Source organism: Haliotis asinina, chromosome 4 (genome assembly GCF_037392515.1).
Source record: "Haliotis asinina isolate JCU_RB_2024 chromosome 4, JCU_Hal_asi_v2, whole genome shotgun sequence".
In the NCBI taxonomy this organism is placed as follows: domain Eukaryota; kingdom Metazoa; phylum Mollusca; class Gastropoda; order Lepetellida; family Haliotidae; genus Haliotis; species Haliotis asinina.
The window spans coordinates 7,089,352-7,212,852 of record NC_090283.1 but is presented as its reverse complement, the minus strand read 5'-3'; the positions used below and the strand labels follow the sequence as shown (position 1 = coordinate 7,212,852).

General features: G+C 40.1%; 5 protein-coding genes across 9 annotated transcripts; 2 read left to right on the top strand and 3 right to left on the bottom strand.

Annotated features, from left to right (window-relative positions):
- Positions 1 to 14,589: 14,589 nt before the first annotated feature.
- On the bottom strand, positions 14,590 to 21,073 carry LOC137281231 (uncharacterized). Of its 4 annotated transcripts, none has more exons than XM_067812369.1 (6): positions 20,922 to 21,073; positions 20,063 to 20,146; positions 19,247 to 19,344; positions 18,516 to 18,852; positions 16,540 to 16,983; positions 14,590 to 14,977 (listed from the first exon to the last, which is right to left on the bottom strand). In XM_067812369.1, coding segments are annotated over exons 1-6 (978 nt in total). In that variant the 5' UTR covers positions 20,935 to 21,073; the 3' UTR covers positions 14,590 to 14,975. The 4 variants fall into 4 exon arrangements, with proteins under 4 accessions (XP_067668470.1, XP_067668472.1, XP_067668471.1 ...); XM_067812371.1 differs by having other exon boundaries at positions 20,937 to 21,018; XM_067812370.1 differs by lacking the exon at positions 14,590 to 14,977 and having other exon boundaries at positions 16,532 to 16,983; positions 20,937 to 20,997.
- Positions 21,074 to 25,806: 4,733 nt separating this feature from the next.
- Positions 25,807 to 81,871, bottom strand: LOC137281229 (uncharacterized). 2 transcript variants are annotated; one of them, XM_067812366.1, is made up of 9 exons: positions 81,709 to 81,871; positions 35,876 to 36,015; positions 34,876 to 34,959; positions 33,712 to 33,809; positions 33,235 to 33,571; positions 31,948 to 32,054; positions 30,788 to 31,124; positions 29,975 to 30,526; positions 25,807 to 26,549 (listed from the first exon to the last, which is right to left on the bottom strand). In XM_067812366.1, coding segments are annotated over exons 3-9 (1,506 nt in total). In that variant the 5' UTR covers positions 34,949 to 34,959; positions 35,876 to 36,015; positions 81,709 to 81,871; the 3' UTR covers positions 25,807 to 26,547. The 2 variants fall into 2 exon arrangements, with proteins under 2 accessions (XP_067668467.1, XP_067668468.1); XM_067812367.1 differs by lacking the exons at positions 33,712 to 33,809; positions 81,709 to 81,871 and having other exon boundaries at positions 35,876 to 35,924.
- Positions 67,342 to 69,264, top strand: LOC137282264 (DNA-directed RNA polymerase subunit beta-like). The gene is made up of 3 exons (XM_067813994.1): positions 67,342 to 67,662; positions 67,794 to 68,244; positions 68,915 to 69,264. The coding sequence occupies exons 1-3, from the start codon at positions 67,342 to 67,344 to the stop codon at positions 69,262 to 69,264; spliced, it is 1,122 nt and encodes a 373-aa protein (XP_067670095.1).
- On the top strand, positions 76,704 to 99,457 carry LOC137281233 (beta-1,3-galactosyltransferase 5-like). Its single transcript, XM_067812375.1, has 2 exons — positions 76,704 to 76,857; positions 98,331 to 99,457. The coding sequence occupies exons 1-2, from the start codon at positions 76,796 to 76,798 to the stop codon at positions 99,382 to 99,384; spliced, it is 1,116 nt and encodes a 371-aa protein (XP_067668476.1). The 5' UTR covers positions 76,704 to 76,795; the 3' UTR covers positions 99,385 to 99,457.
- An 18,741-nt stretch (positions 99,458 to 118,198) lies between these two features.
- LOC137282263 (uncharacterized) lies at positions 118,199 to 118,621 on the bottom strand. Its single transcript, XM_067813992.1, has one exon. It carries the CDS (start codon positions 118,619 to 118,621, stop codon positions 118,199 to 118,201), a length of 423 nt encoding a protein of 140 aa, XP_067670093.1.
- Positions 118,622 to 123,501: the final 4,880 nt, after the last annotated feature.

Genomic DNA, 123,501 nt, shown 5'->3' with positions numbered 1-123,501 from the left:
ACGCACACAGACACACACAGACACACACACAGACACACAAAAAAAACAAGAGAAAAAGAATTTAATAGCAAAAGCTATAGGTAGACAACGTGGTCTTTCCGACGGTGTGCAAAGTTAAGCCTAACGGATTTATTTCAAGGAATATTAGAAGAATGAAGATTTTATGAACATCAACTTCTTTATTATGAGAACACAACGTTTCGGAGTTAATGCTTACTCCTTCATCAGGTGAATGAGAATGGGGTACAGAGCTATATTTATATGTACTGGTAAAACAATAACAGAGTAACAAGTGGAATGAATTAACGAAAGCTGGAAGCCAGTATAAACAAGAACTGATAGGAAGCCGGCAGTTACGATAACAATGATGGAAGCCAATGGTAATACGTTACAGATGATAGGATATGTTTACATAACACAGATAGGGAATAAGGACGATGTACCTGATGAAGGAGTAAACGTTAATATCCATAAAATCTTCATTCTTATGTATTTCACTTCTAAATGCCCTTCAAAGTCACGGGATATTGTTTAGGCAAGCACACCAGTCTGTATTACTGTTACATACTAAGGGAATAACTCTGTAGATATCACTGGGCACCATATGTAAATGATATATTAAATTTGTTGAAACTGCATGTGTGATCAGGTGCACAGGCACTTGCATAACACACATACCACAAGTACCTACAATGACCTTGGTACAATATGAGCATAATGAAACAATGCTAAAAACAGAAAATAGAAATGATGTGGTGTCAACAGCCTGCTTAGCAGATTAAGCAGGGTCATTCTATGCATCCTATGAAGATTTCAAGACCATCTGAAAGATTCCCAGCACATAGATTTGAAAACAGGAAGCCCTTTCTCACTTAGCCATTTTAGAAAGTGGTCAAAAGTAACACATGTTATATTTGTGATTACACTCTCTCTGTGAAGAAGAGATTCTAGTATTCCTGTTGGGTTTGAGTCACAAGCTTGAAGTATGGAAGCTGCATTGGCTCAATACGCCACTTGCAGCAATGTTACAGCGATATCATGATGGGATACACCAGAAATGAGCTTCACCTATATTGGGCATTGAACCCAGGCCTTCGGCGTGATGAGGGAATGTTCTAACCACTAGGTTACCACACAGCTGAGTGGGTTAGATGGCTGACTTTGTGGTGACGATTAGCTCAATGCAGTTCAAATCTCAGATCGGACTCAAACTAAAACTAGTACTTAAAGATCACGTATATTCTGCGGGGTGCAAATGCATAAATCGCTCATTGACATCATTATAAATGAAACCCCGTCATTAAAACTGCTCATTTCGAACTTTAATTACCTTAAATCGACCTTTTAACAACAGCTTACAATTCTCAATCGCAAACCAAATTTTAACCGATCAGAGCAGTGCGTCTCTGTGACGTAAAAGTAGGTATAGATATGAGGGTCTATGCAGAATTCATCTACATTTCAGGGGTAAACTATTTCTTTTACAGGTTTGTACGAACAGCTGTTGTAAAAAATGAAAGCTGTATGTTCTCACAATCTACTACCATTTAGTTTTGTCGCCTGGCTTGCCTAGTGTCCGAGTTACAACCCTTGTTTTCATAGACGATTCTGTCAAAATCACTTGGTGTCGGTAGGTTGTAAGCTGTATTATGTGGTATAAACCTACACGTTATCTGTCATCATTCACTTGATGCTCAGTTAATGAATTTATAACAGGTATAATTAGTGATAACGCCACTTAGATTACCCGACAAAGGTCCCCATTTGGCATATCTTGTGTGTGGATCGATCAAAGGACAAACTGATAACACGCTGATTGATTAATTAACCTTTATGTGGACTTAAATGGGGATTTGTCAAAAGGTAATGTTTATGCATGTGCATTTACTAACCTATTGTTAACACACTCTCTCGTGTCAATGCCTGTGTAAAAACAACACCCTTCTTTCCAAGGTGAGTGAGTGAGATTAGTTTTATGCCGCACTCAGCAATATCCCACCTATATGGCCGCGGTCTGTAAATAATTGAGTCTGGACCAGACAATCCAGTGATGAACAACATGAGCATCAATCTGCGCAATTGGGAACCGATGACATGTGTCAACCACGTCAGCGAGCCTGACCACCCGATCCCGTTAGTCGCCTCTTACGACTTCTTTCAAAGGATTAACCGCCAATACATTGATTGATTGCTCATTATTGGCTAAGTTACCTTTTTAAACGAATGACGGACATTATGCAATTAGTTGCCAGGTGTGCTATCTCGGGTGACCAGTGATCTCGGGTGACCAATGAGATAGCAATGTGAAAAACCTGAAACGATACATTGCGTTTTCGTATATTAGACTGTTAAAAGACACATCACTTGAGAAATTTGCAGATGAATTATATATCACTCGTTTTTGTGGATACTGATGGATACATTCCTCAAACAAGGTAACAGCCTGACATTGCTCCTATAACTTTAATTTGTTTTAATTTCAACATTTGCATTTTGTTTGTTGTCGTAGCAATCAACATAATCATTGTTTTGGTCGTGAAGCACAATAATACAAATAACAGAAACTGGGGCGTGCGTGCGAATAATCTCATTAATTCAAACTGAATTAGCTCGTGACTTCACGATTTTCAAAATGGCGGCGTCCTGTCTGAGGAATAAATGCTATTTAAGTTTGTTTTCATTGACTTACAAAAATCAAAATTACTTTCTTCTGATAGCAACATATGTACTTGATTGATGGACAATAGCATTTTGGATGACGCTGCTTGTATTATAGCAGTTTCACTCTTGGAAGCAAGGCGGGGGTCAATTACTTATAATAATATCGTCACTTCGACCACAACCTCGCCTCCAAGGAAGAAATCGTTATGCTCATGCAAAATCCATTTGGTCATCACTGTGTAGTAAGTAGTCTTTTATATTATTACTTGATATTATCTCACATGTTATAGAAAACAAATCTCAATAGCATTTTCTATCCTGGAAGCGTGGTAGTGGGCGAACCATCCGATATAGTATATACCACAAGCATCCACAACGGTCACTTTGCTCACACAAACAACCCATTTAGCACAAACTACAGGGTTCGATGGAAATCTGTGCATAGTGACACCATCACCCGACCCCAAGGAGCAATTGACGGCAACACAACAATTCGGCACGTCTTTGGTGACGTCGAGAAATCAACAAGACGACTAGCTTCCTACACATTTTCTATACTACTAACTGAAAATCGGTCCTTCTATGACGTCATTGCTGGGTTGTGTTAAGTAACCTGTCTGTGGTTTCTTTGGCGGGTGAAGCAGACGACTCTTGGCAACTTTTAATCGCTCGGTAACCACAGGATTTTTTAAAGAATAAGTTTGGTGTTCTGTTTACGACTAACCACAAGTCTTTCATATGTAACGGTTAAAAGAGTAAAACAAATTGAATTTATTCGTTCTTTAAAAACTGTCAGAAATAAAGTACAAAACTGTTACTCTGTATACTTTAGATTGAATTGAAAAGAGCCTAATTAACCCACAAGCTATGGGTGAAATGGGTAAGAGGATATCTTGAAAACAAATTTCCTCGGACATAAGTTCGAAAAAATAAGGTCTCTTAGGCAAGTATGACGACAGACCATACACTCATCTGGCATGATATGCATGTCCTGCCTACAGGCACAAGGGGTCATCTCATTGATATTCTGTACTTTTTCATGTGTGTTGGATATGTCTCATCTAATGTGTCTTTCTTTCATAATATGTATGTTGTGATAAAAGCCTAAATCAGTTATCATATTAAATGTTTCAGATGCATATGTGGTATGGCCACCTCATGATAGACTGGACAGGATAATATTTGTAAATTGTTAATTATGACATGAGGTTTGCTTACCCAGCTTATTTCCAGATACGGATTATCTTATTACGGCTGATATCCCCCAGCTACCGATTACGACACCCGTCGTGGTTTTGCTTTTGAGACGACCCCTCCTGACTGTTTCTTATTATAGTAATAGTCAGTAATACAACATCATCGCACTTTCATTTGAATAAAGCCATGGTCTGTTCCAAATAAGTCGATTTGAACTTGCGCAATGTTCATTTCGGCAATAATCTCCCCTGACTAAACTGTAGATATAAATGCAAAATAATTGGATTTTTTTTCTTGACTAAAACTAGTTGCTGAAATCTTCATTTTTTACTGAAAAAAAGGTTCATAGTGAAAAACAAATAATATAATGAAATGGAGACCTGACACATTCTTAAGTTTCAGAAGCTAAGGAAATATAGACTTGCCACATTTTCTAGACTTGAGTGGGCTATCTTGGATGTATTTGCGTGCTGTACAACAGACTAGATTTTTTTCTATTTCCGACAGTACTTGGAATGTGTACGTTACTGAGAAAGTGTTCTACAAAACATAACACATGAACAGGAATTTGGAATTGTGTAGGAAAGTTAAACGCAGTGAGGTTATACTTAGATAACCGTTTCTCTGTCACCTACTACTTCCGGTATAAGATATACAGTAATATTGTTAGTTGTATTCATGCAGCATCAACGCATTTATGTACACAAACATGTCAGAACTGGGGGCTGTCGGGTAGACGGTAGACGGTAGACATCTTGCGTTGGCCACGAAGAAATGAATTGTGGACATACTAGTATTTATGTCTCAGTAATGAGACAGTTGTTTGGGAAAATGGTATAATCTGATCGGCAACTCCAAATGATGTATGTCAGATTGCACTGGAAATAATCGAGCTGGGTGCATTTGTTATGCTTACTGATTGTTAATTGCGAATCTTCATAACAAGTAACAATGTATCCTAAGAGCAATGATTTACTATCAAATCATAAAACATTAAGTGAAATATGCATTAAAGCTTCTTGTTCACATCATGTCATATATGTACGCGTATGTAAAAAGTTCCCCAAAACAGAACATCCATTCCCTGGTGCATCGAGCGCCATGGGCAAAATATATCATTGTAACTTATATGGACCGATCTGAAAAATAACTGATGACTTCAGTATTTTTTGGTGCCGACAACACTGCACAACATACACCACGTGATGACAGCCTCGAAACATACCAGACAATAAATAAAAGTGATTGACCAGAGAAATGTTGTCAAAATTGAAACAATGCTATAATTTTCAATGTTTCTTTAATAATATTACACTTGTTCTGTCCGGTATATACCAGAATACATGAAAGGAATTGCAGATGGTTCATTTCAGGATAAGTCACATCATTATTTATGGTGGCACATTCTGATTCTGAAATTTGTACGCTTGACCATGACATTCATGTTTTATGGGCATTTGAGTAAAGTATTTAAAGTAAATTGGCGAACTATATGTATTACAAATTATTAAATATAATATTTTTAGTCTGTCGCTGTAACCAGGTGAGAATGCTCTTATGCACACTACTAACATCGTTCAACACCAGTCATTGCCCAGCACCTGACATCGTCCAACACCAGTCATTGTCCAGCACCTGACATCGTCCAACACGAACCATCCATGAAACAATCATAGTTGAGACGAGACAACAACGCCTCCTGGGTAATTTTGCATTTTAATGGTTTAAACATATTCTATTCTTGCACGAAGTGGATTTTCAACCAGGACCAAAAGGCTTTTAACTGCCGCTACATAATACATGTGTAGGTTTACATACATACACACACACGCACACGCACACGCACACGCACTCACACACACACATACATACATACATACATACATACATACATACATACATACATACATACATACATACATACATACATACATAGTAATTATAACAAGTTGATAATTGAAAGTATGAAATTGATAACAATATGGTTTTTAGTCTGTCGCTGTAACCAGGTGAGAATGCTCTTATGCACACTACTAACATCGTTCAACACCAGTCATTGCCCAGCACCTGACATCGTCCAACACCTGGCATTGTCCAGCACCTGACATCGTCCAACACCAGTCATTGTCCAGCACCTGACATCGTCCAACACGAACCATCCATGAAACAATCATAGTTGAGACGAGACAACAACGCCTCCTGGGTAATTTTGCATTTTAATGGTTTAAACATATTCTATTCTTGCACGAAGTGGATTTTCAACCAGGACCAAAAGGCTTTTAACTGCCGCTACATAATACATGTGTAGGTTTACATACATACACACACACGCACACGCACACGCACACGCACACGCACTCACACACACACATACATACATACATACATACATACATACATACATACATACATACATACATACATACATACATAGTAATTATAACAAGTTGATAATTGAAAGTATGAAATTGATAACAATATGGTTTTTAACAGATCATCCTAGTTTTATTCCATGGCCAGTTCATACAAATAAGAAAATAACAGAAACTACAAGACTTGTGTGAATCAAATCGTTTTGATAATAATGAATTGATGCTCTGTGTGTAGAATATCCATATTCGTCTAAATGATACTGGGTTATTACCATTTAGCACATCCGAAGGGAGAGACCTTTCGTACAAAAAATATAATTCATATGGAATGCCATTATATTCAGAACACACGGAGGAAAAGGCAAAAACATCCTCATAAACTTGTGAGCAGGACCAAGTATAAATAACATTATCAGAAAAGAAACGATGCAGTTTTTCACTGTTTTCGTACACTGCGTCCCAGCCACAGACGAAGACAGTTCTAAGTTATCTGCGAGAGGTGAGATGGGATGGAAAAGTTCATACTCGAAAGTCAGGCTTGATGTGCTGAGATATTTTCGTAAAACCGTTACAGCCCACAGTGATACTTTACCTGCTTTTGTTCATTACTGGTAAGTCAGAAGAAAGTCTTATAAAGGTATAGAGCTTGTGAAGAAACTTCAGATTCATGGAGAGCATGATTTAATTGATTATTGTGTATCAACAAGTAGATCCACTTTCCTCAGCAGTGCGTTGGATCTGTTAGATATGTGGGGTAGAGAGAATTGGAACTCAGATATATTTAATGACAGTAATAACAAGTTAAATGGTAATAGTGTTTGAGGGAGTCAGCGTCTGTTAGTAAGTTGGTGAGTCGGTTCGAGTGTGTTAGTGTGACTGTTTGAATGAGCCATTGTGTCTGATCAAGTCTTGTATCTGTTTGAGTGAGTTGGTGTGTCTGCTGGAGTAAGTCGGTGTGTTTATTTGAGTGAGTTGGAGTGTCTGTCAGAAGAAGTCACAGAGTAGGTGAGTAGGTGTGTATGCTCGATGGTTGGGTGAATTAACGTCTAGCAGAGGGAGTTGGTGTGTCTGACAAATGAGTTTGTCTGGTCGAGGGAGTTAGTGTGCCTATCTGAATAAAGTTTGCATGTGACAGGATGCCTGTTGTCTGACTGGGAGATCAGGAGTGCCTGATAAATAGTTCTTTTTTTTGTTTTAGCCAATGTGAAATAATGTTTTAAATGCGGTGTCTTTTAGGCGTTATGAGGCCCGGTTGTTACGTATGTTTTATGGCTGTATGTAATTTGAAACGACATGACACAGAAATAAGCTCTTCTTCTTCTTCTTCTTCTTCTTCTTCACAGATGCTTCATGCTTTAAACACATTTAAGGAAAAAGCGCCTAACTGACCAGGCTGGATTGGTATTACCCACTATTCTTTGTTCCCAGCAATTTTCTTCATTAATTATCACGGTTAAAGTCTGATTAACTAAACTCTCATTAGTAAACAATACAGCTTAACTAAACGTCTTTAGTGACTGCCTAGTCCACACTTCATAAATATGGAGAACAACAAGGGACTATGTGGACATCCTTGTCTAACACCAGTGGAACAATCAAAATAACGAATACCATTCGCTTTAAACATGTATTTCCAAAAGTGGAACCGCATTGGTAAACAAGAGGTATGTTGATAGTTGGGAACCACATGTTTTACCAATTTATCGAATAATGTTAACTTGGAACTCTCTCTTCGCCTTGGTCGGGGAATCATCCAAATTAACATTGTTTTAGGTAGATCAGACCACAAAGAAAAGAAAAGAAAGGAAAATAAAACCCCGAAAAACAAAAACACAACAAAAGTCAACAACTAACCCATACCGTTCCCACACAACAGCGTTCGACGCCTGACATGTGGCCAAAATTCCACGTGCACATTAGGGAGTGTTTATTCTTGATTTAGTAAGGTCAACATTACTTTTGAATATCCTATATTCCTTCAGATTATATACAAGGATATATGTATTGCCTACGGCGTTCTACATCTACACGACGGTGTTCAGTGTATCCGGGTTAATGAAAAAAACAAACCAAAACAACAACAACAACACTATATTGAGAAACATGATGGTATTTCTGAAAATATGACAGAATATAAGACTTTGTAGACTGAAGTAACTATGTGTAATTACAAATATTCCTTGAACATATTCTGCACATTGATGTATGATTAAACATGTATTATGTTATACATATAGATTATTTTGGTTATCGCTTTGGTTCATTATTCCACCACTAAATGTGTGAACTGATTCTTTCTTTTGTTCCTGGCAAAAATTGAATCTGTGTTTCCGATTCTTTGTTCCCTGATGCTTTTTTCCTGTTACGGACCAGAAACCCATCAGTAATTTATGGGCCCCATACATCAAACCAGTTCCACGGAAGATCGGCCTCGAAGTGGCAGACCAAGAAATACCACTGTAGCTCAGGGTAGGTACACCAGGGAACTTTATTTGTGCACCAAAAGCACTGCGCCAAAAGCAGTCCCCTGGTGGAGCACAGAAATCATTAATGCCAGGAAGGCAAGACAAAAGGCCCTCAACTAAGCTAAGAGGGACCGTTCAAAAATATATTTGGATAAAAAAAACCTCAGAAATAATACCAAAAAAGTCATCAGGGCTGCCAAAATAAACCACTGGAGAAACTTTTGTTCATCCCCCAGCCTCGATCCATCAAATTCAGGAAAATTGTGGAACAAATTTAAAGCCATACAGGGAAATTCCAAAAAAACGTATTCAACCCCACCTTTCGGAACACCCCACAAATAAAGATAAAGCAAATGCAATGGCAGCCCACTTTTCGGACACCTTCCAACAACACATCGCTAACCACAACACTTTCACCCCTGAACCACCCCACTCACATCTACCCTTCCACAAACCTATAAAACATACATGAACTAAAAGCATCACTCAAACACAAGAAAACAGCCTCAGCCCCGGATATAGATCATATCACATACACAATCATTAACAAACTCCCCCCCAACATGCTTTCTCTCACCCTAACACTATTCAACAAAATCTGGACCCTAGGAACCTGGAAAACAGCAAAGGTGGTGCCAATCCTGAAACCAGGGAAACCCGCCAACTCCCCAGACTCATTTCGGCCAATTTCATCAACGTCACTTCTTTGTAAAACTCTGGAAACCATAGTAAACAATAGACTAAAACATCATATACAACATTTTGCATTTGGAGCATGACGTTACAATCGAACAAGCACAGAAACAATACACATTGGCCATCTTTACAGATTTCCATAAAGCATTCGACATGGTTTGGCACAACGGCCTCATCAAAAAACTTCAAGAAAATGCCATACACGGAAACATTCTGAATTTCATTCAGCATTTCCTTAAAGATAAACAATAGTCAAAACTCACAACACCCTTTCGGACCCATATCCCCTAGAAAATGCGCCCCCCTCAGGGCAGCATCCTATCACCAACCCTCTTTAACTTTATGATTAACGACATCTTCCCCGAAAAATGGCCCGAAATAACCACAGCTAAATTTGCAGACGATATTTCATTTTGGATTTCCTCGATCTCAATTATGCAAGCAACCTCTAAAGCTCAACGAATGCTAAACCACTTTCAAAATTGGGCCCATAAGTGGGGGTTCCATATTAATGTAAATAAAACCGTGGGTATTCTATTAAAAAAACAGCATACGCAAAATTATATACCCAAACTGCACCTAAACAATCAAAAAATCATTTTCGAAAAAGAAGCAAAATTCGTAGGAGTAACGTTTGACCAACACCTAACATGGACTCCCCATATTAATAATTTGGTCAACATCTGTCAAAAAGATCTAAATTTAATGAAATGTATCCTGGGCACTACATGGGGAGCCGACAAACAAACACTTATAAACATCTACCATTGCCTCATACAGTCGAAATTGGACTACGCCGCCCCGGTCCTGCACTCCCTCTCCCCCACCAACCTCCAAAAACTAACCTCCATACAATATACTAACCTCAAACTAGCCCTAGGGGTCAGGACTGGCACCCCCCTATCCACACTCCTCCTACTTACAGGCTCCCCTTCAATCAGTACACGAATAAATCAAACTGCCCTCAATTACTGGACTGGGGCCCAACACAACCCCATTTAAAACACCATTAAAACAAAATACACCAACACTAAAAAATCCACTGCAAAAATATTCAAAAATAACAAAAATATTGCACCATTCTACTCACACCTATCCAGTCTGCTGCATGCACAACAACTTGACACAATACAACACTCACCTCCAATAGCAAGCTACATTCACCACGTCCCCCCACCCAAAACAGATACCACACTACAACACCACATACTAAACACCACTCCTAAACCTGACACCCACACCAAAACAAACATCATCCAAACTCACTTAGAAACCCACTACCCAAACCATACACACATATATACAGACGCATCTATCGCAACAAACAAAACAACAGGAATAGGCATACATGTACAAACAACCCCACCCATTACCACAAACTTCCACCTCACAATCCGCTTAAACAAAACAACTGCAGAACTACTAGCCATTCTTACAGCCCTCCACACTATGGCCACCCTCCCAGCCTCCCACTTCCTTATGATAACCGACTACCTCCCAGCCATAAAACAACTACAAAACAAATACTCTAAATCCCGTCCTGACCTTATCCACCAAATCACCCAACAAATCAGCTCTCTTCACAAACTCAATAAAAATATAACACTACTCTGGATACCAGTACATACACACAACATAGGCAACAATACAGCAGACTTACCAGCAAAACTAGCAACCACCCATCCATCTCCACACATACCATTCCACACTTCCAAAACAGAAACCAAACAACTCATCAAATCATACACATCTACACTCAACTAGACACAAAACATTAACTCAAGCAAGTCCAGCTGGGTCAAATCCATCATCACAAAACCCATCACCAAAACACCTACATTCTCAGACACCCCATACTAAGACACCCTCATCACACGACTCATTACAGGCAACACCAACCTCAACTACAACCTTTACAGACAGAACAGATACCCAGATGGACTCTGCCCACACTGCAAAACAAAAGAAACAATAACACACCTATTCACCGAATGTAAACAACAACACACCAATATCATCCAACTACACAGCACAATTCCTCCGAAATACCACTATAACACACACCTACTACTCAACCCGGCTAACACAAAACCTATCTTCAACGCTGTAGCAACCTTTATTCTAAATTCCTCCATGGCCTATAAACTTTAAAACCTACAACTCTCCGCTACAACATTCCGCCACCATGTCCACCATCTTACCTCTCGCCTGTTCCGTAAGCCACCTAATGGTCCTACAAGCCGATGCGCTGTCGTCTTCTCCGACGTCCGCGTCCGGCTACACGCTTTCCGCCCTACTCAATCCCTCCCACCTGCAACCCACTCATCCCCTCCCGCAGCCCAGTAAATATCCAGTTCACTTTTAACCTTTTAAACCATTTAAATCCTTCTTTTTACCACATATTTTACCATATACAAACAATAACTTCATAGTCAAAAATATATTTTATCCCACAGCACCATGTATAAAAACAACACAACTTTATCACCCCCTCCCCCCCCAACCACTGTACATATAATACTGTAAATTCGTCACTCTCCTCAACCACCCATATTTTCATTTCATTTTACTATATACACCTACATTTATATACCCAAAACATTTTTAAATCTAACACCTCAACATATTAGCCAGTTCACCAACTCTTAAACGCCATCAATTTTAAATTCACAGGCCCAGCCCTTATCGCCCTTCAACCCCACCCCCTTATCTTACTCTTTTTTGTTTCTTCCCCTTATCTAAACTACATACAGATTAACTGTATTATACAATATCACCCCCTATGCTATACCACCCCCTCTCCCATATTATAACCCCCCACCCCCACCCCTATACTGCTCCATCCCCCACCCCACCCCAATTTTACACCCATCTATCTATTATTCCAAACTTTCTACAACCTATATCAACAAGCTAAATACCCTCCCCTCCCCCCTTTCCTCTCGGCAACCAACCATCACGGTCTATCCAAATGTCATAGGTTTATTCCCTTCATTTATCATTTTTTTTGGGTAGGTGGTTTATTATTATTACCACTATTCATCATCTAAATTACCCCCACCTACCCCGTCGGCGACATTGGCTAAGTGTTAGAAGCCGACGTAAAATCCAAATAAACTGAAACTTACCATCACTTCCCCTGCAGAAGAGACTAGGAACTGTCTCGAAACGTTGTGACCTTGTATGGTAAAGAAGTTGAACCATAAAGCATATTTAGTTTGAGAACATTACAGTGGGAACATTTGTGGGATGACCTCGGCGCGCCAGACACATTCGATCAGCTGTGACAGACAGTGCAAAAGAAAATGAACCAGAATTCCCCATGGTCGAATTTAAAGACTCATCCAGTCCATGGTGGGACGTAGTTGAGCGGTTTTTGTGGCTACCACAGGTATTGAAGAAAACGCAATACTGAGAACGGACGTCTTTATTTATTGAACTTATAAAATATATTTGTTAAGAGACATTTGATTTTAATACTGATAAATTTGGCTGTAACTGTTTGGCTCCATGAACATTTCAAAGGATAGTTTTCCAAAGAATTAGACTGTGCATGAAGCTTGAGTGTTAAGCATGTCCTCACACTGGGAACTTTATTATGTCAGTTGGAGCAATATAATGATTGAAACGATGTGATTTGGGTGGCTTCTCATATCATATATTATTTCAGGAACACTGTTAGACACCTTTTAATGAATATTTACCACTTTCACAGCTTCTAGTGGTGTCTGATGTCATCAGTGACATCATCCTCTGTAGCAACAGTATAAACAGGAAGTGCGACCATATTGGATTATGGATAATATTACCTAACAACTAATTACGTATCTATTTTTTAGGGAAACAGGGTCAGGCAACTTTTTAAAACTTTTTCAATAGCTGCTAATATGTGATTGCTATCATGCTTTAAAGTTGATATTAGTCATGTATCTTCATTTTGAACATCTCAGACACTGGTCACCCCATGTGGGCATCAAACGTTGTGTACCTCATGGACTATAAGGCAAGAATGGTGGATGCATCACAACGTTACTCAACTCTAGGTCACGTGTTATGCATCTAAAAATTCTTGAGGCTTGTGTGTTGTACACATAGTAGTAGGACGTCTGTATTCCGTGTACGAAGTGCAGCTTCACGTTCGGACAGTATGTCGTTAATATCAAAATATGCGTACGACTAGAATGATATACGTAGTGCAGTATTACGCATGATTAGTTTTGGGTGTTCGTAGGATGGCGTATGAACGCAATTGTAATCATGGTAACAAAGACGAACACACTGATAAATAGAGAGAGAAACGATGTTATTCAAGATTATACATATATTCATTATGTTCAAGATATATATGAAACATTAACGTGTTGATAACGCTACTACTTACAGCCAAACAGGTAGTTGTGTGAGATGGTTGTAGTGTTTTCGTATTTCCTACATGTCACAGTATCCTGGCTTAATGTTATAAACTGAAGTCTTTCAGTACTTTGCCTAAAAATATGGATCATGATCTGGTAAATCTCGGAACCTGGTTAATGTAAGGGACGCAACTCTGTACCGAGATTTGAAATGATTGGGACTGTTGGCGAATGCTCTTGAGTAACCGCTTGTCCATGTAAGCGATTGTTAACCTTTGTAACAGACTGGAGTTAAACTTGTCCCCTAATCATTTGAGTCCCTTTAAACTAAATTGGGTGCAGTGGGGGTACCTTAGTGGTTAAAGCGTTCGCTCATCACGCAGAATACCAATCAGAAAGCGACATTATGTGTGAGGTAAGATACGATATTTTAACTTACATCACTCGGTGGTAGATACACACTTTAGTAGGTATGGCAGAAAAACGGACAGACGAATTGTAGTAAATTCGAAACTAAAAACATAAAATTCTCAGTGAAACTCTGATCATCATCAAAACATCCTACAAATTCTGTGAATAAATAAAGTACTTTAACAAACTATCATTAAATATTGACAGTTCACTGTTAGGTACGAGGGAGGAGTACAGAGAAAGGGACAGCCAGGTGTGTGAGAAGGATGGAAACGGCACAGCACAGGTAAGTGAATCAATAACTATGTCGGCAATTGTGGACCTGCTTCTCGAACACCTGTCTGTCCCTTAAGCTTTCTGCTCTGACCACTGCAGCCATGTTGACTGCGGTATAAAGTATACCTTACACCAACCTGAATTAGGTACAACACAAACTTTCTACGTTGCAGTAAGTTTATTTCAGCATTATTACACAACATACATTTACATATTGTAAATAACAACACGAACGAGGATACTGTAAATAGTTTGAATACAATAACTGTGGTGATTTTTAAGAGTTATTGGATTTCTATATCAGATAAAAAATATCTGTTGAAAACAGGACTAGAAAAAAATGATTAATCCACTATATCAGATAAATATTAAATCTATCTAAAACAGAATTAGCAGAAAAGGCATCATCCTTCATATTTTAAGGCCTGTATTATCTTGTCTATGAATTTGAATGTATGTTCATGCAGACGTCTTACTTGTAGGGGCCAGTTATTCGCTGTTGAAATGCTTATAAAAGTCATGTTTTCTTCTTGTGAATTGACCGGCTCTGAAACAGACACAATTTGGCATGAGCGACCCTTATATATTTCATAAATGCAAAACAAGCGAAGTTTACCAGAGTATGTTTTCATCAAATAGTCGACAGGTAGAAAACTTACAACATCTATGTACACCTCAAAATCCTAAACTGTTATCAAGAACGTAAAGGTTTCAAGTCTAAGAAACTCGTGATGACTAATGATAAATGTATCTAAATAGGTAATGTACAATGGCTTGAGTATAAAACAACTGGGGAGCTTCAGATGGATTGATTTGCGATGTCATAGTAACGTCACAATGGTCTACAAGCAATCACATGTCATTCCATTTTAGCAATATGTCAGTGGAGATATACCTTGATATCACACTATTTGGAAAATTGAAAACAATAGTGCCATGAATGAATTATGCTGGGACTTGCGCCATGAATGATTTTGTTGCACTGTTCTATGATCTGTATGATTCTGTCTTCATTAAGTGTATAATATCTAAAGAAAATACAGACAGAAAAACCCAAACCTTGAGTCCCGAGTGTGTGAGTGAACTAATATTAAACGTCACATCGGTGTCAATATGAAAAATAAAAAAAATTGAAAACGTCCTGTCATTGAAGGACTGTACAAAAACTTGGCTATCACAAATATGAAGACATAACACTAACATTGAAATCTAAAACCTTGTAATTAAAAGAAGACAAAACGACAAAAAACACGGGCTATGGATCGCCAACAACTGAAGGTAGGTCACCATACCAGGGTCCATGGAGACTTACAGTACCTTTGCTCCCTGCATGGACCCTAGCTGGAGAGTCTGCAGTGGTCAGTGAACAATGCACATATATTTAGCTAACCAAAACGTTACCTCAATGCTAATTTCGCACAGTTTAAATCACAATGAATATCTGAGTTCGGCAACAGCCCAAATACTACTAACACGAAGTACAAAGCGAATTTCCACAGTTCGGCATTTCGAGCGGGCAATATAGAAAATGTTACTCGCTTGCGTGCAGCGAACACTGATTGGCTTAGAAAACGATATTTGTGTGTGAGGTAAGATAGACGTTTAATATTTATGTTACTCCCAGAGGCAAACAACAATAGTATAATATACAGGAGAGAGTTATGTAGATATAAAATTATTCCTTTCGTACGTGAGTGACTTTTTAATGTAAGTACTAAACCATTATCAAGAAATTGGATGCCATTTTATGGCAGCAATATTACCTTGGTGATATATCTCACAACTTTTTTACAATCAATGGTGTAAGAAACGAAACATTGAAACGCCACTCATATTAGTAATAACGAAGTTGTACAGTCGAACCCCGTTTACCCGGACCCCACATATCCGGAAACCCCGCCTTCTGGACGATTATGTGAAATGAATCTTACATTCAGTAATTGAACTCGCTTAACCGGACACCCATATCATGCATATCTATAAAACTATTTCCGTTATTTTTATCACAGAATCTGTGAAATGCCACTCAAAGACATTAATAGTGGATACCTAAAAAAAGTGAGGTGAAACAGCAAACAATTTGCCAGTAACATCATGAGGTTTACTTACAGAAAAGCCATTTTCCCGTGGACCCCCAACCAGTGGCCACGCTCACATATCTGATCTGTGTTACAGCCTGGTCTATCCACGACAGGAAGGTACGGCTCCCGACGTCTCTGCCAGCACCTACGGCGATCCTGTTACCGCTGAAGCTTATCCAGAATGGTAGGTGCTTGCTTCCAGAAAGCGGCGTGTGGCTCACAAGTGCAAGATTTGGTCCTTGCTTCCTGTTTCTGATGACGGACTGAGTGTTTCGCCAACCTCCAATGACGATTTCGAACATATTATTAACGTAGTTGTCTCTGCTGCTAAGCAACGCGATGTGAGCGTCATTGGTGGTCTTTACCCAGAAAGTGAAGGATGTTTCTTCGTTGAGGCGAAAACCGAGATCAGCGAGGGAATGGTAGTGGTAGTCGTTACCCGTTGCAAGACAAGTTAATGTGACGTTAAGCCCTGTAACATGAACATAGCAGTATACAAATTTGACTGATCCATACAGGAAAGAAAATAGGTTGAAGTCTTTTGTTGGGGTGCGATTTGCAATTGTACGTTTCATGTGATTTTAGTCCAACACAAATTATCACCTTAAGTCAACAAGAAGTTAGGATGTACTGAGTGAGTGAGTTTAATATTTCACCGCTTTTATCAATATTCCAGCACTATCACAGTGGGGACATGGGTTTCACAGTTAAATTGATTGCACTTTATGAGTAGATCACTTTGTACTTAGAGCTGCTGTAGATAAAATTGTTAGTTCTTCATTAACATGTCTTTTGCAAGCGTCTACAATCGGCGTCTGCTATTCACTGAGGTAATCTGCAAGGTGTCGTACTGGGAAGACTAAAGTTTATTTTTCAGATGCCCAGGGGAAGGTTGAAGTGTATAGTTCAGTTTTCCTGGGAGAGGTAATTAGGGAAGTACCGCCAAAGCTAAAGATAAGGTGCCGGGAAACATAATCCATGTCAGAAGTAGAGAGAAGTCTTTTCAAAACATAGCTAAAATCTTCGCTTGTTTAGAACTTTTTACTTAAACTTTAAATCAACGTCTTTTTTCTCATAAATCACCATCGGTGGTACAAGACCAAAGAATATGCAATATGAACCAATGTACATATTGTATATGTCACCAATATAAACATGCTCCATGACGGGGTTTGCGTAACAATTTACTCATGTGAGAGGTAAATATTGACAAACATTTGCTAGGCTCAAAATTGCCTGGGGACAAAACCTTATTAAGTGGTTAAAAATGGCCCAGTAAAAGCCATAAAAGGATAATTGGATTCCTCACTGACTAAAGTTGTCACCATCTAAACAGAACATGCCGAGGGCTTTATATATATTGCAGATAAGCCGAAATTGTCAAATAATCGATTTATGGAGTGTAACGAAGGGTATGTCGTAGGATGTTGTTCATAGTCAGGACTAATATATTGGTATAAAACATGAGATAGTTTGATCGTTTCAGCAGTTGCGAGTTTATGCCAAGAGGACAATATATTGACATGGATTCTTATATATAATGGGACTCGCCATAAAGTTTGGGGGGGATTTTCTGAAACCACCACGAGTTCATCAAGGTGGCCCTGTGTCTTAACTTCTGAAATTGTCTTAAACTCGAAGACAGACTCACCGAAATATGATTTACCCTAGACAATGACAATTTAATGTCAAATTTGATAAAATGTATAATGAAGAATACAGGTGAAAACGTGCTTATAACTTTATCGAGATTGTTATATGTGCCAAAATAAAAGAGTGTCCACGTTTATCCTGTTTTGCTATAATTTGTCTGAACCTCCGAGTGAGGCGCGTAGTGTTCATTCAGCTATAACATTGCATCTGGAGTACCGCGAAGGCGACGCTCATTGGACTGAGAAGCGTCAGGATTTTAACCTTCTTGGCCATAAGCCTTCTGCGAAAAGGTATAAAGCACAACTCACTCACTATTTCTTTACTACTGAATAATAACGCTAAGCTACTTACCAAACTGCCACAGAGCCGTTGATCCAAATCCAGTGGACACAGCAATGTACCTAACAGGGTGAGGGTGGGGGTCTCTCCACGTCATGAAACGCCCAACGCCAACAGTCGTCCCACTTCCAACGGAGATCACACCATCATCCCAAGAAATCCAGAAATCACGGAACTCAGTTACACTGAGTGGTCGGTGGCGAGCTGTCACCCTGTTAGCGTGCTGCATGCCTGTTCGGATCACTGATTGGGTGTTACCCCATCCACCGATCACAATCTCGTATATGTTCCGACTGGTTACTCCATCATTCTGTAGCAGGGCCACGTGAACATCGTTTGACGCGCGGACCTGAGAGAAAACAACTGACTTTTATCACCAGTGATGTATTCAACAGTTGTAATCATCATTTTCTCCCCCCTGTAATTACACCGAGTGAACGAGTATGGTTTTACACCGCTTGTAGCTATATTCACACACTGTACCCATGTGGGGAATCGAACCCGAATCTACGACATGACGAGTGAACTCTTTAACCACTAGGCTCCCTATCGCGCGTAAATAACATTGACCAAGGAGAAAACAATTCCTGACGACAACTCGGAATTCACAGAACTAGTTTCTCTTCTTTCCCCAATAGATTGCTATCTCATAATCACAAAGAATGAAAGATTTAGACCTTCCTTTTATACAGAAATAAAAAAGTTATGCAAATAAGCACTCATGGCGTCAGTTTCTGATTTACCTTGAACTTGAAGGATGTGGCTCCAGGGGATAAGTCCACACCCTGTTCGTGAAGGGACTGATAGCTGTAAGTTGTAGTCGTCGCAAGTTCCACGTAGGCTGAACCAAATGCAGTAAAAAAATCGATTAGAAACGTAAAATCTTTCAATGTTGTTGTCAAAGTATTTGCATCTCTGTATATCACATGTTTATGTCCTTTGTTAAGCATTTCACTGAATAAACTGTGATGCATGTTATAAAGTAACAATGAACAGTCCCGTCACATGGGGAAGGTTGACTGGAGCCTCCAAGCGCTGACATATCCTGCGGTATCACAATACTCGTGTAGCATAAATACGAGTGTAATAAAGTACAATGTCTCATGGAGTCTCACTTTTCCTACCCAGAGGGCGATTAAGCACGCTATGTAACCCGTCAAAACGTGTTATGACATGTTTGTAAACTTTGTAAAGGTAACGATTTTCTACTATTTTTTAACTATTCCTGCATGAATTATATATTTACGTGTGGACTTACAACTAGTCTCTGAAATGAACATATTTCACTGGAAAAGGTAAACTTAAAAATGAAAGTAAAAAAAATTAAATGGAGCCCTTACGACAGACTAATTTACGGATATCTTTATGCATCATATTAGCACACGATCCGTCGTGCAATTATTTCTGCCAGACTTAGTACTTTTTATAAGTACACGTATGCATGTAACCTCATATGCCGCCGTCTGCGGCCTCAGTTGAAAGTTCAGTTCAGTTTAGATTGCGAATGCTATATGTAGGTCACCTGTTATAATTACAGCAGAACTACCCTAAATACTCACGCGGACATCCGTCAGTCACAGCTGACAGCAGCACAGCTGCCAGCGTCGTTGTCAGCAAGTGTATTTTTCCCATCTTCCCTACTTCTACAACAAATACAGGTCAGCTTTTACAGTGAGTTAGCATTCAACTTCAATATTTCAGTCATATCGTGACGGTAACAATTTAATTTATATCAATATTAAAATCAATAATCTATACACTTATCACATAACAAGCTAATTATCGAAGGACAGTAAAACTATCACAGCTCTTAATTTATAACTGGTACACGGTGGTATGAGAATTCTCACTATAGCCACGATACAACATTAAAACGGGCTGTAGAACACTAGTACCTGAAAGCTGGCACTGAGATAATGAACGATAATGTTTCATGTATTATCTGAGGAATGCTGATATCAAATTTATTCACTCGAGCATGTTCTGTTATTTGATGTCTTTCTGTACACTCTCTCCAAGACTCGGGGGGGCCACACAAGGTGGAATGAACTCAACGTAATGTCTTGCAAATGCTAACATAATAACATTAACTAAAAGAAACAATCATGCGGTTATGACCAGCTCACAGGGACTGCTAATTTGAATTCGCTATGAAAGCTGTTCCTTCTATGCATTTTGACTGAACTTCTCTGCACAAGTAATGTGAGCAGGTTGTGTGGCTACAAAATCATCAAAAATCATCATCGTCGTTCAAAGACGAAGGCACATAGAGATTGAAGATAATCCGCACAACATCGTTCGAAACTTGTCCAAGTGTGATGATTCCTTATGATTTGCATTATGACAAAAGTTAAACGTAACATTGCAAACATTTTTCAACATACCAGAGCCCTAAAGTTCACCTTAAGACTAACATACCTTCTGTGAACATACCTGTCAGTCGTCCCTGTAGTTCTCAGTGAAGCCGTCTTGCCTCTAACTGTCTTGCTTGTTGTATCGTTGATTTATATACACTGAAAATCCGGATGTGTGATGTGACGAATGAACGCTTTTACCCTCAGGAACAAGAAGGCATGTAGCCGTTCTTGGAAAACACTTTCTATTTCCCGTACAATGTGTTTGTTAACGTCAATCTAAACTTTGATATGATATATTGTTATCGGGGTTGACACTTCCAGCCAAGTTCCAGGAATTGACATTGACTACAGTAACTTAAAATTATAAGCATATAGTAGCCTTAATATCTGTTTGAATACCTACTTGAATTGAGCAGCTAAACTAACCCTAATGTCTAATCACAAGGCGTACATTCTCGTATATAGAAAGCTATACATCTCCTGGCCATGTGCCTAATGCTAAATACTGTATGTCTACTTCCACGAATATTCGTATTTAGTAACCCTAATGTCTAGTAGTATGCCTACTCGGATTTAGTAACCCTGATGTCAAGCAGTATGCCTACTCGGATTTAGTAACCCTGATGTCAAGCAGTATGCCTACTCGGATTTAGTAACCCTGATGTCAAGCAGTATGCCTACTCGGATTTAGTAACCCTGATGTCAAGCAGTATGCCTACTCGGATTTAGTAACCCTGATGTCAAGCAGTATGCCTACTCGGATTTAGTAACCCTAATGTCTAGCAGTATGCCTACTCGGATTTAGCAACCCTGATGTCAAGCAGTATGCCTACTCGGATTTAGTAACCCTGATGTCAAGCAGTATGCCTACTCGGATTTAGTAACCCTAATGTCTAGCAGTATGCCTACTCGGATTTAGTAACCCTGATGTCAAGCAGTATGCCTACTCGGATTTAGTAACCCTAATGTCTAGCAGTATGCCTACGCGGATTTAGTAACCCTGATGTCAAGCAGTATGCCTACTCGGATTTAGTAACCCTGATGTCAAGCAGTATGCCTACTCGGATTTAGTAACCCTGATGTCAAGCAGTATGCCTACTCGGATTTAGTAACCCTGATGTCAAGCAGTATGCCTACTCGGATTTAGTAACCCTGATGTCAAGCAGTATGCCTACTCGGATTTAGTAACCCTGATGTCTAGCAGTATGCCTACTCGGATTTAGTAACCCTGATGTCAAGCAGTATGCCTACTCGGATTTAGTAACCCTAATGTCTAGCAGTATGCCTACTCGGATTTAGTAACCCTGATGTCAAGCAGTATGCCTACTCGGATTTAGTAACCCTAATGTCAAGCAGTATGCCTACTCGGATTTAGTAACCCTGATGTCAAGCAGTATGCCTACTCGGATTTAGTAACCCTGATGTCAAGCAGTATGCCTACTCGGATTTAGTAACCCTAATGTCTAGCAGTATGCCTACTCGGATTTAGTAACCCTGATGTCAAGCAGTATGCCTACTCAGATTTAGTAACCCTAATGTCTAGCAGTATGCCTACTCGGATTTAGTAACCCTAATGTCTAGCAGTATGCCTACTCGGATTTAGTAACCCTGATGTCTAGCAGTATGCCTACTCGGATTTAGTAACCCTGATGTCAAGCAGTATGCCTACTCGGATTTAGTAACCCTAATGTCTAGCAGTATGCCTACTCGGATTTAGTAACCCTGATGTCAAGCAGTATGCCTACTCGGATTTAGTAACCCTAATGTCTAGCAGTATGCCTACTCGGATTTAGTAACCCTGATGTCAAGCAGTATGCCTACTCGGATTTAGTAACCCTGATGTCAAGCAGTATGCCTACTCGGATTTAGTAACCCTGATGTCAAGCAGTATGCCTACTCGGATTTAGTAACCCTGATGTCAAGCAGTATGCCTACTCGGATTTAGTAACCCTGATGTCTAGCAGTATGCCTACTCGGATTTAGTAACCCTGATGTCAAGCAGTATGCCTACTCGGATTTGGTAACCCTAATGTCTAGCAGTATGCCTACTCGGATTTAGTAACCCTGATGTCAAGCAGTATGCCTACTCGGATTTAGTAACCCTAATGTCTAGCAGTATGCCTACTCGGATTTAGTAACCCTGATGTCAAGCAGTATGCCTACTCGGATTTAGTAACCCTGATGTCAAGCAGTATGCCTACTCGGATTTAGTAACCCTGATGTCAAGCAGTATGCCTACTCGGATTTAGTAACCCTGATGTCAAGCAGTATGCCTGCTCGGATTTAGTAACCCTGATGTCAAGCAGTATGCCTACTCGGATTTAGTAACCCTGATGTCTAGTAGTATGGTTACTCGTATTTAGTAACCCTAAAGCTGTCTTCTTGTATGTCTACTCGCATACAGTTTATGTCTAAAACAGTCGTCTACAGTGCGTCCACACGAGAGTGCACTCCATGGGTTACTTGAGCGTTTTGTATGTCTACTTGGGTGTCTTATCGAATATGTGGCAAAATATCGCATACAAATGTAACTTTGAGGAAGGTGGGTTTTATTTACGCGTTTTAAAAAGTATTCCATTTGAATTCAAAGATAAGAGTAAAATAAAAATGCAAACACCTAAATTAACTTTAAAAGCTGGCGAGCTATATGTATTACAAATTATCAAATAGTCTTAGTCTGTGGCTGTAACCAGGTGAGAAAGTTCTTGTAGCATACATGCCACTCCCAGAGAGAAATAATGTACACAACCGAAACCCCTGACATTGTCCAACACCTGACATTGTCCAACACCTGACATTGTCCAACACCTGACATTGTCCAACACCTGACATTGTCCAACACCTGACATTGTCCAACACCTGACATCGTCCTACACGAACCTTTCATGAAAGAATCATAGCTGAGAAGAGAGAGCTATGCCTTCTGCAAGAGGTATATGGACCCCATGGAGTTGAGATTGAAAATACGATGTACCGTTGTGATGGACATCCAATGCTCGGGGGAAAAAAGCGCCCTTGAGCAGCTGAACTAACTGGATATCGGCGTTATACAAATATCTAGTTGTATTGTATAGTTATATTGTATGTGCAGGTCCACACACAAACACACATACACACACTCAAACACACACACGCACAGACACACACACACATACATACATACATACATACATACATACATACATACATACATACATACATACATACATACATACATACATACATACATACATACATACATACATACATACATACATACATACATACATACATACATACACAACGCTTCCCAATATCAAGATCGAACATTGCATTATCATGGTTTAAACAAATTTAAGGAAAGAGCGCTTATCTAAACAGGTTGGATAAGTAAATGGTATTTTTGGGTGCCTGTAATTTTCTCCATTAATTATCACTATTAGAATCTGGTTAACTAAACTCGCATTAGTAAACAATACAGCTTAACTAAACGTCTTTAGTGGATGGTCTAGTCCACATTTTCATAAATATGGAAAACAACAAAGGACTATATGGACATCCTTGTCTGACACCAGTGGAACAATCAAAATAATGAATACCATTTGCTTTAAACATGTTTCCAAAAATGAAACTGGATTGATAGTCGGGAACCATATGTTTTACCATTTTCAGTTTTACCACTTGGAACTCTCTCTTTGCTGTGCTAATGGAATCTTCCAAATTAACATTATTTTAGGTATATGAGACCAAAAGCAGAAGAAAAAAAGGTAGCAACAAAAAAACCGAAAACCAAAAATACAACGAAAGTCAACAACCCATCCCCCTGCCCCCAAAGAACAACGTTCGCGTCCGGTTACGTCACCAAAATCCCACGTGCACATTAGGGAGTGTTTATTCTTGATTTAGAAAGGTCAACATTACTTTTGTACATCCTATATTCCTTCAGATTTTGCACAAGGATACGTATTTGAAAGAAAGAAAAGAAAAAAGAAAGAAAAAAAAAACAGAAAAAATACAAAACAACACTATATTCATAAACTGGATGGTATTTCTGAAAATATGGTGATACTCCTAACCTTTCCCGGACGGATATGATGATAGTTGACAGATCTGATGATATTAGATAACTTCGGCACTAAGAGGAGGGACAAATATCATTTTGACAGTTATATTTCTGGTTAATATATGAAAAAGACCCTTAAACATATAATCTGCTGTTTGCTTTGTAATTGTCAGATTTGTCGGCAAATGTCTGCAGTTTCTGCTCCACTAAATGTATATACAAGAGATACACATTCAGGCTCCTGTTCACCTGTTGCTGTTTCAGTTGGAAACCTCAATGTATTATACATGTACATACTATGTATGTATGTATGTGTGTGTGTTGAAGATACGCGACTGAAACATCTAGAAGATTCGTGTTGTGTTATTATTTCGGAAATTACTTCTTATGTATCTACAACTGTACGCCAGGTATTCTCATCACTTTCTTTATATATGATAGTGGTTCATTATTCCACCAATAAATGTGTGAACTGATTCTATTTTTCTTCCTTTTTTTCCTAGCCAAAATTGAATCTCTTTTTCCGATTCTTTGTTTCCGGTTACCGACCAGAATACCATCAGTGGTTTATGGGATCCATACATTCTATTCCATACAGAGACGATATAGGAAGGATTCAGAAGGTTCCATCATTGACTGCCAGAGGGAGGGTTTCCAGAACCATGGTGCCAGGCCTCACACAGCACATGCCACTATTCAATATCTTCAGAATGAGAATATTACAGTGGGAGCATTTGTGGGATGACCTCGGCGCGCCAGACACTTTCGATCAGCTGTCAAACATAGTGGAAGAGACAATGGACCAGAATTCCACCAGGTCGAATTTAAAGACACATTCAGTCCATGGTGGAACGTAGTTGAGCGATTTTTGTGGCTACCACAGGTATTGAAGAAAACACAATACTGGGAATGGACGTCTTTATTTATTGAACTTAAAAGATATGTTTGTTAACAGACATTTGATTTGTAATACTGATATATTTGGCTGTAACTCTTCCAGATTTATATGTTTTATCCCACGTAAAGAATGATTATGATATTGTTTGTAAACATACACGTGTGTGTTTCTTCATAGAGAGGGAATGGCCACAGGGGTGTACCCTAAACAGGTGACGTAAAGTTGGGTTGCATAAGACTATTGTCGTACAGCGAATACATCCGTTTTTTATCACACAGAACGTGAATCTACATAGAGTACAGTAATTGTCCATGAACTTCACGGAACGTCAACTGTGATGGTGATATGCAAGTGTCGAAACACTCCGAACAACACCGTTGTTTATGGTATAATGTATATCTTATTACTCACGCAATTTGTTATAAGAACTGGCAGTTTTACTCAATACATGTATAATTCAGCCACAGCGAAGATTTTCGGACTATTGTGAATACTGCAGTTGTCCTGAATAATAACAACAATTATTATTGAATTTCCATGTCAGATGAAATACAAGCTTTCTACAATTTCTAAGGTCGAATTGGCAAAGCTCAGGACACCCTTGAAATATTGAAGTGTAAAAACAACGTATTGTACACACTTGAATGTATGTGTGTGAATTGATCTTTAGTTGCTGTCAACCATTGAACGCCACATTTGTAGTTCCATCCTGTAAAATGCCTTGATCTCCGTTTGTGGGTCGACTGATTCTAAAACAGAAACGAGTTCGACATGAGTAGAGCAAGAGTATTTCATCAGATCATTTTTTGTGCAAATTCATATACATTTCTCAATAAACATTTACAATCCTTTGATACACTTCGAAGTTACATAGGTTAAAAATCGGTACAATTGACTCCAGCATAGCATTGTGCAAAGCTTGCCGACTCTTGTATGTAAGCTACACAGATCGCTGCAGTGAAGTTTTCCATATTGATGTTAACGTAAACGATTTCGTCACAATAGTCTGAAAAGCAATCAGTTGTAATTCAAGTCAAACCATTGATTACAGAAAGTGTCATTTCGTTTTTACTGGGTTCTGTCCTTCTGCGCATCTTATTGCACTAATCAGTCCAGAAGTTTTAGATTAACTCATTTAACCGGATGCATATATATTGATCAGTATGATTTGATACGTCTAATCACATGCATATTGCAATGACGTCCCTTCTCATCCTTGTAAACACGTCGTGCAGAGTACTTTATCAACGGCCACTTGGAGATCGTGGAAATCTCAAAACGAGAATCTGCTGCTACGAAATGTGGCGGACTGGTACGGATCTGATATTATATCAATGCCGTTGTGTTTAACAGAACCACACTGAATAAGCGCACAACACTCATAACAGGTGTAACCAGAGAGACAGATGCAGTGAGAATCTTTTACGATCTCATCAAACAGGGGTAATCTGTGATTTCTTAGTTACGGTATGCTGGCTGAACCTCGACCCCAAAAATATAGAAATACTTAAGGCTTGACTGTGTGTTTCTTTCGTTGCATTGAGGTATGCAAAATGAAACGAAAGTAATACACAGTAAATTCTTATAATTAAATTCAACAACAAATACTATAGGCTTTCAACAATATTCCTTTAAACATAATCAAATTCATCGAAACAGGTATCTTTGTTTCCTGCGATTAACAATTTCGGTGTAAGAATTCGGTAATGGCGCGACATGACTCAGGTGACTCATTTACATAAAATGACACGCCCACCTAATCATTAGCCAATCAGCATAGAACAACCCCAAACAGCTGTCAATCAACCAAGCTAACATCGGGTGGCGAATCAGAACGGAACAACACAACATGACGCGTTCCGTCAACAGCAAAGTTTCAAGTTCAAACATTTGAATTATTACCAGCGGACTGAAAGACTCAGTTTGAAAAGTGAGAATTGGAAATGAAGCCCCATGACATGAAGTTAGTGGAACTGAGACTGTTAGTGGCAGCAGTATTTGCGCACGTGAAAAGAGGCTGTGATGTGACTGGGATTGCGACGCCATGAACTGATGTTCCATCGTGCGCATGCTCTTGTCGAGGCGTTACAACGTTATTAACGTCCACGGATAATTTTGAGTTGTTTCTTTATGCTAACCACAATGCATCACTTCAGTGTTTATCCAAAGTTCATTAGGGTGCCTGAGTGCAAGGGAATTCCGTCGCCGTGTAAAGGTATTCCCTGACATTCCTCAGGTCCGAAAGTAGTCCGGTTCGTTGGGCGTGGCTTAGGTTTTTAGATTCATTGGGAAATGAAATCAAAAGGAATGTTCCCAGTTAATCAATCAAACTGCCAGACTTTCAATGAACACAATAAAAATTTAATTATAGTATTATGAAAGTTAAACAATAAAATTCATTTGTAAATACCACTTTCTCATGAAACAAGGAATTGGAATTCAGTGTAACCAGAGTTGTTGTTTGTGGTGTCTATTTTCACTTTCATTCGAGAAAGTTCGAATCGACTGGAGAGTAGGTCACTGTCTGTATAGGTTAATGAGAATAATATTTCGGTTGGGTGAGTGAGTGAGTGAGTGAGCGAGTGAGTTTAGTTTTACGCTGCACTCAGCAATATTCCAGCTATATGGCGGCGGTCTGTAAATAATCGAGTCTGGACCAGACAATCCAGTGACCAACAACATGAGCATCGATCTGCGCAATTGGGAACCGATGACATGTGTCAACCAAGTCAGCGCGTCTGACCACCCGATCCCGTTAGTCGCCTCTTACGACAAGCAGAGTCGCCTTTTACAGCAAGCATGGGTTGCTGAAGGCCTATTCTACCCCGGGACCTTCACGGGTCATTTCGGTTGGGCGTCGTATTGGAGATACTGCTTCAACTGTTTGAAAAAAATATCCCCATTAGTGAAATTTCGTGGGACTTGGGCCATGGATAACCGTGCTGTAAAGGTCTATGAGCTATTGCAGGATTTTCGACTTCATTTCCACGACCCCTTTTGATACTCAATTCAGGATACAAATTGAAATATCAAAGTCATACAAAAGGAAAATAAGGAAGATATCCCGAGTCAAAAAAGAAACTTCACAAAATGTTATTTTTACAATGATGACTATTTTTTCTCTCTGATGATACATCTACGTATGCGAAATGGGATCTCTATCTTTCGACTCTAGAAAATCGTTAGCAAAACCCAGTCAAACCTATTTATTCGATGTGCAAATGAGGTTCGTGACAAATCAGATTTTGCACGTGCAGTGGATCACGTGATCTTCGCACCGATGTTTTCTTCATATGCATGTGTTTGCATAGAATTGGAAAAAAACACACCTCCTAACGGTACTTTAAATGCCATGATTATCAAATGTGCAACGTGTACGTGCCCTTGGCATGTTGCAAGCGGGAAGATCAGTTACTGACGTCGTAAGAGCAGTGGGATGCAGCCGTCGTACTGTGTATGATTTACGACGTCGTCTACAACAAACTGGCACCACTTCTGATCGCCCAAGGTCGGGTCGTCCACGTGTGACGCCACGAGCAGAAGACCGTCAAATCGTCCTACGTCACCAACGTGACAGACTTCTGCCGGGGCTGAGATGTTTAGAGGTCGACTGTCGTCGCAGACCATTCGAAATAGGTTGCGGGCTTCCAATCTCCATTCTTGACGTCCATATCGTGGGCCAATATTGACGCCCTTTCATCAACGTCAACATCTGCTGTGGGTCCAACATCACCTCCTTTGGACCCTAATGGAACTAACTGTGGCACTGTCAGTGTATCGAGTACATCACACAGATCTCAGCAATGACATAATACCGATTTCACCATCTTACCATCTCTTGTTCTTTTATAGTGTCCTGTAAAAAGACTCTGAAGTTTCTTATTCGACTCAGCATAGTTTTTATATTGATGAATCCAATGTTTCAGTGTATATACTTGCCTGCTGATCGGGTACATGAATGCTACGGTTCACAGGGCACATGTGCATGTAAGAACAACTAACCTAATAACACAGACTCCTACGGACTTAGAGCATCAGTGTTCTACAACTACGCTGGAACAACCAAGCTCCTTTAGGGACATAGAGTCCCCCTCCCTCTTCCGGTAACTATGTCTGATGTGAAACAACAAACATTATGTCAGATACGTCATAAGCCGAGAGATCGTTTACTTACAGAAGAGCCATTTTCCGTTAGACCACCCTCCAGTGGCAACGCTCACATATCTAATCTGTGCTGATGATTGGTGTGTGCACGACAGGAAAGTACGTCTTCCGACCTCTCTGCCAGCACCTACGGCGATGGTATCTCCGCTGAAGCTTATCCAGAATGGCAGATGCTTGCTTCCAGAAAGTGGAGTATGGTGCACATGTGCACACGCACGATTGTCTCTGCCAGCACCCCTGACGAAAGTATCACCGTCAGGGATACTCCACCATTCCAGGTGCTTGCTTGCAAAAGGTTGCGTGAAGCGCTCAAATGTACGTGCACGACTTGGTCCTTGACTCCTGTCTCTAATGACGGACTCGGTGTTTCCCTGGCCTCCAATGACGATTTCGATGACGCCATGATCGTATTTGTGTCTGTTGCTAAGCAATGCGATATAAGCGTCACTTCTAGCTTTTACCCAGAAAGTGAAGGCTGTTCCTCCATTGAGGTCAAAACCGAGATCTTCGAGGGGATGATAGTGGTCGTCCGTTTCCATACAAACTAATGGAATGTTGCGCTCTGTAACAGGAACATAACACGATCAGTTATGATGTTGTACTCGTATCTTAAAGAAAACAAGTTCTGGTCAATGGTTATGATACTGAACCCTGCACGAGCAGTTCTGTAGAGTGCCTGAACTTTCTAGCTCTTCATCAACATGTTTTGTGTAAGGTAGTCCGCAACTCGCACTCTGTGAATTTACTCAAGAACGAGGCATACACCCAGCTAACTCACAGGTACCACCGAGTTTGGTGCTTTTGCCAAAGGTAATCCACTTACCAAACTGCCACAGACCAGTTGATCCACATCCAGTGGACACAGCGATGTACCTGACAGATTGAGGGGAGGGGTCTCTCCACGACATGAAACGCCCAACGTCAACAGTCATCCCAGTTCCAACGGAAATCACACCGTCATTCCAAGAAATCCAGAAATCACGGAACTCAGTTGCACTGAGTGGTCGGTGGCGAGCTGTTACCCTTTGGTCGTTGTGCCTGCCTTTTCTGATCACTGACTGGGTGTTTTTCCATCCACCGATCACAATCTCGTAAGTGTTGCTGCAGGTTACTCCATCTTCTTGTAGCAGTGCCACGTGAACATTGCTTTCAGCGCGGACCTGAGAGAAAACAAATGACCCTTACTACCTATAATCTATTATAATAATAGTGAGTGAGTTAACATTTAGCGTCACATCGGCACTACTGCAACTATATCGTGACGAGAACAATTTGATTTATATCAATACCAAAATCAATAAATTGAGGACGTAAAACAGTGTCATCAAAGGACAATAAAACACTAGACTATGACATATATGAGCATAAAACTAGCACATAAAACTAAAACAGTTTAATGAAAGAAGACAATACATTTCAAAACACGGGTTATAGATCACCAGCAACTGAAGGCAGATCACCATACTAGGGTCCATGGGGACTTACAGTATATTTGCTAACTGCACGTACCCTTGCTGGATTTATATTATCCTTTCAGCCACTGGCGATTATACTGAAATTTAGCCATTATTTAAAAAAACCCAAATATATTACAATAAAATGTTTTGGGACTTACGTACCATAAAAATAATAAGTTATCTGACGGCGGTCTTTTAAATAATCGACTCTCGACCAGACAATCCAGTGATCAACAGCGTGAACATCGATCTACGCAGTTGGAAGAGGATGTTATCATGCCACGAGCTTGACCACCCGATCCTGTTAGTCGCCTCTTACAATGGGTATGGGTATTTGTTGCTGAGGACCCGGATCGATCTTCACGGGTCAAATCATATATGGAATTTATTGGCATAAATGTCAAAGCATACACTCCGTAGAGCGTTAGCAGCAATGCCTACCGCCGTATCAATTCATAGTTGTCAGGCCAGATTTGTTTTAACATGGATATTCAATTTTTAGCTGAAAATAGCAAATGAGGCTCACCTGGAACGTGAATGACGTGACTTGAGGCGCCACATTCACACCCAGACTGTGAAGAGACTGGTAGTGGTAAACTGGACCCGTCTTTAGTGAGACATCCAAAACCGGAGCTGAAAATGTTGGTCAGTTGGCATTCTGTACTCCAAGAACATCCATATACGTATAGTTATGGCTAAAAATTAATACTTTGAGGTAGCAAATGCCATTCATAATCTCATTTTGCTACCTGAAAAAATAAGCAAAACAAAAACAAAAACAAACACAGTACCAACAACTTGCTGCCTGTTTTTTCCAGTGAAACCATTTACGGTGATCGGTTAGCCGTCATTTTCAAAGGATAGATGTTGATTTGAACACTTTCACGCGCAAACATACCGATGCTAGTATTTTCATTTAAAAATGCCAGTCGGAGCTTTTGTTGGTCACTTACGCATCACAAATCTTGCATACTTGCGACAGAACCAGTCAACACAGCGCTCATGCGCATGTGTATATCACTGTCATTTACTGGATTACAAAGGTAAATAAAGGCCGCTTGCTAGTAGAGTGAGTGAGTGAGTGAGTTTAGTTTTACACTGCACTCAGCAATATCCCAGCTATATGGCGGCGGTCTGTAAATAATCGAGTCTGGACTGGACAATCCAGTGATCAACAGCATGAGCATCGAGCTGCGCAATGTTTCAACCTAGTCAGTGAGCCTGAACACCCGATGCCTTTTATGGCAAGTATGGGTTGCTGAAGACCTATTCTGCCCAGTACCTTCACGGGTAGCCTGCTAGTAGAAGTAAAGGCATTATTTTGGCACAATAAGTAGAAATATGCAGAAGTACTGAACACGCCAAGAATTGATCATATGATCTACTTTATGTTTGTGTTTTCGTATGAAATGTAGATCGGTCAAAACGAAGGTTCGATGATTTCATGACAAATTTTTCAATCATCGTGTTTTCCTTCGCTGTCAAAATGAAAAATGAAAATGAATATAATCATGATCGGTAATATTTATTAACGGAAGCAATACGGAAGATTGCTGCCACCAGGTAAGGGATTTTGCTACTTATCTTTAAACCAAGTAGCAAGTACTTGTTACTTCCTGCAAAAGTTGCTTTCGAACACTGATATTGGAACTGATGACTATTGCTCCGTAACTGAGTGCTGGAAACCTAACATGCTTGGCTCATGTTAGAGTGAAACATATTGATGATTGAGAAACTGCAGTCAAACAATATACAATGTATCTGTTCCTTGTCATACACGTGGACACCTCTATAACAAAGCGAAACTACTTACTAAAATGCCACAGACCCGTTGATCCCCATCCAGTGGACACAGCGATGTACCTGATGGGGTGAGGGTGGGGGTCTCTCCACGACATGAAACGCCCAAAGCCAACAGTCGTCCCAGTTCCAACGGAGATCACACCATCATCCCAAGAAATCCATAAATCACGGAAACGAGTTGCACTGAGTGGTCGGTGGCGAGCTGTCACCCTGTTAGCGTGCTGCATGCCTGTTCTGATCGCTGACTGGGTGTTACGCCATCCACCGATCACAATCTCGTATATGTTCCGACTGGTTACTCCATCATTCTGTAGCAGGGCCACATGAACATCGTTTGACGCGCGGACCTGAGAGAAAACTTAATTAGCACATCAACTCGGACGAAACAAGCTTTATTCACTGCTGTTCTAACAATCATTCAGCATAAAATGGTGGTTTGACGTTCCGTCTGCAAAAATGACTAAATATGACGTTAGTCCTGATGTACCTGAAATTTGAATGATGTAGTTCCGTGTCTCACATCAACTCCCTGTTGGTGAAGGAACTGGTAGCTGTACGTCGTGGTAGTCTCCAGTTCCACGTAGGCTGAATCACAAGCAGTAAGACTTAGTCATAAGAATCACATCTGCATAAGGTGGAAGGATATTTCATGCTTACATTTCAAGCATTTCCTCTGGAGTGAGACTGAAGTCACATCGGCAATATTGTAGCCATATCGAGACTATAATAACAGATACTTTAATAATAAATACACGTACACGTTTTGTCGTAAAATCTGTCAACAAATGGTAGTAAAACAATTACAGAGGAAGCTGTCAAAATCGGCACTCATTGGGACTGAAGAAATAATCCAGTTAAGACAACTTGCCGGATTTGTAGAGCTGATGACAAATGTTCAACCCACAAACAGGACTGAGAGTGTAAGCTAGTGTTGAAACCTTGCTGGATTGGACACATGCCGGTTTTGACAGCTTCCATTGTAGGTTATCGAGGATAGAAAGTGAAAGGAAGGGTATGTACGCATTAAGACAGCAAAGACAAGGCGTGGACGTCGGTTCATCTGTAGTCAAACTTATTCTAACACATGCAGCAATGTGAAGCTTATTTCCAGCTTGAGAAGTACTTTGACCACACCTGTGCTGATGAGTGAGTGAGTGAGTTTGGTTTTACGCCGCTTTTAGCAATATTCCAGCGATATCACGGCGGGGGACACCAGAAAATGGACTTCACACATTGTACCCATGTGGGGAATCGAACCCGGGTCTTCGGCGTGACGAGCGAACGCTTTAACCATTAGGCTACCCCACCGCCTACTGTGCTAATGAAACGGTGTTGTGTTCCAGCAGTCGTCTTTCGTCGATCCGATCGACATTTGTAATCAATGTTATTGTACTGTGGAAATTGAGATCGCAATCTGGTAATTACTGATTGTGCAAAGGAGAAAAGCTTCTGCCACAACTTCAAGCAAATTTACTTCATGTTACAATACGAGAATAAATTTCAATCGACCTTTCTGTCATTGAAAAGTACAACGGCTATGTGTTATATCAAAACAATCGTTAATTATCCTATGTTAAACCTTGGTTGTCTATGACCTGTGTTGAGAACTGGGGAGTCACGGTGGGTAAGAAGGATTATCCGAAACACTCACGGGGACACCTGTCGGCCGTAGATGACAGCAGCAGAGAAGCCACCATCATTGACAACAGCAGCATCTTCCCCATCTTCCCAAGTTCTACAACAAGTACAGGTTGTTGAGTTTTGTGGTCACTGACGTAATGAGTTCCATGTATGAAAAATGCTAAACAGTATTCTTTATGAAGTCCCTTTCACGATGAAAACATTCCGAATGACAGTATTCTAAATTGCAAACATAACCGGGCCATTCATTCTTTGACACCATCAGATAATAACAATGATGTAAACATCTGTAAACGGGTATATAACACAAAGAGTGATCCATAGAATAGTTTCGTCATGTAGTCAACAAAATAGGTTAAGCACCGCCCCAGGTTTAAACATTCCGTATGTACTAGCTCATATCATGATCCATGTAATACTTAAGTATTGAGTATTGGAGTGCTCCTTCACCTGTTTTGTTGAGCATACATAAATCGCATTCATGACTGTAAGTTAGTGAGTTAATATGTAACGTCACAACGGCAATATCGTGAATATTTAAATGCAACGTATGCATATTGTAAAAATATGTCGACGAAGGACAGTAAACAGCTAGAATATCACAATTTGGATTAAAACTAAAACTAGCACGGAAAGTTAAAACTAATATCACTATTTAGACAATGCAATATAAAAACAGGCTATAGATCGCCAACAACAGAAGGTAGATCACCATACTAGGTATCTTGGAGACTTTAATTCCTTTGCTACCTATATGGACACCAACTTGATTTACACCTTCCCTTCAGCTACTGGCGATTGTAAGAAAAGGTAGCCAAAATTAAAACTGAAAGCCTGATAAGTTTACATATACTTGAAAGTTTTTGGACTTACATACCTCATCACTATATTGATATCATTTCTCCACACATTAAACATATAGTACACTTGTACAAAGTTACAGTTAGATAAACACACACTTTCCTGTATATTTTCAAATTTCGAATGTGCTTAGGATGTTTGTTGCGTACCTGTACGTTTTTCCAGGTGTTCTCTGTGAAGATGGCGACAGCTGAATGTTTCACCTGTCACATTTCATTGCTTTATACACTGACCATCCGGGACCGTGATGTGACAAACGAGCTGTGTAACCTGCTGGAACACCAACCTCCTGAAACACGACACCCTGTGTATCAAACATGCGTGGTTGTCAGTGCCAATCAGTCTGAATGTTCGTTGTGATATATTGCTTTCCGGTTCCCAAATCCATGAATTGCCACGATCCACTGAAATCTAAACCACTTGACGCAAGCTAATGTCAGTCTGTTACGGAACGGATCATATATTTTTGCATAGAAGGACGTCACGAATGAGGACTTAGATGTAACAGAACTGTTTGTATTGTTTTACATTCTATTGAATACTTTTTGTTGGATAGCATGTGGCGCCAGATGGGCTCTGAACTCTCCCTATACCTGAAAGGAACGTATTTTCTTACTTTGAGCCAGACCGTAAAAGGCTACTAACTGGATCGGGTCGTCATGCCCGCTGACTTGATTGACACGCAATCGGTTCCAGTTGCACAGATCGATGCTCACGCTGTTGGTCACCGGATTGACTGGTCCAGGCTCGATTATTTACAGACCACCGCCATATAGTTGGGATATTGCTGAGTGTGGCGTGAAACAAAACTCACTCACTTGTACCAGACATGACCTTGTATTACACATCATCAGTGTGGGATATATTCACAGACGTTCATATGGAATAAGAAGCAAAAGTGTCGTGTTGACGCAGCCACTACATTTGTATTTAGTGGTTATACTGGCCAGTTCTGATGTTATGTCATACTCTGCCGATGTTTCGTGGTTCTTGAAAGTTCTATTCTGCCCACTGTGTTTATTAGTTGATAACTGGGTGTATGCGAACTTAACAGAAGATGATGTCTTCATTCCCATTTACAAGGGTGATTCAGAACAAGAAGGAAGACCGTTACATGCAAACCTCTTCGGCCCCATCCAGTTTCACTTCCCAACAAATATGGTCAAATTAACGGGTTGCTTGTGCATACAAGCTATTGGGACAGTGTGCAGCTTCATAACTGTTATGAAAATCATAGATGGCCATTACGGACTATGAGCCCTACTAAATACAGAGGCTCTGCAATTGATGATCCGTCTAGTCCTTTAGGGAGTGTTCAGGATTCAGACAAACAGATTTGTGATTGAGGAAGTCCTGATAGATTTGCGTCAGAACGACACCTATCTTTCAAACAAGTACCTGTATTTTTTTCTAACAGAGATTAGACAGTCACCAGCTGTGATCATCTCAGCTTGTGTTCAATGAAGAAACACTTCTGCGAAAATGCGACAAGGATTTCCACCATTGCGGCCTATGGAAGCACTGCATATCGTTCATGTTAGAGAACACTATGTATCTTGGCTAGAACTCACTTCATGAATAGTATTTATGCTGCACTGATATAACATGCTAGCCTATGGAAATTGCGTCAATGGACCGAATATAACTGGCACCCGTTTGTACATTAATTAATCCACTATAATGCGAAATGTTGTTCACAGTGGGTGATCTTTTTGAACGTATCTTCCCTTCACTAATCCGCTAGGTGCTTTGATCCTGACGGTCCAAGCTTAAACTGACAGCGCATGTCGTATTCGCGATGTGAGCCATACGTGTTGCTGTTACACTTAGAGACCGTTAACCAGTGTAGCCTTCACCTTCACTGGGAACGTTCACGCTGGTACATGAACCGTATATCTTTTCCCTTTTACGATGATATAGCAAGTGTAATGTCCGGAAATATTTACTCCATGATTCTAGGAAACACCTGGTTAGGGAAGCGTATTAGGGCCACGGTGAAAAATAATTGGTGTCACTATCTCCTACGTAGGACATACTATCTGCCACGTAGTACTTAATACACTCTTAAAATAAATTAGGGGATCTTCATTTTTTTCATTTACGATTAAACATATTTAGGACATTCATCGAAGCCAATCAATGTTGATATGATATGATTGAATGTTTTGAGAGTGCAACAACCATAATTATTTGGACGGAATGTATTTTGAAAGATGAGTGGTGGATGCCATGTAATTTGCATGCATACTATTTTCATTTAACCCCCCTCCTAAAAAAAACAAAAAAAACCCCCAAACAATAAAAGACCCACTAGAAACAAACACTAGAAGCAAAAGTGTGATGCAAGATGAGAGTCAAATTTAATGTTCAAATTGATTTCTCGACCTTCTTGAAAAAAACGTCAAAATCAAGAATGGGACCCCATGCACGTATATGGGGCTACTGCGTTTAGCACGTGCATATCATGCGTTGTGTTTAGGGGTGGTAATAGACAGAAATGGTGGTGCGTTCATAAGATGTCTGTCATTGAAACGTTTGTTAAAGTTTACAGTTCCTATCCAAATTGAAAGTTCAGATTCCTCAACTTATTTTGAAGAGTATATATCCTTTTAAAGGTTCGGATTATATGAAGTGTGGTTATTGAGATATGTTTGGTTATGCAGGACGTTAGATAGTAGGAATGCACGTCAGTGCCTATTTATGACACTAACGCAGTGTTACTACACAGTGTTATTGTGTTGTGTGTGTGTGTGTGTGTGTGTGTGTGTGTGTGTGTGTTACGTTTCGATGACGTGGACCTTGATCTAATTACAGTTATGGGTATAGACACGCACTCACTCACGCACTCACGCACGCACTCACACAGAGGATGGGGAACAGTTTCCGAGGTGAAATTATAGGATATTAAACGAGCTTCCCCTTTCATATCAAGTTTATGTCCCGAGTGAAATAATTTTGGTTTGTCACGAGCTTTATTTCCCCTTTCATATCAAGTTTATGACCCGAGTGAAAAAAATTTTGGTTTGTCACGAGCTCTAGCGAGTGACAAGCCAAAAGTATTTCACGAGGGACATAAACTTGATATGGGTTTTGTATCCTATTTATTACCCACGTTCAAAGAAGTGAAAATATCTTTTGCTTTCCTATAAAGAACCATGTAACGCGGATTAATACATCATATTGGTGATTGGAATGTCAACCGCTTCACTCCAGGAAAACGTACGCTGCGTAGAGGCAATGTATTTCCTATACGGCGCAAAATTATGAGAAAATAAACAAATTAAGACAGAATCAAGTCGTAATGAAAATTTAATTCCTTTCACTTGAGGATTTGTTTTCAAAAGCAGTAATGTAATTCATCAAAACACTTGTGAAGTGTAAATATTTTGAACTTGACTACGTGACCTAAATCTTGCATGAACGTCAGTCGGCCATCACTGTCGGGCTAGTCGTCATGTTGAGAAGTGTTTCCTAAGAAGAAGACTCCAGGGAGCATTTAATTAGGAGCGGCAAACTCACCAGCAAAGATGAATGTGAATAACAGGGAACTGTATGTCTCAAATAGTTGAGCTTAATGTTCTTCATCGGAGGGCGACTTACTGTAAATAATTCGGCGACGCTTAGCGCAGGATGCCAGTGACACCTTCTCATCTCGGCTTGGAATTCCCACTTTTCGAGATTCGACGTTTATGTTTGAAGACTCCACCCAAAATTGGGTCTGAAAACAGAGCCTACAACCTCGAACGAAGACGATTTCAAGCCTATTGTGTTCAGAGTCTGGGAAGTGCTTTTGACCCCTTCATAAGAAACCACGCCAGGCATGGCAGTGACAATATGTTTGTGTGGGAGGACGCGAACGGATGCGTCTGACAGTGGCAGTGATAGAGATACAAGAGCACCGCTCGTCTTTTGATGTTGTGTGTTACTGTGCAGACCTGACAACATACACGCAACTATGTGTCATAACACTTTGTTATGAAACACCTTTACGAAGTACCACGCGGGTAATAATTCTCGTTATGACACGTCCTCAGAAAGTTTTTTTTGGTCTTCATATGAAGCTAGGCTGGATACCCAGGAGGCGTCTGTTACAGAGTAGGGACTCGGCCGTGACCTACATACTGAGCTGAACACAAGGTAATTCATTTATGGAGTTTTGTGCACAGTTTGATATATTTGGTCTTTTAGAAACGATGCAAAGCGATTCCACTGCGCTTTATAGTCTATTCACAGAATTTATGTGTCATGTAGCACCTGCAAAACGGTTACGGAAGTATGGTCGTTACTCTGGAGGTGTGGCTGTTTATGTTAGAAAGGTGTTTGCGAAGGTTCTCCAAAGGATATATCCCAGCTGGGAAAATAGCGTCTTTTTCCACTTTAAGAGTAGGATTCCTTTATGTACATCCAGAAGGATCCCCACTTTATGTTGACCCAGATTCTAATGGCATTGATGAGCTTGATAAGAAATTAGCTGCTATTAGAGCAGATTATGGTGATGATATTCCTATAATACTTCTAGGCGACTTCAGTTCGAGGGTGGGCACAAGCGATGATTCTTTGTTGGAAGATAATAGTGATTTGAACTTCTTACCATTATCAGATTTGTATCGTGACGACAACTTCAGGGAGACTAGAGCAACACAAGACACTACAGTAAATATGTATGGTCTGGCTCTTCTAGAAGTATGCAAGGTATGGGGTATACATGTAGTTAACGGTAGGAAAAAAGGCGACGAAGCTGGGTCTATTACATGTATTACACAATAATGGCTCAAGCCTTGTTGATTTTATATTGGCGTCCACCAATTGTTTCTACTTAATTCAGGATATGTTTGTCCACTCGCGGTCAGACTCTGACCACCTTCCTATATCGTGCATTATACAGGTATGCATCGAGTATTGTAGCGAAATCCGCAAGTGGTCAGTGATCGTCATGTACAGGGTGTAAAACTCGTAAAGTTCAGGTGGAATAATGGTGGTTTAGACACCTTCAATGAGTCTGTAGCGTCTAATACAGCACGTTCTATATTAGATGAGTTCCTTGATCTAGTCCATTCTGATATCAATGGTGCCACCGAGAAACTTGTTGAGTTTCTACACTGTGTAGGTAGTCACTTTAAATGTCGTGATGATCAGATCCCGAAAGCAAAGAATATGCAACCAAAATGGTTCGATGAAGAATGCGAAGGTTCTAAAAAATGTAAGTTTTACCGGCTTAATATGTTCCGCAAATACAGATCAAAACAAAATTTAAACAGATACATTGAAGCAAAGAGACACTTTCGCCTCCTATGCAGAAATAAAAGTAGAATGTTTAACGGTGGTATTGCTGATGAGATGCGGAGTGCAGCTGTAAGTGGTGACTGTAAGAAGTTCTGGCATAAGATAAAATCTCTACTGAACACTTGTAATGAAAGTAACACAATTACAACAGACACGTGGGTGACATATTTTAAGAGTCTGTTAAACCCGGCATGTCGGGAAACAAATGTTGAGTTCAATGAGAATGTTGAAGAATTTTTGACACAGCATGATTACTGTGCGGAATGTAACAATACTGACTTTCTATCTGAACCAATTACAGGAACAGAAATAGATAACGCGATCAAAGCGTTAAAATCTGGTAAATCCCCGGGTATTGATGGTACACCACCCGAATTCTTTAAACATGCCCAATGTTTGCTTCCCTACCTAGAAATATTGTTTAATGCTGTTCTAGATTGCGGCATTGTCCCTGATAGCTGGAATATTGGCTTGATCATTCCACTCTATAAAAATGGAAGTACTCAGGGACCAAAAAACTATCGTGGAATCTCTCTGTTAAATGTAATGGGAAAAATATTCACTTCTATCCTCGAAACCAGAATCCGTATCTGGCTAGATCTGAACAAAATATTACATGAATGTCAAGCTGGATTTAGACCTGATTACTCAACAGTTGATAATATGTTTGTTCTGCAAGCATTATGCCAAAAGTATTTACGAAAACCGAAACATCGGTTTTACGCAGCTTTCATAGACTTTCGGAATGCTTTTGATTATGTAGACAGAGACAAGCTTCTATATGCTCTTATCTCCAAAGGTATACATGGGAAAATAATACGAATTTTAAAAAGTATGTATGATAAGGTATCTGCTTTTGTGAAAATTGGTAGTGTGCGCTCAGACGTATTTTCGACATCATCGGGACTACGGCAAGGATGCATTCTAAGTCCTGTTCTATTCATTTTCTTTATTAATGAATTAGTTGATGAAATGAATACATGTGGCCTACGAGGAATATTTGTGAAAAATGGAATGAATGATATACATTTACTGTTATTTGCAGACGATGTCACTCTTATCGATGACACAGTAATAGGTCTACAAAGAAAACTGGATACGTTAAATTCATTCTGTATCAAATAGGGTTTAGAGGTTAACTTGGATAAATCCAGCATTATTGTTTTCAGGAATGGTGGTTACCTTCGTAAAAACGAAAAATGGATTTATGACGGTACAAGCATGAATGTTTTACCTCATTATAAATATCTTGGCATTGTTTTTACATCGAAATTGTACTGGTCTAAAGCATGTGAAACATTAGCTTTACAAGCTAGGAAGGCCTCATTTCCTATTTTTTCTCTATTCAAGACATATCAAAGTATATCTCTGTCTGTGGCATCCACTATATTCGATAGCAAAATTGCACCAATTTTAATTTATGGTGCAGAAATATGGGGCTTTACTTATCGTGCAAACATTGAAAAAATGCACAGCTATTATTTCAAAAGATACCTCCGTGTTAGCAAAAATGTATCGTCAAATATTGTACTCGGTGAAACGGGTAGAAGCCACCTTTGTGTGCAGTATTTCACCCGTTGTATAAAATACTGGTGTAGACTCCTGAATATGGAAAGTTATCGCATCCCAAAGGCATGCTATCAACTGCTAAAGAGATATGACGACAGTGGTGGTCACAATTGGGTATCCCATGTACGTTTACTTTTATTTCATTCTGGATTTTCTTTTGTGTGGTTATCGCAAGATTGTGGCGAGGTAACAAGCTTTATTAATGTTTTTAAACAGAGATGTAAAGATATAGATTTCCAGAATTGGTATGCAAAAATCACTTCTTAGCCATTCTTAAATCATTACTCATCATATAAATCTGTACCTGAAAAATATATATCAGAGTTTTGTTACGAAAAAGATCTTTTACGTGTTTTATTTAAATTCAGATGCATGAGTCATAAACTTAAAATTCAACACCGTCGCTATAATAGAATAATTAAATGTGATAAATGTAACTGTAATTTAATACAAGATGAGTATCATTTCTTGATCGTATGTCCATTTTACTCACAACAACGTTCTATGTACATGCCTGATTTTTATATTATATCCCCAACCAGATCAAAGTTTACTCAGTTGCTTGCAACAAAGAACGTAAAACTACTAACAAATATTGCAATTTACCTGAAAATATGTCTACCCGTATAAACTTGTTCACCTGTCCATGTGCTATATTATGCTCATTTAATTGACAATGTACTCTTGGTCATGTGGCCATAAATACCGAATAAAGCTCTTCCTAGGCTGGATCAGATATAACGCTCGATTGCGGTTTGTTTTTTCGTAATCGTTTACAAGGTGACTTGACTCGAGTGGAAAAGTGTTGAATGCGGCGTAAAGCAATACGGAATTAAAACAAGGCAAAAGATTGTCATTATAGTTGCTTGTATAAGTATAAGAATATAAGTACGCGTGGATTGCCACCGATAGACACGTCTGTGCACGCAGGTCATGACTAATGCGCAAGGACCACTGAAATATATATAATAGAAAAATGTAACTGCAACGCGTAACAATAGGGCAAACGGAAGGCGAGGCAGTAAAGTACAACAGTCGGCCCAACACATGAAAGTAATATGCAACAAGTATACTACCCATCAAAAGTCTAGACTCATTTAAAACACCCACTATATGTTATATATGTATGCATGGTTACAACGAAGATGAATTGCTCCACCAACATGGGGGAAACAACTGCAAACCTTATGCAGATTAATTGCACGAGGATGATTCATCAAATTGCTGAAAAGCATGTGCAAATATCGTGCATGTGACCTGCTGCGTTTTGGTGTAAGGTTTTGATAAGAATTTGCCATTTTTCACCGAGTTGAATCAGTTTGTTGAACGCATGACAATAATCTTGTCAACGTTACGCATTTGTTTTGTTATACATCAGTTCATGTGTGAACTACGGAAGCGTATTAGGGCCACGATGAAAAATTATTTTGGTGTCTAAAATAATTAATATCTCCAACGTAGGACTTACTATCTCCTACGTAGGACTTAGTTTCTCCTACGTAAGACTTACTACTTAGTATCTCCTACGTAGGACATAGTACTTAAAGGTCACATGCAACCAAACAATCAAACATAATTAAAACACATTTATCACTTATTCATGACATATAATACACATTGCTGCTTTAAAAAAAACCCAAATAAACACAATTATAAGCGTACAATCGCGATTCAAAAGTGCAATATTTTGTACTTGGGCTTACTTCCCCCGAAACGAAGCCCTCGGGAGACCGAACCCAGTCAAAGTGGGTGGATATGCACTCAAGTGTAACGACGGCTTCCGATTGGCTGTTTCATTTGCTGATATGCCGAGGGTTCATTGAGTGTACAGAAAGATGATCTGTTTGATGGGCATTTTAGAAGTATAGCCAGTCACAAGGAAGTAAGATTCTTTATGGATAACAACTTCTTTTTGTGTACTTGATGCGTCGTTTCAGTATGGATTCATATACTGTTGTCAAACAAAATCATATACACGAAAAGACGTAGTTATGCATGAAGAGTGTATATAGAGATGTTGGGTTTGGAAAATACATGTTCTCTGAATTTGCGCTCGATCCAGTCAGAAATCATGTCAGTAGAGATGGTAAACTACTGCGTGGCTGGAATCTGTCATTCGTCCAAGTACAAAGCAGGACTTGAAACTGACAAGAGTTTGCACCAGTTTACGTCAGGTCCAGTCATCCGAAAAAAATGAATGTAGTTTGTTTGCTACCCACAGACATAAAAACATGTCATGTGTATCACACGTGCCTAATTACATAATGTGGCAGACACGGGACTCGGGTGCACGAGTCATAAATCAACTTATTTTCTTTATGTCGTATAGTCTGATAGGTGTTAAGTTCAAATTGCACGTGGTCAGTGACTGAAGCTGTGTATTGCATGCTGTCTTTAGCAGACAGGCAGACAGACATATAGGTGTGAATAAACCAGACACTGAGCTTTCTCTGTGACAGAGACTATTTACCACAATCAACAAGTTGTTTTACGTAACGAGCAGATTATTTACTTGTTTGTGTACACAACCAAGATTAGACTACTACTCACGACCTCAGACGATAGGCATGAATACTGTTTCAAGCTCCGCGAACCTATTCACTGCGCATGCGTTATGGACGCAGCGCAGCACAGCTGTTGAAACCAGTTTTCCCCCAGCGCTGGGGGGAATTTAGTGAAACGTTTGAACTCCGATTTCCCGGGCTTTTTTTTCATCGCGTTTGTTTCAACTTTATAGGCTGAATTGGCATTTTTTTAATGATTTGTTTCGGTAAGTGCATACCGAAAGGTACCAGAATCTGCAAAGTAGTGTTTTACGTTGCACGTGACCTTTAACATCTCCTACGTAGGACATATCACTTACGTAGGACTTACTATCTCCTACTTCGAACTTATTATCATCAACGTAGGACTTACTATCATCTACGAAGGACTTATTATCACCTACGTAGGACTTACTTTCTCCTACCTCGGACTTACTTTCTCCTACCTCGGACTTACTATCATCTACGTAGGACTTACTATCATCTACGTAGGACTTACTATCATCTACGAAGGACTTATTATCATCTACGTAGGACTTACTATCACCTACGTAGGACTTATTATCATCTACGAAGGACTTATTATCATCTACGTAGGACTTACTATCATCTACGTAGGACTTACTATCATCTACGTAGGACTTACTATCATCTACGAAGGACTTATTATCATCTACGTAGGACTTACTATCACCTACGTAGGACTTACTATCATCTACGAAGGACTTATTATCATCTACGTAGGACTTACTATCATCTACGAAGGACTTATTATCATCTACGTAGGACTTACTATCATCTACGTAGGACTTATTATCATCTACGAAGGACATACTATCATCTACGTAGGACTTATTATCATCTACGAAGGACTTACTATCATCTACGAAGGACTTATTATCATCTACGTAGGACTTACTATCATCTACGTAGGACTTATTATCATCTACGTAGGACTTATTATCATCTACGTAGGACTTATTATCATCTACGAAGGACTTACTATCATCTACGAAGGACTTATTATCACCTACGTAGGACTTATTATCATCCACGTAGGACTTACTATCATCTACGTAGGACTTACTTTCATCTACCTCGGACTTACTATCATCCACGTAGGACTTACTATCATCAACGTAGGACTTACTATCATCTACGTAGGACTTATTATCATCTACGTAGGACTTATTATCATCTACGTAGGACTTATTATCATCTACGTAGGACTTATTATCATCTACGTAGGACTTATTATCATCTACGAAGGACTTATTATCATCTACGTAGGACTTACTATCATCTACGTAGGACTTATTATCATCTACGTAGGACTTATTATCATCTACGAAGGACTTACTATCATCTACGTAGGACTTATTATCATCTACGAAGGACTTACTATCATCTACGTAGGACTTACTATCATCTACGTAGGACTTATTATCACCTACGTAGGACTTATTATCATCCACGTAGGACTTACTATCATCTACGTAGGACTTATTATCATCTACGTAGGACTTATTATCATCTACGTAGGACTTATTATCATCTACGTAGGACTTATTATCATCTACGAAGGACTTACTATCATCTACGAAGGACTTATTATCATCTACGTAGGACTTACTATCATCTACGTAGGACTTACTATCATCTACGTAGGACTTACTATCATCTACGTAGGACTTACTATCATCTACGTAGGACTTACTATCATCTACGAAGGACTTACTATCATCTACGAAGGACTTATTATCACCTACGTAGGACTTATTATCATCCACGTAGGACTTACTATCATCTACGTAGGACTTACTTTCATCTACCTCGGACTTACTATCATCCACGTAGGACTTACTATCATCAACGTAGGACTTACTATCATCTACGTAGGACTTATTATCATCTACGTAGGACTTATTATCATCTACGAAGGACTTACTATCATCTACGTAGGACTTATTATCATCTACCTCGGACTTACTATCATCTACGTAGGACTTATTATCATCTACGTAGGACTTATTATCATCTACGTAGGACTTATTATCATCTACGTAGGACTTATTATCATCTACGTAGGACTTATTATCATCTACGTAGGACTTATTATCATCTACGTAGGACTTACTATCATCTACGAAGGACTTATTATCATCTACGAAGGACTTATTATCACCTACGTAGGACTTACTATCATCTACGTAGGACTTATTATCATCTACGAAGGACTTATTATCATCTACGTAGGACTTATTATCATCTACGAAGGACTTACTATCATCTACCTCGGACTTACTATCATCCACGTAGGACTTACTATCATCTACGTAGGACTTACTATCATCTACGTTGGACTTATTATCATCTACGTAGGACTTACTATCATCTACGTAGGACTTACTATCATCTACGTAGGACTTATTATCATCTACGTAGGACTTATTATCATCTACGAAGGACTTACTATCATCTACGTAGGACTTATTATCATCTACGAAGGACTTACTATCATCTACGAAGGACTTATTATCATCTACGAAGGACTTACTATCATCTACGTAGGACTTATTATCATCTACGTAGGACTTACTATCATCTACGTAGGACTTATTATCATCTACGAAGGACTTACTATCATCTACGTAGGACTTATTATCATCTACGAAGGACTTACTATCATCTACGTAGGACTTATTATCATCTACGTAGGACTTATTATCATCTACGAAGGACTTACTATCATCTACGAAGGACTTACTATCATCTACGTAGGACTTATTATCATCTACGTAGGACTTATTATCATCTACGAAGGACTTATTATCATCTACGAAGGACTTACTATCATCTACGTAGGACTTATTATCATCTACGTAGGACTTATTATCATCTACGAAGGACTTACTATCATCTACGAAGGACTTATTATCATCTACGAAGGACTTACTATCATCTACGTAGGACTTATTATCATCTACGTAGGACTTACTATCATCTACGTAGGACTTATTATCATCTACGAAGGACTTACTATCATCTACGTAGGACTTATTATCATCTACGAAGGACTTACTATCATCTACGAAGGACTTATTATCATCTACGAAGGACTTACTATCATCTACGTAGGACTTATTATCATCTACGTAGGACTTATTATCATCTACGTAGGACTTACTATCATCTACGAAGGACTTACTATCATCTACGTAGGACTTATTATCATCTACGAAGGACTTACTATCATCTACGTAGGACTTATTATCATCTACGAAGGACTTACTATCATCTACGTAGGACTTACTATCATCTACGTAGGACTTATTATCATCTACGTAGGACTTACTATCATCTACGTAGGACTTATTATCATCTACGTAGGACTTACTATCATCTACGTAGGACTTATTATCATCTACGAAGGACTTACTATCATCTACGAAGGACTTATTATCACCTACGTAGGACTTATTATCATCTACGAAGGACTTATTATCATCTACGAAGGACTTATTATCATCTACGTAGGACTTATTATCATCTACGAAGGACTTATTATCATCTACGTAGGACTTATTATCATCTACGAAGGACTTATTATCATCTACGAAGGACTTATTATCATCTACGTAGGACTTATTATCATCTACGTAGGACTTATTATCATCTACGAAGGACTTATTATCACCTACGTAGGACTTATTATCATCTACGTAGGACTTATTATCATCTACGAAGGACTTATTATCATCTACGTAGGACTTATTATCATCTACGTAGGACTTATTATCATCTACGTAGGACTTATTATCATCTACGAAGGACTTATTATCATCTACGAAGGACTTATTATCATCTACGTAGGACTTATTATCATCTACGAAGGACTTATTATCACCTACGTAGGACTTATTATCATCTACGTAGGACTTATTATCATCTACGAAGGACTTATTATCATCTACGTAGGACTTATTATCATCTACGAAGGACTTATTATCACCTACGTAGGACTTATTATCATCTACGAAGGACTTATTATCATCTACGTAGGACTTATTATCATATACGAAGGACTTATTATCATCTACGAAGGACTTATTATCATCTACGTAGGACTTATTATCATCTACGAAGGACTTATTATCACCTACGTAGGACTTATTATCATCTACGTAGGACTTATTATCATCTACGAAGGACTTATTATCATCTACGTAGGACTTATTATCATCTACGAAGGACTTATTATCACCTACGTAGGACTTATTATCATCTACGAAGGACTTATTATCATCTACGAAGGACTTATTATCACCTACGTAGGACTTATTATCATCCACGTAGGACTTACTATCATCTACGTAGGACTTACTTTCATCTACCTCGGACTTACTATCATCCACGTAGGACTTACTATCATCAACGTAGGACTTATTATCACCTACGTAGGACTTACTTTCTCCTACCTCGGACTTACTATCATCAACGTAGGACTTACTATCATCTACGAAGGACTTATTATCACCTACGTAGGACTTACTTTCTCCTACCTCGGACTTACTTTCTCCTACCTCGGACTTACTATCACCTACGTAGGACTTATTATCATCTACGTAGGACTTACTATCATCTACGTAGGACTTACTATCATCTACGTAGGACTTACTATCACCTACGTAGGAGAGAGTAAGTCCTACGTAGGAGATAGTGACGCCATAAAAAAATTTCACCGTGGCCCTAATACGCCGCCGTAGTGAACAGTGCCTTGAAACAGTATGGACTATTTTGCAAAATCTAGTTTAGAACAGTTGATTGAAGTATACGACTACATTTACACTAGTGACCCTAAACTTTTGATGGGTAGTATAGCTGAACACAAGAGTCTAATGGTGAAGGAAACAGGAGACTCTTAGAGTAAATGAAACACATGGCTGTAAACTCTAAAACAGTGATTGAAACAGTCAAAAAGGAAATGGTTTCCGTGTCTGGGTGAACCAAGTTGACCATTTCAGATTAATGTGTATTAAAATATATAGAGCATCTCCAACAGGAGATACTAAGTCCTACGTAGGAGACAGTAAGCCATACGTAGGAGATAATAAGTCCTGCGGATGTGATAGTATCTCCTACGTAGGAGATAACGAGACTAAACAAATGTTTCACTGTGGCCCTAATACTCTTCCGTACCTGGTATAGTCATAACTGATTGTATTGCATGAATATATCGCGAAATAGCAGTTCTAAGCGAGGCGGTGGAATGAGCTGATCGTCATGTTTTAGCAGTTTTTTGACGTTTTTGCAACAAGCTCGCAATCGGTCAACTATCACGTGATCATACGAAAGATTTTTATTGGTTAAGTTGCCTGCACGTTCTTTTCGCTCGCACCCGAGATTATCGCAAGCCACACCTTCGTTACCTTGATTGATTGCGATATGTACATAAAGTGAACACAGAAACTAAAACGGCCAGTTTGAAAAGAATTAGATTATATTAACGCTTCAAGAACTTTCATACAGATTTATGAAAGATTTGTTAAAAAAAGAAGTGTACGGTATTAGGCAACCGGTTGTGACGAAATAAAATATACCTTCTCCTAACATCGTACACTATTCTCTAGCTTTAATTAACATGAATTTGGTTATCTTATTGAAGACCGTTATGGTAATTAGTGTAAAATATTGTTGACAGACACTCCATTAGAATCTGAAAATGAAATTGAATACTAATAACAAATATAACGCTTTCATACAGATTTATGAAAGATTTGTTAAAAAAAGAAGTTCACGGTATTAGGCAACCGGTTGTGACGAAATGAAATATACATTCTCCTAATATCGTACACTATTCTCTAGCCTGAAACTAAAACGGCCAGTTTGAAAAGAATTAGATTTTATTAACGCTTCAAGAACTTTCATACAGAATTATGAAAGATTTGTTAAATAAAGAAGTGTACGGTATTAGGCAACCGGTTGAGACGACAGACATATTGTTGACAGACATTCCATTAGAATCTGAAAATGAAACTGAATACTAACAACAATTGTAACGCATATTCATTAAACATCAATGTTCTTTTAACGAAGACAATACATATGCTGTATTGCAGATGGCACTGTCGATGAATATTAGAGAGCAAGAACTCAGTGAGAAAATATTACTGCTGTGGATTTGGGGAAGATCGCTATCAGAACATTCACATTGACGTTGTGTATTTCGAGTCAGAGGCTGAAATTATAAAAGAACTGCTTCCACGCAATATGGAAACATGTTTTATGGAAATGCTGTGGCCCTTGTAATTTGCCATATACTAAAACACCAGCAGGAGATAGGCGGTGAAATGTCTATGATGCACCTTGCGCGTCGGGTCTTGTTTTATATACAAGACCATTATGATCTCCAACAGGATATGAAAAATAATATTGAAGTTTTATAGTATTCCCAGAAATTATTGAGAATCATGTTGCGTCATGTAATTCATTACGTTTATTAACGTCTGGCGTTTTACTTACATAAACATGTTAAAACATCATCCTTTTACAGTCTCAGTCTTGTTTTAGTACTTTGTTAGACCTCCTCGCTCAGCCATGCATGCCTGAATACGCCTAGGCACACCACCCATTAAAGTTTGTAGGTAATCGTGTGATAGGGTATCCCAATATTGGACCACCTCGGCCTTCATATCTTCAATATTTCTCAGTCCCTTTTGGTTTATTCTGTCCTTCATGACTCCCCACACATTCTCAATTGGGTTTAGGTCTGGGCTGTAACTGGGCCAGTCTAAAACTTGAACATTTTCGCCCGACAACCACTGTTTTGTGTAGCTCGCAGTGTGTTTTGGGTCATTATCATGCTGGAAAATCCAATCATTTTCATACAATGTTTGTGCTGTCGGAAGAAGGTGACCATTTAGAATGTCAACGTATCTTTCTTTTGTCAAGTTTCCCGTGAAAACACACAATGGCGTCACTCCGCGAGCCGATATGCCACCCCACATGTGAAACTTCGGGCTATGTTTTGGTCGCTGGTAGATAGGTTTGACAGTATCTTTGGTCCAATTTTTCACACAATTAGGGAAAAGCCAAACAGAACTTTCATCCGAAAAGAAAACATTATCCCAATCTTGAATTTCATGAGCCCGACACCAGTTTAAACGTTTTTGCTTTTGTGCATCTTTCATCAACGGCGAGGGAATTCATCTTTTTTTCACCCAATTAAGTCTCTGTAATTCCTGCCTAACTGTTTCATTGCATACCTGAGGACTTCCTCTGCTAATCATTTCATTTCTGATGTTCTCAACACTTTTCAATTTGCCCCTACTCACAATCTGCCCAAGTCTTCGGCGATCCACAACACTGAATTTCCTAGGCCGACCTGCCCCTGCTTTGTGCTCTATCCCGGTTCCTGTTTGAATATTCTTCAAAGTTCTGTATACTGTAGACAGAGGAATACCATGTCTACAAGCTAACACTTTAGCATCAGCCTCACCCCTTTCAAAATCATCTAGAATGAGCTTTCTTTTCTCTCTTGCTGTAAATTCTGCCATGTCAACACAGGAAGCCGTCTGCTCAGACAAGGGAGATAACTCTTGACGTAATGAGCTGCCTTCTAAGCCTTCAAGAGTTGTCTCCCTTATTTAGTATGCTTAGTGCATAGTGAAAGCCCTTTTTCCAATCTTAGCATCATTAGAAAAAAACAAAGATTTTCTCAATAATTTCTGGGAACACTGTACACTGCGGTTGTTACTGAAATAAGTGAATATCTTGTTCAGTCATGAAGCTTTTGTTCTTTTTATTCGAGTTAATCTACTATTGTTTCTTTTCTAGATGGTGGAAAAAAGAACAAAAGAGGGCCTTTCCGGAGAGCGGCCCAAAAGTACGGAGTGTCCGTTATGACCATATCAGAACCACGTCATAGGAAGATCTGAAGTCAATCCCAGAAAACTGACCTCACACAGAATATTGACAAGAGATCATATCATTGAAATGAAAAGACAAAAAGTTGAGCAGAAACGGAGAAAATGAAGCAGAAAAGAAGGCCAGAAAAGAGCAGAGATAACTTAAACAAAAACTAAGAAGGAATTCGCCCATAAAGTAGTGACTCAAAGGGAAATCAAGTTTAAGTCAGTTCCATTCTGTATGTAAAGTATTCTGTATGTAAAGTATTCTGTATGTAAAGTATTCTGTGTGTAAAGTATGATGGGAAATACACATTGCTCTAACTGTTTTATCATTTGGGGTAAAAATTATTATCATATTATTCATGCCTCCACGTTTTCATTTTGTACATATATTTCACTCGTTATTAAATAATACATGATACGAATTATGTCAGCAAAAAGGCTACTTATATCGAATTATTTCAAGTTTCGCCATGTCGTCACAGGCAACAACACTATTGGCACTATTGGCACAGCTCCTTGATTTGTGGGTGGGCGTATTAACCTGTCAATCAATGCAATGCCCATACACACCACCAAAAGAGACACTGTGCACTTTACTGACAAACACTTGCAAAATGCAATTGTTACGAGTGTCCAAGAGCGTCCGTCGTGGTTGCTCTCGGGTGGTAGTTTAGGATGGTGGACAAGAGTAAGGGAAGACAAGAGTCGACGGTAGAGATGAAAACAGCAGCAGCCATGTTTTATTATTGTTTGGTTGAGTGACACAGTGGTAAATATGTGACAGAACGCACATTAGGACTGAGTGGCTAATGATCCTGATGTGGAGACCCGCTCTGTCACTCACACACATATTAGAAGTCCGACGGCGATTCCTCATCGTCGACGTAGTCGTAGATGGGGCGACGGCCTTGCATGCACGGTATTGAGCACCATGTACGATATTGTGGGGTTAGGTTTACGGTATTACGGTGAATCCGTACGGAATTGGGGGCCTATCCGTTTACGTAGAAAATTTAACAGGGACGATAAATTGAAACCCGAATAATGAACCGGTTTCTCTATTCAGACTTGGATAAGTTTCATTCTGGTATATGCCACTCCCACACTGGCATCGCAAGTAAGCGGCGCATTCGTTTGACAACCTAAACCGTACGTACTGACTCTATATGTACTCTTTGTATTACGGCCGATATGGTTGCATTCGTGTAATTCACTGCAGCGAGGAGAGGATGCGATGCGCGAAATGAGAAACACTGAAAGTCATATTTGATAAATTTCATAGGGTCATACAAGATGGGATTGAGATTTTTCACAACACAAATATTTAGTAGGCAGGGAGAGAAGTCAAGTAATTGAAAAATAACAGTAACGGACGAATTATGTCAGTCATCACAAACATGTACCCATGCATTTTTTTTTGAAATACGATAAACATGGGCACAACTGACATCTGCTTATTATAATATCAGTAACGGTTGTGATGCATGAAATGTCAAATCACAGTATGGTTAAATCATGAAAAAAAAAATAAACAAAACAAAACAAAAAACAAAAAAAAAAAAACACTGCAGTTTTCTACTTCATATTAATTATCCTGAACATTTGGTATAAATGAACATGGATAATTTGGTTTTTTTTCTTAATTTTTAATAAAAGGGGATAATATTAAAATATTCACTTAGTAAATATAATATTTCAGAAACAGAAGAAGCAGTACTTATTCTTCCAAATTCTGTCTTTTATTACATAGCTAAAACAATACATACATTCATACTGATTATAAATTTCAATCTCTCGTATGACACAACTTGTACCTTAACGACTTCTTCCACGGAAGCAAGGTGGGGGTCGGAATGACACTAATATTGCAAATAATATTATACTGACCTCCACCTCGCTTCCAAGAGCGAAATTGTTATGTTATACGCAATGCCATGCAAAATCCTATTGTCCATCAATAAAATACATATTTTACTACCAGTAGAAAGAAATTTAGATTTTGTATGTCGGTGGAAACAAACTTAAATAAATTTAGTATTCAACCTCAGATAGGGCGCCGCCATTTTTGAAAATCGTGAAGTCAGGGGCTAAAGTCAATTTGAATTAATGAGATTATGGTTTCTTTTCATCAAGTTAGAAACTCAAAACTACTTTCTACTAGAATCATAATTCGCACGCATGCCCTAATGCATGTCGCCTGTATCATTACACTTCACGACGAAAACAATGATTCTGTTAAAAGCTACGACAACTTAATCAAAACAAAATACAAATATTATATTAAAAAAAATTAAAGTTATATAGGAGCAATGTCAGGCTATTACCTTGTCCATTTATCCATCAATATCCACAAAAACGAGTGATATATAATTCATTACGCGCTACCACTATTTATACCTGTTATAAATTGTGAATGATGACAAATAACGTGTAGGTTTGTACCACCTAACACGGATTACAACCTAGCGACACCAAGTGAGTTTGACAGAATCGTCTATGAAAACAAGGGTTGTAACTCGGAAACCAGGAAAAGCAGGAGACAAAACTAAAGGATAGTAGATTGTGTAAACATATAGCTTTCATTTTTCAATACGGCTGTCGCGATTTCATTTTTGATCAAACCTGTAAATGAAATAGTTTACCCCCTGAAATGTAGATGAATTCTACATACACCCTCATATCTATACCTACTATTACGTCACGGAGCCACGCCGCTCTGATTGGTTGGAATTGCGTTTGCGGCTGAGAGTTGAGCACTGTTTTCAAAAAGGTCGATTTATGGTAATTAAAGATCGAAATGAGCAGTTTTAATGGCGGGGTTTCATTTATAACGATGTCAATGGGTGGTTTGTGCGTTTGCAACCCCTAGAGCATATATGATCTTTAAGTCATGGAACCCGTGAAGGTCCTGGGGTAGAATAGGGATTCAGCAACCCATTCTTGCCTTAAAAGGCGACTATGCATTTCGTAAGAGGCGACTAACGGGATCGGGTGGTCAGTCTCGCTGACTTGGTTGACACATGTCATCGATTCACAGTTGTGCAGATCGATGCTCATGTTGTTGGTCACTTGATTGTCTTAACCAGACTCAATTATTTACAGACCGCCACCATATGGCTGGAATATTGCTGAGTGCGACAGAAAACTAAACTCACTCACGTTATGTCATGGCGTAAGAAATGATTCTATTCTTATATCCGGGTATCACCCGCCACTTCGTGAAGATAGACTGACAAGGGGAGGAGGGGAAGGACTATGAAGATAGACTGACTAGGGGAGGATGGGAAGGACTATGAAGATAGAGTGACAAGGGGAGGAGGGGAAGGACTATGAAGATAGAGTGACAAGGGGAGGAGGGGAAGGACTATGAAGATAGAGTGACAAGGGGAGGAGGGGAAGGACTATGAAGATAGACTGACAAGGGGAGGAGGGGAAGGATTATGAAGATAGAGTGACTAGGGGAGGAGGGGAAGGACTATGAAGACAGACTGACAAGGGGAGGAGGGGAAGGACCATGAAGATAGAGTGACTAGGGAAGGATGGGAAGGACTATGAACATAGACTGACAAGGGGAGGAGGGGAAGGACCATGAAGATAGGGTGACAAGGGGAGGAGGGGAAGGACTATGAAGATAGAGTGACAAGGGGAGGAGGGGAAGGACCATGAAGATAGACTGACAAGGGGAGGAGGGGAAGGACCATGAAGATAGACTGACAAGGGGAAGAGGGGGAAGGACCATGAAGATAAACTGACAAGGGGAGGAGGGGAAGGACTATGAAGATAGAGTGACAAGGGGAGGAGGGGAAGGACTATGAAGATAGAGTGACAAGGGGAGGAGGGGAAGGACTATGAAGATAGAGTGACAAGGGGAGGAGGGGAAGGATTATGAAGATAGAGTGACTAGGGGAGGAGGGGAAGGACTATGAAGATAGAGTGACAAGGGGAGGAGGGGAAGGACTATGAAGATAGAGTGACAAGGGGAGGAGGGGAAGGACTATGAACATAGACTGACAAGGGGAGGAGGGGAAGGACTATGAAGATAGAGTGACAAGGGGAGGAGAGGAAGGACTATGAAGATAGAGTGACAAGGGGAGGAGGGGAAGGACTATGAAGATAGACTGACAAGGGGAGGAGGGGAAGGATTATGAAGATAGAGTGACTAGGGGAGGAGGGGAAGGACTATGAAGACAGACTGACAAGGGGAGGATGGGAAGGACTATGAAGATAGAGTGACTAGGGGAGGATGGGAAGGACTATGAACATAGACTGACAAGGGGAGGAGGGGAAGGACCATGAAGATAGGGTGACAAGGGGAGGATGGGAAGGACTATGAAGATAGAGTGACAAGGGGAGGAGGGGAAGGACCATGAAGATAGACTGACAAGGGGAGGAGGGGAAGGACCATGAAGATAGACTGACAAGGGGAAGAGGGGGAAGGACCATGAAGATAAACTGACAAGGGGAGGAGGGGAAGGACCATGAACATAGAGTGACAAGGGGAGGAGGGGAAGGACTATGAAGATAAACTGACAAGGGGAGGAGGGGAAGGACCATGAAGATAGACTGACAAGGGGAAGAGGGGGAAGGACCATGAAGATAAGCTGACAAGGGGAGGAGGGGAAGGACTATGAACATAGAGTGACAAGGGGAGGAGGGGAAGGACTATGAAGATAGACTGACAAGGGGAAGAGGGGGAAGGACTATGAAGATAAACTGACAAGGGGAGGAGGGGAAGGACCATGAACATAGAGTGACAAGGGGAGGAGGGGAAGGACTATGAAGATAGACTGACAAGGGGAAGAGGGGGAAGGACCATGAAGATAAACTGACAAGGGGAGGAGGGGAAGGACTATGAACATAGACTGACAAGGGGAGGAGGGGAAGGACTATGAAGATAGAGTGACAAGGGGAGGAGGGGAAGGATCATGAACATAGACTGACAAGGGGAGGAGGGGAAGGACCATGAACATAGACTGACAAGGGGAGGAGGGGAAGGACTATGAAGATAGAGTGACAAGGGGAGGAGGGGAAGGACTATGAAGATAGACTGACAAGGGGAGGAGGGGGAAGGACCATGAAGATAGAGTGACAAGGGGAGGAGGGGGAAGGACCATGAAGATAGAGTGACAAGGGGAGGAGGGGAAGGACCATGAACATAGACTGACAAGGGGAGGAGGGGAAGGACCATGAACATAGACTGACAAGGGGAGGAGGGGAAGGACTATGAAGATAGAGTGACAAGGGGAGGAGGGGAAGGACCATGAAGATAGACTGACAAGGGGAGGAGGGGGAAGGACCATGAAGATAGAGTGACAAGGGGAGGAGGGGGAAGGACCATGAAGATAGAGTGACAAGGGGAGGAGGGGAAGGACTATGAAGATAGACTGACAAGGGGAGGAGGGAAGGATACGTGAATGGTAACCTGTTCTATAAACGAGCAGGAGATCTTGATGTTCCCGGCATAGGTGCTATTTGGGTCGAAGTGACTACACACAAAAATAAACTTGGGTTTACTTCCCTCGCAAACCCGGGAGACCGAACCCAGTCAGACCGGATGGATGTGCACGGTAAGGAGGTCATATATTGACTGGTTCATTTGCTGATACGCTGAGGGTGAACTATTGCGTGGCTTCGTTCGCCCAAATACAAAGCAGGACTTGAAATTACACCGGTTTCCGCCCTATACAGTCATTCGGGAAAAATGGATGCAGTTTGTTTGCGACCCACAGACATAGTAATATGTCATGTGTACAAGTATCACACCTGCCCGTCTGTGTAATTATATAATGTCACATAGAGAGAACTCAGGTGCACGAGCCATAATCAATATATTTTGCTTTTGGTGTATAGCCTCACAGTGTTATGTTCACATTTCATGTGGTCAATGATTGAAGGTGTGCATTGCCTATAGTGATTAGCAGACAGGCAGAATGACACACGGGTGTCAAAACAGACATTGATTTTAGTCTGTGAAAGAAAAAGATATCACAAACAACATATTTTCCCATAGATATGTATTAAAACATTTCGGTTTAAAAGCTGAGCCATTTTAACACTGAAATTGATATTTCTAATGCTGCATTTTCTTGAAAACGTGGTTTGCGAATCAGCAAGAAACATCTCTTGTTCTCCAACTTCCACCACAGCGAAGAATTGGCTTCCCGCCCCAAGTCGTGTTAACATCATCACTACGCATGCGCTATGGGCGCACTTCAGCACACCTGTTGAGAGCACTTTTCACCCCAGTACTGTGTTCAACTCCGATTCCGCGGTTTTTATCGCGTTCTTTTTCAACTTCGTAAATTGTCAATGTCTATATAACTATCCTGACATCTGATAACTTGAATTTGCATTTTTGATACTTTGTAAGCCCAGTTTGCTTTGCATATGACCTTTAAGCAATCGTTAATGGGATTTGATTGATGGTTCCTCTGCAGTGGTTTTAAACAGAAATGTTAGACTCTTCATGTTAGGAGATTTCAATGCCAATATGCTCGACACGAGCAATATTAAGATACAATCATTCTAATTACGTATGGCCTAGTTCTGCTTATTACTGAATCCACAAGGGTGACGCAAAACACTAGAACACAAAAGTCCAGAAATTCTCCGCATTGTGGCCTCTCTCTCACGAAAGACTTGACAAAAATAATCATGTAGCAATTATTAATGTGTGCTTAGGGTGAAAAATTGAAAAAAACAAAAATCGAAAACTCAAAATTTGAACTCATTCGATCATGGGCGAGAATGTTTAATTTCGCCCAGAATTAATGTTTTGGAGGTTGTAAATGAATGAAAGTATGTTCTTAGGCATCATGACAAAAATGTCAACTCATTTTGACTTGATTCCGGTATTTTAGAGCGATGTTAAAAAACATCTCGCCCATGGGTAAAAAACATTTCAGGCCATAGACGAGAATATTTAGTTTTACCCAAAATACATCTTTGTCCATGTTTTGGAGGTTGTACATAAAAAGAAACAAATTTTGCCTTAATTCCGCTAATTAAGAGCGATTTTGAAAAATCTGGCCCATGGGTGAGAAACATTTGGCCCATGGGGGAGAATATTTACCTTTACTTTAAATACATTTTTACATGTTTTGGGGATTGTAAATGAATGGAAGTACAATTGTGAGTATCTTGACAGAAAATTCAACTCATTTTGACTTAATTCGGTTAATTTAGAGCGATTTAAAACAAATCTCGCCCATGGGCGAAAAACACTTGGCCCATGGACGAGACACTTTCCTTTTACTCCAAATGCATCTTTATCCAGTGTTTTGGAGGTATTATATGAATGAAAGTACATTTATGGGCAACTTGGCACCGATATCATTTTGACTTGATAATTATTCAGTTAATCTAGAGCAATTTAAAAATATCTCGCCCGTTGACGAAATCATTTTTACTCATGGGTGATAAATTTGATAAAATTCTTCCTACATTTAATGAAGCCACAATGCAAACTGTTTCAGATTGTCCTTATTATCACAGTTCGATAGCAAAATTAAAACAAATCATAAAAAAACAATTTGAGTGAGAGTGTGTTAATATATGCCGTCACCTCGGCAGCATGTTAGTCATATCCTCACCAGACATATCCTCACCTGTCATATCCTCACGTGACCCAGTTAAACATCGATAACAAATAGATGTATATTAAGAAAAACTGTCAGCAAGAGACAGTAAAAGAATATCAGTCAGATTTGAACCTAGCATTTAATAGTTATATAAGAGCACCTTTCGGACAATACACAAAATACCCAACAAGCCATACAAAATGAGAACTGACGGTGGGAACTGACGGTAGATCATCAGGGAGACTTACAGTACTTTTTCTACCTGCAAGGACCCGAGATGGACTTACATGGTCTCTTCATACGTTGGCGAAAGTGCACAAATTTAGCCATCCCTTACAAACATAAATATCCTACAAGTATAAGCCTGGTGTATTAGCTTCAAACGTTTTGAGACATTATTACCTTCCCAAGACGGCAATAACTACCAACAATGTCAACAAGAACCTATATGGAGCCCTTTTTATCAATACATATTTAAGACTAAAGGATTTTAAAAATTATTCTAGACCAATATTTGTACACAACTGATGAAATGTAACTGCAAGCTCAAGGTTCATAAGCATGCACAGGGCACATTTATCCTACTTCATTTAAGAATGCCCATTTCTGATTGATTCAAGTGGCCTTTCGAAGGAGAATAAATCATTTAGTTTTACCCCGCCACGTGGGAAAAGCATGATCCGCCATTGATACTTGTGATGTTTGAGGGTTATAGTTCCATAACTTCTTTCTTTCTTGTTGATCTTATTATTTGACAAAACTGGAAAGGTGTATAGGAGTGAGTGAGTGAGTGAGTTTAGTTTTACGCCGCACTCAGCAATATTACAGCTATGTGGCGGCGGTCTGTAAATAATCGAGTCTGAACCAGACAATCCAGTGCTCAACAACATGAGCATCGATCTGCGCAATTGTGAACCGATGACGAGCGAGCCTGACCACCCGATCCCGTTAGTCGGCTCTTAAGATAAGCTTAGTCGCCTTTTGTGGCAAGCATGGGCTGCTGAAGGCCTATTCTACCCCGGGACCTTCTTTGTGACAGTTGAACAGTTTCTGTTTTTGAGTGGTGTGTGACAGTGTCAGTTGACATTCTGTTAATGTCCATTCCATTCCTCACATGAAATAAGATATCTGAATTAATTATTATTAATGTTAACAAAAATGTAGATTTTTAAAAAAGACAGATTGAGTTAACAGAAGTGTTCTCGCGATATTTTTTGCGTTCTTTAACATGTTTTGGGAGGGAAGGGTGTATCATTTATTTTTTCATTCATTCACCTACTTCTTTCTTTTATTGTTTCTGTCTTTCATTCATTCACATAATTCTTGCTCTTCATTCATTCATTCATTCATTTATTCACTCATTGCAAAATTTCCACTGATACAATAAAGTGGCTGAAGTTTTGTTAAACACAGCTGAAGTATAGCTGGGAACGAGCCAAGTCACTGTGTGCGTTGGAGCTTGACGAGGCACATGTTAATTACTAAAAATGGTAAAGAAAGCAAGCGAGTGACCTATCCCTGTTGTAGATTATCCCTGGTTTAACAGTACTTCAGCCAGTTTATTGTATCAGTCGGAATTTTAAGGAGAATGAATGAATTATGGTAGGAATTAAGAGCAAGAAATATATGTGAATGAATGAAAGAATAAGAATAAAAGACAGAAGTACATATATGTGAACGAATGGAAGAATAAATGATACACAACGGCTTTTACTCCCAAAACAAAAATGCAAAAGTATCGCGAGACGCGTGTTAACATAACCTGTCCTTTTTAAAAAGTCTACTTTGAGTAATTTTTGTTTACATTAATTCAGATGTCTTATTGGATGTTTTGAATGGCATGGTCATTAACAAAATGGTAACTGACACTGTCACCTACCCCTAATAAAAAGTGTGAAACTGTCTCAAAACACTGTAAACACATCACATACACGCTATCATTTCTTTTTTGATTATGAAACTATCACTATTACTTGCAAACACATTTTCTCTTGACAGTACATTCCCTCATAAGAATTAAAGGTGTATATGAAAGATGTGTTTCAAGAAATAACTAGAAACACTCAAAGAAAAGTGTGTAGTATTTCAGTGGCGGATCAGAACAGATATGTCATATTTTTCACTCTCTTCAAATACACCCTAACATTTTTTTAAGTCATAAAAGTTTTACTTGCAAACACCTTTCAAGTAAAGGTATGTTTCCCCTCTAAAATAAAATGTATGTGTGAAAGAAGTTTTTATCGGCACAATTTAGTCTATCCTCGCGGTGAATCTAGTCTGTCGTACAGACCCTGATTTATATGTATCCAAGAAAGCCCACGCAAGTCTAGAAAATGTGGCAAGTCTAGATTTCCATAGCGTCTGAAAATGAAGAATGTCTCAGGGCTCCATTTCATTATATTATTGTTTTTCACTATGAACGTTTTTTCAGTAAAATATGTTCATTTCAGAGACTAGCTGTTAGTCTACGGTGAATCGACAATGGATACCAGGGAGCTATAACATACCGACTTGACACTAGAAATGTACTGGTTTGCCCTCATATCGCCTACACCTGCACCGGACTTGATGTTAAAATGTCCTGTGAGTGGATCCAATCTCGTGATGAGCAACGAGATCTCAACGTGAGACAGTTGTTGAACGATCGTGGTCAGTCAAATTAACTTAGAACATATAGGCTTTTTAAGTTCATTGGTAACAGAGTCCTACGTTACAGAATTGATTCCTAGATCCCATCCCTGTATTCTGGCTAAGTTGTGTTGTGGTTCTCTCCCCTTAGAGGTAGAACGTGGAAGATTTACTCGACCGAAAACACCTCTTGAACATCGCCTCAGTAAGCTGCGCCAGCATCAGACAGTGGAAGATGAGATTAATTTTTTGCTTGGCTGCCCATTATATGAGGATCTACGGAACAGTTTTCTCAGCGATATGATTCAGCTATATCCTGTTTTGCTCTATTGCCCGTTGCTCAGCAAGACGTTTGTATTTAACAACAAACGGATATGGTAAAACCTCTGTCAGCAATACTTTACCGTATGTATCGGAGGAGATTGTGTAACTCCTAGGGTGATGTGTGCGAGTATATGCTTGTATACTTGTGCGTACGAACATCATTGTTCCAGTTCATGATCAAATGTTTTTAATTCTGCTTCAATTTGTGGCCAGCTGCATCAAGAAATTGCATCACTGATTTTACTCCGGTGGAGACTGTTTCTTCAGTCTCAATGCTCTTAAACTTCTTTTATTCTCATAAGAAACACAATTGGTGGTACAAGAGCAAAGAATATACAATATTCACAATATAAATATAAACATGCGTCATGATGGTGAGTCATTTACGTAACAATTCATACAAGTGAGAAATAAAAGTGATAAACCTTTGGTAAGTTTAACGTTGGCAGGCGACATAACCTTGCTAAGAGATGATAAATTGGCTCAGCTGTGATATGTTGGAGGGATGAATGATTGTCTGTAAGAATTAAGTGACATACATTAAAAAAGATAATGCAATTCGTCCCCAACTAAGTTGCTGTCGCATAATCTACACATTCTTTCTTCTGTCGGTATGTTCTGCCATCTACCAGTTTCGATCGGAAGGTTTAGATTTAAGGTTCTAAATTTCAAAACAGGGATGTGTATAGATTTTGGAAATAAAATCTATTTTTCAAAGGACAGTGTTTTTTAAAAGTATTGATAATAGAATTCCTTGGAACTGGAACGTTTATCTTCTTGCCATTTTTTAATAAACTGATCTGTTAGGATTTGTTTTGCTTTTAAAACTAAGGACTTTGTAGAATATGCCCAGGGATTTACATATAATTCGGATAAACCGATTCTGCCTAATAAATGCTTTATGGAGTGTAACCAAGGATATGCTGTAGGGTGTTGTTCATAGTCATGACTAATATATTGGTATAAAACATGAGAACGTTTGATCGTCTCAGCTGACGCGAGTGTATGCCAAAAAGACAACATATTGACATAAATTCTTATGTTTACAGGGGTTCTACCTAATTCGCCATAAACCATAAAGTTTGGGGTGGAGTTTCTAAGACCGGAGCAATTTTTAGAAACTTCAAATGAACACTTTCAATAAGTTCTAGTTTCTCATGTCCCCATATTTCTGATCCATATGTAAGGATTGGTGATATCATGACATCAAAAGCTGACATAAGACAATCTAGTGGTAGATTTGCATTTCGTGCTTTCTTTAAGAGAGAGTACATCGCTTTTCTGGCATTTGCTACTACTCGTTTAATGCCGGTAACCAATCTTATATTTCTATGGAATTATATTCCTAAATAAACATAGCTGTCAACGATATTTCATTTTCTATTTCCATATTTAAATTCTAATCTTGATGTTTTAGCCGGCCCCGCTCCGAAAACGACTTTTGTTATTTGATAAATTAACGTTTAATTTCCAGTTTCCGCAATAGTCATAAAAAGAGTCTAACGATTTTTGAAGATCTTTTTTTGTTTTTCCGAAAAGAACAGTATCATCAGCATATAAAGGTACTAAATGTTGTAAGAATACTTGTGGTTCGTTTTCACTGAACACCTCTAATTTAACTCCATCGGAGCCGAGTTCATACAGGTGGTTTTCTAAATCGTTTAAGAAGATTGAAAATAAGAGCGCGGACAAATTTTCCCCCTGGCGAACACCCTTTTCACAAGGAAAATGGCAAGAGGAATCATTGTTGAATTTTACAATTGATTTAATGTTATCGTACATGTTTGTAATAAGCGTGACGAATTTACCGTGAATTCAAATCTTCTGTATCTTCGTCCACAGACCAATTCTCCAAACAGTGTCAAATAATTTCGTGAAATCAATAAACGCGCAGAAGAGTTTTTGTTTTTGAGTGGACATTATATTTGCAAGCATATGTAAAACAAACATGTTATCTATTGTTGTAAAGTTTCTGAAACCTGGGTAACTAAATTGTTCATTTCTAGGAATTCCGAAAGCCTAGCATTTAAAATACATGTGAAGAAATTTTCTCACACAACTCAAGATTTTTATTGGTCTGTATGAATTGGGGTCATTTTGATCGCCTTTATTTTTGCATACGGGTTTTATAATACCGATTAGCCACGATTCGGGAAGTTTGCCAGTTGAAAGTATAGGATTGAAGAAGTCGATGTAAAACGGGGCTAGCATATCCAATGAGTCAATAATATAATCATTTTCAACATTATCTTTTCCACTGGCACTTCAGTTTTGTAATAGTTCTCTTTATTTCGTCTAGAGTGATATCTTTATTTAATATTCTACAGTCGAGATTAAAATCTGTTTTTTCGTGTGTGGATTCATTTCCGTCGTCGTCATCTTGGTCGTTGACATTTAAAGCTTTATAATAATCATACAAAATTGATAGTAGGACATTTTTCATTTCCAGCGAAGCGTATATCTTCGAGGGCGTTCCAGTATTGCTTGGGTGATTTCTTTAAATTACATCTAAACATTCTTTGGGGTGGGGTTTTATGGATTCGGATATGCTTATTTAAACATATTTTGTAAGCTTTCGATTCTCTACGGAGTCTTTGAACATTGGCGGGGGTATTAGACTTTTTAACTCGGCGTTTAGCTTTATTGAATCGGCGTTTAATATGTCTACATTCTTTACCGAACCAAGGTTTGTTTGTTTTTTTACGGTTGATATGGCGCGCGGGTGTTCTCGTACCGAATGTTTCACTTGCGGCGTTAACTAGAACGTGCGTGAAGCTATCCGAGACCGTGTCTACAATCGACAAGTCTGCATGGTTGGATAACGAAAGATGTGCAAGATCTGTTAGTCTATTATATTCAACTTTCTTTTCAACGTTGTAATGTTTAGGTTTCGATATAGAATCTGTGTGAGGGTTTGGGGCGTGAGCGAGTAATTTTGAGTTATCAATTCCTACGCCTTTCAAAGTGAATGATGCTGGGCAATGCACATCTGAGATCAAATGTGTATAATCCAGAACGCCAAATGTTGTAAATAGTTTAAGAGAAAGCGGAGCAGTAATAACATAATCTATTAAACTTTTGTCATTGCTGGTGACTTTAGCTACATTTCTATCCTTACCCATTCTTCCGTTCAGTATACACAAATTCAGATTTTTACAAATATCTATCAATTTGTAACCAAAGTTATTTACTTTTCCATAATCCTGCGATGACCTTTCTATTGGAAATGGTTCTTATTTAAATACATTACAGGAGAAATATCTTCAGTTTCGTCTAAATCAAACTCCTCGGTGAGGAACTTATCATACTCAGTATAATCACATAACGTACTTGATATTGCGTTGAAGTCACCCATTAGTGTGATATAATCACTCATTGTTAACATTTCCAGAATAGAACTTTTTAATTCAGAAAAGGTGTCATTGGTGACGTAATTTGAGCCTTCGGGTGGGATATATACAATTCCCAGAAAAAATGTCATTATCAAGTTTAAATAAGTCTTTAGATATTTTTACCCACATTGTCCAATCATTTTTCTTATCTAATACATCAATGAAATTTTTTATACGTATTTCTAACAGCAATTCCAATACCACCTGACTTTCTCATTGATCTAGTTCTATGCTGTAAGTATAAGGTGTAGCCTTGGGTATGGAGATCATCTAATATGTCAGTTTTAGTTTCTTGAAAACCAAGAATGTCTTTTGTTTCAATTAAGTTTAAACATTCAGCATATTCAAGTCGTTTGCGGAGATCACAATGCATTAATACATTGATGCCAATCATCATCAGTATCGACATCAATATTATCAACACCATTGTTATCAACATCATTATTCTCAGCATCATCATTATCGACACCAGTAACCTCAACATCATCAACATCAACATTGTTCTTATCACTATGGTCAACATTACCATGATCACTACCAACCTGAATAACATCACTATGTTTAATATTATCTTGTTCAGCCTGGACATATTCAACATCAACAAGATCACCATCAATATATTCAACAGCACCATTGTGATCAACATGTTCAACATTAACTTGTTCAACATAAATATATTTAAGATGAACATGATCAGTGTCATTGTGAACAGCATGAATATGTTCATCATTGATTTGTTCAAGATATACGTGTTCAACATAATCAGTATCATTGTGATCAACATCAATATGTTGAACATTAAATTGTTCAATTTAAACATGTCTTGTATGACCAGGATTATTGTGGTCAACATCAACACATCAACATGTTTAACATCCAAATATTCAACATCTACAATATCAGTCTCAATGTGATCAACATCAACATGTCCAATATCAAAATGTTCAACATCAACACTATCAGTGTTATTGTGATCAATTTCAATAAGCTGGACATTAACGTGTTCGAAATACACATGTTTGACATGATCAATATCATTGTGATCAGCATCAACATGTTGGATATCCAAATGTTCAACATCAACATGTTCAACATCAACTATGGTAGTATTATTGTGATCAACATCAATATGTTGGACATTAACCTGTTCAGCATAAACATGTTTCACCTGATCAGTATCATTGTGGTCAACATCAGCATGTTCAACATCAGCATGTTCAACATCAACAGAACCAGTATCATTGTGATCAACCGAAATATGTTCAGCATCGACATGTTCAACATTAGTATGTTCAATGTCAACATGTTCATCATCAACGTTATTAATATTATTGTGATCAACATCAATATGTTTTATATTTACCTGTTCAATATATACATGTTTAACTTGAACAGTATTGTTGTGATCAATACCAATGTGTTCAACATTAGCATTTTAAACATCAGCATTTTCACCATCAACATCAGGATATTGGACATTAACCTGTTCAATATAGGCATGTCTAACATGATCAATATCATTGATTGTATTGAACATCAACATGTTCAACATTTGCACATTCAACATCAACATGTTCAAAATTAGAATATTCAATATCAACATCTTTAGCATGCTCAACATCAACATGCGCAGCAACAACCACAGTAGTACCACTGTGATCAACATCAACATGTTGGACATTAACCTGTTTAACATGAACATGTTTTACCTGACCAGTATCACTGTGATCAACCAAAACATGTTCAACATCAACATGTTCAACATTACTATGTTCAGTGTCAACACGTTCAGCATCAACATTATAAATATTATTGTGATCAACATCAATATGTTTTACATTTACTTGTTCAATATGAACATGTTTAACGTGATCAGTGTTGCTGTGGTCAATATGTTCAAAATCAGCATTTTCACCATCAACATCAGGATATTGGACATTAACCTGTTCAATATAGGCATGTCTAACATGATCAACATCATTATGATCAATATCTTCAGTGTCATTGTGTTCAACATCAACATGTTCAACATTTGCATATTCAACATCAACATGTTCAAAATTAGAATATTCGATATCAGCATGTTTAGCATGTTCAACATCAACATGTTCAACATCAACATGCGCAACATCAACGACACTAGCTCCACTGTGATCAGCATCAACATGTTGGACATTAACCTGTTCAACATAAACATGTTTTACCTGATCAGCATCAGCATGTTCAACATCGGCATGTTCAACACCAACAGAATTAGTATCATTGGCAAGCAGTTTAGGATCATTGTAATCAAAACGAATTTTTGAGCAGGAACATGTTCAACGTCAGTTTTATAGGCATTATTGCGGTTAACATCAGTGTCTTTAACATATACTTGTTCAAGATGATTAGCATCATTTTGGTGGACATAAATATATTCAGCATCAATGTCTTCAACATAGACATGGTCAGTACTCACATGACCAGCTGCAGCACTGGACACACCATACACACTATTATTAAATCTGATGTCAGTGTGAATGGCAATGTCGTCATGTTTGTCATTGTTTTTCACATTTGCAATGTTTTATTAGCGTCAATATTCAGAGGACACTCAGTGATGTTTACTTGTTTATGAGTGGTATTCTCATTTAGGCGCTGATGCATTTTACCAGATGTTAGTGACATGTCAACAACAGTACTAACACTGTGCTTTTCTTTGGTCTCCTTCGTGTGATCATTCGGAACAGGGTTTACATCTCTTGGGTGTACTTTATGTTTAGCAATAGTTTGTAACGTTGGTTTGAAACAGTTTTTAGTAGTATATCTGCATTGATTCAGTTCAGTTTTCAAGACTTGGATGCAACACTTAACATGCTTATATGAGGTTGGATATGGGCTATCTATCAGTTTGACCAGGCTCCTGACCACCAGTGTCTCCGTACCTGGGTATAGTAGTTAGCTGCCTGGCTCCTTGTGTCTGAGGAACTCTATATGGGGGAGGTACTGAGGTTTGGCTGGTAGTATTCACATAAAGTCTGCCAACAACAATAGCTGCTTTTTGTGCTTTATTCCTGGCATCTTTGAGTAATGGCATCAATACTGTTTTACTGTAGTCAGCTATTTCTTCAGGAAATTGTTCCACAATATGATTCTGTTCACGTCCATGTTTCTTTACTACATCTCTTTCTTTTGTTACTAGGAATTTAGCAATGATAGGACGGGGTCGTATAACATCCCCATAGGAGCGTGGTGAACGTTGTTGACCTATTCTGTGTACACGTTTAAATTGTATTTCATCACTTTGTTCATATTTCAGTTCAGTTTTGATAAATACTCTCAATACCCGTTCACAATCTTCGAAAGGTTTGTTTGTAAATATGAGGTTGTCCCTCATTGAGCGGCATCGCTGATCAATGAAGGCTTCTCGGAGACTCGGCAGACAGTTCTTGCATATGTTCTTTTACAGTTTTCACGTCTTTCTCAATGGTTATCTTGTCACATTTTAGGTCATCACAGCTGTCACTGCTGAACCTGGCACTCTCCTCTAAAGCACTCACCCTTTCTTTCACATTCTCTAGAGATTCTATTTTCAGCTCTTGTGTGGCAATGTTGCTTTTAATATCAGCTACACCATTTACAGCTGTGTCTAGTTTTGTTAGTTTATTGTCTGTAGTCTCTAATTTGGCTAGGATAGCTGCTGTTGTTGTATCGGGACTAGACGGGAGGGTTTGACTGGTACCTGGTGGGTTGGATATTGTGCTGGTGGAGCTGCATATCCTGGGTGTTGTGCAGGGGTGTAGACAGCTTGCAGGGAATCTCCGACAAGGTGAGCGATACTCCCGGGCAATCGAACATGGTTGTTGAATATGGTTAAAGGTAGATTAAGAGATCATTTTATTTTCAAGAATGGAGGAATAACATAGAAATGAGCTCTAAGGGACAATATTAAAACTCTACCCTCATTTGAAGCCTTTCCATTATTGCCCAAATATATTTATTTTCCTTTATTAAAATTCAGAACTTCCAATCATTGGCTACCAATTGAAACCGAGCGCTGGAATAATATTCCAAGAACAAATAGAACCTGTAAATTATGTGTCTCCCCAGCAATTGCAGATAGGTTTCACTATATTTTTCGCTGTCCTGCCTTTAACGAATCAAGGAAAAAATAATACCAACCAAATTATTGAAACACTCAAACATTGTATCGTATAAAGTTTTGTTTACTTCTTTAGATTTACTGTACAAACAAAAAAACTTAGCAAAGTTTGTGAATGTTATTTCTGCTATAAAAACTGTTAGGTAATAGACATGTCATATCATACTCTCATACCACCATTGGTGGTCTTTGGAAAATAAATGAATTTGAGTTGAACTGTTGTTATTTATTTTGATGCGGCCATTGCTGACGTGTCACCTGGGTTCGTGGCAGGTGGCGGGTGGTGACTGGGGTGACCTTTTCTGCCGTTTTCTGCCCCTTTCATCACTATCTGGTTTTTGTGTGTTTCTAAAACACTGACTGGGATTGGTGAACAATCTTTAGAATTTACTAGTATATCAATACCACACCCATACAACATATAATGCAAATAAAACACGTGTCGTCATCCATATGAACTAGCATATAACTAACATATGTGCATACATATCATTACGTCAAATACAACTATCATATACGTCTACATAAAAAGAGGATTACGGTTTGTTGTGCATGACTAGCTCTTTGTAGAAACACAGAACAATCGTGAGAAGGTTATTGATCAGTTAATTAGTTTTCTGTAAAAAATATCAAACTTAGTGTTTTTATGATAAAATCGTTGACGGATTCAACTATGTTCTGGTTTTCACAGTTAATAAGTTCGATCACCGGAGTCATCACAGAGCACAGTGAGAAATATACTCACATACAGTCATACCAATACTCCCATCAACTCACAATATCACAACACTACAAAGGACTTTAAAGAAATGCACAACAAATCATATAATTATATCATTTACACTGAGGATGAAATGCACAATAACAATTCATTGAAAGCACAAATCAGTAACTATTACTGTTCACTGTTCCAATCACAGTCGGTGTTGTTGTCACCATATGTAGGGTTTCAAACAGTTTATTCTTTCGGTGGTATATTAGGGGTCCTCCCCCTGCTTGTTAATCTCCAAACACTTTGTCGGCATGTCACTTCTGATCCCTAATGATCAACTGGTGCAGCACGCTCCCCAGACACCCAGGTCAGTTCAACTTTACACAAGCGGCCTGTCAGGGTCGATCCCTCACGATCATCGGGACAGCCTTACGGGGTGTAACACCTACCCGGGACACTGAATACAAAAACCACACCATGTACATGGTGTCTTTACACATACGTAACATATGGGTTTTACACATACAAGATGTGTTTACAAGGCTGTTTTACAGTTACTTCATATACCACACTATCACTATACTTTACACATAACTGCTGTCTGAATATTATTGGTACCCCACCGTATTATTAGGGACATTCTCAAATGCTTTCATTATAAATCACAATTCTTTGACAATCCAAACTTCAACAATTATATTACACATATTTCATCTAAGCTAAGGTTACATATTATAAGGTGAATGCTAAACCTCAATACATATACAAACAGTTCATTAGACTGGTCTCATTAAAAGATGACACAAAATCATAATACCACACCAGCTGAATATATAGGGATAACAGCCAACCTGACACACATACACTTTCAAACTGGTTGCCAACTCATAATCTTCACAGCAAACCTTATATATCCCCCAAGCTGCTTGCTTGACCCCAAGCCTACTACCCAGCCACATACAATAGTCTCATATTGCACACCTCAGACAAACAATAGCTCAACGCTTGCATCACTGCCCACGCTCACAAGTCCTCACTCCAAACTTGTCACCTTTCAAATTTAACGCGCAACATATACTGTATACTTTATAATCATTGTGATCTTGACAATCTCCTCCGATACCCCCTTCCCCCGAATCCACACCCCACCAGCTGCAGGTCGTGTAGGATTGGGGGGAACGGTTCAGCGACAATTTAGCTCGGCGGACACAACGGACTCCTATAGCCCCATATACCTCTTATCACAATGGTATAATTTGTCGTTTTTGTGTAACCAGTTTTGTGTATTCTGTAGTATTGTTTAGCAGCAGTGAAGTAGTAATCAAAATATGTTTTAACCACATTTTCAAAATTAAAATCCAGAATGATCATGCACACAATAAGTAAATTGAAAGGAATATCGTGCCGGACAAGGTTTTCCAGAGCACATGCATCTCATTGTCACTGTCTTTCACAGACTAGTGGTTAAACACTAAACAGGGTTGTTCAGTCACACATGCATGCATATTTATTGATTTCAATATATTTACAGTGAAATGACAATTAATTTAATGCACATAGGAGAATTCTACAAATGGTCGAAATTCGAGATTTTTCATGATCATATATTTGTATATAAAGTCTGTATACATCTCCAGTATAAGTAACACTATATTTAGACTCTAAGTCCACATGGCAAAGGAGGTTTATACACAAAACCAAAACCAATTGGTCAGCTCAACACCGTATAAAACAATCAAATCGAGATTTCCTTAGAATGTGACATATTTGGCTCTTTTACTTTTTCCTTCCATATACCCTCACAAACAGCTGTTCATTTCAAAGTTCGTGTCACCTAGTGATCCACGGGGGAATTGTTAAAATACGTTTGAAAGTGGCGGCTGTTTTCTCCAATACACAAGACCAGCGGATGCGACACGACGTTTTCAGGTTTAAATTGTCGTAGGCGCTTTGCGGAAATTACGTAACTGAACGCGGAAAACATCATGGTTCGCCTCAGTGGTCTTGTCTTTGCGAGTTAAGTTGAAATACTCAACGAACTGAGATAAAAGTCAGAACGATGACATAAACAAACATAAACCTGCATATCAATGCCGCTCCATACCAATAATAGAATTACATAACATACATGTTAACAGCACTTCGTCAAACGTCGGTTATCAAAGCAGACTCATTCAGTGGGCCCCTAACAGTAAAATGAAAAATAATGAAATCAATAAATGAATAAATTTAAATATGCTAAAAAACACCAAAATATGCACGCCCCAGGTAAAATGGTAATAAGGTAGAGCGCAAAAGTCTCAAAACTGGCCAAATATGCCCAGATTCAAATTCTAAGCTATACAATCTACTCAATCTTATTTTACTCGATAAATTAGAATGGTGTCAATGTTAGCATTGTCATAATGTGAGTATTTACACAATCAAAGTTAAATATTTTAGATGTTAATGTACGATTTATCTAACACAGACAGAACAATCCCCGACAAACACGACAGCTTCTCCTCAATACATGTCCAGCATGTCATACATATATGTATATGAACTGATAATTTATCAATTATCAACTGAATACCGATATATATAACACATCACATTTTAGTTTAAAGGGCACTAACGGGGAACAATTTTCGTGGACTGGTTGCTCCTTTTGTTATTGTTTTTCTGCCGTTAGTACCCGGATGATATCTCAGAATTTGTGACTGATTCGTGACTACTGCTGCGCAAGTCGTATGCGCAATTGAGAGTTTAATTATGTTAGCATATGTCCGCCATTCTAAGAAATATAGTTAACCAATAATGAACAATCATGTTTGATGGGCATTCTAGAAGTTGGTGATCCTTCCTCCTTAAGACCATCATTGAAAAAACAAAACAAAACAAAAACAAACAAACAGAAACAAAAAAAATGGCACTTGTTCAGTGTCTTAATTAATCCCCAGGATCATAAGACCAAGCTGCTCCACCTTGAGGAAACATTGCGTGGGGCTTCTGTCTCATGTGTTTTTTTAGCTATGGGGCTTATGTCTGCTGTAACTTTTGTCTGTGGGGCTTCTGCCTTGTGGGGCTTTTGACAGGCAATCATCCATCCAACCTAGTCAAGAGGACCATCTCCACCACGCTCCAGGACAACCCTAAACTCACCAAGCCATCTCAGACCATCAACCAAAAATCCCCACTCATCGAATCACGTTTGACGAGTTCGAAGTCCTGTCAACCCAAAACCAGGACTTCACAAAAAGGAAACTGTTGGAAGCCATTGAAATCCGCCGCCTCTATAATCAACATAGACCAAGGATACTACATACCATCGGCCTCTGAAGACCTAATCAAACCATAGACTATGTAATCATTGTGTCTGTTTGTTGTTACTACTTATATCCCATTCGCCAATGGCTTCACCACATTGGCCTCTTCCTATTATGTTTACCCACTTGTTTACTCTATCACAAGCTGTCGTTAATGTTAATCCGCTGTTTGTCACAACATACCATGTATATAAACTTCTCAATATTTCGTTGTATTCACACCTAGCTTGAAAACGATGTAAGAATCTACATCGAAACATCGCTATACATAGTAAAGAAGAAGTTAATCCTTAAAGCTGTATGTTTCATCTAATGAATTATCAATCAGCTCAATGGTGGTTAATTCTTTGAAGGGAGGATGTTATTTTTTACACATATACTTTACGACGGGTGTAGTCAGTATAGATTAGAACATCTACACACACTGCCTTTTGACAAATCCGCTGTAGAAGATAAAAGTAATTAATCAATCAGTGTATTATCGGTTAATCCTTTGATGGACGTGTAGGTAACACGTCTAGGTTTACACCATCAAACACGACTTACAGCAAGGAAGAGGTAATCTCTGTGTCGCCTGCAGCCTTGAAACACTTATGGGCCGAAACTGTTTTGAAGATACTAACGGAACTTCGTTGTTACATAAGAAATACATACAGACATTTGCTGTGTACTTGGGTAAATAGGTGTAATCAGTTTTTTACGTAAGAAAATTTTCAGATTTCTCTACCAATGACAAAGTCGTTGTTTTTACTTTACGAATTCAAATAAACCAACTGTGTGTTCCTATTATCATAGATAATAAACCAGCTGGGTGCAGGGTAGCTACCATAGCTACCCAAATTTACGTATGACTTTTGCTATGACAGCTGGGCCAACTCTCAAAACCACCTAAATATAAAGCTTTGAAATCTTTCGGACTTATATGAAACAAATGGCTTGCTACGTGCCTATAGACATCATATTTTCACATGACATGATTAAATATCGAGGTGAAATTGGATCAGTCACTATGTCATCCAGGCATCAGAAAAAAAAACTACACGGCTGGGATATTTGTTACAATCAGGCAAGGAATACCATGGATATTTTCAAACAATGGCCTATGATGGGCATCCGGCCTACAAACTGTTTAGAGTGAAGAAATTCTGCTAATGTAGACAGGAGCCCGTCACGGTCGAGGGACCCTGTGTTGACCAGTTTGCAACTTGGTTTCATAACTAGACCGCTGCTGAGAAAAATTATTCGCTCCGCATCAGTGCCCCTTTATTGAGCGTTGAGCTTGTTAGATGTTAGATCTTAGCCGGCTCCAGTGAGACGCCACGGTTCAGTGGTTACAGATATACGGCCTTCTGTGCTCTCTGCTTATTAGGTTAAGGAAGGTGATGTAGATGAAGGTTACGCAGGAGAATTAGGTGATGTGGGTATACTACGTGAACACGCAGCTCTGCAGTCAAGCAGATTGTTTCTTGTTTTTTCTTGTTTTGTACCTGTCTCACAGTTGCTATGTCTGACCAGGGAGACTCTAACAAGCTGATGTTAACACATGTGATCTCGCGAAACTTTTGCGTTCTTTGACATGTTTTGGAAGGGATGGCCGTGATGCACCACTTAATCTTCGACAACGTACAGTGTGTCACTTAGAAAGAAACACAGTTTTGGTGCTTTGGGTTTCCATTATGAGATGGTTTTACAAGGCCTTTAGCTCACGACTGGTGACGCGTGACGTCCTGGACAGAAGGTGAGAGTATTTTGAGTTCCTTTCCTTAATTGCCCTGTTGGGGCTCCTTAATTAACCCCTATTTGTTCTGAAGAAGCACAGACTATGTATTTTATATTTAAGTGGATATTGGCGAATGCCAGTGAGATTTACAAGACATATTTCAATACAGTTCAAAGCTCTCACAATACTGTTTATTAATATGTCCCAGCGTAGTCTTTATGTCACTGGAGTTTGGTCACTCTTGATTAGGGCTTTCACAAATAACTTCAACTTCATAGATATAGCTTGAATTTTGTTATATTTATAGAATACCTAAACTCAATGATACTTATACTTATAGAGCCATGATACTTATAAACATATCATCATTCATTTACAACCTCCAAAACATGGGAAAAGATATATTTTGAGTAGAAGTAAGTATTCTTGCATATTTTAAAAATCGCTCTGAATTAAGTCAAAATGAGTTGAGTTTTGTTTCGTGATACTCATGAAGGTACTTTCATTCATTTACATCCTCCAAAACATTGGAAAAGATGCATTCGGAGTGAAAGGGAATATTCTCGCCAATGGGCCAAGATTAGGCAAGATTTTGAATAATCGCTCTAAAGTAGTGGATTTAAGTAAACATGAGTAGAATGTCGTGTCATGACACTCATAAATATACTTGTACTCATTTAAAACCCGTGAAACATGGGAAACAATGTATTTTTAGTTAAAGTAAATATTCTCGCCAATGGGCCAAAATGTTTTTCGCCCACTGGCGAGATTTTTACCAACACCCCCCCCCCCCTCAGTTCGCGGAATTAATTCAAAGTGAGTTGAAATTTGTGTCATGATACTCATAAAGTACTTTCATTCATTTACAACCTGCGAAACATTGGAAAAGATGTATTTTGAGTAAAAGTAAATATTCTCGTCCATGGGCCGGAATGTTTTTCACCCATGGGCAAGATTTTTCAGTATCGCTCTAAATTAGCGGAATCGAGTCAAAATGAGTCATAATACTTATAAACATACTTTCATTCATTTACAACCTCCAAAACATTAATTCTGGAAGAAATTAAACATTCTCGCCCATGGGCCACTGTTGCCACTGCATGCCCATTTTAGTTTAAATTTTGAGTTTTCGAAAAAGTCTTTTTTCATTTTTTCATCCTTAGCACATATCCATAACAGCTGCATTATTATTTTTGTCAAGTTCCCTGTGAGGGAGCGGCTATAGTGCGGCGAGTTTCTGGACTTTTGTGAGTCAAGAATTAAATTGTGACGTGCTCTAGCACATTGTTAGATATTATACCTACTTTGATTCTGGCGTTCTCTGTCTATTCTGCTGTGATCATTACCCAGATCATCTTTCTTTGAAATTTGGGAAACACTCCAAAGATGCATTTTGAGAACCATTTATGACTATAACTTAGTAGAATACGATAGGGCCCCTTCATCAACCGGTTGGGACATTCTCTTTACTGAGGATGTCAACTGATCTGTGTGCATACGCTCAGTAGACTAGTCAAAAAGTATATTCCAAATAAAGACGTCGTTATAAGACCCCGAGACTGTATATGGATGCACGGATATCTGCGAAAATTAACGAGGAAAAGAAACCGCCTTTATGAAGTTGCCGAACGAAAACAATAATATCCATTACTGGGACTGTTTTAAAGTCGGCGGAAACAAAGTCATTACGGAAGTTAGAAAAGCTAAGCATGTGTGTGAATTGAATCTTGATGATATCCTGAACACTGAGAGAGGAACTAAATCACGAGGGCGGTTAGTCAATAAGAATATTAAGAAAAATAGAAATTCAGGGAAACAGTTTTCACCTGTCACCCAAAACGGTACTGTTCTAGGAGACGCAGATGACATTGCTAGTGCGTTTAATGAATATTTCACAGAGCAAGCCCGAGTCTACGATCCTAGTATTTACTCATCCATTTACAGCGACAACAGATTAGATATATTTTCTCTGTCGGAAAAGGAAGTGTATGATATCCTGCTAAGCGTACGGATGATATCAGCAATAAATGATTAAAAGTTTTAGCTCGGCTTCTTCACGGACACGTTACGAAGATAGTTAATTTATCCCTGAAACATTCTCAAATTCCCGACATCTTGAAATATTTGGCAGTTATCCCTCTTCACTGAAAATGAGTGAGTGAGTGAGTTTAGTTTTACGCCACACTCAGGAATATTCCAGCTATATGGCGGCAGTCTGTAAATAATCGAGTCTGGACCAGACAATCCAGTGCTCAACAACATGAGCATCGATCTGTGCAACTGGGAACCGATGACATGTGTCAACCAAGTCAACGAGTCTGACGACCCGATCCCGTTAGTCGCCTCTTACGACAAGCATAGTCGCCTTTTATGGCAAGCATTGGTTACTGAAGGCCTATTCTACTCCGGGACCGCTAAAAAGGAAGTATGCACGATTGTAATAATTGTAGGCTAGGTGCTATTTTGTTGTTTGGCTGACGCATTTGAAGAAAGTATATTCAAGAATGTTTATTGTTTCTTTATTAATCATTGTAATTACATCATATCGAAACACCAATATAAACCCGGTGACTCTACAGTGTACCAATGAACTGAACTTTATCAAGTTTTGTCAAAGGCTCTAGGAAAAGCAAGATTTATGGAAGTCAACTTTGTTAATGAGAATGAACAATATTACAATAAAGATGTTGACATCCATAAATCGTGCTTTTCTCATGCGTTCCACTTTTAAATGCCTTTCAAAGATTCGAAGGCTCTAGATGAGTGTAAAGACGTCCGAGCTGTCTTTCCTTATATCAGCAAGGCCCTCGATCGTACTTGGCACGCAGGAATGGCATCAAACCTCGAACCCACAGGAATAACTGGAAAAACTATTGCTTTGTTTTGAACAGTATCTTAGTGATAGAAAACAATCAGTTGTCATTAACGGTCACAAATCAAGTCCACAATCTGTATTAGTCGGTGATATAAATGATGTATTTTCTCAATTTAATTCAGGTTACTCAACTGCCTTGGGCAGAAATCACTTCAAGCTAAAGCAACCGAATCCAAACATTAAATGCTCAATATAAAAACGCCAAACAAACATTTCTTGAGTAGCAAACATCTAAAGTGCTCACTCGTAATCCATCTGACAGTTAAGCTGATTTAATGTAAATCTTTCCACTGAGTAGTTTCATCTAGTCCATTATTGCTGTAGCTGTAACAGTAATTAAATCCAAATTGACGCTACATCAGTTTGCGTTTTCATTAAATTGAATTTGTAACACTTACTTCAGTAAATTGTTCTTAACTAAATGTTGCAAAATATTCCTTTCTATTTAAAGGTACTGTTTACATATGAATTGATGCGTTATAAAACAAATTCGAAAGGTCGAAAGAGATCATTGCCCCGAGTCCAAGAAATAGTAAAACTTAGTGAAAATTGGCGATTTTTTAAACAAAACTTTACACAAAAACGCAGGTATTCACATGCTTTTCCTGAGTTGTATACTCCCCAGGGAGTTGGGATTGATAATACGATGTGACGCTGAGACGCACACCCAATGACCGAGGAAAACAAATACCAGCGCCTTGAGCAAGCAATAGCTGCATGTACATAAATATCCTATAACAAATGTAATTCTCAGCAAGTTGATGCATAGTCCTCGCGCAATTCATCTGCATAAAGTTTACGGTTGGTTTTACCAAGTTAGTTGTGAAATCAGTCTTTGGTATAGTGAGTGCTGTTGTATACCAGCTCGAATAGCAGAAAAATGACGTCATCAAACACCTGCGTGACCTCATTTCGTGGAAGTCAATGACGCGTGGGAATCGATATGACACATCACACTATCACATCACGCCATTCATTTGGACCAATCACCGTACAGTATCGAACTCACTCAGGCGCTCAAATGATCTAATGAAACACCTGGCTCACACCCCCGTGGGAACCGGTATGACACATCACGCCTTAGCATCACCCCATTCATTTGGACCAATCAGCAAGTATCAATACTTACTAGTTTACAAACCTGTTTCAACCGGTTTTCATTTGAATTCCGCTGTAAGTAATCACTTGACTTGTCCTCACACCATGTTTACATGTTTCTTTACTCAATCACCTTTTCTGTCGCATATCTCAAAGTGCGTGGTTGAAGTACCGTAAAATTATTGTCCTCCTGAGAGGGTACGTAAGCCCTAAAACGATTTAAGTCAGATTTAATCTTCCACTATTTTAATCGTAGAATATGTGTTATTTTAATTTGTGGCTAATCTTGCATACAGTCGCCAACAGCTGAGGGGATGGTGTAAATCCAGCCAGGGACCATGCAGGTAGCTGAGGTACTGTAAGTCCCCATGGTCCTAGGTATGGTGATCTACCCTCTGTTGTTGGCGATCCATGGCCTGTTTTTATATTGTACTGTCCAAATAGTCATACTATAATTCTTTTACGTTTCCACGCTAGCTTTAATACTAACTGTGATAGTCTAGTGGTTTTACTGCCCTTCGTAGACAGGGTATGCATATATGCATAATATGCATATATATTCTTTTTTGTCATATATGTTCTCGTCACGATATGGCTGCAATATTGCCGATGTGACGTTAAATATTAACTCACTCACTCTCAAAGTGCGCGACGTTGAGGCATGGTGCACTCTCAGCCTGCAGTCGAGAGAGCTGTCTCAGCAAAGGTGTCATATGGTATCTCCTCAAATTGTTCTCCTCAAATTGTTCTCTCCAATGTTGTATTGTTTGCCTGTTGTGCTATGTTTGGATCCATATTCAGTGATTAAACATACATATATGTAAATAGTTTTTATAGTCTCCGGCTTTAGGATACATTTGCCATGCTACATGTTTAAACGAATCAACATGACTTACCGTTATGCCATGGTTACTTTCCGTATCCTTATGGTATCCTGCCTGGGAATGCCAACATGCCAAATTTCATACTACACCAGTGTATGCGGGAAGTGCGAATTCAAGGATGATACTGACATGTAAAACCCAAACCTCATATGTTTGTGATTGTATGGAATGAATCAACCACCAAAGCACATGAGATGAAAATACACATCTGTGTATCTCTCACTCACCGTCATATATTAGCGCCAACATGTTTTCGTGAGTTTTGTCAGAAACCGTTCATGCACTTCCCCGCGCTCGTTAGACTAACTAGACAGTATTGCTATACAATTATGACATTCAACGAGTTTAACCTTTGGGGTCGGCTTAAAGCAATGTTAGACTGCATTTAAACATGTGGTGACCCACATTGCTCTAGCGAGGAGGGGCTATCATGTTTCTGTCGACTGTTACACTGGCGACAGACAGCATTGAGTGTATGCGCCGCTCGCAGTGTTACTAGGATGGAATTATGAATTTGCTCTGGCTAAATAGGATTGATAAGATATTTTAAAACAAACATAACTGAATAATTTGAATATACTCATATAGTGATGAATAGCTTTTGTTCTAACTTTGCTCTGTCCTATAGCTGCCGTGTACGTGCGCTTCCTTAGACTTCCATCAGGACAGTTTTAAAGTGTCAGACAACGGATTGGTGTAAATAGTTGCATGTTCCCATGCTAAATGGACAACTCCATGGGGATCATCCACTTGGCACACACGTTGTGACTAAAGATGGGTACCACACATTAAGAAACACAACAGATATATCATCATCATCATCATCATCATCATCATCAGTCAACCCGTCCACCCAAGCCTTGTATTTGTACAATTTGGAAAACACATCATCATACATAATATTACTATCTATTACTTCTGTTAATATTCCTTGTGTCTTTGGGCCCCACTGCATATGATACAGATAAGTAATAAAGCGAGCATGCGTCTCCTTAAACGCGATCTAGGTTAATATTTTTCAGTCTGTTTTGGATTACGTCCTCGCTAAAACCTCTCTTCGTGTACAGCTGGCGATTCTCATCCAGTAATCTCTATTCAGCTCACGTGTACGTGAATACATTTGCGGGATACCTTGCTCTTCGAGATCAGCCATCTTACTTTGCCTGTTTTTGACATTGCTTAATGACTCATCATCATAATCACCCTGTTCCATTTCAGGACATTGCTTGTCGTGTAAATGTCGTTGTAAGTTATGGTTACTGCTAAACACTTGACCACAATAGTCACATTCTGACAGAGGACGTGGTCTCTTCACATCAGAGTTGTCTTCCTCCCATTTCTTCGAACTTGGGGTATTCCAGGACAGCCCCCTTCGGACATTTCGGGACACCAGTTTCGCCTGTGTTTTTTTTAAATCAGACGGAACTTGAAAAATGAGTCCGCAGTCATCACAGGATGGCATGGCCGAGAGCTGTTCTTCACACGTCTGCTCAAGATGAACGTCCAACTCTGACTGAATCGTCCCAGCTTGGAGGTTTCCCCTTAAACTGAACGCATTAGGACAAAGTCGCAAATGGGAAGGTGTTTGGGGTTTTAGATCAACCAGCAAGTGTCCATGAGGCTTCTGGGTAGTCATGTAATGGTCTGTGTTTCCCGGATTCATTGGCCTCGCCAAAGTCATGATGAGTTGTGTATCAATAGGGTTGTAGACAGTTCCTTCGTTGTGTGAGATCCTTACTGTAATACAAGTTTTGTTTCAAGGCAGTCACTGAGAGATTACGATGATGTCTTCCTTCGGTAAACAGATCTGTAATGCGCGGATCTTTGCTCGCTGTGGACATTACGTTGTCAAGCACAACGACGTTCACTATATGGGGGTTCAGAAACTCATCCTTTTCCAGGTCAGTAAGAATGCCTTGATGAAATTCAACGTAGGGATAAACACGTCTTTGAATGACATTATACAAGGGCTGCCATCGTTTGTAGAGCAATAGAATACGTTCGGGGTAATGTAATGTTCAATCCTTCTAGAAGCTGCTTCACAAAGTAGGTTTTTCCACAGGAGGTCGGCCCAGAAACGATCACGGTAAACGGGTGTTAGAGTCTAAATTCTTCCTGGGTAGTCTTTTCCAATGAATGTGGTTGCACTGGTGTTATCATAAGTGTGGTGGTGCCGCTTGTGATGGTTGTGGGTGGTTGTGGGTGGCTGTGTGTAGTGGTGGTGGTGGTGGTGCGCGTCTGTGTTGATTCCTGTCTAATCATGGCATCCCTTCTTGATGCGTGACACTGCAGACAGGACATATTGTTGACTGCATGATGGTCCAAGTCTAAATGAGTGGCAACCTGTCTAGCAGCTACTTTTATCTAAAAAGATTTTTCATTTTCTTTCTTGACACTGCTTCCGTGGTAGTTTCCCCTGGCTGGATGAACCTTTGCCTTTCCCTCTTCAACTTTGTTTTCGCCTGTTCTACCACGTGTTGAGTCGGGGTCACGAAATTAATTTTAGGTTGTTGTTCTGAGGTTCCTTTTGGTTTTTCGTTCTTCCATTCTGGATTGTACAGTTCTAAAAAGCAATCCACAGACAGATTTTTCTCCTCCACGCATGAAGGAGTGATAAGGATCTCCTTTCCCTTCAGCCCGGAACATGTAAAACCGAGTCCATTTTTCGGCATCGGGTACGAAGAGTTTGTATCGTGGATTATTCATGATGAAATACCAAAACAGGAACGGCTTCAGGTGATGTGTCACTGTCACTGGTCCACGACTAAATGAAGCAAGATTGTCCTCATTGTCATTCATATCTTAACTAGGGCTTGCTAGAGTATAACACTGAATAACCAGGCATTTTGAATGGCCTCATCTCTAAGTGCATTGACAAACTGCGGTTTCAAACCAAATGCTACGATAGGCATGTAACTGGAGCAAAGACTCTTCCAAAGGCTGTCTGTCGTCCACAGAGGATGAACTAATCTTCGTAACACGGCTAGATAGTTATTTCTATCATTTTTCCTCAGGAAATGATGCCTTTCATATCGAGTCACAGGTAATCTTCCTTTTAATAACCTGTCGAATTTTCTCAACATCTTGAAATATTTATATGGTCCTTACAAATTCGTATTTTTTCAACACGTACCTGGCCATAATTCTAGAAGACAGTTTCTACCTGATCTCAATTAGTAAAGCTCTATTTTTACACAGACGACAGATATAGTATCGTGTTCATTTATTTTGAACAATAGACAGTATTTTACAGTACAAAACCACATGACTACCCAAGCGGGCCATCTCTGTCTGAGGTAACCCCACCAGGGTCAAATAGGGACAGTCTGGAGACCACTTTTCATGTTCGACCCAGGGATCATCATCGACTTCCCAGTTCTTGAGAATGACACCACATTGAAAACATTTGCAAGCATCTCCTCTGAGCAAGTACGCAAATCCCGCCTGGGCCATGTGACTAGGACTCTGTTTCATCTGTACACGCAAAGACTGACAAGAATTCAACCGTTCTTGGAACTGTGTTTCAGGTTTGAGAGGAATACTGTCCATACATAGGTACCCATCATCATATTCGGTCTTGTTTATCTCTAGTCCCAGCAATGTCGTGACTTCTAGAGCTGTCTCGCCACATTCCTGCAGTGCTTTGCAGAAGAGGGAGTAAGCTTGAGGTCCTCGTCTCAGAAGTATGGTGAGTAGTTTTCTGATCCTGTCAAAGGACAGTTTCTCCATAATGTCATGAAGTTATCGAGCACACCAAACTGTACCAGTCTGTCGACCACCACTTCTACTCTCTGTATTGCGTTCACGAGGCCAGAATAATTCTTCCTCAGATGATCTAGGGCTTCCTTTTCAAGAGGGAGAGAGAGACCTGGATGTGGTGTGTATTGATGCATGATTCAAAATGAAAGGGGTTTCATAGAGGTAAGACATGAAACTGGATGAAACCAGTTGATCTATCTGCATGATTGCTAGGCGCCTGATCTAAACATACACCCGTCACAGTGAGGACCGCTCAAGGTCGTCACCGCGATAGTGTTTTCCAAGGTCATTGACTTCCGCGAAATGAGGACACGGAGATGTTTGATTTTTTCTGCTATTCGAGCCGGTATACAACAGAGTGCTCTAAGTGAGTCTAAACATTTGAATGAAGTATACGTCACCTTCTCCAGACAGAAGGCCATCAAAACCCTCCTACACACCAATGGTAGAGGCACCAGCAGCTCATTGCCCAACCTCAGAGGATGTGTATACCAAATTCTCAGCGAAAGGAGGCGACACATACATCGGGGAAACCTTCGGGCCACAGATTCAAGAACTATGTCAACAAACTCGAAATCAAATCAAATCTGCTGTTTCTGAACACATCAACAAGAACACGGACCTCGCCATTGCATGGGAAGCCACCAAAGTCCCATCTGTCATCAACAACTGGCGGTAGGGAAATTGTAAGAGGTCATAGACATCTTCACAGACTAATGTTTTACACAATTCACACAATTTACGCTTAAATAAAGTCTGTGGCAGCTAACGGCAATTCCTTTGGTGTCTTCATTTGAGATGTCAGCCGATCCTTGAGGCATGTGAACCTCTGGTTGAGTTCTGTGTACTGTCGCCTGCAGTGTGTGGGAAGGGCACCATGCGCCGTCTGGACCAGCTCTGGACTCAACCTTCCCAAAAGAGACATTACAAAAGAGAAAATGTTCGGTTGTTCTGTCTCGATGATATTGACATTCCTCGAAATGATTATTCGTCCTTGGACTTTGGGTCTCATGGTGATTTCACAATCTGACACGGAACTTTTCATTAACCCAGGGGATAGTCACCTAGACATGGAACTCATCTTTCTGTGGACCATGGCTCCTGGGGTGGCAGTGGGGTGGGGTTGGAAAAACTTGCTGCTCTTGTTGCATGTCTCAAAATCTCCGGATCCTGCTGAAAGGCTTCACCGAACCTAAGGTTGTGAACCTTCCTCCAGAGTGCCTGAGTGTAGTGGAAATAGCATCCTCGGACGTCAGCGTTGGGGAAGACAGCCGCAACAGTGTTTATGGCGGCGATTTCAAAGTGCGTCTGGATGACATCAGGCTGAAGGGGCGATCCTGTTGGCTGCTGCGCCTAGTCGTTCAGGAGACCAAATAGACGTTCCTAGATGCGGCCTTGACGATTTGGCAGTAGACAGAGAGGAGGACAGGAGTAGAATGTGCCGTCCATGTAGACAATGTCTATTTCTTAGTGCTGAGTGATTAGTTATATTTAAAGGTCACATGCAACGTAAAACACAACTTTGCAGATTCTGGTACCGTTCGGTATGTACTTACCGAAACAAATCATAAAAATGCCAATTCAACCTATAGAGAAAAAAATCGCAAAGGAATAAAAAGCCCGCGAAATCGGAGTTTAAACGTTTCACTAAATTTCCTCCAGCGCTAGGGAAAAAAACTGGCGCAGTGAATAGGTTCGCGGATCATGATACAGCATGCATGCCCAGAGTATGAGATCATGAGCAGTAGCCTAATCTTGATTGTGTACACAAACAAGTAAATAATCTACTCCTTACGTAAAACAACTTGTTGATTGTGGTAAGCAGTCTCTGTCAGAGAAAGCTCAGTGTCTGTTTATTCACACCTATATGTCTGCCTGTCTGCCTGCTGAAGACAACATGCAGTACACAGCTTCAATCATTGACCACGTGCAATTTGAACTTTTTCAACCTATCAGACTATACGACATCAAGAACATAAATTGATTTATGACTCGTGCACCCGAGTCCCGTGTCTGCCACATTATTTAATTAGGCAGGTGTAATACACATGACATGTTTTTATGTCTGTGGGTTGCAAACAAACTACATTCATTTTTTTCGGATGATTGGATCTGACGGAAACTGGTGCAAACTCTTGTCAGTTTCAAGTCCTGCTTTGTACTTGGACGAATGACAGATTCCAGCCACGCAGTAGTTTACCATCTCTACTGAGATGATTTTTGATTGGATCGAACGCAAATTCAGAGAACATGTATTTTCAAAACCCAACATCTCTATATACATTCTTCATGGATAACAACTTCTTTTAGTGTATATGATTTTGTTCGACAACAGTATATGAATCCATACTGAAACGACGCATCAAGTACACAAAAAGAAGTTATTATCCATAAAGAATACTTTCCTGTGACTCGCCATACTTCTAAAATGCCCATCAAACAGATCATCTTTCTGTACACACAATGAACCCTCAGCATATCAGCAAATGAAACAGCCAGTCGGAAGCCGTCGTTACACTTGAGTGCATATCCACCCGCTATGACTGGGTTCGGTCTCCCGAGGGCTTCGTTTCGGGGCAAGTATATTACAAGTCCAAGTACAAAATATTGCACTTATGAATCGCGATTGTACGCTTAAAATTTGTTTATTTGCTTTTTGTACAAGCAGCAATGTATATTATATGTCATGAATATGTGATAAATGTGTTTTAATTATGTTTGATTTCTGGTTGCATGTGACCTTTAATTATCACTGCTGGTCTCGTGATTCTTGAAATTATCACTATATGTTTCCTTATCCCTGATAAACGCCACTGTTAGCTCATCATCCATGTCTGGATTAACTGGATTAACAATCCCCGGCTTCCATTTGTCCGTCTACCCTTTAGCGCTAATTAGACGACTGGTTTCTATTGTTGTAACCGTTGTGGTATTACACGTGTTTGTTCCCTAATTGTTTGATTCACCCGATGAAGGAGAACATACTTGAAAACGTGTTCTTCAAAATATACTATAGTATCACAAGTTCACATATCCACAAAATTCTTGCCTTTATGTATTTCACTTCTAAGATTCCATTTTGATCATCTCAAAGGATCATCTAAAGATCATGTCGAAGAGGATGGTATTAAAGTGAACAATAACACAGCAAAGAAATACTAGAATGGATAATGCTACCCCACCGACGACAACCCTAGCCATATCTTTCTAGAAACTTAACCTTAAGCATTTAACATGAAAATTAATGTCAAGGACAGTACGGGCACTTGCGTTTGGGTTGTAAGAGACTTTTCTCACGGTGGCTGCCTGCATGCATGGATTGTCTCCTTTGTGCTCTAACAGAGCCAAGCCACCGCTAAATGGGTTCCCCCTTGGGTTGTAAGTAATAACGCACAAAGTCTCCCTTGTTCTCCCAAGAAGTCACTGAGCTTATCCCTGAACACGAGTTGGTGACAAAAGTATCACTACATGCATGGGTTGTCTCCCTTGTGCTGTCAAATACACCCGCCATCGCTCCATGTTTGTTTTTTAAAGTGGCATTCACCTATTTTCGAGCTATGAGACGACAGTCTGTGTATGATCGAGTGTGGATCAGACTATCCAGTCACTGACATAATTGTATCCATGTGGGAATCGAGCCTGCGGGGTTGCGACCACGAAGCTACCCCACTACGCGGGTTTGTTTGAAGTGTGGTCGGGTTGGCAAGGGTTGGGTTGTTTAGCGTCACGTTGGTTAGAGATTGGATTATTTGGGGTTTGGCTGGGGTGGTTCAAGTCGGGTCGGGTTGCTATATGGGGATGGAGTTGGTTGGGGTCGGTTTGAGCTCTTGGGAATAGCTGAGTGTTAGACGTAGGATACAAAGCACGACATATTCATAGAAACGAGGATGCTTTGCTTAAGAGGGGTTGTTTGTGCTGGGTAGGGTTGATAGGGTTGGGGATTTTGGGGGTGGGGTGGGTTGTTAGGACTAGGGTTGTTGGGGTGAGCTGATAGAGGATAGAGGTGGCGTGGTTGGTGGTGGGGTAGGGTCGATATGGAGTTGTTTGGGACCGTGTTCGTAGGGATGGGGTGATTTAGGGTGGGGTCGGTTTGAGCTCTGGACAATATCTGAATGCACGACTGAGAACAGTCCACCAAATATCGATGTATAGGGGCGGGGTTGGTTTGGGGATGATTTAAGTTTTGTGGGTTACAGTGTTTGCGATGTTTAATTTTTTCATGTGGCCATCAGCGCCTACTGCCGACTGCTGGTTTTAAAATCTACAGGCCCTCAATTTGAGGCTTATTTTGTTAATTAAAGTTATAAAATAAACCCAAACACAGTGCATTGTTTCAACCGTATGTACAAAATCAGTTCGCGAAGACCATGGTGCAAGGAGGAGTTTGTATTTCAGTACAGTTTGTATTTCAGTACAGTCGGGTGCTCCCATCGATGAATCATGGATGGTTCTCGAACGTTCATTAAAATACATGAATGGGAAAGCCTCTGGTTGATAAAAAAAATGACATCTAATTCAATGAACGTCACAAGGGCCTAAAGATATTGGAAACTGCCGGCTCGATAGAATAACAATCGGTGCCAACGTTAGGCCTCCGGGCGATTATTTCGAACGCTATTTGTATAGGATTGTGTCGGGTTGGCAGGGCTAGTCTGTTTGGAGCGGCGACAGGCTGTTAGGTATTGGATTACTTAGCGTCAGGTTGGTCTGGACGGAACTGGTTTGGGTTGGGTCGTGTTGTACTCTTGTTCATATCTGAGGCAATCAGGGCACAGTCCATGAATATCATGATATGGCTAGGCTGATATTCTTTGTACCGTATTCAGAATATGTTGTATACCCGCCACAAGAACGGCTTGCAAAAAAATATGATTTTGTACGGGAAAGTTTTAGAGAGGAGATAAAAGTCATGTCATGCATAGAAAAGTAGTCCCGCTGTGGGTGAGTCCATAGAGGCATTAATAACGTACGTTTATGAAAATAGAAGTTGACAAACATGTCCTTCGCCATCGGACCATACGCGCATTTACAACAGTCACTTAGACGAGGGGATATTAAAGAGTAGTCAGTCTAACTATATTCTCGATCTCCAGAGTTTGTAAAGTTTGAATTTTGAAGGGATTATTAGCAAAGTCATATCCAAGATTCCACATGTGTGACTAATGTGGTTCACATGATATGTGTCATCACAACACTTTGGGTATAATATTTGTAAAATAATTGCAGAAAATGAAAACGATATGCCATTTGCTACCTCTGGGATAAAACGTCAAACGAAATGGGGATCGTGAGGCTGGAACATAGCGAAGCATTTGCTTGAGGTTGACAGATAGTATGTAGAAAATTAGAACATAAAAAACAGTTGCGTTATATCATTGAAGTGAGGATTACTTCTTATATAGCTACAGTTGCTGATAATATCAACGGTATTGTCATTATTGTATACCACCATCACCATCACCATCACCACCACCACCACCATCACAACCACCATCACCATCACCATCACAATCACCATCATCATCGTCACCGTCACCACCACCACCATCACCATCACCATCACCATCATCATCACCACCACCACCATCACCACCACCACCACCATCACCACCACCATCACCACCACCATCACCACCACCATCACCATCACCATCACCATCACCATCACCATCACCATCACCATCACCACCACCACCACCACCACCATCACCATCACCATCACCATCACCATCACCAACACCCTCACCATCACCATCACCATCACCAACACCCTCACCATCACCATCACCATCACCATCACCATCACCAACACCCTCACCATCACCATCATCACCACCACCACCACCACCATCACCATCACCATCATCATCATCATCACCACCACCACCATCACCACCACCACCACCACCACCACCACCATCACCATCACCACCACCATCACCATCACCATCACCATCACCATCACCATCATCATCATCATCACCACCACCACCATCACCACCACCATCACCATCATCATCATCACCATCATCATCATCATCACCACCACCACCATCACCACCACCACCACCACCATCATCATCACCATCATCATCATCATCACCACCACCACCACCACCACCACCATCACCACCACCATCACCATCACCACCACCATCACCATCACCATCACCATCACCATCACCATCATCATCATCATCACCACCACCACCATCACCACCACCACCACCACCACCATCACCACCACCATCACCATCACCACCACCATCACCATCACCATCACCATCACCATCACCATCACCATCACCATCATCATCGTCACCGTCACCACCACCACCATCACCATCACCATCACCACCACCACCATCACAACCACCATCACCACCACCACCACCATCACCACCACCATCACCATCACCATCACCATCACCATCACCATCACCATCACCATCATCATCGTCACCGTCACCACCACCACCATCACCATCACCATCACCACCACCATCACCACCACCATCACCATCACCATCACCATCACCATCACCATCGTCACCGTCACCGTCACCACCACCACCACCATCACCATCACCATCACCACCACCATCACCACCACCATCACCATCACCATCGTCACCGTCACCGTCACCGTCACCACCACCACCATCACCATCACCATCACCACCACCATCACCACCACCATCACCATCACCATCACCATCACCATCGTCACCATCACCATCACCATCACCACCACCATCACATCACCATCACCACCACCATCACCACCACCATCACCATCACCATCACCATCACCATCATCATCGTCACCGTCACCACCACCACCATCACCATCACCACCATCACCATCACCATCACCATCACCATCACCATCACCATCACCATCACCATCACCATCGTCACCGTCACCACCACCACCATCACCATCAGCATCACCACCACCATCACCACCACCATCACCACCACCATTAATGTCATCCGCACCTAAATCACCATTAACCTCACCACCATCCCCGTCACCACAACTACCACTACGCTCACCATCACCACCACACCGCCATTGTCGTCATCCACGCCACAACCACCACTGCCACTACCACCAACATTATCGCCACACTACCGCCACTACCATCACCAAGATCACCCTCACCGCCACCATCCAGAGCAGCACCATCACCCTCATCACCATCACTATTAACCTCACCACCAACACCCTCACCCTCACCACCGACACCAACACCACCACCAATACCCTCACCATCACCAACACCCTCACCCACACCACCACTACCACCAACACCAGCACTCTCACAACCACCACCACCCTCACCACAACTAACCTCACCACCATCATCACCCTCACCATTACCATCACCATCGCCCTCACCACCACTAACCCCACCACCATCATCACCCTCACCACCACCGCCACCATCACCCTCACCACGACTAACCTCACCACCATCATCACCCTCACCACCACTAACCCCACCACCCTCGTCCGTCGTCGAGCATTTCGTAGGCATTATCACGTTACAGTGGCCCGTTCATTTCTGATGACGTGCAGGCGTTTTAATGATATGTCTACCCATTTAAGCTATAAATCACGACACTGTCCCTCAATGAATAGTCACAATTCTGCTCATAGTATAGCAGTTATTGCACAACGTATTGCACTGCCAGAAGACCCTAATGCAGTTTACGAGATCGTGCATTTCTGAACACAATCCCGCTGTCCATTAGACTTGTGCTGCTGCTGACAAGCTTTCCTTGCAGACCGTCACTAGCTGGCACTTTTGTTAGTTTGATAGTGTGCTGGAGTGATTTTAGAACGTTGTCAGGATAAATGTTCCTTAAATGCTGTGAGTATGTAGTTTGACATTTTGCTTGTAAAAATGGGGCTAATTTCTGCCAAGTCTTATGTGCTGTGCTGTGAAAGTATTTGGTGTGCTGAACTCATCACTTAAATTGCACCAAGGTACACGTTCGTTAATAGCATCATCCTTTAATACATGAGTATCAGAAGAACTACTCTCTTCCAAATGTACCAACATCGCGCTGTGAGTGAACTGATGAAAATAAATAAATTAATAATATTATTAACAGTGGATATTTATATGGCGCACTTTTCGACGTCCTAGTGCATGCTCAAAGCGTTGGCATTTTCCCGCTGGAACATTGAATGTCAGCCTCAACGGCATATCTTATCAGTGTCAACATTCTGGCTCATACAGCTCTTGCTGCCATAAGACATACAGAGTTATTGCTGTTTATAATACAACCTGTCAGGGCAGACAACAGAATATCACAGATATGAATATAAAACTGGTATGCAAATCTAAATCATTTTAATTACGGAAGACAATACAATATTAAACAGACTATATATTGTACATAGCAACTGGGGGGATATCTCCATACTAGGGACCAAGGGGACCATCCCGTCGGTAGTTAGCAATTTTAGAGAACCGCGCTATAAATTAAAATACTACGATTAAAGATAATAATAGGTTTATATTTAGTCTGAATGTTTTGGAACTTATGTACCCTCTCAGGACAATAATTTTACATTGCTTTGAACCCCTTCGAGGGCACAGCCCATAACAACCTCAATTTTACTACCATTTAGATTTTTGTATTTACTCAACTTCAATCAAACTACATATAATAACTCTATTATTATCTCTTTTAACATGGAATGATTAAATGTGAATTAACATTACAAAGATCCTTAAGGTCTTGACAATGAAATACTTAAGCCTTGTGATGGCAAAATCAACAGTCAGGAAGGACATACAGTAGGATCCTCACGTTTTAAGAGGTAACTAAGCATGGATATACTCAGAGTGACCAAGACTGCATCGTCTTAAAATGACCTCTTCAAATTTAGACTGACAACCTAAGTAAGTATGACCAATGTGGGGTTTAATTTCATGTAACGATTGAGCGTCCATTTTCTTCGGTCTTAGATCGTGGATGTAAGCACTAATCACGACTTTGATATCAGAGAGTGAAATGAGAAGAGGTGTCACAGTTTTGGTGACTGCTGCCTTAGCAACAGAATCAGCCATTGTGTTACCAAAATGCCTGGGTAACTAACTGATGACGATGTCGTATTGGATAGTAACAAGATCATTACATTATTCAGTTATTTAACTTTTAGAAGATATTTAGAAAACAAAGTTTTAATAGCCTGAAGGCACGAAGGAGAGTCCGAAAATATTATATATTCTCCCAAAAATGTAGGGGAGTCTTTAATTTACGATTGAAAGAAATGGAAAATATATCGGCGTCAGTCAAATCGACATCCCATGCATGGTGTTTAGTGGTTGTGAGAAATCCTTAAAATTCATATACTTCCAGTCCAAACTGAAATCTCATGCTCCCCTACAGGGTATATATTGTTTATATTTACAGTGTATATTAATGTATTTACGAGGTTTTAAATTGTCGGTTGTGTCTGCTGTGGAAATAGAGCTGTTATCCTGTAATCGAGAAGATATTGCTCTGGATCCAATGGCAGTGGCACAAGCAATTGTGCCTCCATCCATGGACCCACCTGTACATAAGGATGTGTATGTGTTACAACCTATGTTTATGATTACACAATGCCATTTAGAAAGTGGTCAAATGAAACATGTGTCATATTTGGGATTACACATTATTTATGAAGCACAATTTCTAGTACGTTTTTGCCGAGTCCCAAACAATATACAAGATTCGAACCGGCACAGTCAGATTCAGGCACCTTATCGTCAGCACACAAAGTCAGCCGCCTGACCCCCTCGGGCACCAAGATTTCCACAAAAATGGAAGTCGGATAACTGGTACTTTGTGTACCCCTCTGATAAGTTGAAATGGCACGGCTCCCATGGCCGAAAGCTATGATTACACACTGCAATTTAGAAAGTAGTCAAATGTAACTCAAGACATATTTGAGATTACACTTTCTCACTGAAGTACCCGTATGGGACCCAACCTAAAGAGTACCAGAATTTGTACTTCACTAAAAGAGTGTAATCCTAAGTATGACGTATGTTAAACCTATATTTGCTTTATAACTGATTCAGTAATTGCGTACATTGAAATTCATTACTTTCTGACTTTTGAAATGTTGTCAATGTTGGGTCAACCTGTGGTCTAACTAGTTGCCAATTAGAATAAGAAAGATTGTAAACCAAAAGTCACTGTGTTCTGTAATCTGATTGGTTGAAAAACATGATCAAATGGTATTAGATTCCTGGAAACTGAAAGACTATTCACCGCGTATTGACACGTAAACAATTGTTTTGTTGTGTCATCAACAGTGGTGACGTCATTGAAATCATACTGTGGCGTAAAGTTAGAATGACGTCACAAATGAGCAACTCCAGATGCTACCATGAGAACCAGCTGAAACGGCCAGCTGATGACACTTCACTGCTGTGTCCGTATTCGCTGCAAACGAGTGCAGACACTAAAACCCCTTTGGTTTACTTTTGTGTTTACAATGTCGATAAACATCATGTGTTGGCCAATTTCCGGGTGTTATTGAGTATTTGAAGCACGGGAATGCATTTGGAACCGACGGCGTCAGCCGGAGGTTTCAAATGAAATATTCCCGTGCTTCAAATACTCAATAACACCCGGAAATTGGCCAACACATGATGTTTATCTCCTAAATATGGGTATAATTTCATGCTCAATGTTAGCAGCAGAAATCAATGGTCGAATACCTGTGAAATCAGTAAAGATGGTTCAAATACAGGTCCTCATATTGCGGACTCAGTTGAACAAAGTTTTGCAGCGTATTGCAAAGCTGGTTTGATACGGTGTTGGTTATGTTAAAGTTCGTTTGCTTGTACACAAATGCATTTCAGTTGATGGGCGTTCTTTTTAGTTGATCACTTATTATGCGTTCTGTGGTTTTGCATAGGTAACTATAGATGGTGAAATTGGTCTGTAATTTGAAGGATGGTTTTGAAGTCAAGATTTAGGGATGGGAACAATTCCACGCCATTGAAATGCCCAGGTTGCTTCTAAATGACAATACACATTGTTACTAGTGTGTATTTTCTGTATATTTTGCTATTAATTAAGTCATAATTATTATTGGGTCACAACGTTTAGTGTTTTAAATAATAATTATGATGGGTCACATCTCGTATAATAGATGGTCAGCAGTTTTTAAAATTTTGGTAGCAGGCTGTCCGGAAATTATCTGCCCTTGACTTATTATTATTTGACTTCCGGACGACATTTCTAGATCTCTCTGCGGTGTTGGCGATGACCGTAAGTGCTCGAACTTTCGGGAAAGGACTGAAAGTATATATAAAGGGTAGTTGCCGTGTTGTGAGGGACACACTGACACATTGCTGGAATATGTCATCAGTCGCTGCCAACGTTTCATCTTCATAGCCACCGTCAAACCGTTCGGTGTGTAACATTCTGCATAACTGTTTCTCTCTCGCATTAAGACTTTGGTGAGTTTACTATATATTTTGTGACCCATTGCCTTAGATTTTGTCTCACTTGTATTGTATTTAAAATCAGTATTGTGAAATTGACTTTGGATTTTGTACAACTGGCTCTCTTTGCTAATAATACAAAGTTTGAATGTTTTAGACTTGTCTTTGTTCTGTTTTGCTCGTTCACAGGGGAGCACACCTTTTGTCAAGGAAAATTCTTAACTGTACCAACATGATTCTGCTAAGTGCTTCAGGAGTTGACAATATATACTATCAGATCCCGAAGCAGTGGCAGGAGCCTATACACGAGCAGTATTAAGCTCATGTATCGGAAAGGTTTCGTTGTACTTTTCCCAAATTGGAATTGAATAGATTTCGTTTCTTGATATTTGTTGATATTTTTGGAATTCGGATACACGATGAAAGGATGAGGAATGTTTGGTCAAGTCTATTTGTAATATCTTAGTTATTAGTCAATAAGTGGTTACCCACTTTCAGACAGTGAATGGAGCACTTGGATCCCTTACCTCAGCTAAAGTCACCTCACCTCAGGGGCGGTGGGGTAGCCCAGTGGTTAAAGCGTTCGCTCGTCATGCCGAAGACCCGGGTTCGATTCCCCACATGGGTACAATGTTTGAGGCCCATTTTCTGGTGTCCCCCGCCGCGATATTGCTGGAATATTGCTAAAAGCGGCGTAAAACCAAACTCACTCACTCACTCACCTCACATCACCTCACTTTACCTCACCTCACCTCACCTTACCCCTGATTTTCTGCATTATATTCCACACCATTGATATCGGCCTGCGAATTAATATTTGATGCATAGTTGCTCCAACGTGTGCGTTTATTTTGCTTTGGCTTCAAGAATTCTGAATTTGTCTAAACTGCGGACCATGGGATCACGAAATAGTGTTAGGCTTTCCTTTGTGCCTTCCTAGCCTGTTTTCATTCATTGTTAGATCATGATTTTCACACACGAGGAATTGCAGTTCACCTTGGGATACACTCGTCATCAATGTTAGTTCATCTGAAAGGCATTATCGCACTGACTCCTGCAGGAACTGAAGGTGTGGCGTCGCGAATTATATATACTGTACTTCCCCTACATGGACACGATGTGGGAAGCCCATGTCTGGAGTCCACAACATATGGGAGGCCCATGTCTCTAGTCCACAACATATGGAAAGCCCATGTCTTGAGTCCACAGCAGTCGCATTGCTCTAATATTAGAAAGCGACGTAAACATATATTCACTCACTGACTCACACCGGTACGTCTCACATAGACATTAAAGTCACACCGTTTAGTGTCGGTGGATCCAGAGACAAGTATCAACAATTCTGAAAATGAAATCTGTTTTTGTCGAATGTCACAAAGGTTTTATCAAATACTGATTATTCTGTTCCAGAATGGCGAGCACCAATCGACTGTGTACACACAGAAGAAAATCATTTCGATGCACGTTGACACTGATGTGCTTTGTGGCCGCTCTGATCTATTTGCTGGGCAGAGAAAACGTTTCTGTCGCCAAAGATGAGACTTCAATGGCGATCACGGGAAACCTACGAAAGACTGTGCCTGTATCGAGTCAAATAACCATTCCTTCAAGCGAGCCAAAGACTATCAGCAAACACAAGGCTGATATTACGAGATCTTCTACAAGAATCCAAGCAGTGTCTGATCCCATACTGCGATACTTAAGTATTACACAAAATAGAGATGTTTGGGATAATATGCATATGTACAAATTCTCAATGAACGTCGACAGTTGTAAGGGTGGGGCCCCCGTAATTGTGATAGTGCACACTGCCATGCATAATGTACAGAAACGACAAAAAATTAGGAAAGGCACAAGTGGCCAGGAAACATTGCTAATTGTTGTGTTTTTAGTTGGAGAAACGACCAACGCATCATTACAGGCAGAAGTTGAAAAAGAATCGCAGAAGTATCAAGACATTGTACAAGGGAATTTTATAGATTCTTACCACAACCTGACCCACAAGCACATCATGGGTTATCACTGGGTTATCAATCATTGTAAAAATGTGCGCTATTTTATCAAGATTGATGATGATGTCGTTGTCCACATTGACAATGTGTTGCGGTACCTGTTGTTGAACCCTTTAGCTGAGGGACATATCATGTGCCACGTGGAGAATTGGAGCGAGAAGAAAACAGCCGGAAAGTGGGCCATTTCTGAATTGGAATACCCCTTCATCAGGTACCCACGATATTGTGCTGGATTTGCATACATTACAACGCTGTCAGTTGTCGAGAGACTACACGCGGCTTCTACATACATCAAAACAATCTGGATTGATGACGTCTACGCTACCGGTCTTCTTGCATTTGCATCCAACACCACACTGATAGGGTTTCCCAGAGGACAGCACTATAGCGGGCAGAGGAAGCCGCCTACACGATTTGAAACAGAAGGGATGTTTGTATTGTATCGTAATTAATTGCGCCTTTTTTAGCACAAGTAGAAGAGATGAAGGGGGATAATATAACTTGCTCACTGGTCACGAGGGGACCGTGGGTTGAGGTACCCTCGACGTTTGTTTATGTTCCCTGGGCCCGATGTGCGATTCGAAGATCATCGGAGGTACCTCAACCCATGGTCCCCAAGGGACCAGTGAACAACGTATTTACCTTACCGAACTCCTCAAAGGTAATTTGGAACTGTTTGAAGCATGGATATCGGATCGCACACATTAACCAAGCTTTGTGTAGCAAACGATTCGAATCTTGCATCTTGCTGTTTTATTCCCGTAAGTATTGTCTTAGTAAACTTAATAAAGTCGGAGCGTTGTAATTACCCTTCTATATATTCACAGGGACTACATTTGCACGTCTTGTCAAAATTATTTATTGGAAAGAGAGTCAAATGGTTTCGTCGCCATCGTTCGATTTTAGAAAAAAAGAGTTATCTCCCTTCCATCAACTTCCATTCTACAGGTGATTCTGCTAATATAAAGGAATTACGCACACACGGAATCATGTCGTTCTCCAAGTGATTGTGCTAGTTTAAATCGCATTATGCATACGTGTGTCTTGTCTATGTATGTGTGTGTTTGTGGGCAGGGGGAGGGGAGGGGACGGAGATGTCCATCTGCAGCAATGTGTTTTTGTTAAAGGTCACATGCAACGTAAAACACAACTTTGCAGATTCTGGTACCGTTCGGCATGCACTTACCGAAACAAGTCATAAAAAATGCCAATTCAACCTATAAAGTTGAAAAAAAAACGCGATGAAAAAAAGCCCGCGAAATCGGAGTTCAAACGTTTCACTGAGTTCTCCCCAGCGTTGGGGAAGGAGGGGGGTGGGGGTGGGGGGAGGGGGGGGGGACTGATTTCAACAGCTGTGCTGCGCTGCGTCCATAACGCATGCGCAGTGAATAGGTTTGCGGAGCTTGAAACAGTATGCATGCCCTGAGTATGAGGTCGTGAGCAGTAGTCTAATCTTGATTGTGTACACAAACAAGTAAATAATCTACTCCTTACGTAAAACAACTTGTTGATTGTGGTAAGCAGTCTCTGTCAGAGAAAGCTCAGTGCCTGGTTTATTCACACCTATATGTCTGCCTGTCTGCCTGCTAAAGACAACATGCAGTACACAGCTTCAATCATTGACCACGTGCAATTTGAACTTAACACCTATCAGACTATACGACATAAAGAAAATAAATTGATTTATGACTCGTGCACCCGAGTCCCGTGTCTGCCACATTATTTAATTAGGCAGGTGTGATACACATGACATGTTTTTATGTCTGTGGGTTGCAAACAAACTACATTCATTTTTTTCGGATGATTGGATCTGACGGAAACTGGTGCAAACTCTTGTCAGTTTCAAGTCCTGCTTTGTACTTGGACGAATGACAGATTCCAGCCACGCAGTAGTTTACCATCTCTACTGACATAATTTTTGATTGGATCGAGCGCAAATTCAGAGAATATATATTTCCAAACCCATCATCTCTATATACATTCTTCATGGATAACAACTTCTTTTAGTGTATATGATTTTGTGTGACAACAGTATATGAATCCATACTGAAACGACGCATCAAGTACACAAAAAGAAGTTGTTATCCATAAAGAATCTTATTCTCTTGTGACTCGCCATACTTCTAAAATGCCCATCAAACAGATCATCTTTCTGTACACACAATGAACTCTCAGCATATCAGCAAATAAAACAGCCAATCGGAAGCCGTCGTTACATCTGAGTGCATATCCACCCGCTATGACTGGGTTCGGTCTCCCGAGGGCTTTGTTTCAGGGGAAGTAAGCCCAAGTACAAAATATTGCACTTTTGAATCGCCATTGTACGCTTATAATTGTGTTTATTTGTTATTTTTAAAAGCAGGAATGTATATTATATGTCATTCATGAATATGTGATAAATGTGTTTTAATTATGTTTGATTTTTTGGTTGCATGTGACCTTTAAGGGGTGGACGTTGTTCAGAAACGGGACATGTCAATCTCGTGCTTTCTGATTTAATCAGCGATTTAATTTGTAGCGAACACCTTTAGTATGAACATATCTGCAATATACAGGTTCATTCCATTTATTAACGACAAACATGATCTGTTGGATCATTTTGAGGTAAATTGGCCTGAATGGTATACTAATAAATGTACATGGATTCACTGGATATATGTATTCCATTTTATGATCGATATATATCAGCGGAAAAAGAAGCACTATAACAATCCCCACACAAACAGACTATGAGAGACAGTAAAATGATGTATATTTCTTCAGAAAGTTCACATAAACACTATGGTGTTCACTCCGGGAAGCAAGTATTTTGACTTAGAGCCAGTTGACAACTTCCTACCATGAATACCGTGCAGGGGTCCTTCAAATGAAAGTGTAATTTGATATTGTGGCCAGTAATATATTTTCGAAATGGACTTTTCACCAATCCAATGAACCAAGTGTTAACAACCTAGGTGTCGGTGTTTGCACACACACACACACACACACACACACACACACACACACACACACACACACACACACACACACACACACACACACACACACACACACACACACACACACACACACACACACACACACACACACACACACACACACACACACACACACACACACACACACACACACACACACACACACACACACACACACACACACACACACACACTTTACACATTCCATGAAGTTTTACCAAACTTAAGCAGTTGTTTTTCTATTTCACCTATATCTATTGGAGCAACTTTGAAGTGTTCTGACAATCAAAATATGCCGGGTTGATATAGTTTGACACTTTTTTATTCAACAGACGATCTCTGACAAACAACTTAAAGGGAAAAAGTATCAAGACTTTGCTTTATTGCAACGAAATCCAAATTCTTAAAACTGTCTTAAATTCATGAAAAAATGGACACAATTTACTATTCATCCACAGACGTTGTTGTCAGGTGTATTAACACAAATGTCACATGGAAAGAAAGAACAGTCATCTGAGAGTCTGCACACCGACTTTCATCAATATCTAGTGTGTCCTCCCTGCGCACGCACCACCGATTCCAGACGCCTCCTCATTCCTTGGATGAGTCTCCGGATCTGATTCTGGGGGATCCTGTTCCACTCCTCATGCAGGGCAGCCGTCAATTCGTTGAGATTATGGACTGGTGGGTCTCTCTGCCTCACACGACGGCCAATAAAGTCCCACAAATGTTCAATGGGGTTGAGGTCAGGGCTCATGGCAGGTCATGGAATTCTGTCAATTGCATTTTGCCGCAAAAAATCATTTACAGCATGCGCCCTGTGAGGTCTAGCATTGTCGTCCATAAATATGGGTCTCGTTGCCAGAGGATGGTTCTCAAAATGAGGTACCACAGCCCTGTCAAGAACCTCCTGTTGGTAACGAACACCGTTAAGGTTGCCACGGATGGTAATGATATCCAACTTGCAGTTCATGGAAATGCACCCCCATACCATAACGGAACCTCCCCCAAAGGCCACAGTCTCCTGGATGTTCCGTGGAGCCATTGCTGTGTTCCTCTGCCTCCAGACCCGAGTACGACCGTCCACCATGTGCAGCAAGAACCGGCTCTCATCTGAGAAATGGACCTTCCTCCAAGAGGCAATGTTCCAGTGCAAACGGTCATTACACCAGGCCAGTCGGGCTGCCTTATGGGCTGGAGACAGTCTGGGTCGCTTGATTGGCCTCCTTGCCCGGTATCCTGCAGCTTTCAGACGATTCCGAACAGTCCTGTTCGAGATGGGTCTCCCTGGAAGCCACTCCTGTCTCAACCGAGAGCTCTAGTCGAAGGACCTGCGCCGTACAAGTCTCAGTAAAGCTCTGTCCTCCCGGACTGTGGTCTTCCTGGGTCTTCCTGGTCTAGGCAGGTCTTTAACTTCATTAGTGGCCCGGTATTTTTTCAAAAGTTTTGAAATTATGGAATGATGTCGTCCGATTTGAGTCCCGATTTGTCTTAGAGACATACCAGCATTCCTCATGCCGATTATTTGCCAACGAGTGGCCTCTGATAATTTCCTACGTGCCATGACATTGAAATGAATGAAAAACCGAATGCAATCGACAACCTGCGCTTGTAAACACCCCAGGGAAAAAGTGCATTTTTCGAAAGTTGAGGTTAAAGCAATGCACGTGCGCTGTGCAAGCTTCACGCGCGTCATATCAACCCATGAAAAGCTCATGCTGTATGTCAATACATCAAAATTGAATAATCAATCATCAAAATTACTTCGTTAAACTTTGTTAAGTTTTTATGTGTCTTTGAATTTGGTGTTGCTTAATTAATTTCCATATGTATATATTAAGTCACCTTAAGGGATAAAGAGGATTCTTGTAAAATTAACATTGAGACTGCAAAGGAAGACTAGAAGCGAATGCACTCCTCAGCAACTATGAGGTGTCTTGGGGCGTGGGTGTCGGCTGACTTAGAGGGTGACATGATGTGTTGACTGGTTGCGACATGTTTGGATATACCGAGGACGAAAGAGTGTTCTGCCCCACTAGATAGTGAATGAAAAGTGCCCAAGTTTTAATCGTTACGTTAATCATGGGTTTCAGCGACAACGTCGACATTGTTTTATGGCCGAAGATGTCGATCTTGCCAATCTCGTGCATATCTCGTGCATAATAAACTGTTTCATCCTGCATGCCAATCTCGTGCATATTAGGTGCTTAACCTTTAACTACGTCAGCACTTCTTTCCGTAGTAGTGTGCCCTTGTACTCTCGTGTAATACTGCATTCGTTTTGTTAATTTGATAACAAATATATTTCTGACTGTCTGGAAAAGTATGTATCCTTTCTAGTATAAAGTGTATCAAATCTTCCAGGGGAAAACTTAGTGGTATGTATCCTCCTATTCCGTTATGTATTCACTATATCTACATATATTTACAACATTGGTGCCTCATATATCTGCTATATAAATCTGATATTTAAATGCTTTATTGCTAGCTTGGCAAAGTATGTGTCCCTGTAGTACAAATCCTATAATTTATTAAAAGAAATCTATAAATACCAAGCATCAAATATACTTATATGTATTCACTGTATTGGTGCTATATAAGGTAATGCAATTGTTTTGCTTTTACATAATATATCTACTGTACAAATCTCATAAAAAGCTGACTGTGACTGAAGTATGTACTCTCTGCAGTATAATGTGTGGAAATCATATAAGGAAATGCAACAATGGCATGCATTTATACATGTAACTCTTTAGATTTATATATAACTCTCATGGTGCTCCATGAAGTAATATAATCGTTATGTATATATTCCCTCTTGTACATGCAAAATGATCTGGCAGTACTTTTCATGGCATACCTTTGGTTTCAATGCTATTTATACTTTGACTTTAGATGCTCACTGTCTGTGTATTATTGTCTTTAGTACTTCCAGTATAAAAATATATTTGTTGAGCAAAATTGAGTCGTGTATAGTATATCTTTTGCATTAAGTAGTGGGCAAGCTTTTAAAGCTAAAGTTAACATAATGTATTTACGCATGTGTTATTATTATAAATCTGCATATCTATTACATGCGGTGTTCCATACTTAATGCTATTGCTGTATCGCTTTATGGTGCATTCATGAACTACCATGCCTTATGGTCCCTACACGATACCTTTCCACTATGTTTTCCCTCATACTTTAAAATGTAAAATGGGCCGGTGGCATTATTTACTGTTAAATAAACTTGAATGAATTAACGCCGTCAGCAGTTGGTTGGCCATTATCATATGTAGATATGTCCGGTTAAAGTCTTAATATCAACAGGACCATCAGTGGTCAGACTGACCACTTGTTTCACATCGTCTGTTTGGGTCTGAAAGTTTAGTCTACAGTCGGCCAGATAAACACATATATAGAGAATCACACCCAAGTGTCAACTGGTATTAATTATATCAACGCGAGTTGAGTGTTGACATTTGATATCAGAGGACGCGAGGATGATATATTTACTAGTATATCAAAGATCACATTCTTTTCACTAGCTTTCGTTAAGAATTTACAACTCTGTACATATACAAGGTATTGCCATTATATAACGTGTCACAGCAATGTGACGCCGTCACGTTTACAACGTTATAGCATTGTGAGCCATGTAACTGATGACTTCAGGGTAGTGTACAAAACCTACTGTCACAACGATATCTCCTGGGAGACATGTTTTGATCTCACATTAGCAATATCTTTGGAACACAGTAGTTTTTGATGATAATTATATCGTACCTATGTACGTATGCATATAGGGATGTGTGTGTGTGTGTGTGTGTGTGTGTGTGTGTGTGTGTGTGTGTGTGTGTGACCGTGCATACGTGTGACTGTTGTAACAGACCTCCTCACGGTCGCAACGTCATTCGTACAGGGATTGTCTCCCTTGTGCTGTAACAGATCCAGAATATTAGTACCGTTTAATGTATGCGGGACCTCCCCTGGGCTGTAAGAGATATTCCCCGAAGTCACCGTATCGATTCACGCCATCGTTTATGCACGCAGCTACGTTGGAGTTGCTTTGGGTGGGCCGGGATTGGTAGGGATGGTGTTGCTTTGGGTGAGGCGGTGTTGGTAGGGATGGTGTTGCTTTGCGTGAGGCGGGATTGGTAGGGATGGTGTTGCTTCGAGTGGGGTCGAGTAGGTATGGAAGAGGGTGTTTGCGGGAGGGTCGGGGTGATAGGGTGGGGATACCTTTGGTGGGGTCGTCGCGCACTGATGGGGTCGTGAGATCGGGTTGGGAGGGCTTGGGTTGTGGGTGACGTCAGGTTGGTAGGGATGAGTTTTGTTGAGTGTGGGTGCATTGTGTTGAGTGGCGTTGATAGGGATAAGGTTGTTTTGGGTTGGGGTCAGGTTGGTATTACTGTGCGCAGCTGGGCAGGATTGGTAGGGGTGGGATTGTTTGCGTTGGGGTCGGTTTGGAAATGCTGAGGTCAGGCTGGTAGGAATGGATTGTTTTGGTTGGGGTGTGGTTGATCGGGATTCTGTTGTTTTGGTTTGGGTCGGGTTCGTTGGGTTGTATGGGGTTGCGTCGGATTGGCATGGATAGGGCAGTTTGGGGTTGCATTGTTTTGCGTCGGGTTGGCAGCGTTGGGATTGTGTGGAGGTCGGGTCAGGGTGGCAAGGTTTTGGTAGGGTTTGTAGGGATGAGGTTTGTATTGGGTGGAGGAGGGTTTAATGTGTGCTAAGGGGGTTTGTTGAAGTTGGAATTGGTTTGAAGTTTGAGGAATAGATGGTGGCCCGACTGAGGGAACACTCCATAAATATCATTACATAACTGGGCTAATAATTCTTTGCACATCCGATTGTGATGTGTATCTTCCTCAAGAACGAAACCGTCTTGTAAAAGAAATATGAAGCTGTAAGGAAATATTTTGAGACGGGACAAAAACATGCATATAAAAGCAGTCACACTGTAAGTTTGCCTTACAACACTCACACAACCCTCGCATCACTGATGTAAATATAATTTGATAGACACGTTCTTCCGAACATTTACTTCATACATTTACATTTATTGTTTCTCGTAATATCAACAGAATTATTATTAGCATGACAGTACTACTTTCTTTACAAACATCATCATCATCACAAGTACCATTATCACTATTACCATCTCTGTCATCATCACTTCTATCATTATCACCCCCATCATCATCATCACGATCATCATCACATCACGGAGGTGTTTGATTTTTTCTGCTATTCGAGCCGGTATACAACAGAGTGCTCTAAGTGAGTCTAAACATTTGAATGAAGTATACGTCACCTTGTCCAGCCAGACGGCCATCATTAACCCAGGGGATAGTCACCTAGACATGGAACTCAACCATTCTGTGGACCATGGCTCCTGGGGTGGCAGTGGGGTGGGGTTGGAAAAACTTGCTGCTCTTGTTGCATCTCTCAAAAGCTCCGGATCCTGCTGAAAGGCTTCAGAGAACCTAAGGTTGTGAACCTTCCTCCAGAGTGCCTGAGTGTAGTGGAAATAGCATCCACGGACGTCAGCGTTGGGGAAGACAGCAGCAATAGTGCGATTTCAAAGTGCGTCTGGATGACATCAGGCTCAAGGGGCGATCCTGTTGGCTGCTGCACCTTGTCGTTCAGGAGACCAAATAGACGTTCCTAGATGCGGCCTTGACGATGTGGCAGTAGACAGAGAGCCAGCTGGGTGATCTCTCCTCCGACAGCGGCACCCGTGGCGAGCCACCTCCTCGTGGTGGGTGCTGGGTAACGCCAAGAGCTCGCCAACACCCCCGTAGTGGACCCGGGGGATATTTGGTCCACCAACCCGTTTGCCGTGGGTTGCGGCCCTGTGTCGGTGGAGGAGGGGATCCTGGTGGTTGAGGGCATGGGAGCAGGACCAGTGTTCCTAATGCCCAATACACCACTTTGGCCCTGACTTCACCTAGACGGGTGGTTGAATGGGCCCGGTTCAACCAATCGGCTGGTCATGCCAAGCCCTGTGCATAGATAATATGTAATTGCACAAAATTTGATTTGGAATTGTTTAAACTTTAGTCTTGGCACCCTTTGTTCAGAATATTATTTGACTTGAATTTTGTTTACATGAATTCTGCCTGGAGTCTTATGCCCAGAAGGCGATGGCTCATGGGCCAATCTGGTGGAAGAATTAGTCTTTTGGTTTTTCTGCTGGAGTATATCATCTGAGTATCCTTGGTGCTGCAAGTTGGAGACCCGCTTGTGTTTAGCATTGTCCTTTGTGATACTCCGTGGTGGGTGGGGAGCTCGGATGATGAAACATATATACTACCTATGGAATACCAAACCCCCCAAAAACGCAATAAACGTCAACTTGACAACGATGATGACGACCAACGACCTTCCAACTCAATCGACTATTGGCCACGATTTTTAGTTCTAGAAACTGTAGACAAGACGCCACTGAAACTTAACCCTTTCGCCATTTCCAAGGGTATACATGGCATTGCAGGTGAGGTTAAAAACGTTAGACGCTTGCGTTCAGGCTCTCTGCTGGTTGAATGCAACAGAAAACAGCAAGCAAAGAACCTCATGTCAACAGAAGTATTTGTTGGAATTCCCGTCTCTATCACTGCCCACAGGACTCTGAATACCAGTAAAGGCATAATCAGAGACAGAGATGGATTGTTTACTGATATGTCAGAGTTAGATATTGCTTCTGAGATGAAAGATCAGGGAGTGATTTATGTTAAAAGATTCACGATCCGCAGAAACAATGAAACGGTCCAAACAAATACTTATTTGTTCTCCTTCTCATCGCCAAATCCTCCGAAGTCTGTTAAAGCAGGTTATTGTAGTCTTTCAGTTGACGTGTACATCCCAAATCCTTTGAGATGTTTTAGATGTCAAAGGTATGGGCACGGTGTTAACACTTGTACCAAGCCCATTACATGCGCCCACTGTAGTGAGAATACTCATGTCACAGAAGACTGTAACAGTGACCATAAAAAGTGTACAAATTGTTCGGGAAATCATTCGTCTTTCGCCAAAGAGTGTCCAGTCTGGAAAAAACAAATGGAAATCAATAAAATTAAATTCACCAAGAACGTCAGCTTTTCTGACGCAAAGAAACTTGTGGAATCTGCAGCACATACTGAATCATTTGCATCAGTTGTAAGAACTCCTGAATATACCTCAAAAGTAACTACCTCGTCGATACATTGCCAGACAGATTTGACGTGGGTTAAAACAAATAATGCTCAGTTCGTTGCACCCGAACAGTCTACTCAAACCTTGACATCTTCTGTCAACACTCAGGTGGTATCTAAAGCCGGGTCACAGTCCTGTAGTCAGACTTCATCTGTATCTGGAGAACAATCTTTGTCTCAGCCAACTCACAAATCACGATCAAAGACAAGCTCGAAGAATATTGTTCAAAGTAAAACTGACTCAAGAACAGAATCTTCAAAAAAGAGTGGCAGACCCCAGAAGGGTTCAGAAAATCCTGTAAAATTATTTAATAAATACGGATCGCTTGAGGCCATGGAAGTGTCAGAAAACTTCCATCCCAGGGCACATAGCCTGTCGCCCTCCAAAAAGGTGCGGGGTAGATCCCCAATAAATCCCCCCAAAAGATAGTTTCTTCTTATAACATCATACAGTGGAACTGCAGAGGGCTAAAAAATAATTTCAATGATTTACAGCTATTGATCCAGGACTTTATTCCATCAGCAGTCTGTCTGCAGGAGACATATTTAAAGCAGACGGATACTTTTGACCTACGCCATTTCAATGCTTACCATTCTTTTTCACCCCCGGGCGAGAGGGCCACTGGAGGAGCTTCTATCCTTATAAACCAGAATATTATTCAGAGCCCTATTATTCTTAATACTGGTCTCCAAGCTGTTGCCGTGAGACTTACTTTACACGTTGCACTCACACTATGCTCTTTATATACCTCACCGTCTTCAACACTTCAGAAGACCGAACTTCAAAATTTGTATAACCAACTCCCGAAACCCTGTGTTATTATGGGAGACGTAAATGGCCACAACCCACTCTGGGATGGTACAACTACAAATGCTAAAGGTAAAATACTAGAGGAGTTCTGTTCCGAAAATGATTTATGTATTTTCAATGATGGGTCGAACACATATCTACATCCTGGCACAGGAACATATTCTGCCCTTGATTTATCAGTTTGTGATTCAAGCCTTCTAAATGAATTTGAATGGTCAGTTCATGATGACCTCTGTGGGAGTGACCATTTCCCAACATTACTAAAACCTGTGAATCCATCTGATGTTCCTCCATCATCAAGATGGAACTTCAAAAAGGCTAACTGGCGTTTATATGAAACTCTGTGTGTTGACAGGCTTAAACCTGAACTTTTTGATAATGTTCCTGATGCTATTCAACGTTTTTGTGATGAAATGAATGTTATTGCTCATGCGTGTATACCAAAGTCCTCTGCAGTTCCACATATTCGCAAACCATGCTTCAATGATCAATGTAAACAAGCTAGAAAGGAACGGAAAAAGGCAGAACACTATTTCCGTCGACACCCCATGGTGCATAATTTGAATAAATTTAAGATTGTAAATGCTAAAGCACGGCGTACTTTTAAACAAAGCAAACGCCAATCTTGGCAACGATATGTATCAAACATTAATTCACGTACACCAATATCTAAAGTCTGGAATATGATCCAAAAAATCAAAGGTAAGGGCTCCAAATCTAGTATTCACCACCTTAAAGATGGAAACCAGTTATTAACTAATGAAACCGATATTGCTAATAAACTTGGTGAAACTTTGGCAAAACATTCTTCCTCGTCAAATTATGAACCTAAGTTCCAAACACATCACAAACAGCAAGAAAAGAAAACTATTAACTTTAATTCAGATAATGGGGAAGACTATAATGAAACTTTTTCGTTACATGAGCTTCATACTGCTCTTGATCAGGCTCATGATACTGCTTCAGGAGCTGATAACATACATTATCAACTCCTGAAGCACTTGCCAGAATCCTGCCTAGAAACTCTTCTCAACATTTTTGATGAGACGCTGTTACATATTTTTGATAATATTTGGACACCTGGACAATTTCCTTCGTCGTGGCGTGATGCTATCGTTGTTCCCCTACCTAAACCTGGACGTGATCATACGGATCCTTCCAATTATAGGCCAATTTCACTTACTAGCTGTGTTTGCAAGACCATGGAACGCATGATAAATAATCGACTTGTCTGGTACTTGGAAACAAATAACCTAATAACAGATATTCAGTGTGGTTTCCGCAAAAAACAGAAGTACAGTCGATCACTTAGTGCGTTTAGAATCTTTTGTTAAGAATGCCATAATTAATAAACAGCATGCAGTGTCGATCTTTTTTGATCTAGAAAAAGCATATGACACCACTTGGAAACATGGGATTTTAAAAGATTTACATGACTTCGGATTGCGAGGCCGATTGCCTCAATTTATAGCCAACTTTTTAAATGATAGACAATTTCAAGTCCGTGTGGGTTCTACCCTGTCTGATCATTACAGTCAGGATCAGGGTGTACCACAAGGCAGTATTTTGTCTGTTACACTTTTTAGCATCAAGATAAACAGTTTATCAAAGGTTTTAAACGATTCAATTGATGGATCACTTTTTGTGGATGATTTTAACATTTCATGTCGAGGTAAAAACATGCATACTATTGAACGGCAAATGCAGTTGTGTCTGAACAAGATAAATAAATGGTGTTTGGAAAACGGCTTTAAATTTTCTAAGTCAAAAACTAACTGTATACATTTCTGCCGTAAATACAAACCACATAAGGACCCAGAACTGTATCTAAACGGCACACCTATTAAAGTTGTTAAAGAGGCCAAGTTTCTGGGTCTTATATTTGACTCCCACTTGACGTTCTTGCCACATATTAAATCCCTTAAAGTTAAATGTTTGAAGGCACTCGACTTGTTAAAAGTTGTTTCCAATTCAAAATGGGGAGGCGATCAAACCACCCTACTTCACTTATACAGATCACTCATTCGCTCCAAACTTGACTATGGTTCCATTGTATATGGTGGAGCCTGTAAAAGTAGTCTCAAAATGTTAGATTCTATCCATCATCAAGGTCTAAGATTATGTCTTGGATCTTTTCGAACTTCTCCCGTTGACAGTCTCTATGTCGAGGCAGATGAGCCATCTCTCACTCAGCGACGTATAAAATTATCTTTACAATATGCTACAAAACTATACTCTAACAAATCTAACCCGGCATATAACTGTGTTTTCAATCCTCTCTACGAGGATTTATACAACAAAAAGTGTTCTCTTGTTCCACCTCTCGGACACAGAATTAAACCCTTTCTTTCTTCGGCCGGCATTGAGCTGGAAAACATAGCTCCTTCCCGTCTTCTTTCTTCTCCTCCTTGGCAATTGGTTAGGCCCCAAGTTGACCTAACATTGAGTACATTTAAAAAATCAGAAACTAATGAACTACAATACAAACAAGAATATAATCAGTTGAAACATAAATATTGCGGTTATAAATCCTTATTTACAGATGGGTCCAAGAATGGTGGCGCAGTGGCTTGTGCTACTGTCATTGGATCCAGAACAATATCTTCTAGATTACCAGACAATAGTTCTATTTTTACAGCTGAAGCTAACGCCATATTAACAGCCCTTAAATATATTCAAAGACATCCTAAACATAAACAACATATAATCTATTCAGACTCTCTTTCTTGCCTTCAGGCGATTAAAAATCTTTCTTGTAAACATCCACTTTTAATTGAAATTATTGAATTGTATAATACTCTTGCTACTGGCCAATACGACATCGTCTTCTGTTGGTTACCCAGCCATGTTGGAATCTCTGGTAACACATTGGCTGACCTTGCTGCTAAAGCAGCGCTCAACAAATCTGTATCACCACTTCTTATTCCTTACAGTGATTATAAAGCCACCATTAGATCTTACATTCGTGATCTCATGCAGAAGAAGTGGGACACCCAAGTAGGTATCAATAAATTACATGCAATAAAACCATTTGTTGGTTGCACCTACTTGGGATGTCGGTCCAGATTTGAAGAGGTCATTATACGACGATGTCGTATTGGCCACACTAGGTATACGCATGAATATCTTTTGAAAGGTGAGGATCCTCCGTTCTGCGTCCCTTGTGATGAAATAATCACGGTCAAGCATGTCTTGCTTGACTGTGTTGAATATTCCATCACAAGGGACAATTATTTTAAATCGAGAACTATGAAGGACCTTTTTAGTAATGTAAGTTCTCATTTAATTATTGCATTTTTAAAAGAATTGAATTTATTGACTGACATGTAAATAAATAAGTATTTTATGATTGGAAGTTGAATTAGCAACTGAGATTGTTAGTGGCTGTATCCTCGAAGGGGGTTGAAGTACCGTAAAATTATTGTCCTCCTGAGAGGGTACGTAAGTCCCAAAACGATTTAAGTCAGATTCAATCTTTCACTTTTTTTAATCGTAGAATATGTGTCATTTTAATTTGTGGCTAATCTAGCATACAGTCGCCAACAGCTGAGGGGATGGTGTAAATCCAGCCAGGGACCATGCAGGTAGCAGATGTACTGTAAGTCCCCATGGTCCCTGGTATGGTGATCTACCCTCTGTTGTTGGCGATCTATGGCCTGTTTTTATATTGTATTGTCCAAATAATGCTACTGTTATATTTTTATAAGTTTCCACACTAGTTTTAATATTAACTGTGATAGTCTAGTGGTTTTACTGTCCTTCGTAGACAGGGTGTTCATAATATGCATATATATTCTTTTTTGTCATGTATGTTCTCGTCACGATATGGCTGCAATATTGCCGATGTGACGTTAAATATTAACTCACTCACTCACTCTCCTCCGACAGCAGCTACAGATGACATACAGCTGATCTCAAGAGGAGGACAGGAGTAGGATGTGCCGTCCATGTAGATGATGTCCATTTCTTCGTGCTTAGCTTGAAACAGCATGCATGCTCAGAGTATGAGGTTGTGAGCAATAGTGTAATCTTGGTTTTGTACACAAAGTAAATAATCTACTCCTTACGTAAAGAAAACTTGTTGATTGTGGTAAACAGTCTCTGCAACAGAGAAAGCTCAGCGTCTGGTTTATTCACACCTATATGTCTGCCTGTCTGTCTGCTAAAGACAATATACAGTACACAGCTTCAATCATTGACCACATGCAATTTGAACTTAACACCTATCAGACTATACGACATAAAGAAAATAGATTGATTTATGACTCGTGCACCCGAGTCGCATTATGTAATTATGCAGGTGTGATACACATGGCATGTTTTTATGTCTGTGGGTTGCAAGCAAACTACAGTCATTTTTCTCGGATGATTGGATCTGACGGAAACTGGTGCAAACTCTTGTCAGTTTCAAGTCCTGCTTTGTACTTGGACGAATGACAGATACTAGCCACGCAGTTGTTTACCATCTCTACTGAGATGCGTTTTGATTGGATCGAACTCAAATTCAGAGAACATGTATTTTCAAAACCTTACATCTGTATATACATTCTTCATGGATAACAACGTCCTTTAGTGTATATGATTTTGTTTGACAACAGTATATGAATCCATACTGAAAGGACGCATCAAGTACACAAAAAGAAGTTGTTATCCATAAAGAATCATACTTGCTTGTGACTGGCTATACTTCTAAAATACCCATCAAACAGATCATCTTTCTGTACACACAATGAACCCTCGGCATATCAGCAAATGAAACAGCCAATCGGAAGCCGTCGTTACACTTGAGTGCACACCCACCCGCTATGACTGGGTTCGGTCTCCTGAGGGCTTTGTTTCGGGGGAAGTAAGCCCAAGTACAAAATATTGCACTTATGAATTGCGATTGTACGCTTATAATTTTGTTTATTTGCTTTTTTTTAAAAGCAGCAATGTATATTATATGTCATGAATAAGTGATAAATATGTTTTAATTATGTTTGATTTGTGGTTGCATGTGACCTGTGATCATCACTGCTGGCCTCGTGGTTCTTGAAATCACCACTATATGTTTCCTTATCCCTGATAAACACCACTATTTTTACCTCATCATCCATGTCTGGATTAACTGGATTAACAATCCCCGGCTTCCATTTGTCCATCTGCCCTTTAGCGCTAATTAAACTACTGGTTTCCATTGTTGTAACCGTTGTGGCATTACACGTGTTTACATATCCACAAAATTCTTGCCTTTATGTATTTCACTTCTAAGATTCCATTTTGATCATTTCAAAGGATCATCTGAAGATCATGTCGAATAAGATGGTATCAAAGTGAACAATAACTCAGCAAAGAAATACTAGAGTGGATAATGCTACCCCACCGACGACAACCCTAGCCATATCTTTCTAGAAGCTTAACCTTAAGCATTTAACGTGAAAACTAATGTCAAGGACCGTACGGGCACTTGCGTTTGGGTTGTAAGAGATCCTTCTCACGGTGGCTGCCTGCATGCATGGATTGTCTCCTTTGTGCTCTAACAGAGCCAAGCCACCGGTAAATGGGTGCCCCCTTGGGTTGTAAGCGATAATGCACAAAGTCCCCCTTGTCCCCCAAGAAGTCATTGAGCTTATCACTGAACACGAGTTGGTCACAAAAGTATCACTACATGCATGGGTTGTCTCCCTTGTGCTGTCAAATACACTAGCCATCGCTCCGTGTTTGCTGTTTAAAGTGGCATTCACCTATTTTCGAGGTATGAAACGACAGTCTGTGTATGATCGAGTGTGGATCTGACTATCCAGTCACTGACATAATTGTACCCATGTGGGAATCGAGCCTGCGTTCTCGGGGTTGCGACCACGAAGCTACCCCACTACGCGGGTTTGTTTGAAGTGAGTTGGCAGGGGTTGGATTGTTTTGCGTCAGGTTGGTTAGGGATGGGGTTATTTCGGGTTTGGCTGGGCTGGGTCGGGTTGCTATATAGGGATGGAGTTGGTTGGGGTCGGTTTGAGCTCTTGGGGATAGCTGAGTGTTAGACGTAGGATACAAAGCACGACATATTCATAGAAATGAGGATGCCTTGCTTAAGTGGGGTTGTTTGTGCTGGGTAGGGTTGATAGGGCTGGGGTTGATAAAGTTGGGATTGCTACGGGGCAGGTCGGGAGGATAGGACTGAGGTTGTTAGGGGTGTAGTCGAGTTGATAGGGCTGGGGTTGTTGGGCGTGGTGTAGGGTTGATAGGGTTGGGGTTGTTTGGGGGTTGGGTGGGGTTGATATGGAGTTGTTTTGGGCCGTGTTGGTAGAGATGGGGTGATTTAGGGTGGGGTCGGGTTGATAGGACTCCGGTTGTTGGGGACTGGGTCGGGATGATAGGGCTTGGGAAGCTGGGAGCGGGTTAAGGTTGATAGAGCATGGGAAGCTGGGAGTGGGTTAGGGTTGATAGAGCATGGGAAGCTGGGAGTGGGTAGGTTTGATAGGGCTGGGGCTGTAGGGAGTGGCGTAGATTGATAGGGTTGGGGATTTTGGGGGTGGGGTAGGGTTGATAGGACTAGGGTTGTTGGGGTCAGCTGATAGAGGATAGAAGTAGCGTGGTTGGGGGTGGAGTAGGGTCGATATGGAGTTGTTTGGGACCGTGTTCGTTGGGATGAGAACAGTCCACCAAATATTGATGTATGAGGTGGGGGTGGGGGTGGTGGGGAGGGGAAGGGGTTGGTTTGGGGATGGTTTAAGTTTTGTGGGCTACAGTGTGTTTGCGATGCTTATTTTTTCAGGTGGCCATCAAGGCCCTCAGTGAAATCTGTAGACTTATTTTGTTGATTAAAAGTAAAAAACAACCCCAAACACGCTGCATTCTTTGACACGGTATCTACAAAATCAGTTCGCGAAGACCATGGTGCAGAAAGTAGTTTGTATTTCAGTACACTTTGGTGCCCCCATCGATGAACCATGGATGGTTCTCGAATGTTCATTAAAATACATGAATGGGAAAGACTCTGGTTGATAAAAACATGACATCTAATTCACTGAACGTCACAAGGGCCTGAAGATATTGGAAACTGCCGACTCGATACAATAACAATCGGCGCCAACGCTAGGCCTCCGGGCTGGCGATTATTTCGAACGATATTTGTATTGGATTGTATCCGGTTGGCAGGGCTAGTCTGTCTGGAGCGGCGGCAGGTTGTTAGGTATTGGATCATTTAGGGTTAGGTTGGTCCGGACGGAACTGGTTTGCGTTGGGTCGTGTTGTACTCTTGTTCATAGCTGAGACAAACAGGGCACGGTCCATGAATATCATAATATTGCTAGTCTGAGATTCTTTGTGCCGTATTCATAATATGTTGTATACCCACCACAAGAACGGCTTGCATAAAAAAATATGATTTTGTACGGGAAAGGTTTAGAGAGGAGATAAAAGTCATGTCATTCATAGAAAAGTAGTCCCTCTGTGCGTGAGTCCTTAGAGGTATTAATAACATACGTTCACCACTCATGAAAATAGAAGTTGACAAGCACGTCCTTGGCCATCGGATCATACTCACATTTACAACAGTCACTTAGACGAGGGGATATTAAAGAGTCGTCAGTCTAACTATATTCTCGATCTCCAGAGTTTGTAAAGTTTCCATTTTGAAGGGATTATCAGCAAAGTCATATCCAAAATTCCACATGTGTGATTAATGTGGTTCACATGATATGTGTCATCACAACACTTTGGGTATAATATTTGTAAAATAATTGCAGAAAACGATATGCCATTTGTTAACCAAATGGGGATCGCGAGGCTGGAACATAGCGAACCATTTTGCTTGAGGTTGACAGATATTATGTAGAAAATTAGAACATAAAAACAGTTGCGTTATATCATTGAGGTGAGGATTACTTCTTATCGATATCAGCTCATAGTTGCTGATAGTATCAACGGTATTATCATTATTGTGTACCACCACCACCACCACCATCACCATCACCATCGCCATCACCATCACCACCACCACCATCACCACCACCACCATCACCACCATCACCACCATCACCATCACCATCACCACCATCACCATCACCACCATCACCATCACCACCACCACCACCATCACCATCACCATCACCATCACCATCACCACCATCACCATCACCATCACCATCACCATCACCATCACCATCACCACCATCACCATCACCATCACCACCATCACCATCACCACCATCACCACCACCACCATCACCATCGCCATCACCATCACCACCACCACCATCACCATCACCACCATCACCATCACCATCACCATCACCACCACCACGATTACTCTCATCCGCACCTAAATCACCATAAACTTCACCATCATCATCGCCACCACCATCCCCATCACCACAACTACCACTACGTTCACCATCACCACCACACCGCCATTGTCGTCATCCGCGCCACAACCACCACTGCCGCTACCACCAACAATATCCTCACACCTACCGCTAACACCACCCTCATCCACACCACCGCCACCACCACCACCAAGATCACCACCATCACCACCACCAACACCCTCACCCTGACCACCACTACCACCACCACCAACATCACCATCACCAGCACTCTCACCACAACCACCATGATCACCTTCACCCTCACCACCACCACCACCGCCACCATCACCCTCACCACAACTAACCTCACCACCACCATCACCCTCACCACCACTAACCCCACCACCCTCGTCCGTCGTCAAGCATTTTGTAGGCATTATCACGTTACAGTGGCCCATTCATTTCTGATGACGTGCAGGCGTTTTAATGATATGTCTATCCATTTAAACTATAAAGTACGACACCGCCCCTCAATGAACAGTCACAATTCTGCTCATAGTATAGCTGTTATTGCACAACGTATTGCACCGGCAGAAGACGCTAATGCAGATTACGAGGTCACGCAATTCACAATGCACTGAACACAATCCTGCTGTGCATTAGATTTGTATGGTGGTGAACTGGAACTAAGTGACAATACCCTCCCTACTGACACGCTTTCCTTGCAGACCGTCACTAGCTGGCACTTTTGTTAGTTCGATAGTGAGCTGGAGTGATTGTAGAACGTTGTCAGGATATATTTTCCTTTAACGCTGTGAGTATGTGGTTTGACATTTTGCTTGTAAAAATGAGACTAATTTGTGCCAAGTCTTATATGGAGTGCTGTGAAAGTATTTGGTGTATTGAACTCATCACTTAAATTGCACCAAGGTACACGTTCGTTAATAGCATCACCCTTTAATACATGAGTATCAGAAGACCTACTCTCTTCCAAATGTACCAACATTGCGCTGTGAGTGAACTGATGAAAATAAATAAATTAATAATATTATTAACAGTGGATATTTATATAGCGCACTTTTCGACGTCCTAGTGCATGCTCAAAGCGTTGGCATTTTCCCCTCGAACATTGAATGTCAGCCTCAGTGTCAACATTCTGGCTCATACAGCTCTTGCTAACATAAGACATACAGAGTTATTCCGGGTTACAATAAAACCTGTCAGAAAAGAATATGACAGATATGAATATAAAACTGGTGTGCAAATCTAAATCATTTTAATTACAGAAGACAATACAACATTAAACAGACTATTTACTGTACATGACAACTGAAGGGGCATCTCCATACTAGGGACCAAGGGGGCCATCCCATCAATAGTTAGCCATTTTAGAGTGAGTGAGTGAGTTAAACTTTACCGTCACATCGGCAATATTACAGCCGTATCGTGACAGAACAATTTAATTTAATTCATGTCAGTTTTAAAATATAAATTGAAAACGTAAAGACCTGTCATCGAAGGACAGTAAAAATACTATGCTATCACAGATATGAACATAAAACTAGCACTGAAAGCTAAAATATTATAATTAAACTTTTATTGTGTTCATTAAAATTCTGGCAATCTGATTGGTTAACTGGGAACATGTCTTTTGAGTTCATTTCCCAATGAATCTGAAAAACATAAGCCACGCCCACCGCACCGGACTACTTTCGGACCTGAGGAATGTCGGGGAATACCCTTACACAGCGAGGGAATTCCCTTGTACTCGGGTACCTTAATGAACTTTGGGTCAACATTGAAGTGATACATTGTGGTTAACATAAACAAACAACTCAAAATTATCAGTGAACGTTAATACCGTTCCAACGCCTCGACAAGAGCATGCGCACGTTGGAACTTCAGTTCATGGCATCGCAATCCCAGTCACATCACATCCTCTTTCTGCTTGCGCAAATACTACAATCTCAGTTCCACTAACTTCTTATCATCGGGCTTCATTTCCAATTCTCACTTTTCAAACTGTCTCTTTCAGTTCGCAGGTAGTAATTCAAACGTTTGAACTTGAAACTTTGCCGATACCGGGACGCGTCACGTTGAGTTGTTCCACTCTGATTCGCCGACCTATGTTAGCTTGGTTGATTGACAGCTGTTTGGGGGTGCTCTATGCTGATTGGCTAATGGTTTGGTAGGCTTGTCATTTTATGTAAATGAGTCACCTGAGTCATGTTACGCCATTACCGAATTCTTACACCGAAAATGTTAATCGGTGGTAACAATGATATCTGCTTCGATGAATTTGATTATGTTTAAAGAAAATATTGTTGAAAGGGTATAGTATTTGTTGCTGAATTTAATTATAAGGATTGACTGTGTGTTTCTTTCGTTTCATTGAAGTATGAAACTAAAAACCAATGTGCAAACTGTATGAATCCGCGTAGTAATCAATCCTTAAGTAATTAAAGAGGACAATACGATATAAAACACGGGCTAGAGACCGCCAACAACCGAAGGTAGATCACCATAATAGGGTCCATGGGGACTTACAGTACTTTTGCTACCTGCATGGACCCTAGCTGGATGAACACCATCCCTTCAGCCATTGGCGGTTATAATGAAAATTAGCCATTATTAAAACAACAAAGATACTACGATTAAAGGTTTGGCCGTACTAAATTTACATAGAATGTTTTGGGACTTACGTACCCTCTCAGGAGGACAATAATTTTACAATACTTCAACCCCCTTTGAGGGTACAGCCACTAACAATCTTAGTTACTAATCTAGACTACCACTAATAAAATATTGAACTATTTACAAGTCATTCAACAAATCTAATTCTTTTAAAAATGCAATGATTAAATGAGAACTAACATTACTAAAAAGATCCTTCAAAGTTCGTGATTGAAAATAGGTATCCCTTGTGATGGAATATTCAACACAGTCAAGCAAAATGTGCTTGACTGTGATTCTTTCATCACAGGGGATACAGAACGGAGGATCCTCACCTTTCAACAGGTATTCATGTGTATATCTGGTGTGGCCAATACGACATCGTGGCATAATGACCTCTTCAAGTCTGGACTGACAACCCAAGTAGGTGTAACCAATGTAAGGTTTTATTGCATGTAATTTATTTACACCTACTTGGGTGTCCCACGTCTTCTGCATCAGATCACGTATATAAGATCTAATAGTAGGTTTAAAATCTGAGTATGGAATATGAAGTGGTGTCACAGATTTGTTCAGTGCTGCCTTGGCAGCAAGATCGGCCATCGTATTCCCAGAAATGCCTACGTGGCTGGGTAACCAACAAAAGACGATGTCGTATTGGCCAGTGGCAAGATCATTCTACAATTCAATAATTTCAATTAAAAGTGGATGCTTACAAGAAATATTTTTAATAGCCTGAAGGCCCATTTTAGAGAATCACGCTATCAATTAAAATACTACAATTAAAGATAATAATAGGTTTATATTTACTTCGAATGTTTTGGAATTTATGTACGCTCTCAGGACAATAATTTTGCATTACTTTGAACCCCTTCGAGGGCACAGCCCATAACAACCTCAATTTTACTACCAATTATATTTCTTTATTTACTCAACTTTAATCAAACTACATGTAATAACTCTATGATTATTTCTTTAAACATGGAATCATTAAATTTGAATTAACATTACGAAGACCCTTAAGGTTTTGACAATGAAATACTTAAACCTTGTGACGGCAAAATCAACTCTCAGGAAGGACATACATAAGGATCTTCGCATTTTAAGAGGTAACCATGGATATATTGAGAGTGACCAATACTGCATCGTCTTAAAATGACCTCTTCAAATTTGGACTGACAACCTAAGTAAGTATGACCAATGTGGGATTTAATTTCATGTAACGCCAGCTTTAGTGTCCATTTTCTTCTGTCTTAGATCGCGGACGTAAGTTCTAATCACGACTTTAATATCAGAGAGTGAAATGAGAAGAGGTGTCACAGTTTTGTTGACTGCTGCCTTGGCAACAGAATTGGCCATGGTGTTACCAAGATGCCTGGGTAACTAACTGATGACGATGTCGTATTGGCCAGTAACAAGATCATTACATTATTCACGTATTTAACTGTTAGAAGATATTTAGAAAACGAAGTTTCAATAGCCAGAAGGCACGAAGGAGAGTCCGAAAATATGATATATTCTCCCAAAAATGTAGGGGAGTCTTTAATTTACGATTGAAAGAAGTGGAATATATATCGGCGTCAGTCAAATCGACATACCATGCGTGGTGTTTGCTGGTTGTGAGAAATGCTTAAAACGCATATACTTCCAGTCCAAACTGAAATCTCATGCTCCCGACAGGGTATATATTGTTTTTATTTACAGTGTTTATTAATGTATTTACAAGGTTTTAAAATGTCGGTTGTGTCTGGTGTGGAAATAGAGCTGTTATCCTGTAATCGAGAAGATATTGCTCTGGGTCCAATGACAGTGGCACAAGCAATTACGCCTCCATCCATAGACCCACCTGTACATAAGGATCATAAGGATATGGCCGAAAGCTATGATTACACACTGCAATTTAGAAAGTAGTCAAAGGTAACACATGTCATATTTGAGATTACACTTTCTCACTGAAGTACCCGTATGGGACCCAACCTAAAGAGTACCAGAATTTGTACTTCACTACAAAAGTATAATCCTAAGTATGACGTATGTTAAACCTTTATTTACTTTATAACTGAATCAGTAATTGCGTACATTGACATTCATTACTTTCTGACTTTTGAAATGTTGTCAATGTTAGATCAACCTGTGGTCTAACTAGTTGCCAATTAGAATAAGAAAGAATGAGGGCATAATTTCATGCTCAATGTTAGCAGCAGAAATCAATAGCCGAATACCTGTGAAATCGGTAAAGATTGTTTAAATACAGGTCCTCATATTGCGGACTCAGCTGCACAAAGTTTTGTAGGGTATTGCAAAGATAGTTTGATACGGTGTTTGTTAAGTTAAAGTTCGTTTGCTTGTACACAAATGCATTTCATTTGATGGCAGTTCTGTTTAAGTCGATCACTTATTATGCGTTCTGTGGTTTTGCATAGGTAACTCTAGATGGTGAAATTGGTCTGTAATTTGAAGGATGGTCAAGTCCAGATTTAGGCATGGGAACAATTCCAGGCCATGGAAATGCCCAGGTGGTTTCTAAATGACAAAACAGATATGTGTTAAGCGTCTGTAAACATTGTTACTAGTGTGTATTTTCTGTATATTTTGTTATTAATTAAGTCATTATTAATTATTATTGGGTCACAACGTTTAGTAT

What these genes read in the sequence shown, in the direction of transcription:
- LOC137281231 (XM_067812368.1), bottom strand. An exon ending in TGTGACTGACGGATGTCCGC is followed by an intron (nt 19,345 to 20,062) that starts GTGAGTATTTAG and finishes CATTTGGTTCAG; the next exon opens with CCTACGTGGAACTTGCGACG. An exon ending in CCACATCCTTCAAGTTCAAG is followed by an intron (nt 18,853 to 19,246) that starts GTAAATCAGAAA and finishes GTTTTCTCTCAG; the next exon opens with GTCCGCGCGTCAAACGATGT.
- LOC137281229 (XM_067812366.1), bottom strand. Translation starts at nt 34,948, where the DNA reads ATGGGGAAGATGCTGCTGTTGTCAATGATGGTGGCTTCTCTGCTGCTG. An exon ending in TCACGTCATTCACGTTCCAG is followed by an intron (nt 31,125 to 31,947) that starts GTGAGCCTCATT and finishes GTTTTCTCTCAG; the next exon opens with GTCCGCGCTGAAAGCAATGT. An exon ending in AACTGGTCTGTGGCAGTTTG is followed by an intron (nt 30,527 to 30,787) that starts GTAAGTGGATTA and finishes TTCCTGTTACAG; the next exon opens with AGCGCAACATTCCATTAGTT.
- LOC137282264 (XM_067813994.1), top strand. Translation starts at nt 67,342, where the DNA reads ATGCCAATCATCATCAGTATCGACATCAATATTATCAACACCATTGTT. An exon ending in TGAACATGATCAGTGTCATT is followed by an intron (nt 67,663 to 67,793) that starts GTGAACAGCATG and finishes TTGTATGACCAG; the next exon opens with GATTATTGTGGTCAACATCA. An exon ending in CATCGACATGTTCAACATTA is followed by an intron (nt 68,245 to 68,914) that starts GTATGTTCAATG and finishes TGTTCAATATAG; the next exon opens with GCATGTCTAACATGATCAAC.
- LOC137281233 (XM_067812375.1), top strand. Translation starts at nt 76,796, where the DNA reads ATGAGATGGTTTTACAAGGCCTTTAGCTCACGACTGGTGACGCGTGAC. An exon ending in CGTGACGTCCTGGACAGAAG is followed by an intron (nt 76,858 to 98,330) that starts GTGAGAGTATTT and finishes ATTCTGTTCCAG; the next exon opens with AATGGCGAGCACCAATCGAC.
- LOC137282263 (XM_067813992.1), bottom strand. Translation starts at nt 118,621, where the DNA reads ATGCCTACAAAATGCTTGACGACGGACGAGGGTGGTGGGGTTAGTGGT.